This window comes from Neofelis nebulosa, chromosome 3 (assembly GCF_028018385.1).
Source record: "Neofelis nebulosa isolate mNeoNeb1 chromosome 3, mNeoNeb1.pri, whole genome shotgun sequence".
Classification (NCBI taxonomy): Eukaryota; Metazoa; Chordata; class Mammalia; order Carnivora; family Felidae; genus Neofelis; species Neofelis nebulosa.
The window spans coordinates 66,583,276-66,727,454 of NC_080784.1; positions in this window are offsets into that span (position 1 = coordinate 66,583,276).

Genomic DNA, 144,179 nt, shown 5'->3' on the forward strand with positions numbered 1-144,179 from the left:
AATGCTCATCATCAGTGTTGCTTAAAACACTCTTTCCTCTTTTTTTTTTTTTTTTAAATTATCTTTAACAGACGTTTTGATCAGGATTTCACCCTTATTTCTCTTCTGAAACACTCATGCTAAGGTTACTAATGACTTATTTGACGAAAACAATGACCAATTTTGAGTCTTCATTTTGCTTGGCTTACAAGCCATAATTAACAAAATGTATTATTTTCTTCTATGAAAATTCTTTAAAAAAAAAAAAGAAAATTCTTTTTTACTTGGTTTTTCTCCTACCTCACCAGCAGCTCCTTTCAGTCACCTTTCTGAATGTTGTATTTGGTCCTCTATCTACCTTGTGGCCTTGTGACTTCAGGAGAATTAATATGCTGACTTCTTCCATATTGTCATCTCATTTCCTGACCTTTGTCTCTGTTTTCTGTCATCCCTTTTTCTATTCCTGTGTGTGTGTGTATTTCTCTGTTTTCTCTCACATCACGTGTCTAGCTTTTTAGCATATCTTGTTGTTTGTACTTCAAATGTATTTTCAGAACTTGCCTACTTCTCACCACTTCAGATGCTACCAAGACATTGTCTCTTATGGGACTCCTGAAATAGCTCTCTGCTTGTTTTCTCTGTTAATGGTCAAGGCAATGAAAGAATGAATAATAAGTAGCCTCTATCATTGCTATGCTTTTATATAATAACATCTAATCCTAAAGATGGGTACAGTTGCTACTATATTGTGAAAACCCATCCTCTGCACTTCTTGTGCAGTTCTTGCTAGTTGGAAATGACATTGATTTATTCATTGAATCAACAAATCCTTATCGAGTGCTTACTATTATTCAGTAGTATCTCTACTAGGGAATGAAAAGCTGAATAATTCACATTCACTCTTCTCTGGGAGATTGTCCACTAGTAGACAGTATGGGGATGGTTTGAGTACTCACAAAACATGAGACGAGTGCTTCTGATTTTTTTTTTTTTTTTGAGTGTCAATGAATGTGACTAAGACCAAAAGCTGCTGTGTAAGAAATACTGCACCTTGGATTATACATTATAACCTTTCGACACTGGTAATTCCACTTCAAGTCTTCAACAACATGTGAGGAATACGGAAACAGTACGAACATTGTCAGCTTAGATACGAGAGCGCAATGTTGGATAGGATATTTGTTCGTTTTGTATTGGGTCATCTCCTGCAAGCAGAACACAGTCCCTAGGCTATGGAACAAAGCCTCGATCCAAAATCAGACCATTTGCACAGAGAGTTGGTCATCAGCAGACAATGTTGGCAGCCAGTCAGGGACGGACTGCTAGTTCAATATCTTGCCCCTGAGGCAAATTGATATTAACAGGAAGTAATACTTTTGGAGGCAGCAATTTCAAGCTCTGCAGGCAATGCCATGTTTCTTTTTAAGTGTTATTTATGTTCTGGAATGTAATTCAGAGGAAATTATTGTGCCATTTTAGATGCCACAACTTTGGTTTTCTTCATTTATAAGCACTTCACTTTTTATTGTATGAGGACTTCTCATTTTGTTAGTCTGTTCTTCGAGGTGTTCTGATGTGATATTTGGTGGTGGTGGTTTCTACTGCTGTGCACTCATAATTAGGATCATAAACAGCAGGTGAAGTAGAGCTTTGTGAACTGTCAGATTGGGTATCTTAAGAAAGTGGCAATTATTTCATTGAACACAAGCAATTGGTCTCTGTACCCTAGACATGACTCACTTTATTCCCATTCCTGAGATGTTACATTGTTAAGTGTGTTCAAAACAAATTTTTATTGGAAAACTGATTGACAGTTTAAGATATGTAATCTATTAAAACATTTTTTTACTGTTTATTTTATTTTATTTTATTTTTTTTATTTTTATTTTTGAGACAGAGACAGAGCATGAATAGGGGAGGGGCAGAGAGAAAGAAGGAGACACAGAATCTGAAACAGACTCCAGGCTCTGAGCTGTCAGCACAGAGCCAGACGCGGGGCCTGAACCCATGAACTGTGAGATCATGACCTGAGCCGAAGTCAGACGCTTAACCAACTGAGCCACCCAGGCGCTCCTTAAGATATGTAATCCAAAAGTTAATAGTATATTTAGTCACATGTCAACTCAATTATTTTAACTTCTGAGGATAGTGTAGTGGACCCCTAATGGTTTTCTGCTCATTCTCCATTCCCTTAGTTCATAAATTTATTGCCATTGTCGTTTCAATCATATGATTCTATGTATCTGTGCATACAGTGATTAGTTCTAGAAGGCAGACCTGACCTAGGTTGACTCCATTATGATATTCTACTCCATGACTACTATTATTTGCCCAAAGATGGGCAATTTATCCAATTGAACACTTCCTGTGGATTTTTAGAATTAACACTAGACAACAAGCATATCAGTTCTTTTTCAGAAGTGAAGATTAGAAATATTAATAAGATCTTTGGTATTCTTGCTTTTAAGTCAGTAGAAGAAACAAGATTGATTGAATGAAGTGGATGCATGCAGAGAACCAAGGGCAAGAAGTGGAGGGTGTGGATCTTGGCAATTTTCAAGTCTTTGATCCCATTATCCCATTTACCACTGCCCTTGACAAAAGTTGGTTATATGAGCTAGTAAATCCTTTGTATGAAACTGAATTAGTTCAGGTGGATTTCTGTCATTGTTATTAAACTATGTCTGATAAGTATGGCAAAGATAATTCTTTCTTATATTTGCATTCTTTCTCTACAAGCAGAGTGACATAATCCTGTGCTCCTCAGTGTTGACCCCAAATACCTTTTATTCATTGTTTTGAAAACTTGTCACGTGATTTTCCTATTTTAAATAGATCAAATAATAACCTCTTCATCTAGCCTGAATTGTGCCAAATTAATCATACTCTAAACGTGTGGGTAAATAAAATCAGACACTTTAGATGTCAGGCACATTTTCATTGGTGAATTTAAGAAAATAACTTCAAGTAGAGGTGGAAACGTGATCTATCTAAATGCTCAATGTTCTACAGAAGTTATTAATTAGACTGAAACCATTTATAAATGAAGTGATTGTCAACAACAAAAAAAGAAGGCTACCATAAAGCAATTTTTTAGGTAGTACATCTGTGCCATGCTGTCGTTAGTACTAGATATCTGATATCATTTGTTTTGCTAATATGCACATAGAACTAAAGAGAGGTGCTTTTCTAAATCTGAACTTTGTTAAATACTATTGAAATATTAATCTCCATCAAAGATAAATATAGCCAGGGTTCCTCAGAGAAACAGAACCTATATATGTAGAGGGAGCCCTTGTCAACCTGTCACCCATATGCATCATCTTAAACCATACTTAATCTCCAAATAAAGATAATAACAAGGCCATAATTTCACCTAACATGATACAATTATCACATGTACAACTGAAAATGCACTAATCCTCCCCAGAAGAGGAGGTCAAGTCCTTGAATCATATTTGCTCTTCCTTTTTTTGAAAAGAAAATTTTTAAAAATTTTTAATGTTTATTTATTTTTGAGAGAGAGAGAGAGAGAGACAGAGCATGAGCAGGGAAGGGGCAGAGAGAGAGGGAGACTTAGAATTTGAAGCAGGTTCCAGGCTCTAAGCTGTCAGCACGGAGACTAATGGGAGCTTGAACTCATGGACCGGGAGATCTGAGACAAAGTCAGATGCTTAACCATCTGAGCAACCCAGATGCCCCTATTTACTCTTTTTCTTAATAGCCTGAAACTTAAGTGCTATGATGCAGATTGACAAAACTTATACACTATAATATAAAGTCAGTACATCTGATGTTACGTGATAATGAATAAGAAAGGAAATAAAACATAATTTATGCATACACACAAATATCTTCATAACAAAATAAGGAGGAAAAGCTCATAAAAATTACAGTGCTCGTTTTTGTAAATGGTCATGTGGTCATAGTTGGTATTTATAACTACCTTCTACTACCCATTTTGTATTCCCTTTACCTTCAGCAAACTTATTAATGGTTGTGATTCTTTTTTTTTTTTTTTTTTTTTTTTTTTTTTAATGGTTGTGATTCTTTACCTGGTGGCACGACCCATGCCTTCATTCCTGAAGGGTCTGAGCCATTAATAGTCAGGCTTGGATTGAGTTGTAGTTTTCCATTGACCTCAATCACAGGGCATGATAATACTAGGAGACATTCTAAGGAATCATCTCTATTCCAGACATACTCTTCCTTATATCCATTGTAGAGATGTACTCCAACTTCCCCTTGATAGTCATAATCAGTTACCCCAGCCAGCACAGCAAATCAGTTCTTTGTCTGGTAATTCAGAGGTATGAGGAGTCAAAAGTGGCCAGATGGCAGTTTTAATTTCCAGTCCAATGGAATCAGTATTGTCTCTCCTGGAGAAGAACTTCTGTCTATGGAACTAAGACCTCTAGATCAGGAGGGTTGTGAGAACAGGAAGCAAAAACTTTGCTGTGGATCACTAGGAGTGATAGTGAATTGTGTCACTCCCATTTTCACCCCTTGATTTCTGGACCCATGAATCCTGACTATGGGGAAAAAATATCACTATACACTGTATGTTAATTCAGAATTTATACAACCTTCAAGATAACCTATGCCCAGCTCTACAAGGTATCACCACCTAGCTGGCACTGTAAATGAGTCTTCAAAAGGCTATTCCACTATTTTATCAAGTTGGCTGTTTCAGAATGGTGGGGAACCTAGTAAGACAAATGAACTCCATGAGTATTGGCACACATTGCTACACTTCTTTTGCTGTGAAGCAGTGTTGTGTAGAATACCATGACAATGAATAAGGCATTGTGAAAGTCCATGGATGGCAGTTTTTCCCCAGCTATATTGAGGTATAATTGACATATAACATTGTGTAAGTTTAAGATGTACATGTGATAATTTGGTATATACATTATTGCAAAATGATTACCATAGTAAGATTAGTTAACACACCCATCACCTCACATAGTTACTTCATGTATGTATGTATGTATGTATGTATGTATGTATTTTTGTGGTGACAACTTTTAAGATTTATTCTCTTAGCAATTTTCGAGTACACAATACAGTATTGTTAACTATAGTCACCGCGATGTACATTAGATCCCTGAAACTTATTCATCTTACAGAGGTTTTTCCTCCACTATCCAAAAGTAGAATGTTCCTTTTGTAAGCCAAAATGGCATGAAGTGAAGAAGCAATTATCATTAATTTATATGGAAAAAGTTTTGAGCATTTTGAGAACTTCCCCAAATAATCTCTCTTGGAGTTTCCTGACACCTTAGGATGGAATCCATATCTTGCTAGCGGATGAACAAGCTAGCGGATGAACAAAATAAATAGAGATAAAGCACAGATGTTTACATATATGGTTTAAAACTATGGTACCTTGATGCTGAGATGCTAAGTGTAGTTCCCAGGAAAGAAGCTTGTGGCCCCACTCTCACTGCTCACGGTGCACAGTGCCTCTGTATCAGCTTGCTGCAAAAGAAACACTGAACACTATTTTCACTTTTTACCTTTTTTCTTTTTTTGTAAAACCAAAATTTTAAGATTTCTTTCAGTCAGTGAAAATGGGTGTTAATGTAGGTCTTTTGTAAAAACAAAGTGGTATAATGTGAACTTTTGAAAAGGAGGGATACCTGTACCCGGAAGTTTTTACCCTTTGACCACCTTCACCCATTCTCCTCTCCACTGCACACCTAGCGACCGCCAATATACTCATTGTTTCTGTGAATTCTTTTCTTTTAAGATTCCACGTGTAAATGAGATAATATGATATTCATCTTTGTCTGTCTGACTTATTTCACTTAGCATAATGCCTTCAGCATCCGTTCATACTGTCACAAATGGTAGGGTTTTCTTCTTTTATGATTGAATAAAAGAATACATGTATATACATTGTGTACATTGTAATATATATACATTGTATATATACATATCTCACATTTTCTTTATTCATACATAGATGGGCATTTAGGTTGTTTCCATGTATAGTTATTATAAATAATGCTAGGTGTATAGACATCTCTTAAAGATAGTGATTTAATTACCTTCAGATATATACCCAGGAGTGTGATTGCTGGATCATATGGTAGTTTTATTTTTAAGTTTTGAGGAATCTCTATACTGTTTTCCACAGTGGTTGCACCAACTTACATTACCATCAATAGTGCATGAGAGTTCCCCTTTCCTCTACCTCTCACCAGCATTTGTCATATCTTGTCTTTTTGATACTAGTCATTCTGACAGTTGTGAGGTGATATCTCATTATGTGTGATTTGCGTTTTCCTGATGATTAATGATATTGAGCACCTTTTCATGTATCTGTTGGCCATATGTATGTCTTGGGAAAAATATCTTTTCAGATCTTCTAAAAATTATTATTACTATTGTTTTTTGCTATTAAATTGTATAAATTTTTTATATATTTTGGATATTAATTCCTTATCAGAAATATGATTTGCAAATATTTTCTCCCATTTGGTAGCTTACATTTTCATTCTGCTTATGGTTTTCTTTGCTGTGCAGAAACAGTGGCAGCTTTTTGGGTCACTCAGTAAATGGGCCAGAGAAATGCACCCAAATGAAGAATGTATTACCTCCAAAATCCAAAGTGGTCCAGTAGGCATTGTGCCTCCCTTTTGGTTGTAGGAGGATCCAGATGCAAAAACTTATATTTTACCCTACAACAGATATATTTTGACATGCACTACACCGCTGGACCCCTAGAAATTTCTCTAAGGTAGTAGTAACAGGAATGTTTGTTGGACATATTTTCTATCTTCTGATGTTAGTATATCTTACCAATAAGATTAAAGTAGTTGCTACTTTTTGCTCACTGCATCCAGTCAACATAATGTCATCAATGTAATGGACGAGTGAGACATCTTGTGGGAAGGGAAAACCATCAAGATCCCTACAAAGTAAATTTTGACATAGGGCTAGAGAGTAGACATATTCTTAACATAGGACAGTGAAGGTGTATTACTGGCCTTGCCAGCTGAAATCAAACTGCTTCTTATGGTCTTTATTGACATATGGAGGAAAAAGCATTTGCCAGATCTATAGCTACATGCCAGGTACCAGGAGACGTGTTAATTTGCTCAAGAAATGAAACCACATCTGCTATTGAAGTCAACACCTGGTTAAGTTTGTGACAATCTACTGTCATTCTCCGAGATCCATCTGCCTTCTGTAGAGGCCAAATTGCTCAAATTGGTGAGCTGAATGGGGATGTGATAGGATTCTCTACCCCTGTGTCCTTCAAGCCCATGATGGTAGCGATAATCTTTGTGATCCCTTCAGGAATGTGGTATTGCATTTAGTTTACTATTTTATTAAGTAGAGGCAGTTCTAATGGCTTTCACTTGGCCTTTGGCACCAATAGTTCTCATTACGCAGTTTAGGGAGTGAAAGTGTAGAGTCTATCTATTCCAAATTATGCATTCCAGAAATAGGGAAATAACCACAGATGTGTTCAGGAACTTACTGGGCCCACTGTTAAGATGGACCAGAGTTAAAATCCCATTGATTACCTGGCCTCCATAAGCCCCTATTATGATTATTGGGTCTCAGTGACATTTGGGGTCTCTTGTAATTATTGTCATTCAGAACCAGTGTTCAGTAGTTCTCTAAGTATCTGATTATTTCCTTTTCTCCAGTGCACAATTACCCTTCTAAAAACATTGTAGGTCCCTCTGGAGAAGGCTCGGTTAGAAATTAACAGTATAAATTCAGTAGTGTACTGGGGTCCTTCTTCAAGGGGAATAGCCTTCCTTCATTCAAGGGATTCTGGGTCTGTAAACTTGCTTAAGTCTGGGAATTTATTGAAGGGTCATGACTAACTGTATTTATGATTCAGGTTATACTTGTTCACTTGACCTAGAACCTTTCTGTTTACACGGTTCAAATAAGACTTTTGTATTCTTTTTATTTCATTTCCAGAATCACCATGATCAATTAGCCAATGCTGTAAGTCTGTTCAAATCAGACTACTCTGATTGCTGCTTTGATTCTCCTGTCCAGTTGAGTAACCATGCCTACCTTACCTTTGGTAGTTGAGTATCACCACTTGGCCCCTGTCACCCTGGGAATCAATTACTCCTGCTACATTTAAGTGTCCCAAATCAGCGACTGTAGTTCCCACTATAAGATCTGTCCTACAGAGAAACCAAGCAAGGAGCTCTGTGAGGATGCCAGGGCTCCTCTCACAAATTAATGTCTCACAGTGAAAGTTATGTGTTCTGGACCCTCCCACTGTGGGTGAATAGGTCTTCAATGACAAATCCACTCTAACATGTCAATCTCTCTAAACCTTTCAATGTCTTCCTCTACATTAAACAGAGGCAGGTCCACCATTTCCAGTTCACCTTTTGGTTCATGGTTTAGATGGCTTAGCCAACTAACCAAACAAATTGTTAGACACCCCCTCTCTTTTTTACTGCATAAGTTGTAACATTAAATGCAGAATCTCTGTTTTGTGAACCCATATCAATAAATTTGGCCTAATCCAACTTTATATGTTCTTTTCACTATTATCCTACATCCTTAGTATCCATTCCCACACATATTTCCCAGATTTCTGTCCCTATAAATTAAACAATTCAAGTAGTTTCCCTTGGAGGGTAGCATATCTAATCAAGGATCACACTTTGTACCTTACCTTTAGGGGCCTGCTGAGACTTGAGTCTAATCACATGTATGGAAGTAAAGAGAGGCAGTGGGCATGGGTCCTGAGGAGAATCATTGTCTTCTCTGGCAAATGGCTTAGGGGAGTTCTTTACCATTTCGTTAGGCAATGCAGAATTAATCTCCTCAGAAGGAGGTGGAGAGGCTACGGCAGGGTGTGGAAAGGCCTCTTCCACTGACAAAGAAGATTCATCAGAATTTAGGTGCTCAAAGGCTCAAGCTTCATTACGTTCTTCCCACAATTCCCATCCCAATTTATAGAATCTCATTTTTTCCCTAGTCGATGCCTTTCCTTTAACAGTAGACATCTTGTTAACTTGGGAGTTTATCCTGCTTTGTTATTCAGCCAGTCACAAGATGAGACTTGGTGTTTGATTTTCAGCAATATCAGACCAGCAGCTCTTGTGTCTCCTTTGACGTACACATAGAAGCTTCTATGTCATTTATGTAGCACTTGGGCTAATAATTCAAATTCCTGAGCTCATCCTTTTCTTTCACCAGTTTGTCCAGTGATGTCAACCTCATTGTATTTGTTAGTTTTCCAAAATTGTTTGGTAGTATCATATGCATATGCCCCCGGTGCTCCCTTTACTATTAGGAATATAATCAATATCATCTTCAAATATAATCAGATTAGAAGACAAATTCCAGAAACCTCAGAACTAATGCAGAAAACTCATCCGTCAAATTCTGTTACTCTACAATCACTTCCAGTACCAAAATCTGTGTCAGGGTACTCTATAGAGAGGAAAAAACTATATCATATGTATATTATAGGCTTGTGATTATGGAGACTGAGAGACCTTTAATCTACTCTCTACAGATTGGAGACCCAGGAAAACCAGTGGTGTAGTTCTAATCCAAATTCACTAGGCTGGTAACCAGGAGAACTGATGATGTAAGTTTCAGTGCAAGTCCAAAGGCTAGGGATGCTGACGGTATAATTCTCAGTCCAAGAGCAGGAGAATACTGATGTCTAAGCTCATGCTGTCAGATGAAAAAAGAATTCTCCCTTTCTCCTCTTTTTCATTCTGTTCAGACTCTAAACAGATTGGATGATAGCCATTCACACTGGGGTGGATAACGTGTTTTGCTCAGTCTACCAATTCAAATGCTAATCTCTTCTGGAAACACCTGCACAGATGCAAACAGAATGTTTAACCAGCTATCTGTGTCTTCCATGATGCAGTCAAGTTGATGCATAAAATTAACCATCACAGTAAATGTCAATGAACTCTTCTAAAAAGATGTTTTAATTGCTTCTATATCACTATAGGGTGATGATCCCATCTGAAATAATAATTTTTTTTAACGTTTATTCATTTTTGAGAGACAGAACAGAACGTGAGCTAGGGAGGGGCAGAAGGAGAGGGAGACAGAATCCAAAGCAGGCTCCAGTCTCTGAGCTGTCAGCACAGAGCCCAATGCAGGGCTCGGACTCACTGACCACCAGATCATAACCTGAGCCAAAGTCGGATGCCCAACCGAATGAGCCACTCAGGCGCCCCCTCCCCCCATCTGTAATAATAAAGTAATTTTAACCCCCTCTCTTTTTTGGAGCTTTCCTGGAGCAGCTATAGTTTTATACTTTGTATCATAGAAACTTTGAGACACAACTTATTTGTTCTTACTTGACCATAGATTCTTTAGGGCAGAATCCATGTTAGTATTTCTACATGTTAGGAAATAAGTTCTGGTGTATAATAGATGTTCAGTAAATGAAGAAATCTTGTTATATTTACACAATAGATTTGGCAACTGAAAGCCTATTCTGATTTAATCAGATGGTTCAGATGGGAAATAAGATCATTTTAGAATTGTGTCTACCACAGAGTAGGACTGTGTGTGTGTATGTGTGTGTGCTGGAGAGAAGAGCAGATATTGGGCTATGCCAACACAAAACAGTAACAGGAACAAAATAGCAATAACAATGAAATGAATTAATTTTTTCCTATTCTTTATTTAGTTCTCTCTTTAGTGTGGCTTAGTAATCAAGTACACTGGGATTAATGGTTCTATGTGAGTTCGCCCTTTTACAGTAATCACTTAGGGAAACAGTTAATAAACAAAATATTTTGGAACTGTTTTTGGAATTAATTCCTTCCAAATTTGTACCATTATTGTAAAAGACTTAATTCATAATTTTTTAGAAGAGAACTGATTTTAGGAAAAATGTAAAAAGTAGGTATTATTATTTATGTTTTCAAAAAAAAAGATTAGTATTAGCCAAAGGCTGATAAAACTCTCAAGCTAGACAATACCATTTTGGGTAAAAAAAAATAAAGTATGGCTAAACACAACTTAGATTTCTTTATATGGCTTGCAAAATGTTCGAGAGAAATGAAAATGAGATTTCAAACGTGTTGTGGTTAAGGGAAGTCACTGGAATATGTGCTTTCAATTTGTATATTTTAAACATTTATTGGAAATTTTCATTTTGAATTATTTATTTAGCTTTGTACCTCACCTACTTTTGAGTAGGATTTGAAACACTGAATTTATGTATACTTATTTTTAATATTTAAATATATCAGAGCAAAATATTTATGTTCTACTGACTTTTACTTTAATTTTCTTCTCTTGTGTTGTAACAAAAAGATTTCCTTTCATAAAAATATATTCTACAATTAGTAGACTTAGAATTAGTCTTCTAAAATCTCTCCTCTGATGCCAATTTTTTTCCCTCATTGAGATAGTCCCAGATTGCTTATTTAGTCCACTCAAAATTGTTTTGCTTTTTAATATCATGCAAGTACCCTCTCAGAAATATTTTCAGAACTCCGTGAGGGAGGCCCACAATTTCCTAGGGCAATTTATGATATAAAGGGACATGAAAGCGGCAAGCTCTCCACATCAAGGAGTTGTTGCTGGTTTTCTCAGGGAATGATAAGATTAATGGTATTTCCTGATTTTATTCTAAAAGTCAAAAATACTGCTGCTGTGTCTGGAAAGTATCCGCTTTTCAAGAAAATTTTACTGCTTTGTTTTTTGCTCAAATAATGAGCTAAACTATTTGAAGGAGAACGGTACATACAGAAAATAGAAGGACTTTACCTTTCTTTAGAAAACCACATAGAAAATTTTGAACTAAATTTATGTTGGAAATAAAGGGTTATAGATAATATTTATAATTTAAGTTCACTTAATTAAACACATAGGTGTAGTTATCATCCTGTATCATTCCATCAGTTGTGACCAGAAGAGTAGTGTGTCCCCTCATCCTGTGGTATGCCTCTAGGATAGGATTTGGCTACATGTCAGTCCCCATAAATGGATAATTGGAAGAGATTTGTAGAAAGCTTTAGGTATACTATTTTGATTATAAAAAATAGTGCAGTTTACAAGCATACCTCATTTTACTGTGCTTCACTTTATTGGATTTATAGTGTGCTTTTTACCAATAGAAAGTTTAAGACTTCAGTCTTAAAGGAGGAAGCAACTGCAGATGTGGTGGGAATAGCAAGAGAACTAGAATTAGAAGTGGAGCCTGAAGATGAGACTGGATTGCTGGAGTCTTGTGATCAAACTTGAACAGATGAGGAGTTGCTTCTTATGGATGAACAAAGAAAATTGTCTCCTGAGATGGAATCTACTCCAACTGAAGATGCTGCGAGAATTGTTGAGATTTAGGGTTCTAGAGGACTGAGAGTATTTAGAATATTTGGGTTTAGAGTATTCCATAAACTTAGTTGATAAAGCAATAGCAGAGTTTGAGAGGATTGACTCCAATTTTGAAAGACGTTCTCTGTGCATAAGATGCTATTAAACAGCATGACATGCTGCAGAGGAATTGTTCAAGAAAGGAACATTTTTTTTCATTAGCTTTCCATTTTCCAGATATATTCAATGCTTAATTTCTTGTGTATTCATAAAGCAATTATTAGTGCATGGGAGTGCCCATACATATACATACATATCCCCTCTTTCTCTTTTTTCTACTAATCTATACCTTTACTTACTCTCCAATTAAATCTCTTTCTTTGAGAACTTTCTATGTGAAAAGACTGCTATTTGCTGATGATATAGTTGTAAGCAAAAAAAGATTTAACTTTTATCCTTATAATACTGAATTTTGCAGGCAAGTAGAGGTGAGATGGATGCATAAGAAAGAGAAGACTTCTAAAATGGTACTGTAAGGACCTTGGTGAACTTGGTCCCCATGGAAACAATGAAAAAAAAAAAAGAAAAATGGCAAAACAACTAAAATTAACTATTTCATAACTCTGAAAGTTATCCTAACCATGGAACAAACTAAAAATCATTTATCCATGAGAAACTTCTGAACCTTTGTAAGATAGCAGGGCCTATAGTGTTTTGACTTTGAGTTATTCCCATCATCCCTCCATCTGTAGTTCAGTGGCATGGAAGCTTAGGAGAAGCCAGTAGTCTTCCATTGGAAGGTAGTACACTGATCTCATTTAGAATTCTGTTAAAAACACTATCCCCAGGGCATAGTCAATATTTTGTCTGTACCCGCAGCTTCTTGGAAAATATCCATTCCTGAGGTGTTGTGGCTATTTTATTTGACTCAGAGCTCAGAATAGTGCAAAAAATTCTATCCCCAGGGCATTGCAGTCTGAAACTAATAGCAGTCTATTGCTAACATCAAAGCCTAGGCTGTTATCTTAGTTGGGAAAAGAAGAGCTTGGTTAAAACTTTAAGGTCCGGTCCTAGAGAACTAAATGACCATAGGGAACTTTGAAAAGCTTCAACATATTCCTGGGATCAAGAAAGTTGCACTCATACAGGACTTTGTTTTTGCCCAGGAAAGACCTGGAAAAGGAAAAGGTCCCAGTCATTCACCTCTGTCTGAATTTAAGGCCCCATGTAAGCAGGAAGTGAAATTGTAAGCTGCTTAAAATTTGAAGGCATGCCTTTTCGCACAAATTCCCTTGGCAAAGAGTAGTAGACATACAGGCAAGCATTTAAGGAATTCTGACTTATCATTGCTTGACTACTAAATTATATTGATCTTGGGCTGAACCCTAGGATGCAGGCTTAAACCTACAAATAAGAACTTAAAAAATGATAGCTGGGAACTCAGTGGCAACATACAGCAGGGAAAAGAGAATCTACAGAATTAGTTAAGAAAAGTCCTTAAAAGATTAGAAACAACAAGAAAAACAATAGCAACAGTAACAGCAGCACCAACAAACCTTGGAGGGTAAGGAAGGAATCTGATAACAGAGTTGTTACAATATAATATCTACAATGACCAGTTTTCAACCAAAAATTTCAACCAAAGAAAAACTGTGTTACATATATAGGAAAAAAAGTAGAGTACAGAAAATGTCATTGATGAGGCCCCAGGTGTTATATTAATAGGCTTAAATGTAGCTGTTTTAAGTATGTTCAAGGGACTAAAGGACACCAGGATTAAAGAATTAAAGAAAATGATAACAATTATGTCTCACCAAATATACAATATCAACAAAGAGATAAAAATAATAAAAAAGGAATCAAATGTAAACTCTGGAGCTGACAGTACCATAATTAAAATAAAAGGTTCACTAGAGGGGCGCCTGGGTGGCTCAGTCGGTTAAGCATCCGACTTCAGCTCAGGTCACGATCTTGTGGTTCACGAGTTCGAGCCCCGTGTGGGGCTCTGGGCTGATGGCTCAGAGCCTGGAGCCTGCTTCCGATTCTGTGTCTCCCTCTCTGACCCTCCCCCCATTCATGCTCAGTCTCTCTCTGTCTCAAAAATAAATAAACGTTAAAAAAAATTTTTTTTAAATGTTCACTAGAGAACATTAACAGAAGACTTAATCTCATGGAAAAGAATTATTGAACTTTAAGATATGTCCATAAAGATTTTCCAGTCTGAGGAACAGGAAAAAATTGAAGAAAAATGAAGAGAACGTTAGAGTTTGTGGAATACCAGCAACTATACCAACGTACACGTAATGGGAGTTCCGGAAGAAGAGGAGAGAAAGAAAGAGACATAAAAATTATTCAAAGAAATAATGGTTCCAAATGCCCGAAGGTGATGAAAAACATTAACCTACATATTAAAGAAGTTCAACGAACTTCAAGTAAACTCAGAGAGATCCACACCTATCCATGTCATTGTTCAATTGGCAAAAATCAAAGAAAAGAAAATCTTAAAAGCTTCAAAAGAAAAATGACATATCACATGCAAAGAATCCTCAGTGAGATCAACAGGTGGCTTTTCATGGATGCCTTAAGGCAGAGGGATGGAAACTTTAAAGTAGTGAAAGGAAAAACCTACTAACCAAGAATTCTGTATTCAGCAAAACTCTCCTTCAAAATGAAGGAGAAATTAAGACATTGCCAGATAAACAAAAACTGAGAGAATGCATTGCTAGAAGACCTGCCCTATAAGAAATACCGAAGGCAGCCCTTCAGGCTAAAATAAAGGGGCACTAAATGATAACTTGAATCCACATTAAGAAAGGAAGGACAGTGGTCAAGATAGCTACACAGATAAATACAAATGACAGTAAAAACGTATTCTTGTTTGTTTCTCTATGATTTAAAAGACAATTCATAAAGCAATAATTATCAAACTATGTTAGTGGCTTATAATGTATGAAGATATAATCGCATGAAGTCTGAAGGTGGGAGCAGAGGTATATTGGAAAAAAGTTTTTGTATAATATTGGAATTAAGTTAGTATCAACCTGAAATACATGATTTTTATATTGAGATGTTAATTGCAATCCCCAGGTAACCACTAAGAAAATGAGATAGGGAGCTGCGTATTTGATGTCAGCCATTTTTCAAAAAGTCATCCATCATGTAAAGGCGAGACCACACTCTAGATCACAGAAAAAGGACTGGATGTTTGAAGTTACAAGAAAGCAGTTTAACTCCATTACAAAAAAAAAAAAAAAAAAAAAAAAAAGAGTTTTAATTATTAGAATTGTTTGTCAATGAAATGGGATGGCTAAGAAAAAAAAAATGAGATTGATATCAGCATAAATTTAGTTTTAAGAGAGGCTGAATGATTTAGTATGTTAAAAAGAAAAACACAAGCCCAAAAGGGAGTCACTTATGCTAGGCCTTGCCACCAAACTGGGGCTTAATGCCTAAGCTAATTATACTTTCAACTTCCTCCAGAAATGTAGTCTTCACCCATCTGTCAGGAATTTTGTAGGGGCACCTGGGTGGCTCAGTCAGTAAGCATCTGACCTTGGCTCAAGGTCATGATCTTGTGGTTTGTGAGTTCGAGCCCCACGTTGGGCTCTATGCTGACAGCTCGGAGCCTGGAGGCTGTGTCTTCCTCTCTCTCTGCCCCTCCCCTGCTCATACTCTGTCTTTCTCTGTCTCTCAAAAATAAATAAATGTTAAAAAAAAATTTAAAAAGAAACAAAAACAAAATAATTTTCTGGTCAGCACCAGGGAGGTAATCTGTCACATAGGCCTCTCTGTCCCCTAAATGAACATGAAATGAACCACCTAATAAGACCTTTTGTCCCCAGTGAAAGGTAACCTCACCAAAAATGATCCTTTTTCTCTGTTAATGTCTTTGTTGACCCGTTTTAAAAACCTTTCCCTCTCTGGGGCTCCCAGGTGGCTCAGTTGGTTAAACTTCTGACTTCAGCTCAGGTCATGATCTCACGGTTCATGAGTTCGAGCCCTTTGTCTGGTTCTGTGCTGACAGCTCAGAGCCTGGAGATTCTCTGTCTCCCTCTCTCTCTCTGCCCCTCCTCTGCTCTCTCTCTCTCTCCCTTTCTCTCTCAAAAATAAACATTAAAAACAAACACTCAAACAAAAAAACTCTTTCCCTCTCTGTAGTCTTTTGGGACTGCCCTCCACTTGCTAGATGGAATGCTGTTTGGATTTATAAATTGATTAATAAAGCCAATTTGACCCTTAAAATTCACTTGTTCGAATTTTTATTATTTAACAAGTATTATGTAGATGTGGAAATGAGACTTCTAATGACAATTTTTTTATTCTTATGATTTAATGAATATCAAAGAGAATGTTTGTCAGTAGGACCTCAGTTCTACTGTTTTGACATTCAAAATAAAATAGAAAAAAACCCCACAAATATTAAATCCATTTTTACTTAGACACTTTTCTAAAGAAGACATTCAGATGGCCAACAGACACATGAAAAGATGCTCAACGTCACTCCTCATCAGGGAAATACAAATGAAAACCACACTGAGATACCACCTCACACAGGTCAGAGTGGCTAAAATGAACAAATAAGGAGACTATAGATGCTGGCGAGGATGTGGAGAAACGGGAACCCTCTTGTATTGTTGGCGGGAATGCAAACTACCACTCTGGAGAACAGTGTGGAAGTTCCTCAAAATTAAAAATAGAACTACTCTATGACCCAGCAATAGCACTACTAGGAATTGACCCAAGGGATACAGGAGTGCTAATGCATAGGGGCACATGTACCCCAATGTTTATAGCAGCACTCTCAACAATAGCCAAATTATGGAAAGAGCCTGTTTATCAACTCATGAATGGATAAGGAAGATGTGGCTTATGTATACAATAGAATACTACTTGGCAACGAGAAAAAAATGAAATCTGGCCATTTGCAGCAACATGGATGGAACTGGAGGGTATTATGTTAAGTGAAATAAGTCAGGCAGAGAAAGACAGATACCATATGTTTACACTCATATGTGGATCCTAAGAAACTTAACAGAAGACCAAGGGGGAAGAGAAGGGGAAAAAAAAAGTTACAGACAGGGAGAGAGGCAAACGGTAAGAGACTCTTAAACACTGAGAACAAACTGGGGGTTGATGGGGGGTGGGGGGGAGAGGGAAAAGTGAGTGATGGGCATTGAGGAGGGCACCTGTTGGGATGATCACTGGTTGTTGTATGGAAACCAATTTGACAATAAATTATATTTAATAAAAAAATAAAAAAAAGAAAAAGAAATTTTAAAAAATCCATTTTTACTTACCTTTCTTCAATATTTTGAATATAAATTTATTCTAGCCTTCTTATCCTTTACACAGGATTTAAGTTAATTTAATTGTTTTATCACCTCTGATCATGTTAATCTGCAATAGTTCATATAAGACAACCACACAGATATCGTTTTAGGCTTCTGTTCAGCACAATGTTGGGGAATTTCTGGGGCTTTACCTCATCTTGGTTCCTTTGTTTTCTGGATTGTAGGCATTCTTCTTTCTTATTTTATTCCCTATTTCCTTTTTATTTTATTTTATTTTATTTTATTTTATTTTATTTTACTTTATTTTATTCTCTATTTCCTATTTATTCCCACATTTCCTTTTGAGCTTCCTGAGAAAGGTTGAATGATAAGTGTTTTTGTTGTTGCTGAGATTTTTCATGTCTGAAAATGTCGTTGTTCTAATATTACTTTAAATTAATAATTTGCCTTAGTATAGAGTCCTAATTTGGAAATAATCTTTCCTTCGATTTTGAAGAAACCTTTCCATGGTCTCCCAGCTTTTGTTGCTGTTCTTAACAAATCTAATGCTACTATTAATTTTACTTTTGTTCTAAAAACCTAAATTTTCCTTTTTGAAGATAGTCAAGATCTCTTTGCCCTAGTGTTCTTGAAAGTCACAATGATGTTTATTGGTTGGGTTCTATTTTCATCCATTTGCAGAACCATTAGTGGACCCTTCCTATCTAGACATTGAAGTAGTACTGAAAATGTTTCTTGCATTATTTCATTGTTGATTTCTCCATTTTTGCTGTCATCTTATTTTGAAATGAATATGATGCATTTTTGGCACTGCCTTCTATTTTTTTAAAAACTTTCTTTTATAATTTTCTTGTCTTTGTCTTTTTAATACATTTCTGAGAGATTTCCTCAACTTTATTTTCTAAGGATTTTGTTGAATGTTTATTTTTTTTTTCTTTTTGGTTATCAAATTTCTGAGAGCTAGCACTATTTTCTTATTCTCTAAATGCTTATTCTTTTGTTTCAAGTCACATCTTTTTCTTGTTTAGTGATTAAAATAACTTCTCATTTCCTTAAAGATAATACATTTTCATGTATGTATTTGAAATTTTTCTCTTCCTTTTTAGTTTCTTCTTTTCCAATTACTTATTTTCATTTTGTTCCTTATATTTTATGTGATAGGTTTTCTTCAAATATCTGTCAATATTTAATTTTTTGCTTACATTTAAGAATGAGACAGTTAAAAGCTGATTGGAAGTCCTGTGTGTACAATGAGTCTTTATCAAAAGGTAATCAGGTTGGATAATTCATTGACTGTCCTTGAATTTAATTATCTTTAGATGCTGCTATCAAGGCCTGGTCAGATTCTTATCTCTGATTTTCTGTGGGAGCTGGTACAACCCTGGTGGCCAAAGCTCTGTGTATCTAGTGTGATAATAAGCATGAAGCTCATTGTGTTCCCTTGGCAACCTTTCTGTTTTTTATATTCAACTATGGCTGAAAGTTTATAGTATTGGTATCCTCTGTTTTAATCTTGCTAGAAGATGACTCTTCAGACTACTGCCTCAGTATGGGGTGGAAGAATTTATTAGACATACAGAGTAGGAAAAATATTTAAGAATTAAAATGTTTCTCAAGTCTTTACTCGGTTCTTGTGTTCTTAGTTGTCTCATTCCAGTGGTATCTAGTGCTAAGTCCCTTGAAAGTTCCATGGTACCATAGGTTAATCTCAGTTTTTCCACACTACTGGCTTACAAGATAGTTACCACCAAAATTGTACTTTGTTTTCCTGCCATTAAAAATGTTATTGACGTTGTCTCATTTTGTATTCAATTTGTGTATTTGTGGGTTTATGATTTCTTTTAAAAATCCATTTTTAATAATTTTGTGGATGGTGGGAAGGAGTAAAAGCTACGATGGGCATTCAATCCATCAGTTTTTAATCAAAAGCCAAGGGATTGTTTTGTTTTTCTTTAGAATTGTAACTAATGTGGATAAGCTAAAGCTTATAATAATTGGATTAGAGAAGGAGACTATGAAATGAATAAATTGCTTGTTTCAACTGAGGTTTTTAAAAAACTTATCATTATAAATAATCTTATAATCAAGTAGAATGTAACTAACACTTTATTTTTTGCTTACTATATGGCAGGCACCATTCAAGAAACTTATAACATTAACTTAATTTTCACCAAAGTTTTTTCATGGTATATGCTACTGTAATCTTTCTCTCTTTTTTCAAATGAAGACATTTAATTCCTTGTTCTTTATGACTGTTTCTTATTGTTTATGTTTAATAGGTGTATAATAAAGAATCTTGTAAATGAAGTATTGTAACTAAGGTAATGTTAACAACAAACAGACAAAATACATACAATGGCTTCAACACAATAAATGTTTATTTCTTGCTCATATAAAGTCTATGACAAAGGCTGCTGAATCTCAAGTAGCTCTCTTCCAAGTAGTAATTCCTGGCTCAGGCTCCTTTCATTTTATGCCTTGCTGTGTTCAAACTGTACTTTCAAGGTTCCTATGCTTACTACATCAAGTTGGAGGAATGGGTTAAAGACAGTGGAGAAGGTGCAGCTCCTCTTTAAGTATCTTAGTCACTGACATGACACACTCTTCATCTGCTCCTATTCTATTGTTGAGACATTTTGACATGGCCAGACCTAATTTTGAGGAATGTTGAAAAATGTAGCCTTGCTCTGTGCCAGAAAGAAGATATATGTGTGTTGAACTGCTCACCAGATTTACCCTCCAGTGTCCATACATCTCTTCTTCTACATAGAACTAGGAAATGGCAGCGCCAGTTTTAATCCATGTCTGTGGATCCAATGTCCATGCCAATCCATTGGTAACACCAAGCTACATTCTCTGGTATGGAAAAATCACACTGGCTTTTACTGTCAGACTCTTGGTTTCAGCTCAGGTCATGATCTCTCAGTTTCTGAGATCTAGGCCTGCTTGGGATTGTCTCTTTCCCTCTCTTTCTGATCCCCAACCCCCCACTCATGTGCTCACTAACGCTCTCTCTTTCAAAATATAAAACTTAAAAAAAATGGTTCTGTCTTTGAAAGGTTTTCATCAGGTAGTATAGCAACTGTCCACTTTTGTTGGCATTTCCCTTAATGCCTCCTCTCACCATTTATAGGTGTTTTCTGGATATTCCCCTTAGAAATGTTTTGCTTATACTTACCCTCTTTTTCATTCTGATTGTCACTACTTCTGATAGTATGATGTAGTATTTAAGAAACTGAACTTTGGGTTAGAGATGAATTCAAATCTTGGCTCAGCCAAATATCAACAGTGTGTCCCTAGGAAATGATCTGGCATTTCTGAACTTTAGTTCTCTCTTCTGTAAAATGGGGATAATATTAAACTTGTATGGTTGCTGAGACCAAATAGAATTATATGTGCAAAATAATTATGCCCTGTTTGTAAATCATTGTTATGTTAGCCTTCAAAAAGTGCCTTCTGATCAAAGCACTCTCCTGAATGGGAACTCCATTGTCTATGGAATAAAGTCAAAATGTATTTGCCCAAAATTAAAATAAATGTCTTCTTTGGATAGAAATTACATTTCATCCTTCTTTATTTCCAAATATTACCTTATGCTTCGTAAAATCAAATGTTATTCTCCCGTCTTTCCTTTACTATTCTCTCCTAAATGCTTCACTCCTGACTCCACTTGAAGGTATACAAAAATCTTCAAGACCCAACTTCGATTCTATCTTCCCCAACACTACATTTTTGGCCAGCTCAGTGTGCACTCTCCTTTGCATCTTGTAAAATTCACATGTTGCTTATTTATGTGTCTTCTTTTTACTATAAAATTAATTTTAGTCTTTCAATGCCTGGCATTATATACTTCATATAGTAAATATAATTTAATATTTTTTATTTTCCTAGATAATTTAACTTTATGATTTGTTAGATAAATAAACAAATACATTTACAAAACAAATATACCATGATAAATGTCTTTATTGGCCTATATGTTTGCTTCATAAGCTTAATTACTCAAGGAAAATAAAACTTTAATTCATCTAAAATATATGCAGTCTTGAAGCTCTTGATTTAACCCCAGAATATCTAGAATCAGTTTTCTATTACATGGATCGCCAGAATCACAGAGTCTCAGAGCCAGACACATGATTCCCTTTGGGAGAATCAGTCACCAAGAAGTTACTCAGCTTCTACTTGATCATTTTTATTTTGGAGGAAATCCTAAGGGAAAGCAGGCTGTTCAACTTATAAGTCAATACAATTATCAGAGAATTTGACTTTTTTTACTAAAATATTTTTTATTACTTTCCCTCACTGATCTTCCTTTATTTAATATCTGTCTTATGTGAGGTATTACAATACTGCTCCATATAAAATATTCTGTTTAGAGGGACGCCTGGGTGGCTCAGTCAGTTAAGTACCTGACTCTTGAGTTAGGCTCAGGTCATGATCTCGTAGTTTGTCGGGCTCTGTACTAATGGTATGAAGATTGCTTGAGATTCTCTCCCTTTCTCTCTGCCCCTATACTTTCTCTCTCTCTCTCTCTCTCTCTCTCTCTCTCTGTCTCTCAAAATAAGTAAATAAACTTAAAAAAAAATATCCTGTGCAGTCAGGTGATCACATCAACGTATGTGAAACTTCACTTTCCTATCTGCACTGTTGGTGTGCCATTTGTAAGCCTGTCAAGATTTTACTGACAAAGAAGAGTGGTAGCAAGCATAATGAAATTTGAGTAATTGTGCTTTGGGTTAAGTCCGCATAACATGGGTGAAATAGAATTGTCTTATCCCTTGATGATTGTTGTTCTTAGTTTGAATATAAATAAAAATTATTTCCAATGTTTTCTTTACACACCATATTTCATTCTTAGCTATGCTTTTTTATGTCCTTATCTTTGTTTCTGTTCCCTTCTTCCATCTGCTGCTTATGACCCTTTCTTTCTGAATTCTTCCTGATAAGAGCATATTATTTCCATATTTTTCTTCTTCATCTGAGTCATTTGCTAGTCTTGGCAGAATTTTTGCTTGGAAGTTTTTTAAAATTATCTGCCTGCATTATGAGTTTTGTCTGTGGAATCTTATTGAACTTTGCTATAAACTTCTTTTTGGCATCAAATGCTAAATACTTTATTTACATTATCAATTATTTTATTAAAAGTGATAAATGTAAAATTAAAGTATACAAGAATATATGAAGTAAAATATAAGTCTCTCTCCCATCCTGGTCTCTCACTTTCCCTACTTAGAGGCAAACATGTTTCCTGCACATCCTTCTAGAGTTTTAAAATTCATGAACCATCATATATAGGTATGTCCTTCAAATAACAACAAAGGTTGCATTTCACACATTTTCTACTACTCCTTGCTTTTATTTATTTTCTTAATATTTTTTAGTGTTTATTTATTTTGATGGGGGAGAGAGAAAATGGAGAGAGAAAGAATCCTAAGCAGTCTCTGCACTGGCAGCTCAGAGCCCAATGTGGGGCTCAAACCCACACTCCATGAGGTCATGACCTGAGCTGAAATCAATAGTTGGATGCTCAACCAACTAAGCCACCCAGGCACCCCACTTTGCTTTTACTTTTACTTTTTTTGAAATGGGTTTTTTGAGGTAAAATTGATATATAACATTATATGAGTTTCATGTGTGCAACATTATAACATATCTGTATGCATTACAAAGTGACCACCAACAAAAGTATAGATATCTTCCATCACCATACAATTGACCCCCCTTAACTTATTTTGCCCACTCCCCAACCTCCTGCTCCTTGAGTAACATCAGTCTGTTCTCTGTATGTGTAAGTTTGTTTTTGTTTTGTATTATTTGTTCATTTGTTTGGTGTTTTTAGATTCCACATATAAGTGAAATCATACAATATTTGTCTTTCTCTGTCTGACTTATTTTACTCAGCATAATTTCTTCAGGATCCATTCATGCTTTCTTCAGCAATGGTAAGATTTCATTCTTCTTTATGGCTGAGTAGGATCCCATTGTACATATATATACCACATCCTCTCTATCCATTCTTCTATTGATGGACACTTAGGTTGTTTCCATATCTTGGCTATTGTAAATAATGCTGTAATAAACATAGGAGTGCATACATATATTTTCAAATTAGTGTTTTTGGATTATTTGGATAAATACGCAAAAGTGGAATAGTTGGATCATGTGGTAGATCTATTCTTAACTTTTTGAGGAATCTCCATAGAGATTTCTGTAGTGGCTGCACCAGTTTGCATTCCCACCAACAATGTATGGAGGTTCCTTTTTCTTTACATCCTCTTCAACACTTGTTATTTCTTGTCTTTTTGAAAATAGCCATTTTAAAAGGTGTAAAGTGATATCTCAGTGTGTTTTTTTTAACTATTCATTTTTTTAATGTTTATTTATTTTGAGAGAGAGACAGGCAGACAGACAGACACAGAGTGAGCGGGGCAGGAGAAGAGAGAAAGGCAGACACAGAATCTGAAGCAGCTTCCAAGCTCTGAGCTGTCAGCACAGAGCCCCCACGCAGGGCTCCAAATCACAGACTGAGATCATGACCTGAGCTGAAGTTGGACCCTTAACCGACTGAGCCACCCAGGTGCTTCTCATTGTGGTTTTGATATGCATTTTCCCAGTAACTAGTGGGATTGAGCATCTTTTCATGTGTGTGCTGGCCATCTGTGTGTCTTTGGAAAAATGTTTATTCAGATCCTCCACCCATTTTTTAGTCAAGTTGTTTGCTTTTTATTGTTGTGTGAGCTCTATATATTTCGGATATTAGCCCCTTATCATGTACAGTCTTTGCAAATATCTTCTCCCATTCACTAGGTTGCCTTGTTCTGATTATCATTTCCTGTTCCTTCAGTTTTCAGGTCTTTTCAGTGTGAATTTGTTATGTCTGAGCAGTTGAGTTCAGGGTTTTCTTGCGCCACCATATTGAACCCCTCTCTGCTATAATTTTTTAGAACCTATCTTTATAAAAGTTTTAAACACATGTTATTATTAAGATCGTGTGTTATATATAATACAGGTTGCAAAAAATAGACCAATTTTGACTCGGAAAATTTTTCCTATTTGTTACTTTATTATGTATAAGAGCCCACTGGCTGAAGGAGCAATGTGCACCTCTCATGGTAATTCTGTGTGTTAGTGTTGTTTTTAGACCACGTACAACAGGCACGGTTCTTTTTTTATGTACCTATGCACGTAAGCCAGTTTGAACTTTTCATTTACATAATTAACCTTTACTATTGGTTAGGCACAGAAACATTTGTTGTTTCTAAAGAGTCCTTGCCTGAACTGCCTATTTGAGAAAAAGAGCAAATCCATTTTCGTGTATGCGTACTGGTAAGAATCATACCACTATTGCTCCTTGAGAATTTAATTCCCTTCATATGGAAGATGTAGCAAATGTAAATGATTCCATCATTCTGCATTGAGGGGAATGCAAGATCACAAAAGGCAATATGTGAGACATAAAAAAATCACCTATGTAATGAGTTGTCATATTATTGCACCAAAAAATAAAGTTAAAGGTGTTCATGTGTTTTCCAAATAATGAAAATGAAGTATACTGTGTTCATATGTAAGTTGTATATCTCAAGCGTTTGGGTAATAACCAGCAGAAACTTCAAAAAAAGAGATAGTTTTAGGACAAATTTCCCATATATGTGTATATGTATGTTATATATGTATATATATATGTATATATGTATATATATGTATACACACATATGTACACATACATATGTGTGTATACATACATATGTACAAATACATATATATATGTACACACACATATATATCTACCTGTTTTTAAAGTTTATTTATTTATTTTGCGAGAGGGAGAGAGGTAGGGAGGGACAGAGAGAGAGGGAGAGAGAGACAATCCAAATGGGCTCTATACTGTCAATGCAGAGCCTGAGACAGGCCTCAAACTCATGAACCATGAGGTAATGACCTGAGTCAAAATCCAGAGTCAGACACTTAACTGACTGAGCCACCCAGGCTCCCCTATCATATCTGTCTTATTAACTACATTATTTAGGTTTTCTATATAATTGCATACATTTTGTTCATTTCACACTTCAAGGACTGAGAAATTTGAACTAATTCTCCTGTCTAGAGTATCTCTTCTTAGTATTCATTACAGTTTCATGAACTGCAGCCCTTACATCCTCATCAGAAGCTGTTTCTGTCAGTATTGTTAGCTGACCTTCTGGTTTGTATAACATTTTGAAACAAATACACATGATCTAATGTTATAATTATGACTTCAGTTTTCTTTTCACTGCTAAGTACCTACGTTATGGTTGCTTATCATTTAAAAAACTGCTTATGGATATCTTTGCCACAGGTGTATCTCACAGCACTATGTGGGCTTTTGTGTGATTTGATAATAGTATTTTTAGTAGATGAATTATGTTCATTTACATTTATAGTAATGGCAGGAATTTTGGTCTTAGTTCTGAAATATTATTTTGTTATGTTATCTATGATTATAGTCCTTTATTTATCTCTTGATATTACAGGTTCTTCTCCAGGTACTTCTTAGTACAGTTTAAACATGTATCTTTCTCCCTCCACGTTCAAGTTCCATTTCACTGCTCATTTGCTTGCTCTGCTTTCTCTTGATTGTAGTGACACCTAATGTCAGAATCAGAGAGTATCTTTAGCTCAAACCCTCCCATGCTTCTCAACTGACTGGGATCTTCAGGTTATAACCTCACTTTCTCAGAAGACAGAATTCTTTAGAATAACTTGTTGGGCCATGAAACACATGACCTAAATGGAGTTAAATTTGTTTAAAATAAAAATGGAATTAGAACTTGAAGCTATCTGAATCATACATTTTCAAAACTGTTTCTTGAGAGATGTCTCCCATTTACAAAATTGTATATTTTTGAAAATATCTGATACATTACATCAGTGTATCCTATTGTTAAAGAATTTTCTTACTCAGTTTCTGAGTTAGTTGGCTCATTTGTATAATAGTTATAGTAATAAATAAGGGAACATATTTTTTTGGGAATTCATCAAACATCTTTTTTTTTAATATTCATTTATTTATGTCTTCCAGAAAAGAGGTCAACTTGACATTGTACTTGCTATCTTATCTCCAGTAACTGGGAGAGAGCCTGGTGCAGAGCTGGACCCAGATGTGTAGGAAGGTACTCTTTACTTTCTGTCACTTTTCATGTTCTCTCTCATTTAATCTGCACAAGAACTCTATAAGATGAACATGATCATTTGTTCTATTTACATTAGTAACTAACTAGTCTGTTATAGCTTTTTTTTTTTTTTTTAAAGTCTTACTATTGGATCTCCCTTTGTGTTTTCGTTTGTTTTGAGTATGTGGATCTAAGATTTAGAACTGGATTCTAAACTGCACATTTTCCTAGTATTTCTATTTATTCTTTTATTTCAATAGTCTATCTTTGGATTGTTATCTGTTGTCTTTAGATAACACTTACTTCTAATAAGAACAGTGATTAAAGTTAGCATTTATCACCCACCTTTCTGTTAATTCAGAAATTAATTCTGAATTTATAGTTCTGTTAATTAATTCAGTTAATTCTCTGATTTTAGACAACAAATACAGTAGTCCCCACTTATCTGTGGTTTCCCTTTCCATGGTGGCAGTTAACTCGGGATCAACTGCATTCAGGAAGCAGAAGATCCTCCTCCTGATCTGTGGTCAGAAGGTCAATAGTAGTCTCGGGCTATATCACATTGCCTATGTCATTCACCTCACTTCATATCACAAGTAGAATGGTGGGTACAGTATAATAAGATATTTTGAGAGAGACCAGATTCACTTAACTTTTATTACAGTATATTATTTTAATTGTTCTTATTATTAGTTATTATTGTTAATGTCTTATTGAGCCTAATTTACAAATTGAACTTTATCTTAGGTATGTATGTGTGTATAAGAAGAAACAGTATGTGTAAGAGTGTGTACTACCTCTGGCTTCGGGCATCCATTGAAGGTCTTGGAACACAGCTCTCACAGATATGTGGGGATTACCATAATATTTCCTTTTGTTCTTTTTATCTTTTTGTAATTATGTTTACACTTGTAATGCCTTATTTAACATTTTAAATCATATCCATTAAATTCCAAATACTACAAACAAGACAATCAACTGATTTCCTCTACCTATCAATTTTAGTTAAATGTACACTTCCTATACATTAAAGCAACGTAATATTTATATTCTCTTTTGTCACTCTAATTCTCCCATTTAAAAAATTCCTAATTTGACAATAAATACATTAAAAATTGATTACTATTTTTTCCCCTTAAATTTCCTCTTTTATCTGTTGGCTGTTCACAACTCTTTCTTTAAGAGTTTTCCCCAGAGGGGTTCATGGGAATAATAACTGGGTTTTTGGCCATATATAAGAACTGGTCTCTTTATTCATACACTTTGTTCATATGTTGTTGGAAAATCTTTCAGTTGTTGCATCACCGCAATATTTGTGTTGAATATTGCTGAGAGGTAGCTGAAACCAGTGAAGACTGTTCTTGAATGCCAACATGCTTCTTTATTTTTAAGATATGATAACTTTGTAGAATAAATCTGTCTTTACTTTTCTAGATCATTTTTCTTTGGGATAATAACTACAGAAGCAAAAGAAACCAAAAGAGACCAGTTGATTCAGTTTTGTACAAATACATTTGAAAACCTAGATGACATTGATATAAGCCAGAGAGTTTACCCAAATTGACTTCCACAGAGAAGGAAAACTTCTAGATTCATTTTTATGTATTTAGACTCAGGTCATCTTTTTATGTATTTAGACTCAAGTCATCTTTTTTTTTTAAACGTTTTATTTATTTTTGAGACAGAGAGAGACAGAGCATGAGCAGGGGAGGGGCAGAGAGAGAGGGAGACACAGAATCCGTAGCAGGTCCAGGCTCTGAGCTGTCAGCATAGAGGCTGATGCAGTGCTTGAACCCACGAACGATGAGATTATGACCTGAGTCGGATGCTTAACCAACTGAGCCACCCAGGAACCCCTAGATTCAGGTCATCTTGAAGAAGACCTTGCCCTGTGGATTCACATGACAGGTGTGTGGCACAGATAAGTGGGGATTGATTCAAGCCACTGACTTGAGAAAAATGCAAGTGAACAGGCAGCCGGGAGGGTATGGTTCAACAGAGAAAGCCTCCATGAAAGGACCCCTGAGAATGGAAGCAGAGTCCATATTTGAATATAAGACATGCTCATGGCCTCAGTGCCAGGCTTCAACAGTCAAGGGAGAACTTTGCTCTCCTCTATTGTCTCCACGTTCCTTCCTTTCCATCTTCTCCCCCAACTTCAGCCCAAGATAAGCCAACAGAAACATGAATGTGGGAATGGAGTAGGCCAGTAAGATGGGAAATTATTAAAGAATCCAACCAATCTAAGAGTCTTTACCTCTTGGCAGATTTCAGAGCCACAATAAGGTTAGAACTAGGGAGGGGAGAAAGCTTCAAATTGAATTAGAAATTGAAGAGTTGACATTAGCTCGATGGAACTTTTTAATATGTGATACTGAGCTCAGTTTTTAATACCATAAATTTCCTGGAAGGATTATGGAATCTGTCAAGATTTCCCTTAGAGCTAGGAACAATGATCGTTTTTTGTTTTTGTTTATTTAATGAATGCAAACTAAAGCTTTGTATAAAACATGTTATCTTTCTCAGGTGTGTCTATGAAAGGAAAGGCTGAGCTTTACTTTATCTATGTAATTAAGCTCCATATCACAAAGCCAAATGCTGTAGATCTGAGGGGGAAATAAATTGCCTATAACCAGAAGGTAGTAGTTCTTTAGCAGCAGTACTAAAAATCAGCAAAATCAATCTTATTAGGACATGTGATATCTCCATAATAGCTCCAAGCAAGAATTATGATCTAATTAGAGATTTTCTTATAAATGTTTTAATAAATAAATGTCAATTTTTGGATTCATGTTTGTGCTGGGCAGTGTGAGGGTGCAGCAAAACATATTTAAATGTTCTGGGTCCTGCTCTTACACCCCAGGGTTCATTTCCAGGATCCAAATATCTGAATGATGGTGTTTCTTCAGCTTGGCATAGTTTAGGAAACTTCTGACATGATTCTGCACACCTTAGGTGCCAAGCATGAGTACATTTTCTATAACAGACTTGCACATCTTTTGAATAACAAGGCCAGCTGATTAAATTAGGCAGAGACAAGGATAAAGTTCTAGAGGGTGATATTCCCTCTTCCCTGGTGATAAGGTGTAGAAAAAAGAGAAGACCTGAAGCTCTTTTGTTTATAAATAACAATCAACCTTATTTAAAAAAAAAAAATAGGTGGGACTGACCCCTCCCCTTAGGGCAGTTACCCTATTGCAAATTTACTTTCCCTTCTAGGCTGACTTTGTCTTTATCTGATTTCACATGTGTGGACATTTTATGAAAAACAAAACAAAAACCAATATAACTTATAATAGTGCTGCAGCAGCTCCTGAACAGACCAGAATCTCGCTGATGCATCAGAAGCAGTTTTGGTGAGAGACTAGGGCTTCCCTTGTATGGACATCTAAGAACTTAAGAACACTTGATTTATTGACGTGAGATCTCACAAATGTCACCTCAAATCAAAGGACTTACTGGCAGAGGTGTACCATTGTGTGGATGCCCACAGGATCCAAAGATTCCAGCATATCCCACATCATTTAGAAGCAGCTGACCTGAAGAATTGTAGGAGGTGATTTACACATGAAAGATAGCTATGAAAGCAGGGTGATAACATTGATAGATATGGTTTGTTTTGGAAACCAATGTCTTCTAGAATTTTACTTTCCTGTTTCCTTTGTTCTGCAATTGTATTTAATGTCATTTAAAATTTCTAATCTCAGAAATTCTCTGAGATTTTATTCTCTCTACTGGCAGTTTTTCTTACCATGTATTGTTCCCCCCCTAATATAACCTCTGAGATTAGTTCAGCCTTTTCTTTCTTAAATGTTTATCTTCTGGCCAGCTGTTAGGAATAAATTAGAATGCAGTCTGTTAGCGTGGCAAGAATAGAAAAGGTCTGAGGCATTTTGAAGAATAAATAGTAGGTCTTAAACTGTTGAGATATGGAGAACTAAAGTGTATAAATTAAGGATGAGTTTTAGTTTGCAACCTATAAAATCAAAATGACCAGAAACCAAAAAGATTAAAAGTACATATAGCTTTTAGAAACCAAAAGAATATGCCTTGAGTTTTTTTACAGCAACTTTGGAATTTTCATTTTGGAATATTCCTCTATCTGAAGAATTATTATGAAAGCTAAATTCTTGATAAAAAAAACAATTTGTTTTCATTCATCTTCAAAGTCACATTATTCAATAATGCCATAGAAACTAATTAATTTATATACAGACACTCCAGGCAAATAAGATTGGCAGTCTCTGAACTCTTTTCCCATCCTCCTAGGCAAGGGGGTGGGGGTTCTCTGTAACTGCTATGCCAATTAGAATTCAGTTGTCCTGTCTTGCCAAACATTGAGTGCTGATAACCCTGCTCCAGGTAGGGGTGCTATTACTAAAGATTTCATCATGAAAGTGAAATGTATCAGGAAAAAGAGAAGGGACAGAAGTCATCTGTGAGGACCTGCAGGCAATGCTAATTGCAAAACATACTAATGTATGCAAACTTCATTACAGATACTCCAGGCATCTGTTGTACTTCCAGGATAGCATAGAAACTCTTTAATAAACAAAGCTCTTGGAGAGAGTATAGACTTCTGATTATTCTAAAAGGCTGCATTTAACCATCAACAAAGATGACAGCCTTTTTCACAAAATTAAACAGGTTTCTGTCTCATGCTCTTCCTGCATCAGGAGGAAGGTGTCTGATGAATTAATTTTTCTTGCCATGGTTTCTTGGAGGAAGTGAGCACCATGGCATCGGATGACACTGGTTGAACACTCATCTGTTTCTTCTGTGGAAGGAGTGTTTGACTGGGAAGTCAAGATGAGTTCATATCCTGGCTTCAATATTTACCAGCCTGATGATTGTGGCCACATGCAGTTCTGTTCTCTGAATTTCAATGTCTTCATTTGTGAAATAGAGACTTTTATTGTCTGTACCATCTCTCTTATGGTTATAATGTGGGGAGAATCAAATAAAATTACATATGCAAGAGAGTTTTGCAAGTCACAATTGCTACATATGTATTAGATATTTCATTTTTGCTTGATAAACTTTCCAGTCCTCAGGTTTTAAATAGTAGATATGACTTGGGGTTAGAGGATGCAGGGGGTCAGATATTCAATTAAATGCAGTTATATTAACCATATTTTTATGTGAATAAAGGAGGAAAAAAATAGAATAATTCAATCTTGTTGCTATCCTTTTGAACAAAAGTGGGTTGTGGTTTGCTTCTAGCATGGGATATAATTTGGGAGCCGAACAGCCTAGTGAGTATGATGCAGTTTGAGTCTGAAGCGGGGGCACAGCATTGTTCTTGGGTGGTGTGTGGGAAGCTAGTTGGGTCATTTGGGTGGTTCATCCACCTGATTAGATGCAGACTTGATGTTAGGAAAGAGGGCCATGGTCTTTACTGGGAAGTCTTAAATGGAAGAGAAAAGGACTGAGTTGTTTTTTTAAAAATTTTTTTATGTTTATTTATTATTGAGAGACAGAGAGAGACAGAGCTTGAGCATGGGAGGGGCAGAGAGTGGGGGAACACAATCTGAAGGAGGCTCTAGGCTCTGAGCTGTCAGCACAGAGCCTGACACGGGGCTTGAACTCACAAACCGTGAGATCATGACCTGAGCCGAAGTTGGTCGCTTAACCAACTGAGCCACCCAGGTGCCCTAAGACTGAGATTTTTTATTTATTTATTTATTTTATTTATTTATTTATTTTTCAACGTTTTTTATTATTATTTATTTTTGGGACAGAGAGAGACAGAGCATGAACGGGGGAGGGGCAGAGAGAGAGGGAGACACAGAATCGGAAACAGGCTCCAGGCTCCGAGCCATCAGCCCAGAGCCTGACGCGGGGCTCGAACTCACGGACCGTGAGATCGTGACCTGGCTGAAGTCGGACGCTTAACCGACTGCGCCACCCAGGCGCCCCCTGAGATTTTTTAGAAAAAAATGGGACCAAGGTAAAGAATACAGTAAACAAATGTAAGCAAAAATATTGATGGAGCTGTAAACCAAGCATGAAATTTGGAGAAACTTGAGAACATTTAGTAAAGTGATTCAAGGAACTGGTAAAGTAAGTTTGATCAGACAACCTCAAGATGTCATAGAAGAGGACCACCTAAAGTGAGCTGTTCTGTTCTACTGGGTATTGGTATGTCTGAGTTTCTCAAAAACGGAGTCTGAATCAAAAGCTGTGTTCCAGTAGTTTATTTAGGAATGTGCTCCCAGACTGTAGTTTTGAGGAATAGGGAAGTAAACAGAGAGAGAAAAAAAATCATATAAAAATGTACAATTAAGTTGTTTATCCTAAAAGATGATTAGTGTTTGATTCAGTATGATCCTCCTTCTAAGAAGACTTGTGAAATGTATGTGTGGGCTGTCCTCCTGTAGGAAAAAAAGAAGACACTTTTATCCATTATCTCCTGTCTTTCATCAGTCAAGGGTCACCAAGGACTGCAACTCCCTCATATATCAAAGCAGAGAAGGTGCCCACATGGTTTGAGAAATCCTGAGGGCAGGAAGCAGCAACTACTGAAACAGACCCCAGTCTGGATATATCAAGTTGAATTTGTCTGAAGTAAATGGAAGCTTGTGTGGACTGGTCACCACAGGTATGGGACTGAGATGAGACAAAGTGACATTTCATGGTACAGAAGGGAAACTATCAGAATAAAGACACAACAATTAAAAAAATACATTAAAAATTTTATTTTAAGCATAAGCCAAGATGGAGCTATTACCACAAATTCTAATTAAAATGTAAATGTCACATATACACTCTTGCATTTTTATTAGATGAGTAGAGTTGTTATTTTCTGATTTTATGAAGAGTACAGAAATCACAAGGAGTGATAGGTCAGTTGAATGGATAAAAGATTCAAATCTAAACTAGTGGGAATTGAATCTTCTTCGATTTAATTTGAATCTGTATTTTGGGAGAAGAGAAGGAAAGCTCTCTTTCCGAAATATCAAATTAATAATTTCACATAGTGTGTTGTATTTTTTCCACCTGTTGGAGTATATATGCAGTTTTCTAAAAATAGAACTTTTTACTTTCTTTGGGCAATGTTCCTTATTTTGCATATCTTGAAGTCAGAATGGTAGGGATGAATTAACTCATGTGAATAAAATGATGATTAAACAATTATGAGTTTTAAATCACTTAGGAAAAACCATAAGATTCTAACATGACGCTGAATGCTTCATTTAGCAATCAAGATGAATACATTAGCGTTTTCTAAATTTTGCGTACTGCATATACACTCACTCGTATTAAAGGCTTCAAGGATCTTATCACTAAACTCCTCTTCTGTGAAATTGCTACTTCTGCTACTTGCCTTTCATATGTCACTATCAACCAATTTTCCTTCTTTTACTAAAGCTCAGCTTGTAATTCTCATCATAAAGGTGCCACGTGGTAATGATGTCTCGCTGTTGATTTCTTTGTTTGCACCATTTATTCTGCTCTCCTTTTCCAAAAATGTGTGTGTGTGTGTGTGTGTGTGCACAAATTTACTTATCTGTGTTCTAAACTCTAACTTCCTAAACCCACAAATACTATATTCTTACTGCATAAGCTTCTTCCAGTTCTTCTCTTATTGATTCCTTATCATTCACCAAGACATTTCTATTTTAAATAGGTCATGACATTTTTAGAAATTATAAGAGTATTTAATGTGAAAATGTTTATTATTAGAAATTCCACAGTTTTTGTTCAAGTTGTACCTTCCTCCATAAATTACTCTTTTAAGAGAGTAAAATGGTAATCTGTTTTTATGAAAGTGTTGGTTTACCTTATCCACAGGGGAGGTGAAAAGAAGTAAATAAAGCAGAGTATCAAGCTGTATTATTGTTACTAAAAATATGTAATTCCAACATTGAAAATATTAAGTAATGACACTGTGACCTCAGAAAGAATTATTTTCCTTCTAAATGAAGATGATATCCACTACTTGCCTTCTGTGCCTAACACAGAGGACGTTAATAATATTTATCATTTAGTAGGTGCTGTGATCATTGCATACATCATCTAACCCAACACAGCCCTGTAAGTAAGTACCTTAATGGTACAAATGAGAAAACTCAAGAGATTATTGGATTTATTCGGGGTTATGCCATTTAATTCTATCCCATTTAGAATGAAATCAAACTCCTTATGTGTCCTGATTGATTTTACCCTTACATATTTAACAAATGTGCTCTTTTTTGTCTACATGTGTCATATATTAGGAAAAAATATTGCAGAAATTATTATATAAATTTAACCCATAAATAAAAATCTAGCCATGAAGAAAGTTCCAGAGCCAGACGGCTTCATCCATAAATTCTATAAAACATTTAGAGAGAGGTAATATCAATTTTACCCAAGCACTTTCAGACATTAGATTAGTGAGGAAAAACTTGGAAATCCAGTGATTTCACTCCTAATTACCTATTCCATGGTAATGTATTCATATAAACACCAAAAAGCATAAAAAGAACATTCCCAAGAGCCTAAAACTGAAAGGAAAATTCAAGATCTCATTAAAAATAGAATAGATAATAGAATAATGGAATAGATAAATTATAGTACATTCTTATGGTAAAATACAGTAATGAGAATAAAACAAACTGCAACTACATGCATTACCATCTACTAACGAGACAAAAATAATGTTGAGTGGTAAATGCGAGCCAAACATCGTTTGACTCCATATATGCAAAGTTCAAAAATAGGCAAAAATGATACACACACACAGACACACACAGACACACACACACACACACACACACACACACACACACACACATATCCATTTTTAAAAAACCTTGTATTGGGGCGCCTGGGTGGCTCAGTGGGTTGAGCGTCTGACTTCAGCTCAGGTCATGATCTCGTGGTCCGTGAGTTCGAGCCCCGCATCGGGCTCTGTGCTGACAGCTCAGAGCCTGGAGCCTGTCTCAGATTCTGTGTCTCCCTCTCTATCTGACCTTCCCCCATTCATGCTCTGTCTCTCTCTGTCTCAAAAATGAATGAACATTTAAAAAAATAAAAAAAAAAACCCCTTGTATTAAAAGCATACACCATTCCAAGATTGAATAGCTAAACATTTTCCAAAACTGATAAAAACAAAATCAAGCTACATATTCGAGTGGTGCTATGAACCCGTATAGGATCAATAAAATATATTTTCTATATCCTGCCACAAAGCTTCTAAAACCCTTGTAATATTCTAAGTGATAAGAGCCCTAAGAGCATCTTGTTCTAATATTTGGGCTTTGACCCTGGTTCCTGACACAGAGCTCCTAAATCCCTTGAAATTTCCTGGGTGACAGGAATGTATTTTGTTTTCATGAGGCAACTCTTGATCCCAGAAGGCTCCAGGATGCCTTCTGCATAGGGGCTGGTCACCAGAAACACCAAGGTATGAATAGAAGCTTCGAAGTTTCCGCCCCACCCCCATTCTCCAAGAAGAATAAAAGGCTAGAATTAGAGTTAATGATTTACCATGCCGATGTGACGAAGCCTCCATAAAAATCCCAATAGTATGGGGATTTAGAAATCTTCCAGGTCAGTGAACATATTCCCGTAGTGGGAGGGTGGCACACCCTAATTCCATGGGGACAAAACCTCCTGAATTCAAGTTCTTTCCAGACCTTGCCCTATGTATCTCTTTATCTGACTAGTCATCTGTATCCTTTATCATATCCTTTATTACACAATAAACTGGTAAATATAAGTGTTCCACTGAGTTCTATGAGCTATTCTAGCAAATAAATCCAAGAGGAGGGGCATGGGAACCAAAGTTAGATAGAAGTTGTGGACAACCTAGGGACCTGCTACCTGCAGTTGGCAACTGCAGCGTGAGGCAGTTACAGGCAGACTGAATCTCTAACCTGTCATGTCTGTACAAAATCCAGTTAGTGTGAGAATTGAATTGAGTTGTAGGACACCCAGCAAGTGTCACAGAGATTTGCTTGGTGTGGGGAAAAGCTCCACATGTCTGGTGTCAGAGTGTTGTGAGTGTAGTAGTGTGAGGGTGAAGGAGAAACAGGAAGAATGTGTCTTTCCTACTCATCACAATAAAAATTAAAGCTATTTTCTTATTACATTAGAGTTGATGAAGATTTCTTGAAATGTTTACATTCTTCACTACTTTGAAATTTTGGGATGTCTTTAATGTAGTATCAAGAAGCTCATATAAACATTAAAACTATAAACTATGGTTTCACTATAAACATTAAAAATATTTTACATTTTTGTATTTAATATATTTTTTATACTCTATGTACTTTATTTAATACATTTTAAAATATTACTATGAAATGAGTTCTGTAGACTTCACCGGGCATTCACAGGGTATATCACTTAAAGGTCAGTCAGGGTAAAAACCACCCAATGATTTGAACAGGGAAAGTTTAATGTAGATAAATAATTATGAACACTAATTAAAAGATTAGAGCAGTGAAGGATTGGCTAGTAGGGAGTAAATAAAATTCTAAACAAAAATAGTAATCATCAACTACTAATTCTAGGGCTGAGAAAGTGTCCCAAAGAAGTAAATCTCGGCAACCCTCCTGCCCTTCATCCCCAGCCCAGTGTTGATATTATTGGAAAGTACATAGTTGATGCTCACAGGAAGATGAAATTCTCAGAAACTACAAAGTTATACAAGGGCACTCTGGGGGAGGCTGTCTATTGGAAGATGATGTGTAGGCTACTGACATTCCACTGTGAAGTCACTGGAGGGGTACTAGGTGGAGCCATTCATGAGCAATATCAAGCCAGTAGTACTCTGCCCAAAATTGTCCAAGGGGGTGATGGGAAAGTGTTCACGGGAAGTGCTGAGCCAGTGATACTCAGGTGAGTGCCAAGGAATACATTCATGAAGGGTGATGGTCACTGGGCATGCAGGTGCTGGCCACTACAGAAGCTGCGTATGCTATAGGATCTAGAAAAGCTGCATGTGCTCCTGCAGGAAACTGACTAGAGGAGCCCCCAGTCCAGGACAAGAAACCTCTTGCTTCTGTGTTTTCTCCAGTAGTCTCTGCTGACAAATCTTAATATTTTGCCACCTAGTAAAAGAGAAATATTTACAGTGTGTAGCTCTATTATTACAGAGCATGAATTGAAGATTGGATTTGAAGCTGAGAGGCGGTAACTGTTAACTGGCCCAAAGGGACTTATGAACCCCCAAAGGTTAAATATCCTAGTACAGGCATGGAAATAGGTTTATTATTTTTCCTGATTATTTGAAAATCTTTGTTAAATTCAGGTCAGGAATGTTTTTTCCTTTGTATCTTTGTTTATTGTTTCTGCTTAATTATCACTTGTCTTTTTCACCACAAAATATACACTGGTTAAAAATTATTCTGATTCCTCACCATTTTTGATCAGATGTATTAGGGTATAGGGGCACCTGGGTGGCTCAGTTAGTTAAGTGTCCACCTCTTGGTTTAGGCTCAGGTCACAATCTCATGGTTCCATGAGTCCGAGCCCTACATTGGGCTCCACACTGATGGTACAGAGCCTGCTTGGAATTCTCTCTCCTTTCTCTCTGCACCTCACCCCCCTCTCAAAACAAATAAACTTAAAAAAAAGATAGATTAGAGTATAATTTACATACAATAAAAATAATAGCCAAATTTAAGTGTATAGTTTGATAGTTTTTGCTTTTTAATTGACTTTAATCATTTACACACATATAATTCACCAATTACAAGTATACGATTTAATGATTTTGTTGAATGGGTGAAGTTGGGTAGCTAATAGCACAATCAAGGTGCAGAATATTTTTATCCACCAAAAAATGAGCTCATTTGTAGTCATTTCTTTGCCTCTACCTCCAACTATCAGTGACCTGTATTTTGCCACCATAGTTTTGCCTTTTCTAGAATTTTAAATAAATACAATCATAGAGTATGTACTTTTTAATATTCACTAACTTTCATTTAACATAATGCACTGAGATTTATTTATGTTGTTGCGTGTATCAGGAGTGTGTCCTTTTAAAATTTTGAATAGTATTCCACTGTGTGGATATAACACATCTTGTTTTTCTATTCATTTGTTAACTGACTTTTGGGTTGTTTCTAATTTGGGGTTGTTATGAACAAAGTTGCTGAAAATCTGACTGAAGCTTTATATTTCATTGCAGTCAGATAAATACCTAGGAATGGGTTTGCACAATCATATAGTAAGTATATATTTCACATTCTTAACAAATGTAAAAAAAGGCTCTGCCATTTTACATTCTCACATCAATGTATGTGAGTTTCAGTTGCTCTACACATAGTATTTCAAGTCATTTTAATTTTACCTACCTTAATAGGTATGTAGTGATACCTTACTAGATTTCAGTTTGCCTTCATCTGATGTCTAATGATATTTAGTATCTTTTCATAGTGTGTATTTGCCATTCTTTGGCAAAATGACTATTTAAATATTTTGCTCATTTTGTTATGGGTTATTTGTCTCACTGAGTTGTTAAACTTAAGTGTACATTCTGAGTAACAATCTTGTCTTATCATATATCTCTTACATAAATATTTTGCCTCTATATGTATATTCCCTTCTAATTCTCTTTTTAAAATTTTTTAAAAAATGTTTGTTTATTTACTTTTGAGAGAGAGAGAGAGAGAGAGAGAGAGAGAGAGAGGGAGAGAATCCAAACAGGCTCTAGGCTCCGACGTGTCAGCACAGAGCCTGATGGGGGCTTGAACTCAGGAACTGTGAGATCATGACCTGAGCTAAAGTTGGACGCTTAACCGAGTCACCCAGGTGCCCTGCCTTCTAATTTTCTTAACTGTGTCTTTTGAAGAGTATATATTTAAAAATTTAGTTGTTTCCAATTTAACAATTTTCTATGTGCTTTTTTGTATCCTAAGAAATATTTGCCTAAACCAAGATCTCAAAATTTTCTTCTATTAACTTTCTTCTAGAAACAAAAAAAAATTTTTTAGCTCTTTCATTTAGCTATTCTTTACAAGTTGTGATATAATCATTTTCATTGTCAGGAAGTTCAAATTATTTTCTAATTTCCATTGTGATTTATCACTTGTGGATTACTTTAAAGTATTTTCATTAATTTCCAAATATTATATAATTTATTTATTTACTTATTAAATGAAAATTATGCATTTTAATGTCATTTTCTTTTTTCTTTATTTTTTATTATTTTATATTTTTTAAAATTTACATCCAAATTAGTTAGCATATAGTGCAACAATGATTTCAGGAGTAGATTCCTTAGTGCCCCTTATCCATTTAGCCCATCCCTCCTCCCACAACACTTCCAGTAACCCTCTGCTTGTTCTCCATATTTATGAGTCTCTTCAGTTTTGTCCCCCTCCCTGTTTTTACATTATTTTTACTTCCCTTCCCTTATGTTCATCTGTTTTGTCTCTTAAAGTCCTCGTATGAGTGAAGTCATATGATATTTGTCCTTCTCTGACTAATTTGACTTAGCACAATACCCTCCAGTTCCATCCATGTAGTTGCAAATGGCAAGATTTCATTCTTTTTGAATGCTGAGTAATACTCCGTTGTGTGTGTGTGTGTGTGTGTGTGTGTGTGTGTGTGTGTATAATTTCTTCTTTATCCATTCATACATTGATGGACATTTGGGCTCTTTCCATACTTTGGCTATTGTTGATAGTGCTGCTATAAACATGGGGGTGCATATGTCCCTTTGAAACAGCACACCTGTATCCCGTGGATAAATGCCTAGTAGTGCAATTGCTGGGTTGTAAGGTAGTCTATTTTTAGTTTTGTGAGGAACCTCCATACTGTTTTCCAGAGTGGCTGCACCAGCTTGCATTGCCACAGACAATGCAAAAGAGATCCTCTTTCTCCGCATTCTCGCCAACATCTGTTGTTGCCTGAGTTGTTAATGTTAGCCATTCTGATAGGTGTAAGGTGGTATCTCATGGTGGTTTTGATTTTGTATTTGTATTTGATTTTGTATTTTGATTTGTTTTTGATTCATGTGTTGGTGGGCCATCTGGATGTCTTCTTTGGAGAAATGTCTATTCATGTCTTATGCCCATTTCTTCACTGAATTAGTTGTTTTTTGGGTGTTGAGTTTGATCAGTTCTTTATACGTTTTGGATACTAACCCTTTATCTGATATGTCGTTTGCAAATATCTTCTGCCATTTGTCGGTTGCCTTTTAATTTTGCTGATTGTTTCCTTCGCTGTGCAGAAGCTTTTTATTTTGAAGAAGTCCCAGTAGTTCATTTTTGCTTTTGTTTCCCTTGCCTCCAGAGACGTGTTGAGTATGAAGTTGCTGTGGCCAAGATCAAAGAGGTTTTTGCCTGCTTTCTCCTCGAGGATTTTGATGGTTTCCTGTTTTATATTGAGGTCTTTCATGCATTTTGAGGTTTTTTTGTGTATGGTGTATGAAAGTGGTCCAGGTTCATACTTCTGCATGTCATTGTCCAGATTTCCCAGCACCACTTGCTGAAGAGACTGTCTTTATTCCACTGGATATTCTCTCCTGCTTTATCAAAGATTAGTTGGACATATGTTTGTGGGTCCATTTCTGGGTTCTCTATTCTGTTCCATTGATCTGAGTGTCTGTTCTTGTGCCAGTACCATACTGTCTTGATGATTACAGCTCTGTAGTACAGCTTGAAGTCTGGGATTGTGATGCCTCCTGCTTTGGTTTTCTTTTTCAAGATTGCTTTGGCTATTCGGGGTCTTTTCTGGTTCCATACAAATTGTAGGATTGTTTGTTCTAGCTCTGTGAAGAATGCTGGTGTTATTCTGATACAGATTTCATTGAATATATAGATTTTTTGGGTAGTATTGACATTTTAACAATATTTGTTCTTCCTATCCAGGAGCATGGAATCTTTTTCCATTCTTTTATGTCTTCTTCAATTTCTTTCAGAAGCTTTCTATAGTTTTTAGTGTATATATTTTTCACCTCTTTGGTTAGATTTATACCTAGGTACTTTATGGTTTATGGTGAAATTGTAAATGGGATCGGTTTCTTGATTTCTCTTTCTGTTACTTCATTGTTGGTGCATAGGAATGCAACTGATTTCTGTGCATTGATTTTATATCCTGCAACTTTGTTGAATTCATGAATCAGTTCTAGCAGTTTTTTGGTGGAATCTTTTGGGTTTTCCATATACAGTATCTTGTCATCTGCAAAGAGTGAAAGTTTGACCTCCTCCTGGCCTATTTGGATGCCTTTTATTTCTTTGTGTTGTCTGATTGCAGAAGCTAAGACTTCCAATATTATGTTGAAGAACAGTGGTGAGAGTGGACATCCCTGTCTTGTTCCCGACCTTAGGGGGAAAGCTCTCAGTTTTTCCCCACTGAGGATGATATTAGCGTTTTGTGATGATTTTAGGATGGTTAGCTTTTATGATCTCGAGATATGCTCCTTCTATCCCTACTTTCTTGAGGGTTTTTATCAAGAAAGGATGCTGTATTTTGTCAAATGCTTTCTCTACACCTATTGAGAGGATCATATGGTTCTTGTCCTTTTTTTTATTGATGTGATGAATCACATTAATTGTTTTGTGGATATTGAACCAGCCCTGCATCCCAGGTATAAATCCCACTTGGTCGTGGTGAATAATTTTTCTAAGGTATTGTTGGAGCTGGTTGGTTAATATCTTGTTGAGGATTTTTGCATCCATGTTCATCACGGAAATCGGTCAAAATTCCCCTCCTTTTTAGTGGGGTCTCTGCCTGGTTTGGAATCAAGGTAATGCTGGCTTCATAGAAAGAGTTTGGAAGTTTTCCTTCCATTTCTATTTTTTGGAACAGCTTCAAGAAATTAAGTGTTCTCTCTTCCTTAAATGTTTGGTAGAATTCCCCTGGAAAGCCATCTAGCCCTGGACTCTTTTTTTTTTTTGGCAGATTTTTGATTACTAATTTGATTTCCTTACTGGTTATGGGTCTGTTCAAATTTTCTATTTCTTCCTGTTTCAGTTTTGGTAGTGTATATGTTTCTAGGAGTTTGTCCATTTCTTCCAGATTGCCCAGTTTATTGGCATAGAATTGCTCATACTATTCACTTATTATTGTTTTTATTTCTGCTGTTTTGGTTGTGATCTCTCCTCTTTCATTCTGGATTTTATTTATTTGGGTCCTTTCCTTTTTCTTTTTGACCAAACTGGCTAGTGGTTTATCAATTTTGTTATTTCTTTCAAAGAACCAATTTCTGGTTTCATTGATCTGTTCTACTGGTTTTTTTTGGTTTTGATAGCATTAATTTCTGCTCTAATCTTTGTTATTTCCTGTCTTCTACTGTTTTTGGGTTTTATTTGCTGTTCTTTTTCCAGTTCCTTAAGGCATAAGGTTAGGTTGTGTATCTGAGATCTGTCTTCCTTCTTTAGGAAGGCCTGGATTGTTATATACTTTCCTCTTATGACTGCCTTTGCTGAGTCCCAGAGGTTTTGGATTGTGGTGTTATCATTTTAAGTGACTCCCATATACTTTTTAATTTTCTCTTTAACTGCTTGGTTAGCCCATTCACTCTTTAGTAGGATGTTCTTCAGTCTCCAAGTATTTGTTACCTTTCCAAATTTTTTTCTTGTGGTTGATTTCGAGTTTCATAGTGTTGTGGTCTGAAAATATGCATGGTATGATCTCAGCCTTTTTGTACTTGCTTAGCGCTGATTTGTGTCCCAGTATATGGTCTATTCTGGAGAACGTTCCATGTGCACTGGAGAAGAATGTATATTCTGCTGCTTTAGGATGAAATGTTCTGATTGTATCTGTGAAGTCCATCTGGTCCAGTGTGTCATTCAAAGCCATTGTTTCCTTGTTGATTTTGTGATTAGATGATCTGTCCATTGTTGTGAGTGGGGTGTTGAAGTCTCCTACTATTATGGTATTACTATTGATGAGTTTCTTTATGTTTGTGATTAATTATTTTGTATATTTGGGTGCTCTCACATTTGGCACTTAAATCTTTACAATTGGGGGCGCCTGGGTGGCGCAGTCGGTTAAGCGTCCGACTTCAGCCAGGTCACGATCTCGCGGTCCGTGAGTTCGAGCCCCGCGTCAGGCTCTGGGCTGATGGCTCGGAGCCTGGAGCCTGTTTCCGATTCTGTGTCTCCCTCTCTCTCTGCCCCTCCCCCGTTCATGCTCTGTCCCAAAAATAAAAAATAAATAAAAAAAAAACGTTGAAAAAAAAAAAATCTTTACAATTGTTAGGTCTTCTTGGTGGATCGACCCCTTGATTATGTTATAATGCCCTTCTGCATCTCTTGATACAGTCTTTATTTTCAAGTCTAGATTGTGTGATATAAGGATGGCTACTCTGGCTTTCTTTTGTTGACCATTAGTATGATAGATGGTTCTCCATCCCCTTATTTTCAATCTGAAGGTGTCTTTAGGTCTAAAGTGTGTCTCTTGTAAACAGCATGTAGATGGATCTTGTTTTCTTATCCATTCTGTTACCCTATGTCTTTTGATTGGAGCATTGAATTCAGAAGATATGAATTTATTGCCATTATGTTGCTTGTAGTGTTGGAGTTTCTGGTGGTGTTCTCTGGTGCTTTGTAATCTTTGCTGCTTTTGGTATGTATTTGTTTGTTTGTTTGTTTATTTATTTGTTTATTTATTTATTTATTTATTTATTTATTTATTTATTTATAGTTTCATCTTTTCTCCCTTCAGAGAGTCCCCCTTTGGTCCTTTCTAATCTTTGTTGCTCTTGGTATTTATTTATTTATGTATTTATGTATTTATGTGGTTTTTTTCCATCTTTTCTCCCCTGAGAGAGTCACCGTTAAAATTTCTTGCAGGGCTGGTTTAGTGGTCACAAACTCCTTTCATTTTTGTTTGTCCGGGAAAGTTTTGATCTCTCCTTCTATTTTGAATGACAGCCTTGCTGGATAAAGAATTCTTGGCTGCATATTTTTCTGATTCAGCACACTGAGTATATCCTGCCACTACTTTCTGGCTTGCCACGTTTCTGTGGATAGGTGTGCTGCAAACCTGATCTGTCTTCCCTTGTAGGTTAGGGACATTTTTTTTCCCTTACTGCTTTAATGATTCTCTCCTTGCCTGAGTATTTTGTGAATTTGATTATGATATGCCTTGTTGGTGGTCAGTTGATGGTCAGCACAGGGGGGTGCTCTGTTCTTCCTGGATTTTGATGTCTGTGTCTTTCCCCAGGTTAAGGAAAGTTTTCTGCTATGATTTGGTCACATAACCCTTCTACCCCTATTTCTCTCTCTTCCTCTTCTCGGAACCCTGTGATTCTGATGTCGTTCCTTTTTAATGAGTCACTGATTTCTCTAATTCTTAAATCGTGCTCTTTTGCCTTCATCTCCCTCTTTTTTTCTGCTTTTTATTCTCTATGTTTGTCCTCTGTATTGCTGATTCTCTGTTCTGCCTCATCCATCCTTCCCGCTGCTGCATCCATCCATTTGCATCTCAGTTATGGCATTTTAAATTCCATTCTGGCTATTTTTTACTACATTTATCCTGCACAAAAGGATTCTAACCTATTTTCAACTCCAGCTAGTATTCTTATTATCGTGATTCTAAATTCTGGTTCAGACATTTTGCTTGTATCTGTGTTGGTTAAATCCCTGACTGTCATTTTTGTGCTCTTTCTTTGGGGTGAATTCCTTCTTTTTGTCATTTTGAAGGGAGAAGAGGAATTAATGAGGTAGAAATTAAAATTAAAAAAATATTAAGATTAAAAAAATATTAAAATTAGAAAATTAAAAACACACACAAAAATCAAAAAAAATGATGCTATATCCTAAATATGATTTTGTCTGGGTGTTGAAATTGTTTTGACAGATTAGAGAAAAAGAAGGAGGGCGTAAGAAAAAAAAAAAGAAATCATTTGAGAAGTTGAAAAAATGAATACACTGAAGTAGACTAAAATGAGATGATGAAAGTAGAATATAATTTGAAAAAATGCACAGAAATGTAAATAATATATTTGAAAAAATGAAAGAAAAATATTTTTAATAAAGATTAAAAATAAAAATGAATTTTTTTGTTTTCTAGAAATATTCAAGAAAAAGAAAAGAAATGAAAAATTAAAAGAGAAAAAAGAGAAAAGAAAAAAAAGGAAGTCATTTGAAAATTTGAAAAAGGGAATACACTGTAGTAGACTAAAATCAAATGATAGAAGTAAAATATAATTTGAAAAAATTTACATAAAAGCAAAAATATAGTAAAAAAATTAAAGAAAAATATTTTTAATAGAAATTGAAAGTAAAAATGAAGTTTTCTTCTTTCTGCATTCAAGAAAAAGAAAGGAAACAAAAAAGAGAAAAAAGAAAAAGAAAAAAACAAGGAGATTTTTTGAAAATTGGAAAAGGTGAATACACTGTAAGTAGACTAAAATAAAATGATTGAAGTAAATAGAATTTGAAAAAATTTACACAAAGTAAAAAATATAGTAATAAAAACTAAAGAAAAATATTTTTATTAAAAATTGAAAATAAAAATGAAGTTTTTCTCTTTCTGTTTGATAAAAAGTGTAAAAGAGAAAAAATAAAGAAAATTGAATAGGTGGACCTGCTAACAGATTGAAGTAGGACTGAAATTACTTAGTTTTCTCCTAGAAGTCAGTCTGTGTAGTGCTCTATAGATCATAAATTAAGCTGGCTGTGAGACTTGTGTTCTTCAAGAGTGAACTTGGCCCAGTTGGACGGGGCTCAGTGTAACAGCTATGCTTTCCACTAGATGGCACTGCTAGCCTACTGAGGTGGAGTGTTGTGGCGTTCATAAGTGTGTATGCGCATGCGTGGGAGCGGTGAAAATGTCGCCACCCAGCTACCGAATCTGTTCTCCTGGATCAGCAATCGTGCACCTGTCCTCTGTCTTCAACTTTCATCCACTCCCCGCTTTTTCATTCTCTGTGGCCAGGCCCCAGGTAGTACCTCTCTCCAGAGTTTTGTTTCAGATGCGGCTGTTTTCCCAGCCCCTTATTTCTGAAGGATTGTGGCTTTGACCAGTTCCGTCCCTCTGCGAGAGGGTCTCACCAAGCAATGGCCGAATGAGCAATGGCCGAATGTCGGCCGCACCCAGGAACGTTTGCTGGACCCTGCTGCTGCCGGTGGCCTGAGACTGCGGCCAGGTGCGAGCCCACCCCAGAAAAATTTCTCACAATAGTGTAGCAGCATCATTTCAGGGATTATGGAAAATCATAACACATATCTGGCACTAGGCTTTAGCCTTAATGACCTTGTTCCAGCACCAGCGAATGTGGCTGTTTTCTGGCGTCTGCTGGGACCAGGTGGCTTCAACATTCTCTACCAAATGTCCTTCCAGCAGTGGAACCGTTTTTCCCCGTGTGGCCCAAGATCTTCCCGGACCCTACTCTGTTCCTGGGGATTCACCCTTCCCACCAGAGCACCGCCAGTTATCGAGCAGTGGAGTTGCAGCCTTTGCGCTCCCCATGTTTATAGTCTTAATGGAATTTAAACCCTCTCCTTTCTCTTTTCTCCCTTTTTAGTTTAGTCCCTGTGGCTGTTTCCAATTTTCTACTTTGTCTCCAGCTGCTTTGGGGGAGGGTTGCTTTTCCCATGTTCTTCTCCCCCTTCTCCCAGTCTCTGTCCTCTCTCCGCCTGCAAAAGTGGCTCCTTGCCCACCACCGGCTTTTCTCTCCCCAATTTCCCTTCTCCATGCCACATACCTGCTGAATTCTGTGGTTCAGGTTGTGCAGATTGTTGTGTTAATCCTCCAGTCAGTTTTCTAGGTGTGTAGGATGGTTTAGTTTTGGTCTGGCTGTATTTCATGGATGCGAGACACACAAAAAACTTCCATGCTATTCCACCATCTTGGCTCCTCCTGGAATTTATTTTTGTATTATGCATTTTTTTTTTTTTTTTAATTTATTTTTTGGGACAGAGAGAGACAGAGCATGAACGGGGGAGGGGCAGAGAGAGAGGGAGACACAGAATCGGAAGCAGGCTCCAGGCTCCGAGCCATCAGCCCAGAGCCTGACGCGGGGCTCGAACTCACGGACCGCGAGATCGTGACCTGGCTGAAGTCGGACGCTTAACCGACTGCGCCACCCAGGCGCCCCTGCATTTTGGTTTAATATCCTGTGGTTAGCAAACATACCTTGTATTATTTTTAAGCCTCTTAAATTGCTTGAGTTTTATTTTATTGTTGGAATATAGTATAACTCAGTGACTGCTATATGTGCATTTAGAAATAATGTGTTGTGTGGTTTTTTTTAACATGTAAATTAGGTCAAAGTGGTTGACAGTGTTGTTCAGATATTCTATATCCTTACTGATTTTTTGACATTGGGCTGTTTCCCCCTGTCTGTGCAGTGGCCTGGAAACTGTCCCCTGACAGCAAATTGGGGGCAATTGTAGATCTCAATTGCTTTCTTCTCCTTTTCTTATAAGAAACAGTCTTATGCAGCCTATTTGCAAATGTCTGAAAACATGTTTTGATATATTTGTCCATTTCACATTATTTAACCTGAGCTTGTGAATCTAACCATTGTTACTCCATTATGGCTCAAATTTGAAGAAACTCTATCTTATTTCTATTTTTAATTTTTCTTGTTAAATTTTCTCATATATTATTGATGTTTCACCAAGTCAGCTTTTTCATTTGCATCACTGCGTTTTAATTTTTCCTTTATTGACCTTTTCATATAATCTTTTCATGTAATCCTTATGTCCCTATAAGATTTTCTGATCTCCTTCCTTGGACTTTATACTTTGTCCTTATTTTTCAAAAGGGTCCTTTGTCTCTTCTATTAAACCCTTTCCAGGACTATGCTTTTTCTTCTGAATCTTCAGGATAATTTACCCCATCTTTTTTTCTTCATAATATTTTTAATTTAAAAAATTAGATTTATTTTTTAAGGAAATTTTAGGTTTACAGAAAAATTGAGTAGCAAATACAGAGTTCACATGTACCTCTCAAACCTCCAGTTTTTCCTTTTATTAACATTTTGTATTCATATGCTATGTTACCATTGATGAGCTAATATTGATTCAATATGGCTAACCAAAATACAGAATTTACATCAGCGTTTGCTGTGTGAATGAGGCAGAAACATATGGAACCTATGTAAAAAGATGAATCTATAAGACAGATAAATTACACCTTTTCTGAGAAGAAAAAATGTGATAAAGATGAATTGTTTGTTTGTTAAATGATGCAAGGGAGGGAGTGAAATGATTGAGCCTAACAGCTGCAATTTCACTGGGAAGTGATAGATAAGGTACTCTGGTGGGAAACACATCAAGTAGGGGAAGCATATTTTGAAGTAAAAGTATACATAAAATAAATAATAAATCTCTGTTTTCATTTCTAAATACTTTGTGAATAATTTTTTTTTCTCTCATTGCTCACTTAAGTAAAATTGCATTTACAAAAACTCTACGGACACACACAACTGAGGCAGAAAATTGAAACAGTGCATCATTGAGAACTACTAGTGTCTTAACCCTCTGGGGGTGTTTCTAACTGTGAGTAATCCTGGATCTAATTCTCAGGTGCCTAGGGGAGTCTTCAAAGGTTAGGTGAGTGCCGAATTTCATTCACAGTAAGAAGGAGGAATGTTTGAAAAATGGTTTGACTCTTTGGAGGTCTCTGCAGGGTTCAATTTTCTTGGTTTGCTCTACAACAAATGGAAAAAATAGTTTATGACATATTCAGTCTGAGATTCTAGGGAAGACATTATCATTCTACATTTCATTTTTCTCAAAAATATGTGACAGTCAACCTGTGAATTCTACACTTGATGAAAATATGCATGTATACATTTTTATAATATTTTACAATTCACTTATAATACTACTCATAGTCAGTATAAGTCTTTTTTAAAACAAATGCTAGGGGCGCCTGGGTGGCTCAGTTGGTTAAGCGTCCGACTTCAGCTCAGGTCACGATCTCGCGGTCTGTGAGTTCGAGCCCCGCGTCGTGCTCTGGGCTGATGGCTCAGAGCCTGGAGCCTGCTTCCGATTCTGTGTCTCCCTCTCTCTCTCTGCCCCTCCCCCATTCATGCTCTGTCTCTCTCTGTCTCAAAAAGAAATAAAATGTTAAAAAAATTAAAAAAAAATAAAACAAATGCTAAATTAATCATGAGTTGCATGTCAGATATTCTAAACTGGCATTCTTCATTTTATCACAAATGAGAATTTTATAAATTATTCCTTCAGTATAACTTTATTGACTTAGAAAGTAGTCAAACTACTGAGGGAAAAAAACTGAGTCAAACACTGAGGGAAAAAAAATCTACCTAATTAAATGCTCAGAAATTTTTATTTCTTTCATGTTATATTGATTAAACATATAAAATCATATCTTTTCAAAGGGCCATATTTCATTCTTTCTCATTGCCATGTAGTATTCCATTGTGTATATAAACCATAATTTCTTTATCGATTCATCAGTTGATGGACATTTAGGCTCTTTCCATAATATGGCTGTTGTTGAGAGTGCTGCTATAAACATTGGGGTACAAGTGGCCCTATGCATCAGTACTCCTGTATCCCTTGTAGCAACGTGGGTGGAATTGGAGAGTGTTATGCTAAGTGAAATAAGCCATACAGAGAAAGACAGATACCATATGGTTTCACTCTTATGTGGATCCTGAGAAACGTAACAGAAACCCATGGGGGAGGGGAAGGAAAAAAAAAAGAGGTTAGAGTGGGAGAGAGCCAAAGCATAAGAGACTGTTAAAAACTGAGAACAAACTGAGGGTTGATGGGGGTGGGAGGGAGGGGAGGGTGGGTGATGGGTATTGAGGAGGGCACCTTTTGGGATGAGCACTGGCTGTTGTATGGAAACCAATTTGACAATAAATTTCATATATTGAAAAAAAATAAATAAATAAACTTGCAACCTTTTTAAAATTGAAAAAAAAATCATATCTTTTCAAAATAATTAGAATTGTAATACAAGTTAAAGTAGTCACTCTTCACAAATATGAAGATTATCAGTATTTCTTAAGTTTATATACTTTTCTTATGATTCTAAGGAATTCTCTGGTCTGCTTGTTTTAATTTCATTCAGAATTGCCATGCCCAATATGTGGTTTTATAATAATTTTAATTTCTCCTATCATTTATTAATATTATTTTTAAATATCTTATATAGAAAGTTCCATAAAAGCATTTATTGGACATGTTGTCAAGGGAAAAATTCAGAGAAAACAACAAAAAGGTATGCAGTAGCCAAGGTTTAGAAAGTTTAAGATGTATGTAACACAAAGATTGGTATTTAAATCAATATGATAAAAAGATTAGTTTTCATAAATCAGTAATAAGCTTTAATGGTTCCATTAGACATGGAGGAGATGTGATGGGGATAAAAGTAGAAAAGGGACAAGAGTCAAAGGACCTTTGTAAGATGTTGGACTCCCCAGTTCAGTTTCATTAGCCAGTAATCAGTAACAGACCTAGATATATGGCGTTTTTCCATTAAAATCAGCCAGTAATTCCTTTCTTCCAAGGCAATGTTCACCATTGGGAGAGTTTTGGCAATGACTGGAGACATTCTAGGTGGTCACAACTAAGAGTAAGGGAGTGTTAGTAGCACCCAGTGAGCAGAAGCTAGAATGATACTAAACATCTTACAATGACCAGGACAAGTCACCATATGAAGAAGCATCTAGACCAAAATGTCAGTAGTGCCAAGATTGAGAAACACAGCTCTAGGGCAAAATGGGAATATTTCTTCTTCTAATTTCTATCCCTCATGCTGTCTTTCAGAAATCCCCTCCCCACCCCCTTGAGTCTACCCTTGGTGTTCATTTTAGCTTGGTTTACTTGTAAACAAATGTCATGGATCAATATGATGATGGACTTTGAGGAGAGTGACAACTATATAATCACAACACACTCCCTTGTTTTTGAAGGTAATTTTTAATATCTTTATTGGAAAAATATATTTTCAAAGTGTAATGTTTCCAACATTTGAAATGTGTGACATTTATTTCTGCCTCATGACATATTTTGGATTAATAATATATTTTCTCGGCTGATAGTTTTCAATTAATTTTTGGGTTTGAGGTGCATTTTTTCTCTTTAAAACTTGGTTCAGGATAGATAATTTGTTAATTGCTAATTTTCCACCAATGTCTCTGGAAAAAAGCATTTTGACCCTAAAATATCTGGCATCCATATTCTAGGACAAATGATAGCAACCCCTTCCTGCTTAAAAAGAGCTATAAAGTATGAATTAAACCACCAAAATGTCATTAGTGCTAAGATGATTTATCAGGTTCTGTTAAGAGCATTCTTAAAGTAAGAGAAGAGAGAGGGATGTGTTTTGGGGATTTGTTTATTTCTGAGCCATGACACAGGACTCTTATTAGAATAAAATCTTGTCTTTAGATCCAGTGTCTATATATATAGCACAAGTAACCACAAAGCCCATGAAGTAGACCAGCTCATTTATGAGAGATAGCTGATATTCCCGGGACTAGATTGGATTATTATACCAGCTTTAACACTAGCTGTTGGACTCATTTCTTACTTGAAGTAGGGATTAGCTTTATAATTGATTTAACCTATATTTGTAGTATTGGCTTGAAATCAAATTAAACTTTATAGTTATACTACTGTCAATTTTGACCTTATTTCTATACTAGATTTTTTTTTAAAGAAATTACAGTCACAACTATGTGTGTCAACTATCTACCATCTTGAAATTGAGTTAAAAGCTGTGTAGCATCGTCAGCAAGTGACTGGAATTCTCTGCCAGACAAATCGACATTTGATTTTCTGCCCCACAACTTAATAGTTGGGTAACCTTAGGAAAGTGATCTTACTTTCCAGGCTTGGCATATGATAGCAGTCAATGATATTTATAGCTGATCATGTTTTGTATGCTTTTCCCAGAACTGAAGTATTTATATAATTAAACATAAGTGGCTCAAACAATTTATATTTTCAGATTTTTCTCTCTGACACTTTCCTCTTTCTTTTTACTCTGCTTCCCTCCCCTCCAAACACAAGGTAACATAGTAAAGTTTTTTTTTTTTTTAATTTTTTTTCAACGTTTTTTATTTATTTTTGGGACAGAGAGAGACAGAGCATGAACGGGGAAGGGGCAGAGAGAGAGGGAGACACACAGAATTGGAAACAGGCTCCAGGCTCCGAGCCATCAGCCCAGAGCCTGACGCGGGGCTCAAACTCACAGACCGCGAGATCGTGACCTGGCTGAAGTCGGACGCTTAACCGACTGCGCCACCCAGGCGCCCCAATAGTAAAGTTTTTATACACATATGAGTATTACATTTTGACCTAGTAATAGTTTTATGAAGATTAAATAAGACAGTGTATGTAAAGTGCTACATTCTTTGTCTTGGACATACAAATAGCTCAATGATTTTTAGTTGTTATTATTTCCAAAGGACAAATATATCATACTGAAATGATTTTTTAAATAATTTATGAGAAACAATTCACTTAAGAATAGCAAACATAAGGGCGCCTAGGTAGCTCAGTCAGTTAAGCATCTGCCTCTTGATTTTGGCTCAGGTCATGATCTCAGGGTAGTGAGATCGAGCCCCTCATTGGGCTCCATGCTGGTGTGGAGCCTGCGTAAGATTCCCTCTTTCTCCCTCTGCACCCCACCCCACCGCTCATGCATGATCTCCCTCTCTCTCTCTAAAAAAAATAGCAACCATATATTTTTAGTAGTAGTAATCTTCATTTCTTTAAGGCTTGTATGAGATTTTTAAAAATTATATCACAGAATCTTAGATTTTAAGGCATCTTTGGTGTCAGTTAGTCTCTAGATTGGGGGGGGGGGCGGTGAGAGCTAAAGATTTTTCAGAATATGCCAAAATTGTCTTTGAAGCAACCTCTGTTTATGATTGATCAAAGTGATCTACTTCCCTTTCACTGAGAAGCCAAGAGAGATTGTCTCCCTTGAGATGTGTTTAGAGGAAAAAAAAAAAGGAAACATCAGTTTGGACTTTCTGAGTTCAAATGAAATAATATAATACAGTGAGAAGCATATTCATTTCCACATTTGTCCAAACTTTTAAATGAATAATAACTTGCTTAGAGAAGGTTTTTTAATATCTCAATCATTTGCAAGAAAGAAGCTGTCCTTTATTTGCTCCCTTTCAATTTGATGTGTGTTTTCCCTTCAATTTAAAATAGATTTAAATAAGTTGACTAACCAGTAGAAGAGATGCTGACTGACAGAAAGACTGCCTACTCCATAGACTGAGTAATCATAATTTTGAGTTTTAGTGGATAATGAAAATTAAGGGAAATCCGGACTGGTTTCAGGACAAATTAAACCGTGTCTTAGTTGATAGTTTCTAATTTGCAACCTAAATGTTTCTTCGTGATTTCTATCTTCCCAAATGTAAATACCCTCATCTATTTTTATATATAAAGTGGTTATAATAAGTTATATAATGAAAAATTTCCTTATTGTTGCAGTTAATCATTTACACAGTCTTGCAGAAATAGGAACTTAAAACCAATGCTTTATTGTTCTACATGCTTGTGTCTTGTAGCTTGCGTAAGTAAAATGATTTAGAAATGTCATTTTAACTGCTGTCTTAGTAATCTTTATAATAATTTATAAATTAGTGTGCAAATGTTTGATGTTGGGAAATGGGGAATAGGTACACAGACCAACCTTCCTTCAGAAGCAAGACATTTATTTTATATATATCTCATAAGTTTGACCTGGCACCATGAGAGTCACACCTTGGGAATAGTGATGAGCTGATCTTTGTGAATGTAATTAAGTGAAAGATTTTGATATGAGAAAAGCATCCTACATTATCTGGGTATAATCCAATGACAAAGCCTGAATCCAATGACAAGACCATATGAGAGACGCATGGAGGAAAGACATAGAAAAGAAGAAGCAATGGGACCACAGAGGCAGAAGTGAAAACGATGTGGCCACAACCTACAGAATGCCTAGAGTTGCCAAAAGCTGGAATAGGTAAGAACAGAATGTCCCCTCAAATCTCTGGAAGGAACATGGCCCTGCTGCCACCTTGATTTCCGACTTCTGGCTTCCAGAACTGTAGCAGAATAAGTCTCTGTTTTTTGTTATTTGTTTTCAATGTTCATTTATTTATTTTGAGAGAGAGGGAAAGAACACAGATGTGTGAGCAGGGGAAAGGGCAGAGAGACAGAGAGGGAGAGAGAGAATTCCAAGCAGGTTTTGCACTGTTAGCTTAGAGCCCCAGTGAGGCTTGATCTCATGAACTGTGAGATCATGACTTGAGCTGAAATCAAGAGTCAGATGCTTAACTGACTAAGCCACCAAGGTGCCCCAAGTCTCTGTTGTTTTAAGCCACTAAGTTTGTGGCAATTTGTTACAGCAGCAACTAAACAAAACTGAATAGCTTGTATTATTAACCTCATGAGCGGATTAGTAAATGCTTTAGATGACAGAGTTTGCCATGAGGTAGTGAAGCTCACTGATTCTGTGTTTGGACATCCTATTGATGTAAATAGTTTGTTTATACCTTCCTTCTGCTTACTGCAGTGGATTCCTTTAACAATTCTCCCTGTCACAAAGAAGCATGATCTGTGGGGTTGCTCAAAAACATAGAGAAGCTCTTCAAATGGATTAGAAATGTGTTAGAGTTGCTGGTATTTGAGCAACAAAAGAGAGCTGTTTCCTTCACAGCAGCCACATTTCTGAGGAGCCAGTATTGGGTTTTTGTACCCCCTTTTGTTTCCTTATATTATTGCCACATTAGAAATCCTTGGTAGGGAATTAAAACTTCCTTAGTCAGGTGCCAAGACCGATGGCGTGCACCAGTTTGTCAATTCTTTTCCTTGGTTCCTAACACCATATAGTGGCAAAGGATGAATGCAAACGTTGTTTTCTCCCTCGACAAACAGAAACATTTTTCTCATTAGTCTCCCTCTTGCTGGAAACTCACACCCTCTTTCCCTGTGCCTCCATTTACTTAAAGCAGAATTGGATCAGATTCACTTCCAATGTTGCGATTTTCTCTCTCATTTGCTACACACCTGCTTATCTTGTTCTCATACCAGAAAGAACCATAACATGCATGTAAGGTTTCATGTGTTTTTAAATTTAACATTATATATAGACTCAGCAAGTTGTGCTGACATTTTAATGACATCATAAAGTAATTTATATTATATCTAAGACAGCATGCTACTTTTGGAATATTTTCTTAGTTTGCCTGTCATCTTAGAGATGTAGCAATTAATCAAGTAGTGTTTATGATGTTTAGAAGATTGAATAAGAAAATTGCTTTCAACTTTCAATGACTTGGCATAATGTGACTTATGTTACCATCAATGGGTTTATCGCTGAACTAAACTGATTACACTTCCTAATATACACTTCACATTTCCTATCCTCCAGCCACATTGCAAACCGGTGGGCACCACAGTGTATACTGCATCCTTATTGATTTAAGCTGTGAATCTATGACCTTTAGAGAGATGCTTTGCCAGATGACTGAAACTAGTTTAGGCTCTGCCAAATGGTTGCTTTTTTTTTCTTTTTTTTGAAATGAGGTTTCTGAAGAAATGCATCTACGAAGGGAAAGAAAGCTGCTGTAACTTCGTGAGGCAAGTTGGCAAAACAGCAGTTGATCTATATTTTGTTCACACACATGGTAAAATTGCTACCTTGTCTTTGTTTTCCCTTTTCATGCAAATAAATACATCCAATGTTGGTTGACTGTACAATACATGTGAAGGGAAAGAAAGCTGAATAGTTAACTCATCCAATGTAAGTATTACCTGAGTATCAGCTTTCATATCGTAAAGATCTTGGTTTAAATCCCAGATGTGCCACTTAGTAGTTTTGTGTTCTCAATCCAGGTTACTTAAATTTTGAAGCCTATCTGTAAAATAGGGGATAATTCCATTGATGTTATGCTATTAGATTATATAGAAGTTAAGTGGTTAATAACCTATAAATATAGTGCTCTGTACATTTCCTGTAAGTGCTCAATTAGTGCTGGCTGGTGGTGTTTAGTTTGATAATCCAGACAGAAGGCTTTCATAAGTCATAACAGGATATTTTAGCTTTTGAATGTACATACATTATAAAACTGAAAGTAATAGTACCTTAAAGGACTTAACTGATGATAGCTAAGGTAACAGAGACTCAGAGTGATTAAAAGTCATGCTTAGCATCACACGCCTGATTAGAGGCAATGTTGAGACTAGAATCAAGTTTCCCAGCTTCTTGGAAAATGTATTCTCCTAAAAACTGTTGGGTTTATCCTAAATGCCCTCTTTTTATCCAGGTTTGCTAAATTTAGCGAATAAAAAGACAGTGTGCTCAGCTAAATTTGAATTTCATACAGATATCAAATAATTTTTTAGTTTGCATATGCTCCATGCAATATTTAGGACATACTTAAATATAAAAATATGCAATAATCAATAACACTAAATACTATACAATACTAAATAATACTAACATATATAATACTAAATGAATTAAAATTACAATCTTTACAGCATATTTGTACTAAAAATGATATATCATCTGTCTGAAGTTCAAACTGAACAGAGCATCCTGTATTTCCTCTGGCAATCTGATTTTCATCACTGGTGTTTTATAAACGATTTTAAGTTTTTTGCTCATTTTGTCTATTCTTGGCAGCCCTAGATCACTTTTCAGCCATCTAAATAATTTACAAAGCAGATGTGTACAAAGCACAGCCATAAGTTGATGTGGTAGATTTTCATGAACCCTAAATGAAAGCCAGTCTCATACTTCTCTTCTATGGCCTCATTCTCACCACCAAAGAGTCATTACTTCTTCTTGATATGTTTTCGATGGTGAGAATCTTAACTGTTTGTAGTAGGTTGTACAAGGTTGTCTCATAAGTATAGATATATTTGGACTTTATTATCTAAGTGGTTGTGTATGGAAAAATCCAGGTTAGGAAAAGACTACTGGTTAGCTCACAAGACATAAGTCCAAATGATCCCTTTTCATTTGGACCTCACTGTTTTCCTGGAACTCACTTCAATGTACCATTGTCCCCACCAAACTCGACTATGGAAAGCCGGAAGTGGGTACAGCTGATCGATCATGAACTACAACAGGTGGGAGCAGTGTGATGCCAAAAAGCTTGCCCCCATATCCTTCTAGGATGCTTGTAACTCTAGTGTGTCATCATTCTCCGGCTCTGAATGCCTCCTGTAATCACAGGCCACCGCAGGAGAGAGCCCTTGGGAATGTATTGCCCCATCAACTGATGTAGACCCTGATAGTGTGGCTCGCCTTGCTTCTAAGACTCATCAAATAGTGCCTGAACTTCCCTTTATTCTGAAGGCTTAATTCAAGGACTCTTCGAACAAATTGCTTTCTTGTATTAAATGAGAATTGTTACCCACTCGGGAGAAGGAGCTGGGTAGGGAGCCATTAGTATGAAGGTTCACACAGCTGTGGTAATAGAGTTGTTTGTCTCAGATTTTCCACAGCGCTTTTCATTTGTTTCACATGGTCACGGAGCTTATGACAAGTGAAGAGAAAAATGCACTCAGAATTGTTCTTTTCATTCAAGAAACGATTAGTTTATTCACACGTTATCATAAGTCATTCCTTTGCCTTAGCATCTGAGCAAATGCATTGTAAGTTGTGAAATTGCATCTTATTGGACCTGTGAACTCTTTGATAATCCTACATTATCTCATGCAACGACAGTAAACTCCACAAGGCAGCTGTTATTCAGCTGAATTCCAGAAATTCTGATTTCCTATGATTGTTTTGGACAAAATGTTTATGATTTAAGGTGAAATAGCATAAACATCATATTGAGAAGCAATGTGGGTATAGACAAAGGTAAGGTAGATTCTGTGTCTAGATGCCTGGATTCTAGTTGTAGGATTCTATATACACCACAAACTAATTGTATTTACTTGATCAAGTCTCTTTAATGTATTTAGGTTTTAGTTTTCTTCACTTATAAATAGGGATTGTAGGCTAATTATTATTATGGTAGTCTCAGAGAATATGGGGGAATCATTCTTCATTCTTTTCTTTCTTGCTTTCTATCACAGGTTGCATAAAATCTGTCAGCAAATTATGTTGCATATTATTTTTTAAAATGTTTACTTTTGAGAGAGAGAGAGGTGGGGGAAGGGGCAGAGAGAGGGGGACAGAGGATCTGAAGCAGGCTCTGAGCTGACAGCAGAGACGCCCATGTGGGGCTCGAACCCATGAACTGCAAGATCATGACCTGAGCCAAAGTTGGATGCTTAACCGACTGAGCCACCCAGGCGCCTGTTGCTTATTATTAAAATATATTGTGATTTTTTTTTTTACCACCTCACTGCTGTCATTTTGACAGAAGTACCCTCTCCTCATGCCTGAATTATTGCATTCGACTCTTCACTGGTGTCCCTTTTTACATTCTTACCTACACCCTACCTTGGAGTGTTGGGTGGGGGGGATGGGCTAAATGGGTGATGGGCATTAAGGAGGGTACTTGTTGGATTGAGCACCGAGTGTCATATGTAAGTGAAGAATCACTAAATTCTACTTCTTAAATCATTATTACACTTTTTGTTAACTAACTTGGATTTAAATAAAATTAAAGGAAGTAAATAAAAAAGTAAAGTAAAATAAAAATCCTAAGAACAAAGGCCACTTTGTTCTCCTACTAAAAAGTAAACAAATAGATAAATAAAATTTTAAAAATAATTCTTTAAAAACATGAATCAGATCATGTCCCTCCCATGCTCAAGAATCTCCAGTAGTTTCCCATCTCATTCTAAGTAAAAGTCAAGGTCCTTATAATGGCATAGCAACAAAACTTTGCTTGTGTTGGTCCTCTTTTGGTTTCTGGGCCTTCGCTCCCTTCAATGTGCTCTTTCATATCTTTCTCAGCATCCCAACCATTCTTCAACCTTGGGCCTTACCACTTGCCTCTCCTCTGCCTGAGATGTTCTCCTTTACAGAATCCCTGACTCTCCTCTTTACAGAATCCCTGACTGACTCTCTCCCCTTTTTGAAATCTCTGCTCAATTCTCATCTTCCTCGTGAGGCCACTTCTAAATATCCTCTTAAACAGTCTAACTCTCCACCCCCTACACTCCTCATTCCCTTGTCTGATTTATTTTCTTCATGACATTTATCACCTTCCCTCCCACAATGATTATCTAATTATTTTTTTTAAACTATCTCTCTCCTCATACTAGAGTTGAGTCTTCATGAGGCAGTGTTTTTTGTTTGTTTGTTTGTTTGTTTTTTTCTGTATTGCTCACTATGCATTCCCAAAGACTAGGAGAGTGCTTGACACATTGTAGGTGAAGAATAAATACATATCGAGGGAAACAGTGATGGGATAAATTAACATGCAAATAATGAACAGAGTGGACATGACACTTTATATTTAGTCATGTTTAAATCTCTCAGTAATGCTAGTGAGAAGATACTATTATTAGATCTATTTTGGAGTTAATAAGGAAACAAAAAGTTTAAGTTCACAAATTTACTTTAAGAATATAGCTGTCAAGCTTCAAAGTCCATGTTTATTATCCTTCTATTATACTATCTTCACCAAGATGATATATAATAAAGCAGTTTGCAAAGGATAAAGCACTGTCATAAATGTGTAGTAATATATAATAACAAGTAGAAGGATTCTTGTGTGTGTGTGTGTGTGTGTATGCGCACACAGTCTAAGGAATAAAAAATAAAGCAAGATAATTTATTTTGTCTTTTAACTTTGGTCCATATTCAAAATTGGACATGTGTCCATATAAGTACGTCATATACACATATTTACCCCTTATGTAATTTTCTACTATTCATGCTGTGGAACCTTTTAACTACTATTTCTGGCTCTTTGGTAGCATTTCTCAACTTTAGATGCAAGAGGAGAGTAAACAAGGATAGTTTGGTTAAAGTTCTTACACTGAGTCATCTTCTTTGTAATAAGATCTACATAATATACACTGAACATGAATTTTTCATGGGAACTATATACATTTTTCCTTCATATATTACATAAAAGCTCTAAGTTTGGAGTAGATATAGATTAGAGCAAGAGAGACATTTTAGGAGGCACTATGTGTATTTCAATATTCTAAACTTAACTCAATCATTTACTGCTTTCATGATTTATGCTTAACTACTTTTGAACTGTAATACTGGCTAATTAATATTTTTCTTTAAATAGGCTCAGTATTTCTAGTTAAATTCATAAATAACTAAGCAATAAAATGGTAATTTTTTTTGTAATATGCCTTAAATTAATAAAAATTAAAAATTTTTACAAAGTTTATCCATATACCAATGGAAATAACCAAGCTTTCCACACATGAGGTATGCATTTTATATGTTTGCCTCATTTTCGAAAATAATGACAGAATAGAATTGAATATACCTTTGAGGAGACATTGGAAAGATCCATACAATTGAGGTGCCTACATGGTTGGTGCTTGTGTATACCACACAGTCTCAGGTAGAAGCGAAAAGATAAGTATTTGGGGTAAATGTCAAAATGGTTGAATAGTAAAAGACAATATTCTGCTGAGGCAAAAGATTTCTTTTAAAACTTGAGTTTCTGATATACAAAAAGTACTTTAATCAGCCTTCAACAGAGAAACAGAAGAATATATTTATTATGAGCAATTGGCTCACATGGTTATGGAAACTGAGAAGTCCCATGACCTACTGTCTGAAGACCCACAAAGCTGATGGTATAGTTCAGTCCAAGTCTGAGGCCTAAGAGCCAGGGAAGTGGATGGTATAAATTCCAGTCCAAGAGCTAGAGAAGGTGAGGTGAGGTATCTCAGTGCAAGCAGTGAGGTGAGGAAAAAAAGAGAATTCCTCCTTCTGCCTTTTGTTCAATACAGGCCCACAACAGATTAGCTGATGCCCACCCACACTGGAGAGTCCACTGATTCAAATACCAATTACATCCGGACACACCCTCATAGACACAACCAGAAATAATGCTTAATCTGGGCATCTTGTAGCTAGTTGACACATAAAATTAACCATTACAAGGAGACATCTGAAAATTTATTAAAATATTAATTTGTGATTGTTATCTTCTTAGGAAAAAGGTTAACATAAAAAATAATCAAAATGACTTCATAGAAATACAGCGTTCATACTCCAGTGATCTTCACCCTCTTCATTCACTCACACCAGGAGCAACTCCCCTTTTGTAATTTGTTAAAAATGGATCTACGTTCCGAATTTTAAAAATCTCCTCTTCCTTTCAATTTTTTTCATACACATGTCATTATTAATTTTTCTCTTTGATATTTGGTTTTTGAATCCCTCCTCTTCATAGACTGTCAGTTTCTTTTTAAATTTCACTTTCCTGCCTTACTAACATAGACCTGCACATTATGATATTCTTATTTCTTAACTTTGTTTTTCTAGTATAACAGACTTGTCAATCTGCCTCGGGTAAAATATGCCTTTGAACTTCATACTTCCATTTCTGAGTTGCCAACATTGTCGGAGGAAATCCTTACTGTTTGGTTTCAAAACAAATTGAAACGTTATATTCAATTTTGCTTTTACATGGACCAGCAATCTTTTCACTCCATCTATATCAAATTCTTTACAGTGAATGTCAATATTTTCTATTCTTGTTAGAATTATAGATGACTCCATTTCCGTGAAGACCCTAACCAAAAATTTTGGCAGGATGTAAGTCTCTGGAGTAGATGTCATCAAGGGACAGTAATTAAGTAATTAAGAGATAAATACTTTCTCATTGCCAAGTAGTATTCCATTTTATATATATGCCACACCTTCTTCTTCTTCTTTTTTTTTTGGTTAAAAATGGTTGTGTTTTTATTTGGTTTTAGAAAAAAGAAATTACAAGTACAGGTGTTATTGATAAACACAGTAATTAGTATAATATTGATTTTTTCTTTTATTTTAATTTTTTTTCAATTTACATCCATCCAAATTAGTTAGCATATAGTGCAACAATGATTTCAGGAGTAGATTCCTTAGTGGCCCTTACCCATTTAGCACATCCCCCCTCCCACAACCCCTCCAGGAACCCTCTGTTCTCCATATTTAAGAGTCTCTTTGGTTTTGTCCCCCTTCCTGTTTTTATATTATTTTTGTTTCCCTTCCCTTATGTTCATCTGTTTTGTCTCTTAAAGTCCTCATATGAGTGAAGTCATAGAAATTTGTCTTTCTCTGACTAATTTCACTTAGCATAATACCTTCTAGTTCCATCCATGTAGTTGCAAATGGCAAGATTTCATTCTTTTTGATTGCTGAGTAATAGTCCGTTGTGTGTGTATATATATACCACATCTTCTTTGTCTATTCATCCATTGATGGACATTTGGGCTCTTTCCATACTTTGGCTATTGTTGATAGTGCTGCTATAAACGTGGGGGTGCATGTGTCCTTTCGAAACAGCACACCTGTACCCCATGGATAAATGCCTAGTAGTGCAATTGCTGGGTCATAGGGTAGTTCTATTTTTAGGTTTTTTAAATTTTTTAAATCTATTTTTATTTTTTTTAACGTTTATTTATTTTTGAGACAGAGAGAGACAAAGCATGAATGGGGGAGGGTCAGAGAGAGAGGGAGACACAGAATCTGAAACAGGCTCCAGGCTCTGAGCGGTCAGCACAGAGCCTGACACGGGGCTCGAACTCATGGACTGTGAGATCATGACCTGAGCTGAAGTCAGCCGCTTAACCAACTGTTTAGTTTTTTTGAGGAACCTCCATACTGTTTTCCAGAGTGGCTGCACCACCTTGCATTGACACCAACACTGCAAAAGAGATCCTCTTTCTCTGCATCCTTGCCAACATCTGTTGTTGCCCGAGTTGTTAATGTTAGCCATTCTGACAGGTGTAAGGTGGTATCTCATTGTGGTTTTGATTTGCATTTCCCTGATAATGAGTGATGTGGAGCATTTTTTCATGTGTCAGTTGGCCATCTGGATGTCTTCTTTGGAGAAATGTCTATTCATGTCTTTTGCCCATTTCTTCACTGGATTATTTGTTTTTTGGGTGTTGAGTTTGATCAGTTCTTTATAGATTTTGGTTACTAACCCTTTATCTGATATGTCATTTTCAAATATCTTCTCCCATTCCATCGGTTGCCTTTTAGTTTTGCTGATTGTTTCCTTTGCTGTGCAGAAGCTTTTTATTTTGATGAGGTCCCTTTTTATTTTGATGAGGTCGCAGTAGTTCATTTTTGCTTTTGTTTCCCTTGCCTCTGGAGACATGTTGAGTAAGAAGTTGCTGTGGCCAAGATCAAAGAGGTTTTTGCCTGCTTTTTCCTCGAGCATTTTGATGGCTTCCTGTCTTACATTGAGGTCTTTCATCCATTTTGAGTTTATATTTGTGTCTGGTGTAAGAAAGTGGTCCAGGTTCATACTTCTGCATGTCCCTGTCCAGTTTTCTCAGCACCACTTGCTGAAGAGATAGTATTTATTCCACTGGATATTCTTTCCGGCTTTGTCAAAGATTGGTCATATGTTTGTGGGTCCATTTCTGGGTTCTCTATTCTGTTCCATTGATCTGAGTGTCTGTTCTTGTGCCAGTACCATACTGTCTTGATGATTACAGTTTTGTAGTATAGCATGAAATCTGGGATAGTGATACCTCCTGCTTTGGTTTTCTTTTTCAAGATTGTTTTGGCTATTCGGGGTCTTTTCTGGTTCCATACAAATTGTAGGATTGTTTGTTCTAGTTCTGTGAAGAATGCTGGTGTTATTTTGATAGGGATTGCATTGAATATGTAGATTTCTTTTGGTAGTATCGACATTTTAACAATATTTGTTCTTCCTATCCAGGAGCGTGGAATCTTTTTCCATTCTTTTGTGTCTTCTTCAATTTCTTTCACAAGCTTTCTATAGTTTTCAGAGTATATATTTTTTACCTCTTCAGTTATATATATTCCTGGGCATTTTATGGGTTTTGGTGAAATTGTAAATGGGATTAATTCCTTGATTTCTCTTTCTGTTGCCTCATTGTTGGTGCATAGGAATGCAACTGATTTCTGTGCGTTGATTTTATATCCTGCAACTTTGTTGAATTCATGAATCAGTTCTAGCAATTTTTTGGTGGAATCTTTTGGGTTTTCCATTTCCTCTCAGTTTTTCCCCACTGAGGATGATATTAGCGTTGGGTTTTTCATACATGGCTTTTATGATCTCGAGGTATGCTCCTTCTATCCCTACTTTCTTGAGGGTTTTTGTCAAGAAAAGATGCTGTATTTTGTCAAATTCTTTCTCTGCATCTATTGATAGGATCATATGGTCTGTCCTTTTTTATTTATTGTGATGAATCATGTTAATTGTTTTGCAGATATTGAACCAGCCCTACATCGCAGGTATAAATCCCACTTGGACGTGGTGAATGATTTTTCTTTTTTTCTTTTGTAATTTATTTTATTTTTTATTTATTTATTTTTTTTATTTTTTTTAAATTTATTTATTTATTTATTTTAATGTTTATTTATTTATTTATTTATTTTTATTTTTTTATTTTTTAATATATGAAATTTACTGTCAAATTGGTTTCCATACAACACCCAGTGCTCATCCCAAAAGGTGCCCTCCTCAATACCCATCACCCACCCTGCCCTCCCTCCCACTCCCCTGTAATTTATTTTAATGTTTTTACTTATTTTTGAGACAGAGAGAGACAGAGCATGAGCAGGGGAGGGGCACAGAGAGAGGGAGACACAGAATCTGAAGAAGAGTCCATGCTCTGCACTGTCATCACTGAGCCTGACGTGGGGCTTGAACTCAAAAACTGTGAGATCATGACCTAAGCTGAAGTCAGAAGCTTAACTGACTGAGCCACCCAGGTGCCCCTAGTGAATAATTTTTCTAATGTAGTGTTGGAACCAGTTAGCTAAGATCTTGTTGAGGATTTTTGCATCCATGTTCATCAGGGAAATTGTGCTACAGTTCTCCTTTTGAGTGGGGTCTCTGTCTAGTTTTGGAATCAAGGTAATGCTGGCTTCATAGAAAGAGTTTGGAAGTTTTCCTTCCATTTCTATTTTTTGGAACAGCTTCAAGAGAATAGGTGTTCACTCTTCCTTAAATGTTTGGTAGAATTCCCCTGGAAAGCCATCTGGCCCTAGACTCTTGTTTTTTGTCAGATTTTGATTACTAATTTGATTTCCTTATTGGTTATGGGTCTGTTCAAATTTTCTATTTCTTCCTGTTTGTTTTGGTAGTGTATATGTTTCTAGGAGTTTGTCCATTTCTTCCAGATTGCCCAGTTTATTGGCATATATTGCTCATACTATTCTCTTGTTATTGTTTTTATTTCTGCTGTTTTGGTTGTGATCTCTCCTCTTTCATTCTGGATTTTATTTATTTGGGTCCTTTCCTTTTTCTTTTTGACCAAACTGGCTAGTGGTTTATCAATTTTGTTAATTCTTTCAGAGAACCAATTTCTGGTTTCATTGATCTGTTCTACTGTTTTTTTGGTTTTGATAGCATTAATTTCTGCTCTAATCTTTATTACTTCCTTTTTTCTGCTGGTTTGGGGTTTTATTTGATGTTCTTTTTCCAGCTCCTTAAGGCATAAGGTTAGCTTATGTATCTGAGATCTGTCTTCCGTCTTTAGAAGGCCTGGATTGCTATATACTTTCCTCTTATGACCGCCTTTGCTGCGTCCCAGAGGGTTTGGGTTGTAGTGTTATCATTTTAATTGACTCCCATATACTTTTTAATTTTCTCTTTAACTGCTTGGTTAGCCCATTCATTCTTTAGTAGGATGTTCTTCAGTCTCTGAGTATTTGTTACCTTTCCAAATTTTTTTTCTTGTGGTTGATTTCGAGTTTCATAGCATTGTGGTCTGAAAATATGCACTGTATGATCTTGATCTGTTTGTACTTACTTAGGGCTGATTTATGTCCCAGTATATGGTCTATTCTGGAGAATGTTCCATGTGCACTGGAGAAGAATGTATATTCTGCTGCTTTAGGATGAAATGTTCTGAATATATCTGTGAAGTCCATCTGGTCCAGTGTGTCATTCAAAGCCATTGTTTCCTTGTTGATTTTGTGATTAGATGATCTGTCCATTGCTGTGAGTGGAGTGTTGAAGTCTCCTATGATTATGGTATTACTATTGATGAGTTTCTTTACGTTTGTGATTAACTGATTTATATATTTGTGTGCTCTCACATTTGGTGCATAAATGTTTATAATTGTTAGGTCTTTTTGGTGGATAGACCCCTTGATTATGGTATAATGCCTTCTGTATCTCTTGATACAGTCTTTATTTTAAAGTCTAGAATGTGTGATATAAGGATGGCTACTCTGGCTTTCTTTTGTTGACCATTAGTCTGATAGATGGCTCTCCATCCCCTTATTTTCAATCTGAAGCTGTCTTTAGGTCTAAAGTGTGTCTCTTGTAAACAGCATATAGATGGATCTTGTTTTCTTATCTATTCTGTTACCCTATGTCTTTTGATTGGGGCATTAAGTCCATTGACGTTTAGAGTGAGTACTGAAAGATATGAATTTATTGCCATTATGATTCTTCTAGTGTTGGAATTTCTGGTGGTGTTCTCTGGTTCTTTCTAATCTTTGTTGCTTTTGGTATGTATGTATGTATTTACCTATTTATATTTTCATTTTCATCTTTTCTCCCCTTGGAGAGTCCCACTTTGGTCCTTTCTCATCTTTGTTGCTTTTGGTATTTATTTATTTATTTATGTATTTATTTATTTATTTTTTCATATTTTCTCCCCTGAGAGAGTCCCCCTTAAAATTTCTTGCCGGGCTGGCTTAGTGGTCACAAACTCCTTTAATTTTTGTTTGTCTGGGAAATTTTTTATCTCTCCTTCTATTTTGAATGACAGCCTTGCTGGATAAAGAATTCTTGGCTGCATATTTTTATGATTCAGCACACTGAATATATCCCACCACTCTCTGGCCTGCCATGTTTCTGTGGATAGGTCTGCTGCAAACTTGATCTTCTTCCCTTGTAGGTTAGAGACTTTTTTCCCCTTGCTGCTTTCATGATTCTCTTCTTGCCTGAGTATTTTGTAAATATGACTATGATATGCCTTGTTGATGGTCAGTTTTTGTTGAATCTAATGGGAGTCCTCTGTGCTTCCTGGATTTTGATGTCTGTGCCTTTCCCCAGGTTAGGAAAGTTTTCTGCTGTGAGTTGCTCACATAACCCTTCTATCTGGGTCTATTTCTTTCTCTTCCTCTTCTGGGACCCCTATGATTCTGATGTTGTTCCTTTTAAATGAGTCACTGATTTCTCTAATTCTTAAATCGTTTCTTTTGCCCTCATCTCCCTCTTTTTTTCTGCTTCATTATTCTCCATACGTTTGTCTTCTATATCACTGATTCTCTGTTCTGCCTCATCCATCCTTGCCGCCGTGGCATCCATCTGTGATTGAAGCTCAGTTATAGCATTTTTTATTTCCTCCTGAGTAGTTTTTACTTCTTTTATCTCTGCAGAAAGGGCTTCTAGTTTATTTTTGACTCCAGCTAGTATTGTTATTATCGTGATTCTAAATTCTTGTTCAGATATCTTGCTTGTATCTGTGTTGGTTAAATTCTTGGCTGTCATTTCTTCATGCCCTTTCTTTTGGGATGAATTCCTTCATTTCATCATTTTGAAGGGAGAAAAGGAATTAATGAGGTAGAAAAATTAAAATGAAAAAAAATTAAACTTAAAAAAATATTAAAGCAAAAAATTAAAAACCGACACACACAAAAATTAAATAAATGATGTTAGATCCTAGGTGTGTTTTTGTCTGGGTGTTAGAAAGTAGTTTGCCAGATTATAGAAAAAAGGGGGAAGAAAAAAAAGTAAATCGTTTGAGAATTTGAAAAAATGAATACACTGAAGTAGAATAAAATGAAATGATGGAAGTAAAATAGAATTTGAAACAATTTACACAAAAGTAAAGAATATAGTAGAAAAAAGTTAAAGAAATATATTTTTAATAAAAATTAAAAATAAAAATGATTTTTCCTCTTTCTGTATTCAAGAAAAGGAAAAGAAATGAAAAAGAGAATAGAAGAAAAAAAAAAGGACGTCATTTGAAAATTTGATAAAGCGTATCCACTGATGTAGGCTAATATAAAATGATGGAAGTAAAATAGAATTTGAAAAATTTACACGAAAGTAAAAACTATACTAAAAAAATGAAAGAAAAGTATTTTTAATAAAAATTGAAAATAAAAATGAATTTTTTCTCTTTTTGTATTCAAGAAGTAAAAAAGAGAAAAAAAAGGAAATTGAATAGATGGACATGCTCAGAGATTGAAATATGACTGAAATTACTTGTTTGCCCCTAGAAATCAGACTTTGAAGCGCTTTATAGTCCATAAACTAGCCGGTGGTGAGAGTTGTGTTCTTGAGGAGAGAGGTTGGCCCAGTTGGGCCAGGCTTAGCGTAACGACTCCGTTCTCCACTAGATGGCGCTGCTAGCCTACTGTGGTGGATTCTTGTAGCGCTTGTAGGTGAGTATGCGGATGTGCAGGAGCAGTGAAAATGGCATCACCCAGCTACCCAGTCTCTAGTATTGGAAATCTATATTCCCCGATCAGCAACTGTGCACCCGTCCTCTATCTTCAGCTTTTGTCCACTCCCTGACTTTTCACTGTCCATGACCGAGCCCCAGGCAGTACCTCTATCCCGAGTCTTGTCTCAATGCAAATGTTTTCTCTGGCCCCCTCTTCTGAAGTACTGTGGCCTTGACCCATTCAACCCCTCTGTGGGAGGGTCTCACCGAGCAATAGCCGAATGTCGGCTGCACCCAGGAACGCTTGCTGGACTGTGCTGCTGCAGTGCCCCGAGACTGCGGCCAGTTTCTAGGCCACCCCAGAAAAAGTTTGCAAGATAGTGTAGTAGCAGCTTTTCAGGGATTGTGGAAAATCAAAACATACATCTGGCACCAGGCTTCACCCTTAATGACCTTGTTCCCACACCAGAGAATGTGGCCATTTTCTGGGGTCTGCTGGGACCAGGTGGCTTCAACAGTCTCTACCAAATGTCTTTCCAGCAGTGGTAGTGCTTTTTCCCATGTGGCCGAACTTCCTGGACCCCACTTTATTCCTGGGGATTCACCTTCCCTCCAGAGCACTGCCAGTTAGCGAGCTGTGGAGTTGCAGACTCAATGTGCTCCCCCTGTTTACAGTATGAATGGAATTTAGACCCTCTCCTTTCTCCTTTCTCCCTTTTTAGTTTAGTCCCTGTGGCTGTTTCCAATTTTCCACTTTCTCTCCAGCTGCTTTTCGGAGGGGTGCTTTTCCCGTATACTCCCGCCACCCCGTCTCTGTCTTCTCTCCGCCCACAAAAGCAACTCCCTACCCACAGCTTCTCACTCCCCAAGTTCACCTCTCCATACCACATACCTGCTGAATTCTGTGGTTCAGATTGTGCAGATTATTGTGGTAATCCTCAGATCAGTTTTCTAGGTGTTCAGGATGGTTTAGTGTTGGTCTGGCTGTATTTCATGAATGCAAGGCACACAAAAAACTTCCATGTGTTTCCGTCATCTTGGCTCCCTTCCATATCTCTTTATCCATTTATCAGTAATGTGGATGAAACTGGAAGGTATTATGCTGAGTGAAATAAATCAGTCAGAGAAGGACAGATATCATATGTTTTCACTCCTATGTGGATCTCGAGAAACTTAACAGAAGACCATGGGGGAAGGGAAGGGAAATAAATAGTTACAAACAGAAAGGGAGGGAGGCAAACCATAAGAGACTCTTAAATACAGAAAATAAACTGAATGTGGATGGGAGCGGTAAGAGGGGAAATGGGTGATGGGCATCATGAAGGGCACTTGTTGGGATGAGCACTGGGTGCTGTACATAAACGATGAATCACAGGAATCTACCCTAAAAACCAAGAGCATATTTTACACACTGTATGTTAGCCAATTTGACAATAAATTATATTAAAAACAAAACAAAAACAAAACAAAACAAAAAACTATTGTTACATCTGGAAAAAAAAAGAGACAAATACTGGTTTGCTCTTTTTGGCATATAGTTGCAGAAGTTGTTCAGATGAACTCTTACATAAAAAGAAACAAAAAATGTGTATAAGACACTATAGGAGAAAAGTTTCAAAGAGCTCCTTAGAAAGAGTGACAGAGTGACACTGAAGTCTACCTGTGTGTGACTGCAAAGGAAAAAAAATACTAAATGTAACCACAAGACAGCTCTCTCTTGGATTCTCAGCTTAAATTATATGGTTCAAAAATTCTGAAGTAATGAATGCACTTTGAAGTGGTTTGAAAATGTTAATGAGTTTCTGTAGCAATCTCTGGGTGTGAGGTTGTGAATCAGGAGAGATATATAGGGACCTACTGGCAATGTTTTATATCTTGAGTTGGGGGGGTTGTTTTCTTTAAAACATTCATTTAAAGTATACATGCATTTTTAAATATATATACATATACATATACATATACATATACATATATATATATATATGAATGTATGGATGCTATACATCATAATGAAAAATGTGTTCTGGATTATTTTCTTTGTTAGTGAAAGATATACGTTGGATATTTTCTTTTGGAGATCTTTGAAAGGAAGTGGCATCCATGAAAAGAGGTTTCAGTAAAGCTGAATAGGTGAATATAGTCAGTATGTCAATAACTGAAAATAATGATCTTGCTTTTATAGGAGAGGTGTGTCTGATCACATAATGTAAAGGTTTAAAAGAAAGGCATATTAGGAGCCTCGTAGTCAAGAGTTAGGGTAAACAATGGAGAAATGGGAATATAGATTTTTTTAAAAAAATTTAATGTTTATTTTTGAGAGAGAGAGAGAGAGAGACAGAGTGTGAGCAGGGGAGGGGCAGACACAGGGGGAGACACAGAATCTGAAGCAGGCTCCAGGCTCTGAGCTGTTGCACAGAGCCTGATGCGGGGCTCTAAGATGATGACCTGAGCTGAAGTTGTATGCTTAACCAACTGAGCCACCCAGGCACCCCCATTTTTTTTTAAATGCAGGAGAAAGAGTTTTATGAAGAGTAACTACTGGGGATTGCATGATTTAAGGCAGTTCGAGGATTAGACAGTAGAATCACTAAGGTTTGGCATTGCTGTAGCCTTCATCAATCTTCCCTCAAAGCCTTCCATAATACAACTAAAATCTAAATAAATAAAATATTTTCTAAGCCATTGTCACCACTACTTCCCAATAGATTGCCAACCTGATGACTATCTTATTTAGAAATCCTGAAGCTGCTCCAGGAGTTGAGAAATATTCCAAGGAACTTATCAAGGGTCAAAGAGGGGAAAGGATAAAGATGAAAGGTAGATTGTGATTCATTGTGCTACTGGGTTTGCCTTTCTTTGAACTCCTTAATGCACTTTTCTGCTAGGTAAAGTTTGTTCTTGTTATAGTATAACAAAATTATGAAGGGATGCTTATTCATGGACAATGTTGTTAACTATATTTTTACACAAATGAGCATCTATACAATATGTATTAACTGAAATTTAAACAGGAAAATTAAGTTAGTTAAATCAAAATAGACAGGAATGAAATGGGAATTAAGAAAAAATGAGCCTGTGGTCCTGACCTTGATATTAATTAGCTATGGCTTTAAAATTATATTCTATGGAATTAGTATCTTCTGTGAAATCTGGAAGCTGATCTGGATCCATGAATTAGCTTTTAAATCTAGAGGGTTCTGCTTGTCTTTGTTTTACATTTTGAAACTTCAGAGAGCCTGTCCCACTGGTGGTTTTGTGAAAACGGTGTTGCAGAGTGTATCTGACAGCATTATAGGTCCCCAAAACCCACTTCAAATAGAACAGATCTATTTTCATTTGTTTATGGTTCTGGAAAGATTTCAACTGAGCAAAAGTTTCAGAACGTAAGAAAGCAATAGACTAGCTCATCTCAAGGATCTCTTTATGAAATTCTAAGAAACGTTTTCAAGTTTTATTTTTTTAATTTTTAATTTTTTTAAAGTTTATTTATTTTGAGACAGAGAGAGCATGTGTGTGCTTGTGCAAAAGTGGGAGAGGGGCAGAGAGAGGCAGACAGAGTATCCCAAGCAGGCTCCATGCTGTCAACTCAGAGCAGCTCCTGGGGCTTGATCTAATGAACCATGAGATCATGACCTCAGCCAAAATCAAGAGTCCAATGCTTAATCAACTGAGTCACCCAGGCACCCCCCAAAATTTTTAATTTTTAAAGTGGAAGAGTATCAGTGACTCTCTAAGAATATGCTTCTTGTTTAGGATGGAACTCAAATAATTAGGTATTAGTTTAAAATGTCTAAGTGTGCTTTTATTTTTTATATGGAAAGCTGTAAGTTCAATCACATGTGTATTTATGTTTATTATTTCTTCTATACTTGCAATAAATACAACAGATGGTTTTTGAATATGAACTCTATATAAAATACCTCTATAGACTTTCATTAACATTGTTTTGGAATCCTGAGAAACATTCTGACAGTTTTCTCAAGTAAAATATGCAGTAAACCGCTTCTCATAGTGACAGTGAGCTCTAGAGAAATTACTTAACAAATTAGACTTCATAGTTTATTAAGTATATGTCATTTTAGGAGGAAAGTTGTTTATATTCCATGTTCTCTTATTTGCTTTCCCAAATTTATAGCAGTGATTATTTTTATACTTTGAAATATATGAAAGAACTTAATTTCCTGAGAAAAAATAGAACTGCAGGATGTATCTTCTCACTAGGAAGGAATGAAATGAGAGTCATGAAGTAGAAAATGAAGTTGACACTAACAACAAAATAAAGGTGAAGAATTGTTTTTTGTAGGGTTTATACATCTTAATGGGGGGGAACCTTATATATAAGCCAAAGCAAAATAATAGTCTAAGTTCTGAAAACCTGTTAAAATGTATTCATATTTTTCAAATTTTCTAAAGATTTTCCTATGTATCTGGCTACCTACACACATGTATGCACGCACACACACAATATACAAAGACCTCTGTACACAGGTGCACATCGGTAGGCACTCTTGCACACATTATTCTATGCAAAGGCACACAGAGAGCTATGTCTTCACAGGATGAAAGGAAAGGGAAGGACCATATTATGCTGTAACCAGAAAGCAGCAACGATGACTGTAGCTTTGAGACATGATTCATAGGTATAATATGCAGGTACTTGTTTGGAAGGAACAGCCCAACCTATGAGGAACATCAAAAGCTGGAAAAGAGGGAGCTGAGTTGTCCTTTTTGAAAATGAGTGCCTTTTGACCTGATAGCATCTCAATCTTGCTGAGCCCCACTCTGAAGTTTAGTTGCTTGAAGCCAGGATAATGTGTGCTGAGCAGGGTAAGTGGGGCTTCAGTATAGATCTGGATATGACTCACTCTAGTTCCTGGGATTGTGAGTAAAGAGCTCAGAAATTTCTTTGTTTGGGTCCCACTGCTCCTGGCACAGATACTTTATAGTTCTTTAATGGTACTTGAAGTGACCTTTTTGTGTTTCCTGTATTTACCATGACTTTTTACCATTTCTTATTGAAAATGCTTTCATTATTTTTACTGTTGGACATTTTAGTTTATAGATTCCTCATCAGATGTGGCGGAAAGTTTAGACAAAATGCAATTATTTAGCCTTAAATTTCTATTTTCCCCTAAATGTCTTAAAAATTTCTTTATTGCAAACAAATATCTAAACCCAGTGCTGTTATTAGAATCATTTTAGTGAGGTAAAATTTTCACAGGTATATGTATCTAGATACATATATATATATGTGTATATATATATATATACATACATATACACATATATATATATGTATGTATATATATATGTATCTACATACATATATATACATACATATATATGTGTGTGTGTATGTATATATATATATATATATATATATATATATATATATATATGTGTAACTGGCAGTACTATCCAAAGAGAGGGAGTTGTTTTTTCCACTAAATATATTAGGAAACAATATTTTCATGGTATACATGCAAAGGGATGAAAAGGGGACACAATAAAGTTTCTTTTAAAAATGGCCAAACTGTTAACTAAATTTCTTTAAAAAATAATTTTAAGTAAAATTAGTCATGGGAGTTAGAGAAAAGCAAGAACATTAATATACTGAGGGATACACTGAATGTGACTGAGAAAACTGGAACTGATTTTAATTTTACACATTTTCATTAGATGTCTGTAGTATCTGTGAGCCTGTCTGCAAAGACAATTATCTATTCAATAGTTGTGCAGAGAACAGTGGTCTAGTCCTGCATTTCTGACAACTAATGAGACCAAGCTTCATTTCATCCATTGAAATCAACCTTGATGGTTTTCTTTTTCTTTGTATCTTTTTGTTTTGTTTTGTTTTGCTTTATTTGTTTTGTTTTGTTTTCTGGATTATCCAAGACTTCCATGGCAGGTTCTAATTAAAGAAAATTTAAAATCATCCTCAAGAATATCTTATATTGATACTCTAGTACTTGTTGTTCTTACTTTAAATTTTAAGACTTGTCTCTAAATTTTTCTTGACAATGTGATGGACAGATAGAGATAATTATGAATAACAGGTTTTTGTTTTTAATCCTGGTTAATTAAACTGAGGAAGCTTTATGGAATCCTGCTTTTAGATTTTGCTTCATTCAGATTGAGAAATAAATGCTTTATGGGAAACTATAAAGCAATAATTGAACAACATCTGGACTATTTTTTTTAATTTCCTTTCCTCCCTCCCTCCCTCCCTCCCTTCCTTCCTTCCTTCCTTCCTTCCTTCCTTCCTTCCTTCCTTCCCTCCTTCCTTCCTTCCCACCAGCCCTTTTTCCTTATTTCCTTCCTTCTGTCCTTCCTCCCTCCCTTCCTTCCTTTCTCTTTCTTTTGTATGAATCATATAGACATTTCATGATTTCAAGCACTTCATGTAGAGATTTTATTGTTTTTCAACTTTTAAACATCCAGAAGTTTACAGAAGCAATAGAATAACATTTAGAAAAGTATTTTAAAACATGCTTGCTATTCTGGTGCATCCATTAGTGAAACCAATCAACTGAATTATAAAACACTGTTTGAGAAGCAGCCTTACATGCTAAAAACAGTGCAGGCTTTGGAAACAACTCATTGATAGATTTATCCTGGATATTCCCATTAGAGGTTGAGTGACCCTGGGCAAGTCACTTACTCTCTCTTTCAGTTTCTTTACTATAAAATTGGGATTAGAAACAATACATTTTCAGCACTTGGGTACATGAGGCAGGTTAGCAGAAGGAAAGAGACGATACACTCACAAAGTTAGCCAAAGGTAGTTTAATGACAGGACTGTTTCCAGAACTTTGGGCCAGACAGTCAGTAAGGGATGGTGAAGCACCAACAGTATAGCAGCAGCATTAAGCCTAAAAGGGCCAGGGGCAGAAGGCCACTTGACAGGCCCTGTGGACTTTGGTAGAGTAATAGATTCTGCTAGACCATGATGAGGTAAAGAGGAAGCAGGGGAACAGTTAGTCTGCCCTATACTCTCCTACTATGCTCTAATCTTGTCTCATACCTCCTATTGGCCAAAGGCAACAGCCAGCTAGCAGACAAAAGTACCCAAATGACACAGTTCATGGTGTTCTGGAGCTCACAGTACACCAGAGAAAGGCAGACGGTGTCCCTAAGGGTGATGCACATTGAGAATAGGCATCACACTCACTGGCATGTATTAACTATCCACTCTACCACAGGAAGAGCAAAATATTTACTAACTCCTGTATCTTGGCTGCAGTGTAAAACAGTCTTCAAATCTTTAATAAATCTCATACATGTACACTGGACTTTTATGGTATTTTTTTCCTCAGCTAAAATCAAGATAAGGGACACCATTTTGTATTTGAGTTAATGCCAGGGCAGAGATTAAAAACGAAAAAAAACCCCTGCAAGACTCAGAACAGAAAATAACACATCAGCAGAGTCAAGAAGTCAGAGCCAGAGAAGAACTTGAGGACAAAAGACCCGTACGGATTTAAAGTTTTGGAAGAATATTGTTTGCATTTTATGCAAAAAAAAAAAAAAAAAAGAAAGAAAAAGAAAAAGAAAAAGAAAAAGAAAAGAAAAAATAGTTTGTTGAGGAAACCTCATCCAGGTCATTAGAAGCAAGTATAACATAATTGATATCTGGATTAAAAACAAATGATAGCTATCATAAGTATATATTTGGGAGCATTAAATTATTCTACAGTTTTGTGAAAGAATGAAAAAGTAAATGCTATGTCAGCATCTGTAGTGACCTACAGTCCCTGTCATCTGTCATTGCCTTGCAGAGTTAGCACAAATAGAGAACAGAATTGATTAAAATCCTATCTTATGGCAAATGGTCAGAGGACATCAAAGTCTATCTTGTAAAGCAATAGCGGAATTCTAGGTCGGGGAGAAGGAAAGGGCAAACTGGACCAACAGCAAAATAGAGTAACCTGAGATGATGAATCAAGTCTGAGATCCAAACTTACAGGGTAGTAGAAGCAGGAAGGAGAATGGGAAGCATATATCCTAGAGTAAGTTGCATTAGGTGACCAGCATTCTGTTACAGGCAAGGTACTATTGATAACTGTGAAGTGTCTGAAATTGCACCTCACTTGGAAACTAAGAAGGTAGAAAGCAAGAGTTTTCTGGATGCTGGAAGAAGACATGAGGCTTCTGGGTCAAATACAATGGGTTTTATTATTCATGATCCAGCCAGCAGCATGAGAATCAGCATTATTTGTGTCAGTTTTCTTTGACCTTGAGTTTCAGGGGATAATGTGAATGGGCTCAGAGGATGTCTGCATTGTAGTGGTGTTGAACTTGAGGAACACAAATCTCATATTATGGGCAGAAGTATGCTCAGCCTTTGCTACCGAGGGAGATACTCTATCTTCCAAGGGCATTCACCAAACACCCATGAAAAGACTATTCACAACAAAGGAGTTAATGCCTCACTAACAAGACATGCAGAAATGCAAGAGATCTGCATCCCAGAAATTTCCGTGGTCTGTAGTCAAGCACAGATTTGTGAGACCAGCAGTGAGTGGCATAGTAATTGGATATCAGTGTGTGTAAGTCATCACCCCTATCATAAACCTGACACAGGTAGACATTACTATCAACACAAGATATGGGAGACAATTTTCTATAATTTTCTATTTGTCTCATAGCGTTTAATTATTATGTTTATAGATGCAAAATGAAAGAATAGACTAGAAGACACCTAGCAGTTGGGAATGAATGATTGATTTATTACCGTTGAATACTTCTGTCTTATAGACAGGGAGGAAGAAATACCCAGGAGGCATTCTGGGGGAAGTTATGATGTCTGTACCTATAAGAATTTGGGCTCAAATCCCAGGACAGTGACAACTGTGCTGGATTCAGATGGTGCCTTTACTTTACTTCAGATGGTGCCCTGCTTTCCGAAGGCCACTGCTCCATTCTAAATTAGTGCCAACTCAAGTCCTGTTCTATCACACCAGACCTTCAGAGTGAGGCACTCAGAAGTTGAAGGAATCCAAGGGTAATCACAGAATAAACTCTAAAATGAACGAACAGAGCCCTGAGAAGATGATGACTGATGTACACAACAGCCTGTATTTCAAGAGTTACCAATTGTCAGGCTGTTCATTGGGATTTGACATCCCCTTTGGTTCTTACAGTGATTACAAAAATTATATGAATTTTCACAAGAGATTTCACCTAAATAATCAAATTATTGACTTAAAAAAAACAACTCCAGTCTACTTGGCCCATGTGTTTACATGTGCAAACTTGGGGTTGCTCACTCAGGTAAATCTGGTGATCATCTCTCTTGATGATAGCAGCCATCACTCTATATTGTCCTCTAAATGTTAAGGCTTAAGTTCAGTTAGCGGTTTTCACACACTTAGGCTTTTTCCTTATAGCTACACTGCACAGTAGAAATTTCTTCTCTAATTTAGTGTACCAATCTGGTCCCTCTAAGCATCTGAGTTTACAAACTCTGCTTTAACCGGTTTTCTCTTGACTTTGAAAGGTAGTCGCTGGTCCTACAACTAGTACTAGCTTTTTCTCTGACCTACGTGCTTAGGATTGGGTCAAACCTTGACCTCATGTGAGAGAATAAAATGAGCCCCTACAGGCTTCCATCTTACTGTGATAGAACTTAGTTTCTGCACTGGTTATAGACAAGGCACACTTGGATCTGTGGTTCTGTTGAAAAAGCTAACGTTTATAATGACAATATTTTTGGATTTTCATCATTTTGCAAGAGGTAAGTACATTTCTCACAAAAAAGAAATACTTTCTCTGGCTCAGATTCACTGTTTAACTATTGAATGAAAATCTTAAGAAGCCTTATGACATTATTGATGCTTTTTTGTCTTATCTTTCCATGTTTTCCCACACTTTTGATGTAATAACAGTCATGGTTCTATTAGTAACATTCTGCTGTGTCCATAGAGTGAGTGGGAAGCTTGGGATGGAGCCTAGACTAGCTTCACTAGCTGTCCACCCACGTCACATCTGTCCTTGGACCTGAGCCTGTGAGCCAATTTTAAGCATATTATACCAATGCTGTTACCCTTAGTTCATGAAATGCTTGTCCACATCAACGTGCCTTGTTATAACCTCCCACTGACATGTTGGTGGTATCGAGCTGATTATAAGTCTTTGCTACAGAATTTAAATTTAAACTAGAAAATAATACAATAATTACAAAATGAAGTCAACAGTATTTACATCACAGTAGTTGCCTGTCAAGATGAGACAAAGAAAGTTGTATTTTTTTTTTTATTTTTATTTTTTTTTTTATTTTTTATTTTTGGGACAGAGAGAGACAGAGCATGAACGGGGGAGGGGCAGAGAGAGAGGGAGACACAGAATCGGAAACAGGCTCCAGGCTCCGAGCCATCAGCCCAGAGCCTGACGCGGGGCTCGAACTCACAGACCGCGAGATCGTGACCTGGCTGAAGTCGGACGCTTAACCGACTGCGCCACCCAGGCGCCCCAGAAAGTTGTATTTTTATGACTACATTATGCCAGTATGGTGAAGCTTAAAATAATCCATAGATATAATGACATGTCAAGATAATAAGGGGCATGTGACCCTGTTGTAAATTAAAAATCTAATTTCAAAATCAAATAATATATATATTTTTTATCCAAGTTTAACAAACTAAATTTTAAGGGCTAAAGCTCGTGTGGGGTGGATGGGGGGTGATGGTAGGAAAGTCAGAACTAACACTGAAGACCAGAAGGTGGCAGCAGCGAGCTAGGATTAATGAGCTTATTGAGGCACCTCTCTTCTAGAAAGGGTAGTGTCTCCCCTCCCCTCAAAAAAGGGAAGGGGATAGTGGCTCAGCCAGGAGGGAGTGATTGGGCCAGAGCAAAAAGTCTAGGCCTTTAACCATGATTTGAAAAACATCAAAGCCCTGAAAATCAGGGGCTTCTGTGTTCTAAACTAAAAGTATGAAGACTCATGAAGAGGTGGTAATTTTGGATTATAGGTCCCGGGGCCAGATGTCAGGGGGAAGGTGACACACTAAATCCTATGTTAATATGGCATATGATTGGTAGCTGACTTTTAAGTCCCATATTAGGGCTCTTGGCTATTAAATGCCTGGAGTCCTCTCTATGTTGGATCTTCGGAGGGTGGGTCTATGATTGATATTTAATAAACAATTTAAAATAATCTTTCCTTAAAATTAATAGATCAAAAGATGTTAAATATAAAGATGTCCAAGGTAAAAATTTGTTAACATCTTACTGATTTGTACGGAGAGAATGCTATCAGAAACAATATGCAGCATTTAGGGGAAGAAAAACAAAGAACTACTGGTAATATTTTTCTACAGAGTACAAGCATAGGAGAACAAAGTTTATATAATGGCAAAAAAATCACTTTGCTATGCCCCAACATGACAAATATTATATTGTCCTAAAAAACAACTGAATATATTTCCTGGTACTTGAAAAGTGTTTCTGAAGTTGAAAATTAAAATAGAAGTAATTTCTATATAACGGAGCCTGTATTACAAACATGAGAAAATATTAATTGTACAATAAAAATAATTTAAGAAACATCCTAAAAATACAAGTTGTCTAAAGAAAATATTTCAACAGGAATGCAAACATTTGAATGTTGCAGAGATTTACCTTAGAAAATAAATTTTGGGGGCACCTGGGAGGCTCAGTGGGTTAAGCGTCTGACTCTTGATTTTAGCTCAGGTCATGATCACATGGATTCATGAGATCGAGCCTCATATCAGTTTCTGTGCTATCAGATTGAGATTCTCTCTGTCTCTTTCTGCCCCTCTCCCATCTCAAAAAATAAATAAATAAACATTAAAAAAAAGAAAAAAAATTGTTTATTAAGTAACTCATTTATTTTTGTTTCTTTTATATTATTTAGTGCAATTCTTTGTCCATAGCAGGTAGTAAATATATGCTTGACCTTTACCTGTTTTAAAACCAAACACAAATGGAAACCAGATTTGAAAATTCCCACAATACAATAATGTAATTTGGTTTATTCTGTAAAACAGCTTATGTTAACTTGACCTAGGTCACTTCTTGCTTATGCCTCTGAAAATCATAAACAAAACTTTAATTGCTCTCTAAAACTGATATGAGGTAACCACTAACCAATTCCCTTTCATTAAAAAAACAATTATAATATTATAACCAATCACTGTGAAGAATAAGCAGTCACTGCTTCCATACTATATGAGCTGCTTTATAGCACTATTATCTCGGAGCCTCATTCCGTGTTTTGGTTTGAGTGCTCCTGGACTGCAAAGTGTCTTTTTGGTGTGTGCACAATAAGCTTTTACTAGTTACTACCTCAATAATTTATTGGTTTCACTTCATTTTTTTCCTGAACTTTTGACACCCATTATTTTTTATAAATTTGACAATTATTGGCACTATCACAGCATTTCCCTGGATTATCTACCCTTAATGAGGAAGTAAAAGAATTGGGTTCAGTGAATTTTAATTGGGTACAGTTATATAGTAAGAATTCTACTGGCACTTTGAAATGCATTGTGATTTAATCTTTTTTTCTGAAGTAGATATTATTGTTCTTTGGTTTTACAAATGAAGATACAGATACACTGAAGTTAAGCAATTTACCTTAATCACATAGTAAGTGCAGATTTAGAATTAGAACATATTTTTTGGTTTCAAAACCCATACTCTTTCTAGCCCATTTTAATTAGGAAGAGCAAAATGCCTACTTATGTGCATTTTCACTTCTGCACCCCTGGTAGAAATCACTAACAGATCTTGACACATTTTTCCACTAATCCAGACTTGTTCCAAGGATTCTGTTCCATACAACGATTTAAACTGAAACTTCCAATTCACTAGCTATGTCATTCCAATTAAAATTCTTGGTCAGTTCTGCCTGACTACATTTTGTCTCCTTTTCTTTAGCACATGGTACATATTAGGTCTTCTCATTAAACCTACAATCAAGTAACAGATGAAGAAATGACAAAATATGGTATTTATCTCCTAGAATTATCATGGAAAAAGGACGCGAATAAAAATGTCCCCGAAAGATAAAAACAAGTTCTACTTTATGAATTTGATGTATATATAAACATATTAAAATTATCTCAAAAAGTGGCAGAAAAATTGTCATGGACAAAATTGTCTTTAAGAAAACCTGTTTATAACTTGCCCAGGATGGAGGGTGAGACCTTGATTGTGTGGATTTACAGAAGATAAATAAACCAAAAAAGATAATTAAACTGCTCAACTTTGGAAAAAGAGAGACCCCATCAAGAGAAGTAGATATATAAGAGAACATTTTTGAGAAGTTTACATTCTCGATGCTCTTTTACACCCAGTAAAAATCTGCTGAAATTTTTGCATGAGAGTTCTATGTCCTGTATTTCTGGATTCTATTGACAGCAGAGCCTGAAACATGGCCATAGGAACAGGTAGTTTATTTGAAAGTGATTCCAGGAGGCAGAAGTAAAAAAAGAGAGTGAGACAAGGAAGGGAAAGGGCTGATAAAAGTGCATTATAAGCTGGGTACCACTGTGAGTGGATGGCATTTACTTCCCATAGGGACCTTCTGAGGAAACATACAGTACATACATCATAGTTTTTTCACCAAAGACCAGGGAGCTAGGGCAATTTTTTCTCTTAGGGTGAGGGCTGTCCTCAGGAGCACAATCCCCTGCAATTCTGGGTATGCTGGTTATGTCTAGATCCTCTGGTGGTTGTCCTCACCATTGAGAAAGCCCTTAGGCTGTAAAGCAGACTCCATGTGACCCAGAGGTAGGAAGCTGGCAATGTGCATGCAACAAACCAGGACAGCTGTGCTAAGATCTGATGGACTGAAGGGATAAGGAGAGAGCACTACAAGGTCTGCTTTATGTTACAATTTCACATTTCATTCTTACACTAATTTGCATGGGATTTTATTCATTGAAAACATAAACTCTTCAATAGGAGACCCACCCCAATAAAACATTGGTTGTCTATGATTATTTGCAATTTTCAATTAATATCTTTCCATGATAATTTGCATTTTTGTGCTTTTTAAGCATGTAACCAGGAAATCATATATCTTTGAAGAAAAAGGTGAGCTAATATTTAATATGCTCATCTCTTCACTTTAAGAATAAATCATCTTGAGGGATGCCTGGGTGGCTCAGTTGGCTGAGCGTCCAACTCTTGATTTCAGCTCAGGTCATGATCTCACGGTTCCTGAGTTTGAGCCCCACATCAGGCTCTGTGCTGACAGCGAGGAGTCTGCTTGGGATCCTCCCTCTACCTCTCTCTCTGCCCCTCCCCTGTTCTCTCTCTCTCTCAAAATAAATAAACTTTTCAAAAAAAGAAGAAATCATCTTGATATTTTACATTTAAAGAGTTATCAGAGATAAGGACCATAAATAGAATTTGTTCAATGTGGAAAATATTCTGATGTTAGGGAAATAATCAGAGGGAAATACTCTGAATTAGCAAGAAGACTGAAGTTATATCTGTACCATTTTTAATTCAAAAACACTGATAGGCAGAGCTTCTTGGTGATTCTCATTTTAAAAATAAGAGTTTGAATTAACATAGCTAGTGATATGCAAAGTCACTTCAAAAGATTTGAAAGCTGTTTAAGTTAGCTACCAAAAGTCTCTTATTATATTGAAATATTAATATTTATAAATTCTTTATGATATTTAATATTTTAAGAAGGGATACGCATACAGATTAATGGATTTGAATAGCAAAATATTGTTTTACTTTTCTTTCTGACTTGGTGAAGAGACCCAGCAGTAGCGGAAGTCATGTATTATGTGAGCTAACTGGATTTTTCCTAGAACCTTGTATTGCTTTTTGACAATTCATTTTATAACATCACCATCACATATTTCCAGTTTGAATTATAAGGGCTTTTCTTGCAGCATACATATTATGGGAATTTTTCCAATTCAGTTCAATACTTTAATGTTAGCTTCTCATTTTAAATCATTAGTAACTCTATATCTCTGCTTTTAAGACATCAATATTACTTCAATAATGTTAGACTGTAGATAAGTTGATAATAATAATCCTTGCTTTGGTATCTATTTCTGTTTCCAAAGTGTTATGTTTTCTTTCTTTTTTTTTTTTAAATGTTTATTTATTTTTGAGAGAGAGAGAGAGAGAGAGAGAGGAGGGGTGGGGGAAGAGAGGAGACACAGAATCAACTGACTGAGCCACACAGGTGCCCCAAAATGTTATGTTTTCTAGGTTCAATTAATTATCACAACATATTTTTGGGCTACATAAAGTTGTAATGATTTGGTTAATCAAATTCATGTGTCTCTGTGTGTAACATATTTCATAGTGTTTATAGCATTTTTCATTACTTTGAAATCCTAGGTCAATTCAAAATTTAATTTGTAAAGAATTTAAAGGGTAAATAGAAAAAAACAAAATATTTAGATTTTTAAAAGTCAGCATAGAGGTTCCTGGGTGGCTGAGTCGGTTAGGCATCCGACTTCAGCTCAGGTCATGATCTCGCAGTTAGTGAGTTCGAGCCCCACATCAGGCTCTGTGCTGACAGCTCAGAGCCTGGAGCCTGCTTCCGATTCTGTGTCTCCCTCTCTCTCTGCCCCTCTCCTGCTTGCACTCTGTCTCTCTCTGTCTCTCAAAAATAAATAATAAACGTTTAAAAAAAGTTTTAAAAGTCAGCATAAAAGTCCACAAAAATAATTATACGTTAAAATTAAAGACAAGAAGAAAAGATAATAAGGTTAAAGACAAGATCAGGTGAGGGAAAAATCTAAGGGAATTACTAGAAAAGCATATAGAAAAAAATGATCAAGCAGTAAAAGAGCTAATATTATATTTGTGCCCACAAGAAAATACATTTTATTTTGTCAATAAAAATAAATAATAAAAGTGAAAGCAACTATATTTTTTATTCAATTATATTTGAGTTATTCAATAACCAATAATTTATATATGTACAAAATGGAGCACTGTTTTCTAACATTGCATTGCTTTAAAACAGTATATGAATATTTTCCCTATTTGGAGGGGATGTATGGGATGGGCTGACTAAATTACAGAGTATATGATTCATATGAAATGCAATTGGGGGAAGTCTGGTTAACATCACATAATATAAAAATAGCAAGGTGATATGTGGACATGAGAGTTATTCAAACTAGACTACATAAAATAATACTAGTAGGTAAGAGAGAGCTTAAATATTCATCCCCAGAGCAGCTAAGTCTGTGATGATTGTCATCAGATTTAGAATATTTGTTTGAGATGGACTGGCACAATGTAACGTGTATGAAGTTTACTTTAAATAACTTGAAAATAAGTAGCAATGTAACAGTCCCAGGTAATAATTGATTAACAGAAACATGGCCTATGTGCTAGATGCTCCAGAAAGAGAATACAAAGAGTAATTTTGAATATGACCCCTTAAGAGTTTATGAATGCAGATGCTTTAAACTGGGGTTGTTGGTTGACAACTGTACTAATTCTCATATGTGGCAACTCAGTCGAGTGTGTCTCCAGCTTTGGTAGTCGTAGGTCTGTGCTTACTGAGTAATGGTTAATATGTATATTTTTAGGCTTGGGGTAAATCAACTCTTTTATTTTAGGTATCAGTTCATGGTAAGAAAAGATGATGTGGAGCGTACAGAGAAAGGTACTGAGAGGTACAGGAGTTGCTAGTATGTAAGGCTGTCATATTTGCAGGCCATCGTGGGAGAAACATAATGGTGTTTTGAAGGTTGATGTCAGTACCAACCATGATTTATTTCAGAAGGGCAAATTCAATTTGCATTTCCTCAGAAGTCTAAGATGGTTATGTGTGGAAATTATGACTCTTATATAGAAAAATACAAGTAGATAAGAAAGAAAAATAAAAATGAATATTAAAAGCACATGATAGACTATTTAAATATCATATAGGATATTATTTACCTAAAATTGTGAGTGCTGAAATGGTCAAATGGGTCAAATGGGTTAAGAAAATGATTCTTTTACTGTATAGAAAAATGTAGTTACATAAGAAGGCATTTAATAAGAATATTTGCATATGCAACTTTATTTTATTTTAAATGTTTATTTTGGGAGAGAGAAAGAAAGAGAAGGGGAGAGGAAGAGAGAGAGGGGAGGAGGGAAGGATAGAGATAGAGAGAGAGAGAGAGAGAGAGAGAGAGAGAGAGAGAGAATCCCAAGCAGTCTCCACATTGTCAGTGCAGAGCCTGACACGGGGCTGGATCCCATGAACCACAAGATCATGACTGAAGCTGAAATCAAGAGTGGGTTGTTTAACCAACTGAACAACCCAGGTGCCCTTGTGGTTTCATTAAAAAAAAAAATTTAATGTTTTATTTTTTTTTGAGACAGAGAGAGACAGAGCACGAGCAGGGGAGGGGCAGAGAAAGAGGGAGACACAGAATCCGAGGCAGGCTCCAGGCTCTGAGCTGTCAGCACAGAGCCTGACGTGGGGATCGAACTCACAAGACTGTGAGACCATGGCCTGAGCCGAAGTTGGACGCTTAACTGACTGAGCCACCCAGGCACCCCAACCTTGTGGTTTCATTTTAAAAAGAGCCAATGGAATGAAGTTTATTTTCTCCTCCAAATATCTTTTTAAAATTTATTTATTTTTATTTTGGAGAGAGAGAGAGAGAGAGGGAGTAGGGGAGGGGCAGAGAGAGTGGGAGAGAATCCCAAGCAGGCTCCACACTGTCAGCATGGAGCCCAATGAGGAGCTCAAACTCACAAACTGTGAGATCATGACCTGAGTTAAAACCAAGAGTCAGAGACCCAACTGATTGATCCACTCAGGTGCCCCAAATAAAGATAGCTCTGTATTTTTTTTTTTGATGTTTATTTATTTTTGAGAAAGAGAGATAGAGCATGAGCGGGGGAGGGGTAGAGGAGAGAGGAGACACAGACTCTGAAGCAGGCTCCTGACTCTGAGCTATCAGCCCACAGCCCAATGCAGGGCTCGAACTCATGAATTGTGAGATCATGACCTGAGCCAAGGTCAGAGGCTCCAACACAACCGACTGAGCTACCCAGGCGCACCCCCTTCCAAATATTTTTAAAGGTGATGTTGGCCTACGGCATAGGGTGTGCACAGAGCTGGGGGAATCACTATCTAAAGATTGTAAATGTGGACAAACAAGGTGATGTAGAAAGATAGGTAAACATTGGGAGGGATGGATAAAATATATATTTTAGATTTTGTTTGATTTTAAGAGGCTTTGGAGGATTCAAGAGGATATACATAATAAAAGAAGACACTCTTTTTTTTGAAGTTTATTTATTTTTTAACTTTTGTTTTCAACGTTTATTTATTTTTGGGACAGAGAGAGACAGAGCATGAACGGGGGAGGGGCAGAGAGAGAGGGAGACACAGAATCGGAAACAGGCTCCAGGCTTTGAGCCATCAGCCCAGAGCCTGATGCGGGGCTCGAACTCACAGACCACGAGATGGTGACCTGGCTGAAGTCGGACGCTCAACCGACTGCGCCACCCAGGCGCCCCTTGAAGTTTATTTATTTTGTGTGTGTGTGTGTGTGTGTGTGAGAGAGAGAGAGAGAGAGAGAGAGGAGAGAGAGTGCAAGTGGGGAGAGGGCAGAGAGAGAGGGAGACCCAGGATTCCAAAGCAGGCTCAGTACTGACAGCAGAGAGCCCAATGCTGGGCTTGAACTCAAGAACCAAGCCATGAGATCATGACCTAAGCCGAAGTGGAAGCTTAACCAGCTGAGCCACCCAGGTGCCCCAGAAAACACGTTTACTAAAGATCTTGTCTTTATACTTTGAAAATATTGTTTGTTCAGATATAAGACTTTGTGCCAATTTAGGAATGTATTCACTTATATCTTTTATATGAAATACTGCATTACATTCTTAATAGTTTCTCTTACATTGTCAGGGTCATTAGAAGCATGCCCCCAAAATGCCAACACTGATAACAACAATAAGTATCATTTGCTTATTTTGTCTAGATCCTGTTTTGATTTTTTCCTTTTCTTTTATATCATTTGGCCCATAGGGAAAACATACAAAACATTCTGAGGCCTGAAGAGGTTAAATGATTGCTTTGAAAATGCTCAACTACTAAATTCTTGTTGAAGAGTACAGACTTGGGGAGCCTGGCTGGCTCAGTTGGTGGATCATGTGAGTCTTGATCTCATGAGGGTTGTGAGTTCGAGGCCCACATTGGGCGTAGAGATTATTAAAAAAAAAAAAAAAAGAGTAGAAACCTATGTTGGACATACTTTCATGCTCTAATTTCTATATTATACTGCTTTGAGTTTGGACATATTATTGAAACCTCTCTTAATGTCCCTCAATATAATTAAAAATAAAATTATAAACAATTTTACAGACGTAGATATATTGATCAAATACTTGTGAATATTGTGGATTTGGTTCAAAACAACCGCAATAAAGTAAATATCACAATAAATGAATTTTTCGTTTTCCTAGTGCATATAAAAGTTATGTTTACACTATAGTCTATTGAGTATGCTATTGCATTATGTCTAAAAAATGTACATACCTTAATTAAAAAAATACTCTGTTAAAAAATGCTAACCATCATCTGAGCTTTCAGTGAGTTATAATCTTTTTGATGGTGGAGGGCCTTGCCTTGATGTTAATAGCTGCTGACTAATGGGATGGTGGTTGCTGAAGGCTGGGGTGGCTGTAGCAATTCCTTTTTTTTTTTCTTGTTTGAGTATAGTTGACACATGTTACATAAGTTTCAGGTGTACAACTTGGTGATTTGACAGGTTGACATGTTATGCTATGTTCCCAACAGTGTAGCTACCATCTGTCCCATTATGTAGCTATTACAGTATCATTGACTGTGTTCTTATGCTCTGCTTTTGATTCTCATGACTTATTCATTTCATAACTAGGAGCCTGTATCTCTCACTCCCCTTCACCTATTTTTGTTCACTCTAAAAGCCCTCCTCTCTGGTAACCATCAGTTTGTTTTCGGCATTTATAGAGCAGAGTCCTAAAATTAGACAACAATGAAGTGTGCTACATCAATTGACTATTCATTTCACCAACAATTTCTCTGTAGCATGGCAATGCTGTTTGATTGCATTTTACCCCCAGTAGAGTTTCCTTCAAAATTGAAGCTAGTCCTCTTAAACCCTGCCACTGGTTTATCAAATCTATGGAATATTCTAAATCCTTTGTTGTTGCTTCAACAATCTTTGCAGTGCCCTCACCAGGAATAGATTCCATCTCAAGAAACCAGTTTCTTTGCTCAGCCATAAGAATCTAATCCTCATTCTTCCAGTTTGATCATGAGATTCCAGGAATTCAGTCACATCTTCAGGCTCCACTTCTAATTCTAATTCTCTTGCTATTTCCACCACATTTCCAGTTACTTCCTCCACTAAAGTCCTGAATCCCTCAAAGTCGTCCATGCGGGCTGAAATTAACTTCTTCCAAACTCCTATTAATGTTGATATTTTGACCTCTTCCTATGAGTCATGAATATTCTTAATGGCATGTAGAATAGTGAATTTTTTCCTGAAGGTTTTCAATTAACTTTGCCCAGAATCACTATGTATGGCAGCAATAGCATTACAAAATATATTTCTTTAATAAGAAGACTTGAAAGTCAAAACCACTCCTTTATCTATGGACTACAGAATGGCTGCTGTGCTAGCAGGCATGAAAACAACATTAATCTCATTGTCGATCTCCATCAGAGCTCTTGGATGACCAGATTCACTGTCAATGAGCAGTCATATTTTGAAAGGAATCTTTTTTTCTGCACCATAGTCTCAAAACAGGCTTACAATATTCAATAAATCATACTGTAAGCAGATGTGCTATCATCTAGACTTTGTTGCTCCATTTTTAGAGTACAAGCAGAGTAGATTTAGCATAATTCTTACCAGCCCTAGAATATTTGGACTGGTCAATAGATTGGCTTCAACTTAAGGTCATCAGCTGCATTAACTCCTAACAAGAGTCATGTTGTCCTCTAAAGCTTTCAAGCCAGGCATTCACTTTGCTCTAGCTAGGTTAAATCCTAGACGACATCTTCCAATAGAAGGTTGTTTTGTATACTTTAAAAATCTATTTTTTAGGGTAGCTGCCTTCATCAATTATCTGAGCTAGATCTTCTGGATAACTTGCTGCCGCTTCTACATCAGCACCTGCTGCTTCACCTTACACCCTTCTGTTATTGAGATGGCTTCTTTCCTTAAACCCCATGAACCAACCTTTGCCAGCTTTAAGCTTCTCTTATGCAGCTTCTTCACCTCTCTCTGCCTTCATAGAATTGTAGAGAGTTAGAGCCTTACTCTGGGTTAGGTTTTAGCCTAAAGGAATATTGTGGATAGTTTGTTCTTCTGTCCAGACCACTAAAACTTTCTCCATATCAACAATGAGGACATTTCACTTTCTTACCATTCATGTGTTCCCTGGAGTAGTACTTATAGTTTCCTTCAAGAACTTTTCCTTTGCATTCTCATCTTGGCTAACTGGTGCAAGAGACATGGCTTTTAGCTTATCTCAGCTTTCTTTTTTTTAAGTTCTTTTGAAGTTTATTTATTTGTTTTGAAATTGAGAGAGAGAGAGAGAGAGCGAGAGCAAGAGAGAGTAGGAGACAGGCAGAGGGAGAGGGAGAAAGAGAATCCCAAGCAAGCTCCACACTGTCAGCACAGAACCTGACCTGGGGCTTGAACTCACAAACTGTGAGATCATGACCTGAGCCAATGTCAAGAGTCAGACACTTAACCAGCTGAGCCACCCAAGTGCCCCCTATCTCAGTTCTCACAGTTCTCAGCATGCCTTCCTCGCTAAGCTTAACATTTCTAGGCTTTGTATTAAAGTGAGAGATGTGACTTTTCCTTTAACTTGAACACTCAGAGGCCATTGTGCAATTCTTAACTGGCCCAATTTCAGTATTGCTGTGTCTCAGGGAATAAGAAGACCGAAGGGAAGGGAGAGAGATGGGGGATGATGTTCAGTAGAGCAGTCAGAACACACACATTTGTAGACCATGTTTGCTGTGTTAAATGGGTGTGGTTGGTGGCACACCAAAACAATTACAAAAGCAATATCAAAGATCACTGATTGCAAATCAACATAATAAATGAAAAAGTTAGAAATACTGTAAGAATTACCAGAAGGTAACACTGAGACACAAAGTGAGCAAATGCTATTGGGAAAATGGAGCCAATGGATTTGCTGAGTTCAGGGTTGCCAAAAACCTTTAATTTGTAACAAGCATAATTGTGAAGCACAATAAAATGAGGTATGCCTATATTGTGTCAGCTCCTTATATTTTTTTTTTTACTTCATATAGCTCTGTGAGATATAAAAAAATGTTCCCCAAAGGGCAAAGAATCCGGCAAGGGTATTGTGGCAGCCTGATTGTCAGCAGCTTGAACATGGAAGAGTTAGGAAAGCATCAAGGTTAAAGTGTGTATGTGGTTCAACCAAAAACATTTATCTGTTCACTAGAAAGGTGAGAGAGGATGATCATGCTAAGAGTATAATATTATATTGCATTGGGATTGCTTTTGTACAATTTCCACAATTACTCCTCAGTTAGGAAGATTGTCTATGGGAAACCATAATATTTCTTAAGTATTGTGATAAAATAAAACACATATATTAAATATGGAGAACAAACAGAGGGTTACCAGAGGGGTTGTGGGAGGGGGGATGGGCTAAATGGGTAAGGGTCATTAAAGAATCTACTCCTGAAATCATTGTTGCACTATATGCTAATTTGGATGTAAATTTAAAAAATAATAAATAAAACACATATAAAGCACAAAACCTTTCAACTACTAGCCTTTGAAGTACCACTTTCTATATTCTAAAAATTGTCAGCTTTCACATGCTTTTTAAATATATAATTTGAATATTCACAATTTTGACATCAGACATCTGTGGAAATTTGTGAGGGGCAAGTTGATTAATTTTTTATGGGTAGGCTTAGCTTTACACATTTTTATATTAATTACATGTTTCTATAGGGAAAAGACTGAATCAAAGAAATTCCTATTTAAAGTTCAATTTCCAGTTAGCTAAGGCATATTTGAATATAACCTAACAATCTCTGGCAAAAGCTTGCTTCAATTCTTCCATGTTTTGTAGATGGATAAATCACTATCAGTTATTATTGTTTTCAGATAAAAATTCCAAACAGCTAGTTTTTACGCTTTCACTTAATTACCTGACATTAAACAAAGAAACGCTCTTCTTGATGCAATCAGGGGAGAGGTTGCAAATGAGTAAATTAAAATACATATTTAAACCAGAGAATCATTTAAAGATGTATAAGATTTTGGTATTTTAATTTAAATAAAAAACAGCAAATATATTTACCAACATTTTGATTTCTGCCTGAGGTCTTTTATTTGAATATGAATCTGTTGATTGAATATTGACTTATCTTTCCTGCACTACCCACACCTCAAGTGCATCTCATTTGGTTTACATTAAAGTGGACACTATACTTAAAGAGGCCCATAAGGCAATCTAAGTAAAGCATTTTTCTAGATTTTTTCCCCCTCCTCTAGTCTTTTAAAATCATCTTTCTCACATAAGTCAATAGTATTTTATTTTGTTTTTAAATGTTTATTTATTTTTGAAAAAGAGAGAGAGAGAGGCAGAGAGAGACTGAGGCAGAGACAGAGGATCTGAAGAGGGGTCCATCCTGACAGCAAAGAGCCTGATGTGGGATTGAGCCCACAAGCTGTGAGATGTGAGATCCCTATCTGAGCTGAAGTTGGACGCTCAACCAACTGAGCCACCCAGTTGTCCCAAGTCAATAGTATTTTAAAACCAAATTACTTTTTAAAAGATTTTTTGTAAGTTCATTTTTGAGAGAAAGGGAGGGGGGAGAGGGAAGGGGCAGAGAGAGAGAGACACACACACACAGAATCTGAATCAGGCTCCAGGTTGTGAGCTGTCAGCACAGAGACGGATTAGGGGCTCGAACCCACAGTCAGGTCATGACCTGAGCCAAAGTCAGATGCTTAACCAACTGAGCCACTCAGGTGCCCCAAAACCAAATTACTTTTTATCAATTTTTTGGAAAGAATTTCACTTGGTTTTCATAGAAACGATAGCTCACTTTTTGTACAGACATTTAACTTGTTTAAGTAATATTTATTTGGCTTGCTTAATAAATTAATACATAAAATAAGAAAATTAGTACAAAAGATGTGTGAAGGAGACAAGTGAGAATTGGCAGGCCTACCACTTGACAGGTAGTTGAGCCTAAGAGAACTGAGGAGAGCCTGTCAGCCACACCCTTTCAAGCAGGAGGTTTTCCCAAGGGAATAGGGAGTATCTAGTATCTATTGATCTGGACAGTTACCTGGAAGAGAGTAGGTTAGGGAGTTTTTGGTGCAAAAGTCCATGGTATTAGATGAGATCCTGTGTGGAGATGATTCAGAAATGCCTATACTTTAAATGCCTGGATTATTGCAGTAGTCTTCAAGCTGGCCTCCCCATTTCTCTTCTGGTGCAACGTCAGTCTTGTCCACTCAGCAGCCTGTTAAAGTGAAAGTCAGATCATGCCTCTTTTCTCACTCAAACCTTCTAGTGGTTTCTGTCTCACTCAGCAAAAAAGCTAAAGTCCTTAAACCAACCTATGACATTTGACATGTCTTGTTTCTTTTCACCTCTCTGGCATCACCTCCTGTTGTTCAGTCTGCTCTGGCTGCCCTCACCTACTTGTCCTTATGTGTGCAGACAAGATCCTGCCTCAAGACCTTAGCTCTGGCTGTACTCTATTAGAAATGCTCTTCCTCAGGCAGCCATAGAGCTCACAGAGCTCATACCTTCATTTCTTTCAGGGTTTTAATAAAATGCCAGCTTGTCAATGAAAACTCTCCTGGATACTCTACCTAAAACTATACCCCCTTCCAGTCCCCAAATTATTCCCAGCTCTTCCCTATTCAATTTTACTTTTCAGCATTTAATGCTATCTAGCAAACGACATACTTTATTGAATTTTTTGCTCCTTGTCTGTCTTTGGTCCATTACAGAGGTATAAATCACTATTCAATTTTTCAATTATGATGGCTTTCTGATAAAAACTCAAAACCAATGAATTTTTATTATTTTACTTAATTACCTGGCCTTATACATATTTGTATATTTGTTAACTGCTTTTTCCTGACATCTAGAATAATGCCTGGGACATAGAACATCTACAGTAATATTTGAAGAGTGAATGAACAAATGAATTTAATGTTAATTTATTAGTCATTCCCATAAGATGTAGAAAGCATATAAATTAAATTGTAATAAAAACAAACATAATGGACATTTGTGCTCTTTAGATAGATTCTGGAAGCCAGAATAAAAGATATTATTCATTAGAAATACTTCTATTACTATACTTCAACTAAGCATTTCCCTCTATTAATCTCTGTCTTCTCAAAGAGTGTCTTTCTTTTATCCTGGCCAAAAGGAAAAATTGTTCCCTCTATGTTGTGAGAAAAGAATGGCCTTGGAGCAGGCGTAGGTACCAATTTTGCAATTAATATGTTGAGTGTGGCTCAGGGAGCCTCTTGTCTACTTCAAGACTCTCAGTCATTCTGTGAAGTGAACAATCACAGTGGATTAAATGATCCCAGTTTTCACAATTTTTGATTCTCTACTGAAACAAGTAGAGTGATTTGCAGCAAGATGGCAGCATGGTGGCTCAGCAGGTAAGTAATGCTATATGACTTACTTTTTAAAAAGAAATTGTGGTTTATATACACAATGGAATACTACGTGGCAATGAGAAAGAATGAAATATGGCCTTTTGTAGCAACGTGGATGGAACTGGAGAGTTTGATGCTAAGTGAAATAAGCCATACAGAGAAAGACAGATACCATATGGTTTCACTCTTATGTGGATCCTGAGAAACGTAACAGAAACCCATGGGGGAGGGGAAGGGAAAAAAAAAAAAAAAGAGGTTAGAGTGGGAGAGAGCCAAAGCATAAGAGACTGTTAAAAACTGAGAACAAACTGAGGGTTGATGGGGGGTGGGAGGGAGGGCAGGGTGGGTGATGGGTATTGAGGAGGGCACCTTTTGGGATGAGCACTGGGTGTTGTATGGAAACCAATTTGACAGTAAATTTCATATATTAAAAATAAATAAATAAATAAATAAATAAATAAATAAATAAAAAAAAAAATAAAAAAAAAAATAAAAAGATCCGTCTGGCTGCTCTGAAAAGATTAGGCTTCAGGAAACTAGAGTGGAAGCAGATAAACGGTTAAGAGGCTACTGCACTTGTCCAGGTGAATGGTGATGGTAGCTGGGGTCAACAGACAGAGACGGAGCTTAAGGACATCGTCAGCCTTAAGCAATATGCTGACACAGAGCTGACAAAACTTGCCGGTGAACTACATGTGAGGTATGAGGAAAAGAAATATTTATGGTCTGAGAGCAATTGCCATTTACTGAGAGGATAATAACAGTAATCATGATAATGTTCATAATCACATAAATAGACCAATGGAACATAAAGTATGAGGGGCAAAAACATGCTGCAGTTTCAGTTGCTAGCATGATGACGTTCCAGGCAAGGTCAGAAAACGTGTTATGGAAGAGAGGTCATCTGAGATGGATTTGAGGATGCAGAAGACACATATTACAAAGTTGCAAGTAAATGGAGAGGAATAGGAAGGATAGTGTTCCAAGTAGAAATCAGAGCACTAGTAAAATTTTGGGGTCAGGAGCTCATGTTCCTGTATTAGTGTATTCAGGCTGCCATCACAAAATATCACAGACTGAATGGCTTAAACAACAGAATATTTCTTGCAATCCTGGAGGCAATTCTCCTGACTTGTAGGTGACCACCTTCTCATTACGTCCTCATTTGACCTCTTTGAGCATGCATGGGAAGAGAGAGAGGTCTCCGGTGTCTCTCCCTCTTTTTTTTAATGTTTTATTTATTTTTGAGAGACAGCATATGTGCCAGCAGGGGAAGGGTGGAGAGAGCGGGACAGAAGATCTGAAGCAGGCTGTGTGCTGACAGCAGAGAGCTCCATGCAGGACTTGGACTCATGAACTCTGAGATCATGATCTGAGCTGAAGTCCAGTGTTTACCCGACTGAGCCACCCAGGCACCCCTCTTCCTCTTTTATAAGGAAAACGGTTCTATTGGATTGGCGCTCATCCTTATGATCTCACTTAACCTTAATCACCTTGTTAAAGGCCCTATCTCCAACCTAGTCACAAAGGGGTTAGGACTTTAACATATGGATTTTGACTGGGGCACACAATGCAATCCATAGCAGTTCCCGTCACACTTTGTGGGATACAGTTTCTATAGATTCAAGCTTATTTGATGTTTCTCATTCACTATGTTTGACAAGATAGAGCTCAGGGGCTCAGGGCTACCACACTACAAATCCAGTGAATACTGTTCTCATTGCATTACCATGACAGCGATACCCAGAGAACTGTGGGGTTTACAGATTGCATGAGTCTTTGCTGTTGCCTTGCAGGAGAGGGGTCAGACCATACCACAGTAACTGCAATACTTCTGACAATAACTAGAATGCTTCTAACAGTTTGTGCAAATAGTTCATTGACACATTCAGCTCATCTTAACTAAAGGAAATGAATCTGTGTGACCTAGGACTGCTTTATACATAAGGTATTATTAAGTGTAGCTACCACCGCAGAGATTTCATACTGAAGCATAAAAATACACAGTATCTATTTCTGGTCTCAGCTCTGTAAGTTGGTGGCTAAAATCCCAAGGTTCTCATGTTTTTCACTCTTTATTTTTCCCAAGGTAGACCTGCTGAAATACCACATCTAGTCTGTCGACCCCTTTGTGTCACATGTAGGCAATCAGCCTAAGGGGGCTTTTTTCCCAGTTGTAATAAACCCATACACTTTGCTGTGTGTCACAAGTCTCCTATCTTTGTCCCACGTGGCTAGATGTCTTTTACATAAAGCCATGCTAAATTACACCATGGAAAACATTCTGCCAGCCCACTCAGGTTATTCAGTATTTATTCTCTCAAATAAACAAGAATTAAAAATCAGAACATAACAAGACAAACAAAAAGTCCATCTAGCCTATCAAAAAACCCAGGAAGCTTGGCAATTAACCCAGGAAGCTTGGCAATTATGAACTGGTTCATTCTGACCTTTGGAATGAGCATCCTGGAGTTGGCTCCAGACTGGTCATATAAACCAGCACAACTCACTGGCAACGTTAAGCAAAGCAAAGATACAGCTAGTTAAGAAGAGAAAAAGCAGTGGCTTCCTTCAAAGGCCCAAAGCAATTTATAGCACAGTCCGCAACACAATCCGTAGCGTGTACAAACCAAACAACAACAATGACAAACATGGTTAAAACAGCAACAAAGAATGATTTGCTCTTCTCACAAAAATTCTACTCGAGTTCCTTCCCTCATAGGTTAAAACCTATTTTATAAACTTAAACTCTTTTGAATCTCACCTTTCTTTCTTTCTTTCTTTCTTTCTTTCTTTCTTTCTTTCTTTCTTTCTTTTTCTCTCTTTCTTTCTTGCTTTTCTTTTTAAAAACAATATTCCATATTAGTTTTATTGCTCACCTTTTGTATCATATTTAAGACTTACTTTCTATAATTTTTCCTCATTTTTAAAACTGTTATATGGTATAGAAATAATATAATGTATGAATACGCATACATAGTTGAAATGCCAATAATGAAAAGTGACTTGCCCAACACTGAGAGCATAGAAGGCCTTTGAATACCCCTGCCTGCACACATCTCCTTCCACCTGTGAAGAAAGACCTTGCATACCCTGAATCATGTGCTGATCATTCCTATTTTTACATCTATGTATTTATTTTATTTTATTTTTTAATTTATTTTTTAGTATATAACTTTTTTAATGTTTATTTTTGGAGAGAGAGAGAGAGAGAGAGAGAGAGAGAGAGAGAGAGAGAGAATAATCTGGGAAGGGGTGGAGAGAGAGAGAGGGAGAGATAAATCCCAAGCAGTCTCCACACTATCAGCGCAGAGCCTAACGTGGGGCTCGAATTCACAAACTGAGAGATCATGACCTGAGCTGAAGCCAAGAATCAGACATCTAACTGATTGAGCCACCCAGGTTCCCTTATGTATTTGTTTTAAATAATATTGTTTACTTTCCATAGTGTATGTTTGAATATTATCTATATACTATACTTGTTTGTTCAATATATTGTTTAGTTGGGAAAATTTATTTAAAGTGGGAATTGTACTATGTATACTTCTGAGTCTGTCTTCTTTGGCTTAATATTATATTCTTAATTATTGTTTAATTTACATCCAAGTTAGTTAGTATATGGTGCAACAATGATTTCAGGAGTAGATTCCTTAATGCCCCTTACCCATTTAGACCATCCCTTCCCACAACCCCTCAGCAACCCTCTGTTTGGCTCAATATTATATTTTCGAGATTCATCCATGTTGATGTATGTAGCTTTCAATAATTTTAACTAATGTATGATGTCACTATATTATTCTACTACATTTTTTTCTTCAGATTTCTTTAGCAATGGTGGCTGTAGGTAAGATTGGACCAGACTTTGAAGATGAAACTGGTCTGATCTTGGTACATTTCCATTTGACCTGAACTGTTGGTATACCACAGAGTATGTGAAGATCAAATAACATATAGTTTAATAACATATTTTAAAGCCACTTACTTCCATTCCTGTTGGGCCCATAGAGCCCACAATCTTATACCACAAGATAAGATTTCACCAGATGATAAGGAATGGGTCCACTTCCTAGTGTTGCAAAAGCAGTGTCTCCTGCCCTGAAACACAATGGCAGTAGTAGTGGTCATCATAGGGAGAGGACAACCATGGTCAATGAGGAAGAGGTCTCACTGTCAGCAAAAGCTATGGCTAGACGCCATGACAAGAAGAAAAGTGGCAGAATTAGTGCTGACTTCTGGGTTTTTATTACCAGAACTTAGAAAAATTCATAGCAATGACTGGTAGTAATGCTGAAGAAAGTTGTGAGGTTGTATTTAGGATACCCACACCCTTTTATTTGCTATCCACTAGCCTATTCTCAAGCTATAAACAAGCAAAAATGGAGAAACAACGCAAAGTATTCTGAACTTAATCTTCCACCTGTACCAGGCCTCAAGATGGCTGACATTTTGAGAAAGTCTGCAATGCTGACATACTGAAGGGAGGAAAGCCCCAATTGAGAATATAAGTACTCATCCCAAAGTTTCCTCCATAGACATCTAGATGAAAAAGAAAAGGTCTTGGAGCTTTCAGTAATACAAACCAGGCCTCAAGCAAATCAATTCTATTTGATATCATTGAACAGCTCATATTAAATCTGAAGTAAGATAAATTTTTTATCAGTAAAGTCCATTGAAATCCTACTTCTGCTCATTTCCGTAGCTTTCTGAATCACATCCTAAATTCAATTTCATATTCACATTAGTGTTAACCCAAAATATGGGTGTTAACCACTAACATTGAAAATAATTGCTACATCTGGCAACAATCCCCAAATCTTTGTCTATACCTTTCTACAAATTTAGAGGACACAATAAATAACACAATGGCAATTCTTAAGCATTTCTAAATAAATTCAACTGCAAACAGGTTTCAAGACTTCTAAATGAAACTTTGCAGAGATGAAAAGCCTCATGCCTACACTATCTTGTATTCTGTGATGATATACACCTTTAACACAGAGAATAAAAAGAAATATCTGCTGCATTCTAAAAAAATTCTAAATAATAATCAATTTACTAATAAAAATTTACCTGCAACAAAACTGAATTCAAAAATTGTTTGAATCCCTGAAATGACAAGTATACAATACTTCCAATTAACTTTCTCAAATTTGCATGTATTAAATTAAATGCAATGGTCTAATTAAATGACAATGGTCTCTATAATCCTTCACCCTTTTTGTCAAAAGGACTATTTATTCAAAATTATGCAAAAGTTACTTCCTTAGTTGCCTAGGGAACTGCAAGATCCAATTGCAATTTCTAACTAAAATTAAAAGAAAACCCTTATCCTGTTTTACTTTGTGGTGTGTGTTGGAGGGATTAAAGTCACTCTGATTAGGGTGCCTTTAGCAGGTTTTTTAAATTATCAAAGAAAGACAACAGTATATGTGAGCTATCTAGAACTCTATATGAATCAAATTCTGTTCAGAGACAAAATTCATTTTTTATCATTTCACCAACACAGGTAAGGTTTTAAGCATAAATCAGCTCCCAAGACATTCTTTTTTTGCACAATTTTTGTTCCAGCATTTCATGTTAAAGATGTAGCATTCCTCTTCTTCTTTGCCAGAAACTCAACCATACGGTGCATTTCCCTGAGTCAAAAAAATTTGTGGCAAGATATGTGCATGCCCCCTGGACATCTGATGAAAGACATGTATTGAAAAGAATGCACCTAATAAGCTCTTCTACACAGCCTTTGCTGGCATCTTTTTTCTGGGTGCCCTGCTTGGCCCACAGACACTGTGAATGGCTTTAGTACATGTGGAACTTCAATCTCCATTTCTCACTCCCTGACTTAAACCCCATCCGTAATGCTTTGTGTGGGGACCTCACTTCTCAGGATGCTGCAGTAGGTCCCTGTGGGTTCATTTCCCATCTTGGTTCCTACTCAGTAGTTTTCATGGAATTGTAACTTTTAATTAGATAAAAAGATAAAAGGCACTAGAGTTGCAGGAGAAGCATTCTAGTTGCTTTAAAAATCACCACTCTTGCATTGGAAAGATTCTAAACCATGTGTTTTTAAAGATAAAGTAAACTGCGTGGGAGGGTGGGGAAGAATAGGGAGAAAAATATTTTTAAATCTATTGTGGGAGGATGTTTTCACAAATCCTTGCCTGTATACACCACGATGGGGTATTGCTATGATTTGGGTCAAATTTGACCATTCTTATATTTCTCCAAGATCCTAGTAATATTTGCTTATCACTCCACACTTGTGGTATGAATTTTTTAAAGATCGTTTTTAGTGTCTCCATGGTCTTTTGTGTGTTTTTTACGTTTATTTATTTATTTTGAGGGAGAGAGAAAGTGCAAGCAGGAAAGGGACAGAGAGAGAGGAGAGAGAAAATCTCAAGCAGACTCTGCACTGTCAGCTCAGAGCCTAACGTGAGGCTCAGTGTCATGGAAACGTGAGATCATAACCTGAGGCGAAATCAAGAGTCCAGTCAGATGCTTAACTGACTGAGCCACCCAGACACCCCTCCATGATCTTTTGACAGGAAGACTGAATGAAACACCTTGGGAGCTACTAACTAGAGTCACAAGCTTGGGCTTTTCCCCCTTTGCTCCACCCATTATATAATGATGCCTACCCTACACCACCCAACAATAAGAGGCTGCATGGAGAGATAGGCCAACCAACAGCAAGTAGCAAGACCCAGACATGTGAGTGAGGAGGCCAGCCTTGTCATTGGGCCTAGGTAAGATCAGTAGATCTTTTCAATTGATCCAGAGAATCATGACCAAAAAAATGTTTTAAGCCCCTTGAGTTTTGTAGTTGTTCTTTATGCAGCAATTTATAACTGCAGTATGGCACTAAATGCTAGCTGAAATTATCCTTTGTCCCCACTTATAAACACCTGGAAAGCAGAGACATTGGATTGCTTGCTACTGAAATGCCAGTTCCTAGATAATAGTCTGGCATGTAGTATATATTCTATTAATATAAATAAAAATATAAATATAATATAAATATTAATAAAAATATAAGTCTAATATTGGTTCCACAATGAAAATGCTAAAAGGGAAGCAGTTCTTGGGGTTGAGTGGTCTAAATTTCAACCTGCTTTGATATCCACTAGACAAATATATGGCCTGGGGAAGAACAAATGATTTTCTAAGTTTTTGAGTTATAGTCTATGAAATGAGAGGTATTAATGCCTATCTCAAGGGCTGATTGTATTAAATGAGATAACATCTGCAAGCATCCAATGTATTCTTATCACATCATTTGTTTTAATAAATAATAATAGTGGTTATGATAAAGCCATAAACAGAGAAATAAAGTGGTGATATAATTTAATAATTCATAATATATCTGTAAATGAAGGGTAAGCCTTATTTGAAAGGACTCCACATTATACAATGTAAAAAACATAGGGCTGTCCCTCACGAATACGGATCACATTACCATCTCACAATTTTAAGGCGTCACTGGATGGCTTTCCCAATAATACCACTGTGGTCATTGTCTCATCTGCTAATTTCCATGGAAAGTTGCATGCATTTGGGAAAATGACTGACCATGGAGCATAGCAAACCTACCTGACCCACAGGAAGGCAGTCCCATGAGCTTGGAATTATTAGCACAATTCTCTACCCCACAGTGACAATGAAGTATGGACATTATAGAAAAAAAACGTGTTTTGAAAATATGTGATTTAAGGATGTTTATCTGTTAATACCTACCTCATAGTACCCAATAGTATTTTGTAGACTTAGAGATTAAGTGACATAAGACATACAAAGCACTTAAAGCTTGGCACATAGGGAACATTCTCATTATTTTCAGTGACTTCTCTAATATTGAAGTATTATGGCATGAGACTAATAAGCCTCAAACAAAATTAAGGGAAAGTCCCATTGGCAATAGCTAGAGTTAATTAGATACTGAGTATTTAATGGCGCTAATTTTCAGGAAAGTTATTTTGATGGCTTTGAGTAGTTCTAAATAGTATTTGTGTTCACTTTCCAGTCACTTTTCTTTTCAGAAAGTAAAGAAAAGCCTTTTGGCTTCCTGTTGTTCTGACATTTTCATGTCCAAAATACCTGCTGTGTAACGTCCTGTAGAACACATTCAGCTTTGACATATTTTGTGAAGCATTAGCTATAAATGCAATTTTAGCATACTGTGCATAGAGGAATGTTTTTTTTTTCAGGATTTCATTTAAGGAGTCAAATTATCAAATCCTTTTTTAATAGCTAGTTAAAAATATCCAATATGTGGGGGAAGTCTAACACTCATTGTACATACTTAAACAGGGAAATAGTGAAGAAATGTTTCCATTGTTCTTTTTCACTTTTAGCCTTTCATTTCACTTAAAACACTTGTTTTGGGCAAAGTAAAGCTCTGTTTGAATGTGACAACTTACAACAGTTCCTTAGAAATAGTCCGTATTATTATTTATTAAAATAAACTGCCAGAACTTCTACTGATTTTGTATTAAATATGCATTTTAAACAAGCTGTAGGTGTACATTTCTTCCCTTCAGCTCTCTGGTGTTTCAGGAGTTTCCTGAGAAAACGTCTGTGTGTCAAAAGCTGTCTGTTAAGAGAACTGTCCATCAACACTGTGATTGACATTTTTTTTTCTTTCCTTACTCTCTGCAACATAACTAGTAAGTTAAATAGAAAATGACTTTGATTTTTAATTTTTTAAAATCTTCTACAAATTATACCTATAATAAATATACCATAAGTTTTGGGAGTATGCATAATTTTTATTACTCGCCAATACTTCCACCTGCTAATTTATTCAGCAACAACAGTAAGCACCTGCTAAGTGCTAATTGTTAAGTATGCAATGTTGAGCGAAGCAGTTTCTACTGTCATGGAATATAGACTCTAGTATAGAAAACACATCATCAACAACAACAACAAAAACAAATGTGTCACTTTCTAGGATATATTACACTCTTTGTTTTAAAAATATCTTTATTTTGAAAAATTACACACACATATAAAATGAAACAATGAGCACAACCTGATAAAGTGGAATAAAACAAACATCTGTGTATATACTACGAAGGGTACCACGTCTTTCTATATAACTGTTTTTAATTACAATCTCCTCCTTTTTCCTCAAAAGTTACCACTACCCTAACATTTATTTATTTATTTTTGTTTAAGTTTTTATTTTAATTCATTAGTTAACATGAAGTGTTATATTGGTTTCAGATGTACAATATGGTAATTCAATAGTTCCATACATCTCCTGGTGCTCATCATGACAAGTGCCCTCCTTAATCCCCTTCACATATTTCACCCATCCCCCCCACCTCCCCTCTGGTAACCATCGGATTGTTCTCTTTAATTAAGAGTCTTATTTGCTTTGTCTCTGTCTCTCTTATTTTTTACCCTTTGCTTGTTTGTTTTGTTTCTTAATTTCTACATATGAGTGAAATCATATAGTATTTGTCTTTCTCTGGCTTATTTTGCTTAATATTATACCCTCTAGTTCTATCCATGTCATGCAACTGGCAAGATTTCATTCTTTTTTTTTTTATGGCTGAGTAATATTCCATTGTGGGGTGTGTGTGTGTGTGTGTGTGTGTGTGTACCCACCCACTTCTTCTTTATCCATTCATCAATCAAGGGACACTTGGGCTTCTTCCATGTCTTGGCTATTATAAACAATGCTATGATAAACATAGGGGCATATGTATCCCTTTGAATTAATGTTCTTGTATTCTTTGTGTAAATACCCAGTAGTGCAGTTGTTTGATGTTAGGATAGTTCTATTTTTACCTTTTTGAGGAAACAGCACATTGTTTTCTACAGGGGCTGCACCAGTTTGTAGTCCCACCAACAGTGTAAGAATGTTCCGTTTTCTCCACATCCTTGCCAATAACTGTTGTTTCTTGTATTGTTGATTTTAGTCATTCTGACAGGTGTGAGGTGATATCTCATTGTAGTTTTGATTTGCATTTCCCTGATGATAAGTGATGATGAGCATCTTTTCATGTGTCTATTGGCCATGTGAATGTCTTCTTTGGAGAAATGTCTGTTTATGTTTTCTGCCTATTTTTAAATTGGATTATTTGTTCTGGGTGTTGAGTTTTATAAGGTCTTTATATATTGTGGATACTAACCCTTTATCTGATATGTCATTTGTAATTATCTTATCCTATTCTATAGATAGCCTTTTGGTTTTGTTGATTGTTTCCTTCCCTGTGCAGAGGCTTTTTATTGTGATACAGTCCCAATGATTAATTTTTGCTCTTGTTTCCCTTCCCTCAGGAGACATATCTAGGAAGAAGTTGCTACAGCCATGGTCAAAGAGGTTATTTCTCGTGTTCTCCTCTAGAATTTTCATGGTTTCAAGTCTCAAATTTAGGTCTTTAGTCCATTTTGAATTTATTTTTGTATATGGTGTAAGAAAGTCGTCCAGCTTCATTCTTCTGCATGTTGCTCTCCAGTTTTCCTAACGCCATTTGTTGAAGAGACTATTCTTTTTCCAATGGGTAACCTGCTTGGTTGAAGGTTAATTGACCATACACTTGTAGGTTTATTTCTGGGTTTTTTAATTCTGTTCTATTGATCTATGTATTTATTTTTGTGTAGTACCATACTGTTTTAATCACTACAGCTTTGTCATATAACTTGAAACCTGGAATTGTGACTTCAGCTTTACTTTTTTTTTTCAAAATTGCTTTGGTTATTTGGGGTCTTTTGTGGTTCCATACAAATTTTAGGATTGTTTTTTCTAGCTCTGTGAAAAATGCTGTTGGTATTTTTATAGAGATTGCATTAAATGTATAGATTGCTTTGGGTAGTATAGACATTTTAACAATATTTTTCTTCCAATCCATGAACATGGAATATCTTTCCATTTCTTTGTGTCATATTGAATTTCTTTCACCAGTGTTATAGTTTTCAGAGTAAGGGTCTCTCACCTCTTTGGTTAGGTTTTTTCCTAGGTATTTTATTATTTTGGGTGCAATTGTAAATGGGACTGTTTTCATAATTTCTCATTCTGCTATTTCATTGTTAGTATATAGAAATGTAACAGATTTCTATACCTTGATTTTTTTATCCTATAACTTTTCTGAATTTATCAGTTCTAATAGTGTTTTGGTGGAGTCTTTAGTTTTCTATCTAGAGTATTACATCATCTGGAAATAGTGAGCATTTTACTTCTTCCTTACTGATTTGGATTCCTTTTATTTCTTTTTGTTGTCTGATTACTGTGGCTAGGACTTTCAGTAGTATGTTGAATAAAAGTGGTGAAAGTGGACATTTTTGTCTTGTTCCAGAATGTAGGGGAAAAGCTCTCAGTTTTTCCCCATTGAGGGTGTTAGCTGTAGGATTTTCATACATGGCCTTTATTATGTTGACATATGTTTCCACCAAACCTATTTTGTTAAGAGTTTTTATCATGGATGGAAGTTGTACTTTGTCAAATGCTTTTTCTGTATCTTTAATTCTGTGTCATGACTGAAATGATCATTTGGTTCTTATCCTTTCTCTTATTGATGTAATGTATCACATTGATTGACTTGCAAATGTTGGAGCACCATTGAACTCTGGAATAAATCCCATTTGATGGTAGTAAATGATTTTTTAAATGTATTACTGAATTTGGTTTTCTGCTATTTTATTGAGAATTTTTGCATCTACATTCATCAGGGATATTCGCCTGTAGTTCTCTTTTTCAGGGATGACTTTTTCTGGTTTTGGTATCAGAGTAATGCTGGCCTCATAGAATGAATTTTGAAGTTTTATCAACATTACTGATTTTTTCAAAGAACCAGCTTCTGGTTTCATTGATCTTTTCTATTGGTTATTATTAGTTTCTGTATCATTTATTTCTGCTCTAATCTTTATTAATTCCTTCCTTGTGTCCATTTTAGGTTTTGTTTGTTGTTCTTTGTATAGCTCCTTTAGGTGCAAGGTTAGGTTGTCTTTTTAAGATTTTTCTTGCTTCTTTAGGAAAGCCTGTATTGCTATTATTTCCTTCTTGTGACCGCTTTTGCTGCATCCCAGAGGTTTTGGACCATTTTCATTTTCATTTGTTTCCATGTACTTTTTAATTTCTTCTTTCATTTATTTGTTGACACATCCATTGTTCAGTAGCATATTATTTAACCTCCATATATATATTTGTGTCTTTCCATATATTTTCTTGTGGTTAACTTCTAGTTTCATAGTGTTATGGTCAGATAATATGCATCATTTTAATCTTCTTGAATTTGTTGAGGTTTGTTTTGTGTGCTAATATGTGATCTATTCTGGAGACTGTTCCATGTGTATTTGAAAAGAATGTGTTCTGCTGTTTTAGAATGGAATGTTTTGCATATAGCAGATGGATTTAACAGATATACCCTAATATTTATTTTTAATAATTTCCTTGCCTTTCTTTGTCCTTTTGCCAATTAGGTTTACCTACCTACAATTTCTAGTTTTGTTGTGCCATTTTTTTTCCTTGAAATATACATAAAGTAGAAAAACATAGTAAGTACTTTTTTTTCCTGTAGCTTTATTTCACATTATGTTTCTAAGGTTCATCCATGTGGCTGCATATAGCTGCAATTCCTTCATTTCCATGGCTTTCTATTATGTAAATGTGCCATACTGCATTTGTCCATTCTGTAATGGCCATTTTTGAGACTACTGGTAGTTTCTGGCTATTATGAAAGATTCTGACATAAATATTCACTTTCTGACTTCTACCTTTCAGGTTTTCCTACACTGGACTCTGAGGTACACCACTTGGTGCAGTGTTTGGTTTATCTGTGAACTGACACCACTTTGCACAAACCTTAAGAGATGTAGTAGCCCCATGAAATGCCTGTTGAGTAAGAACCAACAAAGTTATTGAATAAATTGATGGAATATTTGTGGTGGGAGACTAGAATTTGGCAGAAAATCGAACCTAAAACAAGCCAAGGGTAATTTTCCTCACAAATAGGAAGGGAAATAAATTTTAATGGCAAGCTTTCAAAGGTCAATCTACTCTGTGCCACTCTATGAATATGCTCTTTCTATTCCAAACCCTAGGGACACAATAAACTTCTTACTTATATATTGAGAGAAAAGACAAGAAAGATTGCTAGCATTTGAAAATGAGAGCATATTAGAGATGTGAGCTGTTTACAAGGAGAATGCTGACCATAAGGCCGCACTGATGAACAGCCTCTACCATCTGTATTCAAGCTTACATCTCACTGGTCTTTATAGTAGCCGATTTATTAAGCTCTTCATTATACATCCAATAATTTATTTTTAAATTTCAAAATTATAAAAGAATATAGGTAATTAAAAATATTTTTCTGTCAAATATTTTTCTGTCAATTAAATATTCACAGGCATTCCTATTATTTTTAAGTATTCATGATTTAGAACTAGCCTAAGGCTGACAAAAATCTTTTGGAAAGAAGGCAGCATTTATCCCTTTACCCTCAAATTCCCAAAGGGTTTGAGATGTTTTGCAAGCATGATACACACAATGGAATGCTAAAATGAAAACAGAAATATAAGGAAGTTAACTTAGAAGAAAATCTGAGAAGATCCAGTTATGGGTTTTGAATAATTTATTACCTCTAGGTAATTCCTAAGGTACAAGGGAACATTTTGCATTATCTGGAACAAATTACATGCTAGGAAATGGAGAGCTGCCAAAGAAAAATGTCAAAGTTGGCAAAAACAGAATCTGTTACTACAGTCCACTTAAGTACTGTTTCAGAGTACTAATGAGGAAGGAGGGGGAAAAAGAAGGCTCTCTACAAGCCTAATACTCAAGAAGGAGGACGATGACTTAAGCTCCACACTGTTTTAAAATAAAATAATACTAAATCATTATAATTTCCACAACTAGGGTATCACAATATTCTGAAATGAAATGAATGTCATTTCAATTGGGAGATCCTCAGTCCCGATCCCAAAGGATATTTTAGTACCATTAATGTGCTCATAGAAATATATATAAGGGCATGAGTGAAGAAAGGTCCCAAGCATGGCAAAACAGTGAAGCAAAATGCCAAAATACCATATTTTTAAATTTCTATTTCAATTCACTTTTTTCTTATCAGAAAAAACATGCTTTGACTCTTAAAATCTCCACAAATCTTAGTCTATGAAGTTTAAAATATTGCTTTATCCATATTTACTTCCTTTTTATGTTTGTGAGAACACTTAAATTATAAACTCTTGGCAAATATCAAGTATACAATATAGTATTATTACCTATAGTAAAAAATGTGTTAATTAACTCATTACAATGTATACATGTATCAAATCGTCTCATTGGTACACTTTAAGTATATTACAATTTTTCTGTCAATTATATGTTAGTAAAGCTGAAAAAAAAGTAGCTCTACTTAAAGCCTCTTAAAGCAAAAGGACCACCTTTAATCATTGGATGCGGCATTTCAGGGAAAGTACTAGGCTTTTCCTCCTGAGCATACCACGTTCATCTGTTACATAAGGGCAGCAGTCATCCTGACTCAACAACCCTGTAGGTGGGTCAATGAACTAGCAGAAAAGATGAATGACTCTGTTTGTAGGGAAGAATTTATGTGTGCCTTTCATTAGGAAAACTTATGTATAGCACACACACCTGTCTTCCCTCGTAAAAAAAAAATAGATGAGCTATTGCATGAAATGAAATGGGCCTTTTTCTTTTCTTCATTAATCCAGGTTTAATAGCAAACATTGAAGCCTGATCATTTTTTTAAAAATTTGGATACCATTGATTACCGTAAGTGTTCTATAGAATGGCACAAATTAAAAATCAAATGTGTACAGATACCAGAAACTTGAGCTGAAAAACCAGATTGCTCTAAGTGCATTAGTGAGGATAAACAACCATCAGCAGTGATTGTGAGAGAAAGAAAAACAGGAAAGAATAAAGGTATTCCAAGACAGTCTTTAAAGACAAACCCAAGCGCTTCATGGGAAGTTTCCTGATTGAGCAGTTGGTGAATCTGAGTTTAATCAGTAATTTGGACTTATATTAGTTGCTTAGTCTCTTTTCATTTTCTACTTCTTTTTCTCTTACATGAAGAGATAATGCACCACTGAGGAACACAAATTACTGTCATAATAATAGAGACCAGCTCTGCACAGTAATTTTCTAAGACGATTCAAAACACCGTTTTTAGGTTTTTAGGACCAGATTTGTGTTTGGCAGAAAAGAACACTAGGATTACTTGCTGATGCCTGCCTTGGCTATGGCAAAGAGATGATGTTGTATGACTGCCATGCATTTTCCTAACTAGATAACTTCCAGGGTTCTTTATTCTATGTGTTCTAAGTTTTACTTTAGCTCTTTTGTAATTTATTCTCTCTTGGTGTTTCTTTTTTACCCAGTGACTTTCATTACTTTATTAAAAATTTTTTTTGGATGTGAGATTAGCAGTGGAAAGTCTGGATCCTCCTTCATGAAAAATTAACATTGTCACTAAGTATTGGCTTGGCACAGTGTCCCTGTAGTGGTGCCACTAATCTCCTGTGCTCAATTAATCACCAAGACAGCAAGAGGCTTAGCTCTTATTAAAGTCCTTAAGAACTTTATTCAACAACCGCCTGCCAGTCCTTTCTATGAAATATACAGAAATTCACAAAATGGAAAACAATATAGTTTAATCATTTTTAGTGTGATGAAAATAATGGAAATTTATGACCCACTTATAGTAGAATGGAATAAAAGTGCTGAAAGAGACTACAATCAAGCACGATAAACAAGGCCATGAGATAAAATGACGCTCAGTGTTAACTAACGTGCAACTAATGTCCAGCACCCACTTTATACTTGTGCTTGACCACAAGATGCCATTCTTGTTGGGAAATAGGAATCATTTGTATCAGCCTCTTGTGGCATGGAGGGGGAAAAACCTCCAACCAAACACAGCAACTCTAGCATTGTTTCTGGTCATGGCACAAACTGGTTTTCGTTTTTTGTTTTTTAATTAAAAGATTGTTCAAAAACAATTTACAGTGTTTATCTTCTATGTTTTTAGGTGACACTTCTGTTATGTTTCTTCCTTTTCACTTACTCCCAGGGTAAGAGCGTACGCATTTACTTCCTCTAAATTCAACCTTTCACTTTTGATGTTTCACCCATAATCTTAATTGTGCCTGTCTCCTTTACCATGTTTCAAATCATTCAATATTTATATTAGCTGTAAATATAAGTGGATTTTCTTCTAACTTCCACATCCATTGTAGCTTAATTAAGAAGTAGCTACCCTCTCTCTCTCTCTCTCTCTCTGTCGCTCTCTCTCTCTCCCCCTCCCCACCACCCCTTTCTCTTTCTCACCAAATGTGTTGAATCTCAGTTCCACTATTTACTTGCTTTATGACTTTAGACAATTTACTTACTGCTCTGGGCTTACATGTCCTCATCTGTTAAATGAGTAAGACAGTAATATTTATAAGGTTGTTATGAAGATTAAGTATGTTAATATTTCTAAAGAACTCGGAACAATTTGTGAGATACAGTGTTATATAAACGTTCACTAAATAAAAGTCAAATAACAGCCTAACTACCTCTGTGTGGAGGACAGTTTGGTGTTTGTCTCAGTAAAACCAAGTCTCATATTATCTGAGAAAGCCACTTCTACCCCTTTTTGTCTCTGCGTTAGAGACTAGCACCTAGTCTTGATTCACTGATACTTTGGTATCTGCATTAAAGTCTTTTACTTTCAAGTCCAGCCATCATTCTGGACTATAAAATCCATAGATGACCAATTCATCACAATGGCTTCTTAGTTCTTCTCAAGTACAGTAATCTTAAAGTCTAGTAGCCATACCCCAAGAAGGACTTCTGTGTAAGGGTGGAAGGATGTGCAGCTTGTGGACTGCACAAAAGCACCAACAAGTGGGTGATCAAGGCCTGAAATCCACATGGGCTGAAGTGATGAAGAAATTCTGCTCTGCTAGCAGGGCTCTGACCTCCTGACTCTACCACCCAGTACCTTTCTATCACTCAAATCTAGTAGTCTTTTCAGCTCAATAGTCTTGAATTCCCACTGTCTTAATGTAATATACTATGCCTCCAGATTATTCACTTATTAAAACTATTATCTCCATTATCTGAGCTCATGGAGAATGCAAGCTTATCAACCCTTCTTATTTCTCCATATCAGAACCTTCTTTGCATTACTTCCTTTCTAATACAAATTAGATTCCATGAATTAATGCCTATACCTAAATTTCCTAAGCTCTCTTACCAGAAATACCTCAACTGTGGATGAATAAAACTGTCCACCTTATCCATGTATGCATCCAAATAGCTAAGCAACACTGGACATTTTTATACATTAAGGCACACTAGGAACCATAAATTGATGGTCTTTAATCTCAGGATTGCATTTAATACTATTTCATAGTCAACTAATATCTATAATTAATTATCACTTTAATTAATTGTCACTTCTGTATGTACTATAACAAGTTTCCTCCAATATTCTTCAAACTGCAAGCCTGGGAAATATCTTCACCTCCTACTTTCAGTGAGAAAGAAAAATTTTAGAGAGAAATTACCTCATTTTTTCACAACCAGTTATAAATTGTCCTTATTCTTCCTTTCTCTATTCTTCTATCACAAGGATGGAGTTATATTTCTTTCCAGGTAAAATATAGAAGCACTTCTCCTTACCACATGGGTACCAGAACAGTCTCAGTTCCTATCCCAGAAACTTAGGTTATTGATGATCTTTCCATGACCCACTCTCATTGTCCATATCTTCAGTCTCTTTATTATTACTAGAACATTCCTATATGTATGTAAACTTTTTGCCTATGCCACTTTCATTCTGACTACTTGCCTTTCACAGGTGACTTCTTAAGAGAGTTTTATGTACTTTCTGTACTCTCTGCTGGGTCACCTCCCATTAATGACTCAAACACAACCATTGGATTTTCGCTTAAATGGCCTTGAGGTAAAAAATTATCTTCGTACTATTAAGTCTAGTGGGCATATTTTCAATTCTCTTCTGTGTTAATGCTTTCTGGATTCTCCTTTCAATCTTCATGTTCATTTCCTAAGTGGTTATTAAATGGTGAAGCTTCTCATAACTCTGTCCTGAATGTCTTTTCATTCAATACTCTCTCTAGGAGATAATAATGGTGATGATGATGATGATGATGATGATGATAATTTAACATTTATTAAACATTTAGTTTTTGCCAGGCACTATTCTATGAACATAATATATATTTTTAAATAATGAGGCACTCTTAATACTTCCATAAAGTATCCACTATCATTTTTCCCATTTCTAAAATGATAATACTAAGATATAGAGAAGTTAATAAGCTTTCTCAAGATACTTCAGCTGATGTATATTAGGATCAATATTAAAATCTAGTAAGGACTAGCCAGTTTGATGCCAGAATTAATTGTCTTAATCACTCTCTTAAACATGTAGCGTAGAGACTTATATATCAGCTATTTGCCTGACTTTAGCTATATCTAAATATCTTTTCTTTTTCTTTCTTCCTTCCTTCCTTTCTTCCTTTCTTTCTTTTTTTTTTTTTTTTTTTTTTTTTTTTTTTTTTTTTTGAAAGAGAGCATCTCAAATAAGGGAGGGGCAGAGGGAGAAAGAGAGAATCCCAAGCAGGCTCCATGCTCAGCACAAATCCCAATGCGGGGCTTGATCTTATGTCCATGAGATCATGGCCTGAGCTGAAGTCAAGAGTCAGGTGCTTAACAGACTGAGCCACCCAGGCATCCCTAAATATGGATGATTCTTATGTCTACATCTTTGACCTAGACACATATATTAAGCTGTTTTGAATATCACCTGACCATCTCAAAGAAACATCCAAACCTTAATTCACTGTCTCCACCCACACCCACCCAATAGATATATTCTCTACCCTTTCTACTCTATACAGGGCACCATCATTTACCTAAAAGCTCAAGTTAAATCTTAAAAATTATTCCCATCTTCTTTCTGTCCTTCACTTTCTACTATCCAATAAATTAGCAAGACCTGATAATTTTATGGTCTGTGTATTAACCAAGAGCATCCCATTGATTCCATTCCCACTGCTACATTCCCAAGCCAGTTTGCCTCCATGTCTTACTCCAACTACCATAGCAGCCTCCTAATTGAGATTTCAAAGTCTCTAACCGTAGTTTTTTCTGACATTTTTTTTCAGACAATCCAGAATGATGTTTTTTTTTCAATATATGAAATTTATTGTCAAATTGGTTTCCATACAACACCCAGTGCTCATCCCAAAAGGTGCCCTTCCTCAATACCCATCACCCACCCTCCTCTCCCTCCCACCCCCCATCAACCCTCAGTTTGTCCTCAGTTTTTAAGAGTCTCTTATGCTTTGGCTCTCTCCCACTCTAACCTCTTTTTTTTTCCTTCCCCTCCCCCATGGGTTTCTGTTAAGTTTCTCAGGATCCACATAAGAGTGAAAACATATGGTATCTGTCTTTCTCTGTATGGCTTATTTCACTTAGCATCACATTCTCCAGTTCCATCCACGTTGCTTCAAAGGGCCATATTTCGTTCTTTCTCATTGCCATGTAGTACTCCATCAACTGATGAATGGATGAAGAAATTGTGGTTTATATACAGAATGTTTTTAAAGTGGAAGTATAGTCATGATATTGACTTTTAACATCCTCGAATAAATCCTATTCCTATCAGAGTAATGCCAAAATGCTTAATATGGCCCCAAAGGCTCATCTCTCCAGCTTCACCTAGAGCTACATTCTTGCTCTGCTCTCTCTTCCAGCCATACTCCTTTGATATGTAAGTTTTTCACAGTGGCTTTTTCCTCAGCCTGGAGTTTTCCTTCTCTCTCTATCCTGCTAATATTATTTGTATTTATATTTAATCTTAATCTCTCTTCTCTGGATATTTTTCTTTTGATTCTCAGACTTTGTTGGGCTCTTCTTGATATGTTCATGTAACACATTTCCTAATGCTTAACTTAGTTATGCATGTTTTAAAAGTGCATTTTTCCCTAAATATATGGTAAATTCTATGATAACCATAGTTAACCATAGTGCTAGACTATGTCTCTAGCACTTTTAGCACAGTAAATAACAGAAAGTGAGTAACTGCCAAATAATTATTGTTTTGCTAAGTGAGGAGTGACTTCTTTATAGGGAAGTTGCTTTAGATATTAATACAGCCACTTGCATGAAGTGTCTAGGCTACCTGAATTTAATGATAGCTGATAACCTACATTGCTTTATACTTTTAAATTCTCATCAAATGTTATACATTCCGGATTTGATGTACACACACACTATATGTGCACACACACATAGGTGAGGAATGGGAAAGTCAGGAAAACTAATTATTTTGGTTTTTCATGATTGGGAAAAAGAGTGGTACTTCTTATATATATTAAAAATAAAGATTCCACATTTCTAATGTTTATGCTTCTCTTCTACAGAGCAATGAGCAGGATGAGTAGTGCTTTCTTTTTTGGTATTTTTCACTTTTTTTTTTAACTTTTCATTTTTCCATTTGAGTTGTGGTACATTCTAGTCTCTCATTTTATTCCTCACATGTAACCATTTCTGGACTCTAATGTACTACATGGCTTAATCCATTCAAATCCAGTCAAAAAATGTATATAAATAGACAAAAATAATGCCTACTTACATGTCAGTTGGAAATAGCAGCTAGTCATATGTAGCAAAGAAAGGCAAATTACAGACTTTGAAATTTGTCTTGTTGAGATAATATTCGGTCGAAGTATAGTCCAGAAGGTTTAATGAATATCTTTGATACAATAAAAACTATGTATTTATATATTGTTAAATAGCCAAATTTAACTAAATTTGAAGATGTAATTGGCTTAATTAAATTATTCATGAATGGGGCAGCACCGCATTACCTAGTCTAAAGAGGCACTGCCAGGAATTGTACAAAATGGAAAATTTTTATAGAAGGAGGGTGGGGACAAGAAAGGTATTAGCAAAAGAAAAGGATTGTTCCAAGTGAGGACACTTTCTAGGAGGAAAAAACAAGGTGTCTTATCATGCAGATTACCTCATCTTTCTTTGCCAGTGGGGTTGGAGAAGACCCAGGTGGTCAACTCATTGGCTGGATTGAGAAATTCCTGACTGACTGGCTAAGACTACAGTTTTAAGGGAAGTTAAAACTGCAATTTGATTATGTATTAACCACCACTTTGGAAATTCTAAGTGACACCATTTTGAGCCTGCGGCTTTTTTTTTTTTTTAACAATATAAAAATTGGTATGGTATGGTCCACACAATGTTACCTAACTGAAAAGAGTTCATTTGCCTGCGTGAAACAGAAAGCCAAACATGGTAACAGTGGTCATTTGCGGAGAGAAAGAGATAGTGCAAAAGGCCCAAGAAAGGAGACAAAAGGTGGGCTCAAATCTGTCTCCCCTGACTGAGGTTAGAACAAGTTTTTATAATCATAAGGTTGAGATTGAACACACATCGAAGAAAAAGGCAGGGAAGATTTTGTCTATTCATGAGGACAGAGAGAGGACATGCATTGAGCAAACATGCATGTAACATAGATCCCATGTTCATTTTGAGATGGAGACTTAACATTAAAATGAGGCAAAACTTGGCCCCTGACCTCAGGAAGTCACCTGTAGGACAAGGAGAGGGACTGGCTCTGAAATTGGTACTAACTGGATGGGGTCTTGGGCTCCTTATCTTGGGTAATGAATGAAAGGCTTGTTGATAGTCTGGAACCACGTCAGTGACCATATGTGTCAGTAAAAGCTTCTGTGAAGACAGCCAGTGGATTTATTAGTGGGATGTGAAAAGAAATAATAGCAGATGAGAAAGAAATATACGTGTAAAAAACAAGCTTTAAATTTCTTCTTGGTCTCAACCTCCTTAATTCAACAAGAGAGTACTTTTACCATTAAGATGTAACCCACTAAGTCATTATAATGGAATCATGAGGAAATGCCAGTACTGGAACACATTTGTTTTATAATTCTAACCCTTAAAGAGGAACACTGGATCTCAGAGTCAATTTTGGACATGTTGACTCTCAGAGGAACACTTCAAATCTGTGGAATAACTGGCATAGAGATTTTATATATTCTTGAAAGCACTCTATATACTTGATTGGGGGGAGAGATGGGGAAAATGGCTAATACAATTTGGACTGAAATCAGTAAACAGACTCTTAAGCCTGGAAGAAGACCTTGAGGTCTTCATCGCCAAGCTTTTCATAATGTAAGTGAGGATGCAGAAATTGAGAGAAGTTTCCTTGATCAAGATGTGTTTCTGGCAAGCAGCAGATTTGATTAGGATCCCTGTCTTATTGACTTATAAACTGCTTCCTTTTTTTCTATTAAACATTTTACTGGGCTAGATTTTAGCAAGGAAAGAAAACACATTAATGCCATATTTACACACACAGACTGCTGAACTATATATTGTATTAATTGAGCAAAATACATTGATCAGTTTCTAACTAAAAGCTTTTTTTAAAAGTGATGTGTTTTATACAATATAATGTGAATAGTTATTAAGGTCATCGAGACACTAAACAACTAAAAAATGGGAAATGTAATAGTGAGAAAAATGCTGTAAAATAAAAAAAAATACAGAAGGACATTGTAATGGTATATTTGGGGAAAATTGACAGGTGATAGTGATAAGACTTGAATATTTAAATAGGAAGTAGAAAGGAAACTCATTATTTATAATTCATTTTTAGAATGATTCTTTGAGGAAGTGAGATGCCAGAAGATATTTGAATCAAAGGAGGCAGAATTCTTGGCAAATGGGAAATGCATTACAAATAGTGCCAAACATCTTCTGTTTGCCCTTCCAGGTCAAACTTTCTAAACTTTCCCAAATTGTCCCCTGGCCTGAAAGACAGACTTATATTGATTACATCAGTGAGATTCCAGTTTTTCTGGCTCTGGCTTCTAATTGAGCTAATGAGCCAGAGGTCCAAAGGAGAGAGGAGCGTGAGCTCAGGCTGTTCATTTTTCTAGGTTCTTTGGCTGGTTGCATCCTTTGGCAGAAGGCTCCCCCTACGGCTGCTGTCCAACATAACGTTTTCTCTTTCTGAGTTCAAACAATCCTCCTCCTGTTCCCTAGTGCCTACGATGTTGACATCCCAGATGCTAGCAGGGAGCAGTGCTGCATTTCTGCACAATTCTTTTTGTTGTCTCTCTACTCTAGCCTTTGTAATTATGTTCTTTTAAATACCTCCCTTCGATAGATCTCAATTTGTATTATTCCATTTGTTTACTGTTAGACCCCTGACTGAACAGCAACCACTCCTAGAAGTAGCCCCAAGACAAAGGTCTTTAAAATGGGATTCTGGAATTTCATTTGTCCTGTATTTAAAGAGTACATGATAACTCCCTTTGCAGGTAAAAATGAGACAAAAGTAATTCAGAGTATTTGAAAAAAAGCACAATTATTGAAGTTATCATCAGAGGGACGTGAAATAAAGTGCGTGCAGAGAACAATATCTCGGGAGAACAAGTGACTATGTCACTTGATTATATGGAGTGCAGAAAACGGTTAACAAAACAGATCAGAGATTGCTTTCCTTAATAGGGCCCGCTTGCAACATTGGCTCTTGGCTGGATGTGTAAACTTGGACTTGAGGAGTGTTCTGTTTCCAGAACTGCTAAGAGTAGCTCACTGTGCCCAAACTACTTGTGCAATGTGTTTTTTTCTCTGTCTTTATTGAGGTATAATTGACAAATAAAAATTGTATATATTTAAGGTGGACAACTTGATGTTTTGATGTACCAAATAACGTGTTTTACATTGAACACAGCTTTTCTTTAGGAGTCTGGAATTTTGGTACGTGTTAGACAATGAGTGCCTACTTGAATTGCCCTCAGTAAAATTCCTAGGAACTGAGTCTCTAATGAGCTCTTCAGATAGATGCTTTGTCACAACCAGTTGCTGGAAAAAGTAAGCAGATCCTATGTGACTCCACTGGTGAAGGGCTCTTGAGAGCTGGTGCCGAATGTCCTTTCCACTCCACCAAATGTGCCTTTCCCTTTGCTGATTTTGCTTTGTATCCTTGGTTGTAAATGAGCCAGAGCATTAATATGACTATATGAGAGTCTTGCAATCCTTCTGGTAAATCACTGGCCCAAAGGGTGGTTTGGGGGTTTCTCATACATACAGTAACAAAAAAGCTTATAGTAATTGTTGAATCACCCGGTTACTTTTTAACACCTTAGAGAACATATATAGAAAAAGAAAGACACACTGGAAACTATGACTATAAAGTTAAGAACACACATGGAGAGCCAAAGGTCTCCAAAGCAATTTTGAAATCTTTTATTTCTAATAGTTACAGGGTACATACAGCTGAGAATCAAACTCAGAATTGCGAGGGTCTCGAAGTAGCAGCGTGAGTTATACAGTCTATCCTAACAAATTTCTTACACTAAAGTAATGACATTGATGGAAAAATGGTGGGGCCCAAAGACATGGGCTGGAGACCTTCGGGTAAACAATGTTGAAGCTGAGTCAATATCCAAATTTCCCTTATGTGTTCATGCTATTGTTATCAAGCTATTCCTCTATCTGCAGGGTATTTGTCCATCCCTGCATTAAAGTTTTCCTGAGTCACTGGCTCCCCAAGCTGATACCAATTCTCACAGGACTCACTTTCCTTTCTTTTTCTGGAGGACTATACTTGAGTTTGATCCTGACATGGTCTACAGTGAACAAAGGGTATAACACAGGGTCCAGGAGGAGATAACCTATACATCACAAGACCTCCCCAATCTTTGTCTGCAGGATCCCAAGAGGCATGTGTGCCTGAAGGCTGTATGATATGACGGGGCAAGTAATGGAAGTCTCAGCTCAGAATATTGACAACAGTGAACCAAATTAGGATTCAGAATTTAATGTATTGACGTGAGTACCCAGGAGTGATAATAAAAATATGCCAGAATAGTAGACTCAACTCAACAATGGCCTACACTTAATGCAATCAGCATGCTAGCATACTGTACAGGAAGGAAACTGAAAACAGGGAATTGAGAATATTGGAATAAATATAATATGTGAAGGTTAGTCCTTAGACCAATCATACTATTATTTCCATGATCCCAGAATGTATAGCTGGAGTGGATATTTTTAGTAACTGATAGAATACTAAAATTATCTGATTAAAAAAGTAAAGGCTATTACAGTACAAACAAAAGCCCCTAGACCTTTACCATCAGAGAGGGTGTACCAAAAGTAATAACACATTCTTGAAATAACGACAGAGATTAAGGACACTATCAAAGACTATAGATGCAGGGATGGTGATTCCTAACATATACTTAATATATCTGTTTGGCCAGCAATAAAAACAAGGGGTGCCTGGGCAGCCCAGGCGGTTAAGTGTCTGATTTTGACTCAGGTCATGGTTCGTGGGTTGGGCTCTGTGCTGAGAGCTCAGAGCCTAGAGCCTGCTTTGGCTTCTGTGTCTCCCTCTCTCTCTCTGCCCCTCCCCTGCTTGTGTGCGCACGCGTGCTCTCTCTCTTTCTCTCTTAAAAAGAAATAAACATTAAAAAACAAAACAAAAACAAAAACCCTAGATGCATCGTGGAGAACTTCATTAGGTTGTCATTAAATAAACCAAGTAATGATGCAACTTACAGTCACAGTTCCTGATGTGTTATTTTAGTGGCATAATTCAACACAATCTCTTGTTCCCGATATTTGGCTATTTACTTGTTGGGTGTGCTCTTCTCTAGCATAAGTCAGCAAAATCAGAAATAATCTCTATATATACATATACATAACACTGACAATATTCATATTTCATATTCGTGCCTTGCTCCCTTGCCTATTCTTTGGCTTTTATTAAATAGCTTAGAGGAACCTTGATCAAGGTGATATTTCAACATTGAAATACAATGCAACCTGGCTTTATGCAACCAGGATCTAGCGATCAGGAAGTAGCAAGGACCTTCTACGCCTTAGTAACACCTATGTACCATAAGGTTGAAAATAATCTCTGGAAAATTTTAGACACCTGTGATCCATCAGTGAGGTTTCTGGGGGGTCTGTAACCTGGCACTTGTCAGATCATCTCTTCTAAAGGTAGAGATGAGAAGATACACCTTAATGTCCTATCATGAAGGAAAATGGCACAGTGGTTGGGGAGACTTTTGGGTCTCAGAAGCAGTATAAAACACGTTTGGACTGCAATTCCAATCTTTTTATGAGGTGACCTGTAAAGCCACAGATTTGAGTGAATGCCAAAGCAAGAAGGAAAGCTGAAACAATTCCAGTCTGTAGTACATGCTGCCCCGATCTTCAGGCTTTCTGATCAAGCAGAATGGAAGACAAGAATGGATGCTAAGGCACAGAGGTCATGACCTCTGCCAGATAGCTTTCTTCCACATCCGCTCTTTGCCATTCTCCACCAGTGCTCTCTTCCAGGAGCCAGGCCTGTGTTGATTATATCAGCAAGCTCCTGTGCAGTCTGGCTTTTGTTTGAAGTAAACAGAAGGAGGGAGGGAGATGAGATGAGGAGGTTTATTTCTCAGCTTCCTTCCCTGACAGTTTACCTTGGCCTGGTGGTGTTCTCTACTGAAGGTCACTGGCTCTCTCAAGGCTCCACCCACCTCCCTTCCCTCCTCTTCCCCTTCTTCTTAGTGTGTAGGGGTGATGACAGCTCTGCTACTGTCAGTCTCTGTTTCCTCCTCCAGGAAGTCCTCTACACTGCCAGTCTCTGTTTCCTACTTTTTGTGCTTCCTTTACATCTACTTATGTTTTGGAAATTAGTTTGTTTGCAAATATACACTGTCCAAAAGACCCTAATTTTAGTGGACTATCTCCTTCCTGTTAGGATCCTAACTGAATAAAAGCAAAGCAGCTCTCCCCCTACCCAAAGACCTAAAAAAAGTGTGCTGTTCATCCCGTTGGGGAACTGAAGAAAAGAGCTTGAAACTGGTGGAGGCAGAAGTCTTTTAAATAGAAAACAATGAAGAAATTGCGATGATTTGCATATGTCTACATGGAAGAATAAAAGTAGATGGTGAATAGTGTCACCCTTATTGAAAGTGCAATGAACCCTCCATAAAAGCACCTGAAAGGAATTCAAGATAAATCTGGTTTAAGAAGAATGTGCTGCTGGGGCACCTGGGGGGCTCAGGTCGCTAAGTGTCTGACTTTGGCTCTGGTCATGATCTCGCAGTTTTTGAGTTCGAGCCCCACTTCGAGCTCTGTGCTGACAGCTCAGAGCCTGGAGCCTGCTTCGGATTCTGTGTCTCCCTCTCTCCCTGCCCCTCCCCCACTCGCACTCTGTCTCTCCTCTCTCTCTCTCTCTCTCTCTCTCTCTCTCTCAAAAATAAAAAAAAATTAAAAAAAAAGAATGTGCTGCTCTTATATCATCTTCACAATCATCATGATTATAGACAGCAGCAGTAGCATCCTAAATATTAACATCATAATAACATATAGTAACAATAATAACACCGTTCTTCTACTACAAATGTATAACTAGCAGCCACAGTATTTATGTATGTCGGGAAGTGATGCCCAGTTTGGGACAAAGCCACGATTCCAAGGTTAGTGAGGGAAAACTGATTCTGGAGGTATAAAGAAACAGTAAAGGGGATTTGACAGAAAATTAGCTTATATGATGTAGAATTCTCAGATGACAACAATGATGTTGAAAGCTAATAAAAAGAGTATTCATTCAGCCACAAATGTTTATTGACTTATTTTATAAATTCTGAGGCAGTACAAGTGAGCAGACAGGGCCTCATTTTCTAACTACTTTTATTCGTGACAGTATGAACACCTTGTGAATAGGATTGTTATTGTTCTTTTATTTATTCTTGGTTATTCAATAAAGTCAAATGCCAATTTTGACAATCATCTGAAGGCCCCCTTTTCCAATCTCTATTTGATTATTATGATGTATTTTGCATTGATGGGGCACATCAATTAAAGACAGAAGAAGAAGAAAAAAAGATGCTTCATTTATGAAGCTAAGACAGTTTAGCATGAAAAGATTAAAACTGGGATTCAAAATAGAATTACAGTGGAGCCTGGGTGGCTCAGTCGGTTAAGCATCTGACTTCGGCCCAGGTCATGATCTCACAGTTCGTGGGTTTGAGCCCCGCGTTGGGCTCTGTGCTGACAGCTTAGAGCCTGGAGCCTGCTTCGGATTCTGTGTCTCCCCCTTTCTCTGCCCCTCCCCAGCTCATGCTCTCACTCTGTCTCTGTCAAAAAAATAAAATAAACTTAAAATTAAAAAAAAATTAGAATTACATTTTCAGTTTTCTAAAGTTTTTATTTCTCCATAGTTCTGGTCTAACTGTGTAATTAGGATCCAAGCTTATAATAGTTGGAATTAAAGTGTCTATTCCTTTGGAACTGAGCAATACTTTATGTCAATTATTCTCCTTGTGGAAACCCCCAAATTCCCTTCCTTTGTTATATACTGTGTACACACAGTATATAATACTGGCACCTGATAGAATTTTTATTCTGAAATTAATAAGATTATACAAATATTATTCTTAGATTGAAAATTTAATGCTAAATAAACATTTAGTTTTGAACTTACAAGATTTTCTGTATTTTTAAGCTGATGATGAAGGCAAACATCTTAAGGCACAATGTCAGCCTTATCAGTTGGGCCTGGTTTCCATGTTCCTTTTTTATTTTATTTTATTTTATTTTATTTTATTTTATTTTATTTTATTTTTTTAATATAATTTATTATCAAATTGGTTTCTGTACAACACCCAGTGCTCATCCCAATAAGTGCCCTCCTCCATATTCCTTTTAAAATATTATTGGGGCACCTGGGTGGCTCAGTTGGTTGAGTGTCCAACTCTTGATTTTGGTTCAGGTCATGAGATTGAGCCCCACAGCAGGCTCCACACTTAGTGGTTGGTTATTCAATTCTCTTTCTCTGTCCCTCCACCTCTCTGCCCCACTTGTGTGTGCTCTCTCTGAAATAAAATGAAAAAAAATTTTTAAAAACTTAATAAAAATATTATTTATGAGATAAAAAAGTTAAAAATAGGGACTGATCATGTCTGTCCTTTTTCTTTCCCTCTACTAATAGATTAATAAAATATAAAATAAATGTAAATCTATAAATATAAAATATAATATAAACCTACAACAGAGAGAATAAAAAAGAAGCCATTAGAAAATGTGTTCCATAAAAATAAAGAAATAAATTCAGAAAGGAAAAATATGAATAATCAGGGAATAATGTATCCAACACAAGGGAAGTATTCTCCAACACAAGAGAATTTATAGGATTATTGATGTGTGGCAGGAAAGAGAGGAATAGTGTAGACTAGAACAGTAGGGGTGAGGCCTTAAAGAAGGAGATCTCCATGAAAAAACATACAGGTATCGTGTATGTATATAAGTGAAATATTTAATGTTTGATTTTTGTTTCTGGAGTATGGGAATCACATTTCTGTAAGAATACCGATTAAATAACTAATAAACTCACCCAAAGAAGAATAATTATTCCTAATACGTATTAACTAATTACATAAGAGTTTTCTTTGGGGAGGGAGGGGTACAAATATTAAACCAATTTTTGAAAAATAGAATTATAACATCATTATTAATATGGCATAACCTAATATTAATGGTAAGAAGGACTAACAAACACATTTTTTGTAAACTATGCATAAATCTTTTAAATCAACTTCATTATTTTCCCATAAGGATCTGCATGAAAACCTTCCTAACATCAAAGAGGAGCATGTCTACAGACAGTTTTCTTTGCCAATTGCTTAATGCTGATGCCAATTCTAGTAATTAGCAGTGTACAGAAATAGGATACAAAAAAAGGGAACAATGGCAACAGTAGAACCTGAAGGCAGAAAATTGAGTTTCCTTCTCCCAAGAAGACCTAACAGTTAGAAGGTGAAAACTTTTAAATTAAAAAAATTAAAAAAAAATTTTTTTTTAAATTTTTTTTAATGTTTTATTTAAGACAGACAGAGACAGAGCATGAGTGGGGTTGGGCAGAGAGGGAGGGAGACCCAGAATCCGAAGCAGGCTCCAGGGTCTGAGCTGTCAGCACAGAGCCCGATTCGGGGCTTGAACTCACGAACTGTGAGATCATGACCTGGGCTGAAGTCAGACGCTCAACCGACGGAGCCACCCAGGCGCCCCCCAAAATTTTTTTTAATTTAATGTTTATTTATTTTGGGACAGAGAGAGATAGAGCACGAGCAGGGGAGAGGCAGAGAGAGAGGGAAATGCAGAATCTGAAGCAGGCTCCAGGCTCTAAGCTGTCAGCACAGAGCCTGATGAGAGGCTAGGACTCACGAGCCTGTGAGATCATGACCTGAGCCTAAGTCGGATGCTCAACCGACTGAGCCACCCAGGTGCCCCAGAAGGTGAAAACTTTTAAAATAACACCTGTGTTTTTGAAAATTCATTCATTTCTTCTATCACCATTTGTTCAGTGGCCATGGAAAAACCAGATCCCCACTCTGCCCGAGTCAGCCACTAACTGTGGGAGCAAGTGAGTTATACCAAAGCTCCAGAATCCAGGAGAGAGTGGCAATGTTGAACTTCATCTAGGTCCTATACATCCAGAAAACAGCAGAGATTAAGAAACCCCCCTACTTTTGTGTTCTCCAGGAAAGATTTATGCAAAGAACCATACTTCTCTTTTTTTTTTTTTTTTTTTTTTCTAAATTTTTTTTTTTTTTCAACGTTTTTTATTTATTTTTGGGACAGAGAGACACAGAGGATGAATGGGGGAGGGGCAGAGAGAGAGGGAGACACAGAATCGGAAACAGGCTCCAGGCTCCGAGCTGTCAGCACAGAGCCCGACGCGGGGCTCGAACTCACAGACCGCGAGATCGTGACCTGGCTGAAGTCGGCCGCTTAACCGACTGCGCCACCCAGGCGCCCCTGAGAACCATACTTCTCTTAAGTGACCTAGATGAGACTTGGGGATGGCCCTCTTGTTTACCTAGGACAAGGCTGGACACATGCTACAAATTCTCTTGCTGTGTCTCACCATTGAATAGCTGAACTGTTTGTACCTACTGACCAATGTCGACACAATGCCTATTAACTTGACTTTACCAAATTTTAGACAGGTTTCTCTCTTCCCAGGTACCCAAACTGTGACCCACCCTTATGTTAGGCAAGCAATGGGAACTTAAGCAGATATTGTAATGTGAAACAACCTTCCTCACTCCCAAAGATCCCTCCGAAGAATTGACTGACAGCAAAGAAAACACTGCCTGCTCAACTAACCAGTTGTCCCACGTGCTCATCCCACTCCCACACCTGGTCTTTTCTATCCTTGTCTGCTCTTCTCTATAAAAGAATGTCCTTTTCTGCCTGATTGTGGAAGAACTTATAGGACTTATGATTGGAGCGTTTTTCCCTGTTGCTACAGTCACACGTTCCTTTTCCAATAGTCTTGTCAAATAAAGTCTCTCCTTTAGGTCTGAATTTGTTTTTTGGTTTGACCAGGGAATGTCCACATGTGGAGCCTCTTGGGGAAACGAAGGCTTCCTCTGACCCTCTTTTTGTTCATTTTTGGTGTGCCATCCACATTCGACTTTGTTAATTTCAGGGCCTATCTACTGTAATTATGCCAAGTACCAAATTTGCTTGATAAAATTGTGGATGAAAATGTTAGCAGTTTGTCTTTTTAAATTTTTTCAAATATTATTATTAAATATCAAGGACTTCATTAAGTATTTATCCTATAAAACTCTACCACAATACCGTAGAGTAGGTATTATTACTTAGACACATTTTACAAATAAGAGAATTTAAACTGAATGAGGGTTAAGTCACTCGCCCGAGCCACTCAGCTACTATGTAGCAGACCTATCATTTCAACCTAAGTTTGTTTAACACCAGATTTCACTTAATTTATGTAACTTTTATGCACACCCACATTTGTATATATTATATTCAGTTTTAACTGGTCACCTAGAAGATTGGAGTGAAGATTAACCAAGCATTCTACATCTTAATTGATATAGTTTTAGTATTTTAGTAATCTCTAAATATTTAGCATAGAAATCACCCTTATAATTAGTTAAGTGATGGACTGAACTTTAGTTATTAACCTTAGTTAAAGTAATAGATATGAATATGATCACTTGTAGAGGAAGTATAGAATTAAACACTAATATTTAAGATGTAGTCAGGGAAAGAGAAAGTTAAGAAAGTGTGTTTGAAAACCAGATGAAAGTGTAATCACCGAAGCTAAAGGGAAGTAGAATTTCAAGGATTAAATGGTGGACTGTTAAATGCAGGAAGATAACATACAAAAGGACTGTACAATGTTTGCATTTGGAAGTTAGCTCTCATTAATAACTCTGGCAAAGGAAGTTTAAGTGAAAGACTAAAAGCAAAACTTAGTGGTATAAAAGGGTAAGGAAGTACAAACATAGAATATAAACTAAATAAACTATTGCTCATAGAAACATGATGATAGCAGCACCCGGTTGGCTCAGTGGGTAGAGTGTGTGACTCTTGATCTCAGGGTCATGATTTCAAGCTCCACGTTGTGTGTAGAGATTGCTTGAATAAATAAATAAATAAATAAATAAATAAATAAATAAGTAAACTTAAGAAAAAAAAGAAGAAACGTGGCTAGAAGACACATTGGTAGATACATATATAGGACTGAATGTAGGTATATGTGGGTATAAGACAAGTTTACTTTCTAATACCCATATTAAAATGTAAGCATATTTGTATAGAGAGTTTAAGAAACAAATGTAGAGGAAATGGTGGGGATAATATACTGGGAAGAGAAGTAATTTATGGAGTCAGTTCATGAGTGCATATGCAGAGTGATTGGCTCTTAAGGGAGAAAAAATCAGAGAGAAAGAGAAAATGATGAAGTCCAATTAGAATGATTTTAAGAGAAAGATGTGGGATTTCATATCTAATGGACTACATTTTCTCACAGAAATCAGAAAAATGGTGATATGCTGAGAGATGGAGATCATACATAGCTATATTGGTGAAGATTTTCCAGAAGTATTGGGTAAAGGTAGAGAACACACTAAGATTTTGTAGATATCTGCTGGGCACTAAATTTTTGCTAGAATTGAAGATTGTGAGTTATTTGTCACACTTTTATGTTACAGCATTTAGCTTCTAAAAAGGTATTTTTTGCTTCATGGATAACTAATTTTTCCATCACTTTCAATGGCAATGGATATTTAATTTGAATATAAATTCTTAGTTCATCTCACTTTATTTTAAAAACTGGAAGTGAAATCTATTTGGAATGTTAAACTTATTTAAATGCATGAAATTTTGCATCCATATTTATGTAAATTATAAAACTCTTGTGTCTCTAGATTTGATAGGAATTTTAGCTGAATGAGACTGTGTTTTCATTTTGATGGTTGTTCTGGAACAGGAATCTAGCTATGCATTTTGATATGATGTTTCAAAGTCCAAATTGACACGTACTAAAAAATTTTCTAGTCAATAAATCTCTATGAGCTTTTTACTTTTTTTCTGAGCCAAAGTTATAAGAATGTTAGCCCTTGTCTCCAAAGTTATCATAAGATGCTTCAAAGTCTTTTTTAACCCTCCACTCTCTGAACAGAAATCAAGTTGAAAAAACTACATGAAATTGCCTTTACTACACTATAGAGATATTATTTGGTTGTTTTCTCTGAAAATATCAAGTTACCATTAACATTGTGCCATCCAGTCAAGTTTTATTTCAGATAGGCAATAATAATAATAATTTCTCCTTTTGAAATGAAAATGCTTAATTTTTGTAAGGATTATTTAACTCAAATTGCTTCAGGGAATTATTAGATTTTAAATGTTTATTTTATTTGTGAGGGAGGGGCAGAGAGAGAGAGAGAGAGAGAGGGAGAGAGGATCCCAAGCAGGCTCCCTTCTGTCAGTGCAGAGCCCTATACAGGGCTTGATCTCACAAAGAGATCATGACCTGAGCTGAAATCAAGAATCAGACATTTACCCAACTGAGCCACCCACGCACCCTGAGAATTATTAGATTTTAAAAGCAATCTTCAGGGATATTAAAATATAACACGCTATTTATTAACTGTCATGTTCACAGAGTTTACATTATCTAATATAATTTCAAGTGTACTGTGCTGTTTCTAAGATTAAAGTTTTAAGATAAGTATATCCTAAGGTAATTGACTTTAGGAATTATCCAGCTCATAGGTATAGATATACTGCTGGCATATTAAAAGGATTTGTACTAAAAATTCTAGAATACTAAGTTTTGATTTATTTACCCTGATGTATTTAAACTATCTTATGGGGGCGCCTGGGTGGCTCAGTTGGTTAAGCGTCCGACTTCGGCTCAGGTCACGATCTCGCGGTATGTGAGTTCGAGCCCCGCATCGGGCTCTGTGCTGACTGCTCAGAGCCTGGAGCCCGTTTCAGATTCTGTGTCTCCCTCTCTCTCTGACCCTCCCCCGTTCATGCTCTGTCTCTCTCTATCTCAAAAATAAATAAATGTTAAAAAAAAAAAAATTTAAACTATCTTATGACTAAATCTTATATGCATGTTAAATCCGAAGAACAAGTTAAAATCTTATGTGTTTTGCATTTAGTTTCATTTAGCATTAGATGAAGTGCAAATAATAAACAGATAAACTATCTAGAGATATTCACAATATAAACTGTTTTGGGGATTATCTTCCAAATAATGGCTTTGCCTTTATTAAAATTTGTTAACTGGACCATGTAAGATATTTTGTACACGGGCTATCGGTGCTCGTGAAATAATAAACATGAATATGTTTTACTTATGCCTTAGAGTGTCTTGTGCCAGATGATGGTATTTTGGGTGGAAAAAGCATGCCAATATCTTTTGCTAGGCTGCCATGATGCATTAGGGGGTCATGCTATACAGTCATACAGAACATAGCTATACAGTCCTTTGTGGGGAAGCATGAAGGACAAAGAAGTTCCAAGTCAGTGCTGTCTAGCAGTGACTGACAGAGGAACTGGACTTTGGCCATTTGCTAAGTAGCCATCACTGAAGCACTGAACTAGCCATTTTCTGGTATTGTGGAATGGGGAGTGGGACATGGGGGAGGTAGGTTTGGAACCCACCACTGTTTTATGTTATTTTGTCTAATCACTATAGTCTTTTTTTTTTTTTAACGTTTATTTATTTTTGAGACAGAGAGAGACACAGCATGAATGGGGGAGGGGCAGAGAGAGAGGGAGACACAGAATCGGAAGCAGGCTCCAGGCTCTGAGCCATCAGCCCAGAGCCTGGCGCGGGGCTTGAACTCGCGGACCGCGAGATCGTGACCTGAGCCGAAGTCGGACGCTTAACCGACTGAGCCACCCAGGCGCCCCTAATCACTATAGTCTTAATAATTGTGTTACTTTATAAGACCCTGTGGGTCGATTTTCGGTAATTTGAATATCTCACCAGTTGGTTAACAGGGATGAGATAAGCTCTTTCTACTGTTTATTTTTTCATTTCTGGAGTTTGACAAGGACTTTAGATGAGATGTTCCAAGGAAACTAAAGCCTTCGCACCTATAAGCCAGTTCAAAAATAGGGGCCACAAAGGAAGCTCAAAGTGTCTTCAGTCAATAGTTTTAGTACATAAGAATTCTCACATAACATGGTGCTTGATTGTAGACACTTAGCACATAGAAAGTCTTCCAATTGTTGTATGTGGTCCGCACACGTTATGCCAGGAATTCATCACTACATGAAACCAAAATGTGTGCCTTGCAACGGAAGAGTTCCTCACCTTCCAGTTTTACCTACCTAAATGTGGGAATCATTTCAAAATAGAGGTTATATTTTATTTTATGTTTTAAATATTTACTTACTTATTTTGAGAGAGAGAGAGTGCGTGTGCATGTGAGAGAGCTTGCGCAAGTTGGGGAGGGGCAGAGAAAAAGAGAATCCCAAGCAGGCTTTACACTGTTAGCATAGAGCCTGACATGAGGCTCAATCCCATGACCTTGAGATCATGACCTGAGCCGAAATCAAGAGTCAGATACTCAACTGACTGAGCCATCCAGGCGCCCCTCAAAATAGCAATTTTAAATCAGAAAGTTTATTGATGACAAATAAGACTATGTTTAGTATGGTAAATTTTAGTAATGTATGGGTCAATGTATGTAAGAATAGACCTTTGTTAATTTATATATCACTAAGTGTATATAACTTCACTGATAATTTTATCTTAATATATCCTCTAAAAATTTTTATTTTCTCTTAAGGAGATAACGACTTTGGCTTTAACTTCAGAGAGTTCCATGACTCATTTTGAACTCTGACATCCTAAAGAGTCCCCAGAGATGTCACTATGTCTATGTCAAAAATAGTAAAAATAAAAACAAAATCTATGATACCACTACATTTTATCAATGATATATATGATATGTCCACTTTATACATGTATTATTACTTATTTAAATTATTAATTTTTTAATGCTTTTACAAATAAGAGACTTAGATGCTTGGTCGAAAATATCATTCTTGACCTTTGGGAACAATTTCAATAATATGGCCAATTTCATCCTCCCAGCTCTTTCAGATAAGCACAGATGACCTTATAAATAACCATCACAAGTGCCCCTATGCATCAGCACTCCTGTATCCCTTGGGTAAATTCCTAGCAGTGCTACTTCTGGGTCATAGGGTAGGTCTATTTTTAATTTTCTGAGGAACCTCCACACTGTTTTCCAGAGTGGCTGCACCAGTTTGCATTCCCACCAACAGTGCAAGAGGGTTCCCCTTTCTCCACATCCTCTCCAGCATCTGTAGTCTCCTGATTTGTTCATTTTGGCCACTCTGACTGGTGTGAGGTGATATCTGGATAAAGAAATTGTGGTTTATATACACAATGGAGTACTATGTGGCAATCAGAAAGAATGAAATATGGCCCTTTGTAGCAATGTGGACAGAACTGGAGAGTGTTATGTTAAGTGAAATAAGCCATACAGAGAAAGACAGATACCATATGTTTTCACTCTTATGTGGATCCTGAGAAACTTAACAGGAACCCATGGGGGAGGGGAAGGGAGAAAAAAAAGAGAGGTTAGAGTGGGAAAGAGCCAAAGCATAAGAGACCGTTAAAAACTGAGAACAAACTGAGGGTTGATGGGGGGTGGGAGGGAGGGGTGGGTGGGTGATGGGTATTGAAGAGGGCATCTTTTGGGATGAGCACTGGCTGTTGTATGGAAACCAATTTGACAATAAATTTCATATATTTAAAAAAAATAAATAACCATCACAGTCAAATTTCACACAGGAGAGCCTGAAAACAGAGTACAGGTATCCTGTGTTTTTTGGAGGATCACGTTATGCCGCTTCACTCTGATGAAACAACAACATTAGTATCTGTTTTCGCTAACTGAAGGAAATCCAAAGAGGGTTTTCATTTTTACAAAAAAGAGTGAAAAGTGAAAATAGTGTTCAGAGTATATTTTGCAGCAAGTAGTTATAGAGGCAGCACACATCCCAAGCAGCAGGAGAGAGAGAGAGAGATAAGGAAAGAAAGAGGAGGGGGGGAGAGAGAACATAACTATATTACATAAGAAGATGAAATAATTCCTTCTATTGACACATTGACATAGTACCATAGAGATCCCATCCTAAATGCTTGTGCCTTATAAAATGGACTAGGTTTACACTAACTTTCAACTCACTTTCGGTGTGTTCCCATAAATAATGTCAGCTGTTTAAGCATTTAGTCAGAAAAAATTAGACAAAAGATTTTGAAAGGAAATATGATATGACTCATTGGACAGTCAGAGAAGATGAGTAAGACAGCCAGTTCATTATGGTGCCATTTTAGATAAGGAACAGTGTATTTTTAAACAATGGTGACAATGCTGACGGATCCCAAATTAAAAGTCTGCAAACCTAATAAATATAATGACATGTGATGTTTACATGATATACACAGCTAGTTTTAAAAGTAGTGTTAGAGGATGATGTCTATTCACTCTATAGTTGCATAAGGAGATTTGCCCCTAAATCCAATGAATACTTTTATTGATAGTTAACTCCTTTTTTTCTTTTTCTCTGATGAGTTTAGCATACTGAATCAAAGGACATCTAGATAATAGGAAGCCATAGTATCAAACTGTATTAACTTATTTACTCTTTAAAGAACCTTTATTGAATAAGTATTAGGTCTCTGTCACTGTGCTTTGAGCTAGAGTTATTAACTAATAATGAGTAAGGGGCCTAATCTCAAGTAAATAGGTAACTCCAATGTAACATGTCGGTAATATGGTAGAGGGTATACACAGTCCTGCGGAAGAAGAAGTGAATGGAACCTAACACACTTCCTTGGGTAATTAGCATTTATGGGGAAAGATGAAGGATAAGTTAGAGGGAGCCAGGTAAAGAGGAGGATGTGTCTATACATGTACTTCCCTCAGCATCATGGCTGAGTAAGTGTTCTGAATAAGCTTCCATTGTAGGACAACGGGACTGTGGTTGGGATATACCCTTTGTATCAGAGATTTAGAAATATGGGGAAAATAATGGAATTGGGTGGTTATTACTCTGCTCAGACGATGTATAAAAAAGGTAAATAAAAGCCAAGAATGAAGGTCAGTTAAAAGCCAAGTGTAAAAGTCAAAGGCCTCCTTGGTAGCTTATATAGGGGCATTCATCCCCTGCAGCAGAAGAGTAGAGAAAGCTCCAAAGAAGGTTAAACTCTCATCCAAGCTAGATCTGCCATGTGAAGGTCAGCACCCTGTTTGTGAAAGCATGGGATACTGATAAATGTGTTGATGAGTTGAAACTCTTGAATCTAGTTTTCTCTGAACTCTGTGAGCCTGCAGAAATAACCCATTCTTCTGCTCTAAAGGCTGGAGCTCTGCCACTGCTTGGCGATGATACAGATGTCTCTCACCTACAAAATAACATGCATGCCATCCAGATCTGATACACATGGTCAACACTTGGGTTAGGTCACAATGTAATCCAGCTGGGGATCTGCTCCACCTGCTGAAAGAAGAAAGGGACTCTAGCCTTAAGGAAAGGCTGGGTGTAGGCAACATGTACTGGTGGGAGCTGTGAGGGTAAGTACAGGACTGACTTTTGAGGGCACTGGATGAAGAGAGATTTAATTCTAAGTAATGACAGCTTCATGAGGATCCTCTTCAGAGGTAGGACTTAATATCCCAGCAAGGACCCTGGAAAACTATGTAAACACACTGCTTAGATATCCTATACAAGCATGGAAAAATCATGATATATATTAAGTAAGATAATGCCAGTTTTGGAGTGACACTCCAAATTGAAATTGGGATTAAAAGCAAACAGAGGTAAGCATGTTGGCATGAATATATTATGAATGCATAGGTTATGTAAGGTGGGAAAATCCCAAAAAGTTATGTTTCACTATATATCCTGGAGGACATAAAACTTTCCAAAAAAATGACAAGTCAGCACTGAGAGGGCCACCAAGCATCACTAAGTTCAGTTGCTGGCTCTGCTTTCTAGGTCAGGGCTGACAAAAGAAGATTCCTTTCAAAGTCTGGGCTTACACATAATAAAGAGGTGGATACTATCCACCCCCAAAAAGAGGCCTGGTAACAGCATTTAACTGTGGAGGCAGTTACTGCAATGAGAGACAAGTGACATCAAAAAGACAGCCAAGGATATTTGACCTGCAAAGAATTATGGAGACATAGGGGTGGTTAATGGTATGTGGCATCCCTCAAGCAACATGTTCATCTGTACAATCAGAATTAGGGAAGAATCATCATGTTGTTGAGAACAATCTCTAACTTAAAAAAATTCCTTTGTCTTGTTTCTGGATCTGGGTTCTTTTCTTTTTTCTTTTTCTTTTTCTTTTTTTCCTTTTCCTTTTCCTTTTCCTTTCCTTTCCTTCCCTTCCCTTCCCTTTCTTTTCTTTTCTTTTCTTTTCTTTTCTTTTCTTTTCTTTTCTTTTCTTTCCTTTCCTTTCCTTTCTTATTTTTAAAGTTTTTTAAAATTTATTTTGAGAGACAAAAAATAAATACAAATAAATAAATAATAAAATAAAATAAAATATTTTCTTTCTGGTAATGGACTGTCTCTATTTGACCCTGAAAAAACTAAGGACATTACTAAAAGAGTATAAATATAATTTGATAATATTAGAGCATGACAATGTGCTCTTCCCAAGCTGTCTAACCAATATTGGCTAGCATGGCAGGTAAGTGTTGGTCTGATTTGGATTTTTTTCATTCAGAATACTGGTTCTGTTTTTACTTGAGTGGCATACATATTGCAACATAGTCTGAATTACTTCCTGACAGCGCTTATGGTAGGAGAAACATCTTAATCTCTTACAGTTACTCCAAGTATGTCTCAATAACAATATAATTTAAAATCTCTGTGTATCTTTATTTGTATTATCCTGCTTATTTTCGTTATCACTAGTAGACTTAGATGCTGCAAAAATTCATTCAAAGGATAAAAAGCAAACAGCCATGATGCTTTTCTAATAGGAATGCTCTGACATGCTCTATGCTAAGTGCTTGTGGCTGTGTAAACACTTTACACAATTTCATCTGAGGCTTTGATAATATAACTTTAATATCTGGGTTCTCCTAGAAGCAGAGCCTAATACAAAGATTTACATGGGAAGAGATCAAAGGGAGCTGAAATGAGGGAAGCAAGAGTGAAAGAGAAACAGGAAAGGCCATTAAGAGGATGCGTAATTGATTTGGCCATCCTGGTCCGCAAGCGGTATTGAAATCACAGTCCAGCATAATTGCTTCCAGTCTCCACTTGGCTCAGCTTGTATCTTATTCTTCACACATGTTGCCGCTTCCCTGTGCTGTGCTTTCCCCCCTTCCATTCCCTAGTTGGCTAACTCCTGTACCTCTCCACAGTCTCAGTGTTTCAGTATGAATGCTGTTTCCCAGAGAGGAGTTCTCGAACTTCCTCATAGCTCCTTCTACCCGCTACTGACACCTTCCTGGCAACTATTCTTTTCCTTTGTAGTACTTGTCACACTTGTAATTGCTTGGTAATTATTGGTTTCATGTTTATCTTTCTTAATATGTGGCAAGTTGCCAAAGGCAGGCACCATGTTTGTTTCATGTGCCACAATGAGCACAGTTCTTGGTACGTATCAGCGCTCAGTATAGTTCGGTGAGAGTTTTTAAGTGATAGAATGGATGAATGACAGAAAGTATCATTTTGTAATCTATTGTTTGTGAGTTGGGCTAACATACCTAAATACAAATGGATGTGACTATAAAAGATGAGCCTGTTAAATGTAGTTCTTTGTAAGATGCAGTCTTATTACCTTATAGCCAAGCTAGATAGATATCTATACAAATAGTATCTATAGTGATATGGTTCTATACCCCTCATCAAATTTGACACATATTTTCCATTGTCTTTATTTCTCGTGACATGTCTATCTATGGAAGTGTATCTAATAAACCACAAAAATAAATTTCCGTTGTGGTACTAATCTCATTGAATATAAGATTCTCTGTTAACTAGTTTTAGTGATGTCTATTTCCATAGACTGCCACATTTTTTTTTTTGATTTCAAATTTCTAGAATAATATGTTCCTGCAAAAAAAAGTTAAATAAACTTTTATTTTTCCCATGTAGGTAAGAGCTACAGGCAAATATTCCAAAGGTATTGAGGTCCAGCCAATATATCTGTTAGGAGTGATTTACCTGTGTAATTCTATTAGCAATCAATGTGTCTATTAGTATATACTGGCATCTCCTTAATTCTGCCTTGTTAATAAGATATGATGTGCTTAAAATGAATAAAAATGACTGCAATTCAAGACCTCTTATTTAATAATATAACATTTATCTTATATTTAACAAGACCAACCGTGAATGCCTTTTTAGTGAGCAACAATGAAGCAGTAAATGTATATTTCTTATAATTGAAATGCAAACATGAATTGGATTAAATATTTAACAGAATTCCTCTTAAGTGTCTTAGACTAGTTCCAGAGAGACTTCCAATTCTGTTGAGCATTAAGGATCTACAGAGATTTCTTACATATTCTAATTTTCTGGGCCTAATAATGCTAGATTTCTGATTCAGTATGAATGGAACAGATCTTAAGACTCTGTATTTTAAAACAATTTGAAAAAAAGTTTTGATTATCTGTCAGAATTGTGGTCCTTGGCTTAATACTTACACATTCAATTTGACCATATAATATATTCATGCTAGCAATATTTTCATAAAAATACAGAGAAGAAAGATATGCCAGAATGGTTATTATGAATAATTATCATCACATAAACACTTCATTTGTTTTAGTGAAAGAGCTAATACTCTCCAGACCTTATTATATTTGTGGACAAAATATTGGAAATTTGGTTTCTAGTTACACAATTAGCTTTTTCTCTATTTACATAATGATTGCTTTTCTAGGGCCTTCACTTCTAGTTGAGGAACAGTGAAAGATTGTGTCAGCTTCAACTGTCAAATTTTAAATATAGCTTACATCCTTTATATTCAGTTAAATTATGTTAATAATATGTTTTTCCTAAAAAAATCATAATATTGGCACATTATAAGAGCTGCCTGCTCAGTAGGTGCATATTTTATTTCAGAAATATATATTGTGAAATTTTTAGAAAATAAATGTGCTTGAAATTATATGAATAGCACAACATATTTATTTGCAATGCTATTGCGTATTCTTTCTGGGCCTTTTCCCCTGCTGATTTTTAGGAAACCTTCCAATCTGTACCAAGTACAGCTAACTAATGAGAGAAATCTTTGAGAAAGTAGGAAAACAAATCCAGAGAGGATTATTTTATAATGACTTTCAGCCTGTAAATGCTTTTCATAATTTATGATTGTATCCAATTATTCTCTAGTTAAATTTAGTATACGTCAATATGGTAGGGAACTTTTATTCCAGGACTATGTAGAGAAACCTTGGTGCTTGTCTATTTTTCTGGGTGATTGTTAACATAAGCAAGGGATGGTGATGGATGGGCTCATAGGAGCCACTAAACAAGAGCCCTAGGAGTCTTCTGTTTCCCAGATCCTACCTGACCAGGATCGTGCCTGACATGCCCCCACCCCCCATCTTTCCTGTTGCATCTGGCATTCATACTTCTGGCCACACTGAACTCCCTTTGACTTTTCTAGGAAACCTGATCTCCTGCCACCAAACCTTTGAACAACTTGTTACCTCTACCTGGGGTACCCTACCTGGCTAATTCCTTTTTAACCTTCAGGTTTCATTATAGAGGAATGGGGATGGTTTTATAGGCAGGTGACCCGGACTTTAAAAGGGCTTCATGCTTGATTTAATGCGATTGCTGTCTTGAATTTCTATATCATTTTTGAAAAGGGACCTTGTATTTGCATTTTGTACTAGACCATGAAAATTATGTAGCTAGTCCTACGGCATTTTATTTTGGTAAAATGTCCCAGTTCCCAATTTCCTTTGATTGACTGTATTTGTACACTCTTCCTCTAATTAGGCTTTAAGTTCCATAAAGACAGTAACCATTTGGTAGGCTTTGACTTTTCCTTTCCTAACAGTCCTCCGTTCTCATTTGGGAATCCATTTTGTTTAGATGGAACTGACATCTCTCTTGGGCCAGAAGTGTAACATGTGATTTAGGCTAATCCAATTGGGTTGGCTGATCCTTGTGACTCAGGGCTAGGCATGTGACCAAGCTGGTCCAATCAGAGCGTACCTCTGGGTGTTTGCTGGAACTGCTGTGGCAAGGATGCTGCTTCTTTTCTGCTGGACATTAACAAGAAGCTCGTAGCCTAGAGCTACTTCCAGCTGTCCTGGAACCATAAGAGGATCCAGGCTTAAGATGAGACTGACACCACTGAAGGAAGTGAGAAGAAACAGAGAAGACATAGGTGTTCGATCAAGCCTCACCTGAAGTTCTCCTCTGATTTTTCAGTTATGTGAGCCAATCAATTACCATTGTTGCCCAAGCCACCTTGAGTCAGATTTTCTTTTTTTGCATCCAGATGTTTCCTATCTGATATTGTATTTATCTTGCTTATTATAGTATTCCTGATAACTGCCACGACCTGGCATAAAATAGATCCTCAGTAAATATATAATGGAATAAAAAATATATACAAGCAAGTTAAATGTCTGCCTCTTGATTTTGGCTCAGGTCATGATCTCATGGTTCCAGAGATCCAGCCCTGTCCCCACTACGCTGACAGTGAAGAGCCTGCTTGAGATTCTCTCTCTCCCCCTCTCTCTGCTCCTCTGCTGCTCTCTCTCTCTCTGTCTCAAAATAAATAAATAAACATTAAAAAAATATATATGCAAGGGATGTGAAGACAGACTTAGTGCATTTCCTAATATGAACACAGAAGCACGTTGTCCTACAAGGCTGGTCTGACATTAGAAGTAGACAAATAATACGGTTCTTATGTGGTCTGATTTCTGGAGATGTGAGGAAAGTCATTTTCCTTTTTCTTCCTTTTGCCTTTCCAGACTTAATGTACTATAGATATTGACTATACAGATACTCAATATCAGTGGGTTCCAATTGTAACTCAGCCATTAACTAGGTGTGGAAAGAATCTCCAACAAATTATTTAATCTCTCTGTGCCTTTGTTTCCTCCTATGTTAATCATATTTGAAATGTGAATATCAATAATTCCTACCTCATAGAAGTGTTATCAGGTTGGCACGAATTAGCACAATTAATACATGTATTTAGAATAACGCAGGTCACAGGAAGAGCTCAGTAAGGGTCTATTGCTATTTTTCTCTCCTAAACCTTTGCTACTTATTGAATAATCCTTGGTTTAAATTTCCCATCTGTTTAAATGCAGATGAGCCAATGTACAGTTTGGCTTGCCAAAATTTATCAGTCATTTACATCTTAATGCGAATACATAAAACGTTTCCTGGGAGTAGTTGTTGAGGAGGGGTGAAAATAGAGAATGGAAACATTGGGCAACTATCTGAAAGATCAATTCATGGATATCAGCAAAGAAACACTGAGATCACAGATGTCAAAGGAAACCGGAAGCCCATATAACATGTGTGCATTGGGCCAACATGTTGTAAGAGGTAATAAAACAGTTCCATGGGTCACTGCACTTATGTGTCAATGGCAAGAGAGAGCAGTGCTGGTTTCCCCAGTCTCCTGAGCACTGGATAGCTTTCTCCAAGTTGTCAGTTTCTACAATGTTTCCGTGCGCTGAGAAAACTTAGTTACAGCTGTGTCGAACCAGGAAAGAGCCGAGCATAGACCATTGCTTTCTCTCTTATTAAGCTAGTGGACTAAAAGCAAAGATATTTGGTTTTAGAGACCCAATGTTTTCCCACCGACTCTCGCTGCAAATTTGAGTCTTAGAGTAAAAGAAAATTAGTAGATACATAAGATTTAATCAATAGTGTTTTTTTTAATATACAGAATTTGCCCTAGCACAAATCTTCTTATATTTTCACAAGTTAAGTTTATAATCTCATAAAGATTTAGTCGAAGTCCAAGATATTAAAACTGATATATAAGAATTATTTTATTTCTTGATAAAGTGTCATTTAGCTACTTAATTGATTTGAGGAAGTCCACATTTTTACAAAGACAATGCTCAGGATTTGACAGTTTTCTTATATAGCTAGTTTTTTAATCCATAGAATATTTATCAGCTGACTTATTTTAAAATCCACAACACTTATCAGTTGCTTGAAAATACAAACTTACCCATGGTTTTCAACTGGTTTGAACAGTAATATTATTTTGTGAAGTTTGGAGGCAAGACAATAAATAGTCCCTTTTACTTTCTTTCTCCAATTTTTAAAAATTTTTTTAAAATGTTTATTTTTGAGAGATAGAGACAGAGCATGAGCAGGGAAGGGGCAGAGAGAGAGGGAGGCACAGAATCTGAAGCAGGCTCCAGGCTCTGAGCTGTCAGCACAGAGCCTGACATGAGGTTCAAACTCAAGAAGCATGAGATCATGACCTGAGCCGAAGTCAGACGCTTAACCGACTAAGCCACCCAGGCACCCCTCTTTCTCCAATTTTTAATACAATTGGGGGATAAACATAGGTATCACACAGATAGATATTAAATATCCACGTTATAACTAAAAAAAAAGAAAAAAAAACTGGCCTAGAGAACATGTCTTCAATTTGTGGTTCAGATGAGTTTTTCTTCCAAATTAAACTTCCTGCCCTCTGTTGAGGGACAGCTCTCCACATCTCTCTCTTATTTCTCCACATCTTTTGAACAAGAGGCATTGGCAGCTTTGTTCACTTTGTTCTGGATTATTATTTTTTTTTCAATTATGTTAGTATAGCAAGTGGCTTTGGAAGATAGATATATATCTATATCTATATCTATATCTATATCTAATCTATATCTATATCTATATCTATATCTATATCTATATCTATATCTATATCTATATATCTATCTATCTATCTATCTCCACATACGCACACACACACAATAAAATACTACTTGGCAATGAGAAAGAATGAAATCATGCCATTTGCAACAGTGTGGATGGAACTGGAGGGTATTATGCTAAATGAAATAAGTCAGTCAGAGAAAGACAGATACCATATGTTTTCACTCATATGTGGATCTTGAGAAACTTAACAGAAGACCATGGGGCAGGGGAAGGGGAAAAAAAGTTATAAACAGAGAGGGAGGGAGGCAAACCATAAGAGCCTCTTAAATACAAAGAACAAATGGAAGGTTGGTGGGAGGCGGGGGAGAGGGGGAAGTGGGTGATGGGCATTGAGGAGGCCACTTGTTGGGATGAGCGCTGGGTGTTGTATGGAAGCCAATTTGACAATAAAGTATATTTAAAAAAATTTAAAAAAGAGGGAAGCTTTGTTTCCTGGCTAAGATGAGGAAGATAATGTCTCCTGTGGGACAAATGTTGGTCATATGTACTAGGACCTCCTTATAAGTTTGGGGGTGTCCTTAGCTGTAACAGAAACCCCTTTGGTGTGCAGTATCTCCTTGGGCTGCTCTGCCTCCCATCCATGGGGTTTAGGGGTGTGAGGGGAAGGAGAACTGATGTGAACATGTGGTTGATGCCACCTGCTAGGATGTCTGTGGTTTTGCAACTTCTGCCAGCAGCACCTATGAAACTATGGCAGATAACTTGTTAGACTGCACAGTTCCTGATGTGGTCGTTTTGGAGGGAAAAAAATAAAAAGTAAAAAGGTCTGCATATATGCAAGATTCTTGTGTGGCACTTGGATGAAATTTTCCTTCGTTGTTTCTCTCTGAATCTTTGTATTTTTGCTTTGAAGAGTGTCATATTTCATATTTCACTGATTTTACCATAAAACACCCATCAGGGTATCTGTGAGAAAAAAATTAAGAAAAAATGCATAAAAATTTATGTTTCAAGATATGATCTTGCCACATCAAGTGTGACTTATATATTTTTTTGTACAAAATCATATACCTGTATGTCTTCCTACTTAGATCCCCTCCAGGGGGAAGAGCATATTTCTGTTGGACAAAAAACTCATACATTGTTTCAGATTCCTTCCATTACCTTCCTTGTCCTTTCTCTTTGATGACACCAATCCCTTGGGGAATCTTGTAGAAATTGTGTATTTCCAATGCCAGGTTTCTATAAAACATCAATTTAGAAGTCGTGGAATTTGGCTTCTGGAATGGCTAGCAAGATGAAGTGAATGAGATTTAGCTACTCATGGAGTGAATCTTGACCAAAGAGAAATGTGACACATCAGAGCAAAAAGGTGTCTTTCCTTTTCTCCTTCCAAGGTATAGATCGTTTTGCAATCTTTCTAACAAAGTTCCTTGGATTGAATGCATACAAGTGCTGAGTCACCCATAGTACATTGATAAAGCAGTTGATAAACCAGTGTAGTAACACATCACTTCTCTTTGATTTGTACTTTTTCTGGCCTGATTTCTTTTTCTCCTCATCTTCACTGCCTTGGTCTTATAATTCCCAAATAACATATTAACATTATAACACATTCTTAGGCACATTTTTCTAGAGAACTCTAAAATACCAAATGTGTTCTCCAACCTAAGTGAAACTACAAGCACATTTAGGCTCTTATAAGACAAAATCCAAACATGTGAGCATCGTAGAGCTCCTTCTCATGCCTAAGTGCATTAATATCCACTATCTATGTTCTGGTGTCTTATGGAAGGACCCTTAGGGGAAGGCAAAACCAAAATTTCACCAGAACATATAGTATTCTTAAATGGCCACAACAAGATATCATAATTTAAAATTTCAAAGTAAGAAAAGGTATACAAAAAAATATATACATATGGAGTAGTCATGATTTCGAGGAAAGATTCATTAGGAGAGAGGAGTTTGTGTCAGAAATTGACTTGGCTTGCTCCTTAACTTCTCTGCAGTTTGGGATGTTTATTTTCAGCATCGGTCTAGGAAAATTTATTTCAAACAAACATATTGGTATACTTTGGGAGAAAATTGGCAAGATAGAGGGAGGTTCTTCCAAAAATAATAACAACCCAATATGCTATACTTTTCTATTTCACTGAAACGCGAGCAGCCAGAAAAAGATATTTGCTCATCTGTAATCTTATGCTAGGTAACTTTAGAGTGAGTTAACATGAAACGTTTATGATGCCATCTAGACAGTGGTGTAAATATGTTCAGTGGAGGCAGCAGCAAAGGTCAACAGATTAAACTACATATTTCAGTGATTTTACCAAAAAACAGATGCAATGTTTCCATTGGCTTCAGAATAGAGATTAAATTCCTTAACCTAGTGTTAATTAGCGTTGTCTCTTTACAATCTGATGGCCCCCATGTCTCTAGTGCCCTCTCATACCACACCCCTTATTCCTACCAAGTTCTTCTTTCCCCTCCATAGTGCAGTCAAGTTCGCCTTACTTCTTAGGAGATGCAAGCTGATATATTTAGGGGCCAAATGTCATGAGGGGTGTAGGAAAGTACATTCAAAATGGCATGATACAGTCATTTACTGCTTAACTCTGAAGTAATAAGAACCATGGAGTTCAGAGGAAAAAACTCATAAACAACAACTAAACCCACTTTGATTCGAATTCTGTATCTAGCACTTTGTGCTCTGAAGGTATCACAAACTTTCTGAAACAACTGTCTTAATGGTGAAGTGAGAAGAATAACACCCACTTCTCGAGTGGTTGTGACATCAAGTGAAAACTGTATGTGAAATTACTTTGTAAAAGGCAAAGTGTTATCTGATGTTAGTTCCTCATTGTCATTTTTTCTTATTATCATCATTACCATCATTGACAACCTGCTCCCATTAAGCTTAGCTAAAACAAAGTCAGTCAAAGATCTAGGGTGAAAGACATGGTATGAATAAATATGAGAAGTGTTTGTGTGTCCTTCTATGTTAGAATGCAGAAATAATGTATAAATTAATCACCTCCTCGCAGCTTGTGAATCATACTCAGTCACTTGAAATATCCCATTTTTTTAAGTTTATCTATTTATTTTGATAGAGACAGAGAGAGCATGAGCATGAGCCTGATAGAGACAGGGAGAGAGGGAGAATCCCAAGCAGACTCTGTGAAGTCAATGAGCAAAGCCCTACAGTGCAGGGCTTTGAACTCAGGAAACCATGAAATCTTGACCTGAGCAGAAATCAAGAG